The sequence below is a fragment of the Falco punctatus genome (assembly GCF_963210335.1).
Source record: "Falco punctatus genome assembly, chromosome: 1".
Classification (NCBI taxonomy): Eukaryota; Metazoa; Chordata; class Aves; order Falconiformes; family Falconidae; genus Falco; species Falco punctatus.
This window is the reverse complement of record NC_137580.1, coordinates 56,347,947-56,469,842: the sequence shown is the minus strand read 5'-3', so window position 1 is coordinate 56,469,842 and position 121,896 is coordinate 56,347,947. Positions and strand designations below refer to the sequence as shown.

The window sequence follows — 121,896 nt, the reverse complement described above, 5'->3', positions numbered from 1 at the left end:
TATACCTGATATTAATGGACCATGCATTATTAGAGAAGGGTTCTGCATAAGCTATAGGCCTAAGCTATGGCTTTATGGCAAATGTATTTGTGTTATAATTTGTGAAGGACTAAAACCTGTTGCTTGGATCACATTTTAAAACACCTAGAGCAAAACAACTAACGTCTCTGGAACCAAACCTTTACATCAGTAAGGAAATTTTTTAATCTGGATAGATATAATAGTACAAAATGTTGAAATACCACTATTGACAGTAATGCTAAATGCCAATCTTATTTATTTATTTTTGGCCAGATTAGCTCCTTAATTTGACCAGTTGAGCTAAAACAGAGAGCAAGTTCTAATTCAAAGGAAGGAATGGGAATGATCCCCCAGACGTGAGGGAAGGGTTTAGCGTAGCTGTGAACTTCTATCTCTCAGCTTTGCCTGTTGTGGTTTGATTCCTTGGGTGAAATCCTGACCTGATTCCTGCAAGTTGTGAAGCTCCTTTTGGCTCCAGAGTTTATCCTCCACCTTGTTACTAGCATATACTTTTGTTTGTAATTTAGCCTTTTTGTCAATGTCAAACCTGTATGATATTTTTCATAAGAGGCACCTTTACAGCTTCTTTATCAACAGAGTTCTCTTTATATTCAGTGGCATGCTCCTGCAGCCTGCTTGGTTAGCCAGCCAGAAAAGCAGAGCTGGCTGTCTAAATTCCTGCTAGAGAGATGAATAACTTATGTTAGCAGATATATTGAATTCCAGGGACAATTTGTGTGTGACATTACACATCAAAGTGCAGCATCGAAGACTGCATCTTTTCCAGCCTTAGCTGCATGTAATAAGACATTACTGTTACAGGTGCTAGGATTTTTGCTAATTCTGCAGATATTTTTTTCCTGCATTAAGGGAATTTAGGAAAAAGTAGCTACAAGTCTTGAATTCCCACAACAGTCGACACAGTAGGCAGCCCATCACAATTGCCCTGTTTCTTACCTTGTATGCTAATGTCTCATTTTTCCTTAGAACAACAGCTTCTACTCATTGCAGTTGCAAAGAAAGTCTCCAAGTCGTATGCTCAACATCAAAAGTTACAGCACTCCCTGAATCTGCAGACAACCTGACTCAACAGATCACTTCTGAGAAGTGTCATTTTAGTGTGTTGTGGACTAATCAGTTAATCATTTAATTGGTACTCCAATTAAGATAATTTAAGTAATTTGAGCAAGGAAGGGGTTTGTTTCCTCTGCTAGGCTGCAAATGCATATTTTTAACTGTCTATAGTCTTTAGGAGATGGGAAAGAGGAAATCATAAAGGAAGAGCAAACAGCTTTTTGCAGTGCTACGCTATATGAATCAAACAGAACTAAGTATTGCAAGTTGTAAGGCAAGGAAGAACTTATTTAAAAGTACCTACAAAAATTATAAACCTATAGATCTTACAAACAATACAAACACTTGCTCTCTAATAAAGAAAGACCATTTGCCATGGTGGGACACAGACTAAAACTGCAGCTACACCTCGTTCCGGTGGTGGTAGGGAGAATTCCTTTGTCCGTCACAGAAAAGCCAGTGTGTGAGAAGGATTTTCACGTTATTTCATGTTGTCAGACATTTCTTCTTTATTGCTTGACTAGATCTCTTACTACACTTTCATATCTCATATTTATTAGTCTAAAGTTGCATGAATTCATCATCCTTTTTACATTTTCCTACAACTAAATCAATGTTTTGCCTGTTGTTCATTCTCTGTGTCCACAATGAAAACTTCTAAATTGTCTGTTCACTCTTGTAGAGCATTAACAATAATCAGGTGATTTCCATTTATTCTGAGCTTATCACACTGTCATAAAGAGCTGACTACTTGAAATCATTGCCTTTCTCACTACTCACACATTACACTTGTTGCTAAAGCCTAAGTATTTCTGCTTGAAGTGTAGCTGCTCTGTCTCCAGATAATAATAAGGGCAACATGTTAACTTTTAAGGCCAGTAAGTGTGATGCATATAACAATACTGTTTTAGTTATTTCACTGTTGATGGATTGGTGATCATCAATGCTAAAGGAACAATCAAAATTAAATGAGAATTTTCTAGAAGCAATATTTTCTTAAATTTAGCAGTGTATTTAGGTTATGAAAAGAAGTATGTCCCAGCTATTACTTCCCCAACACAGCTCCTGACCTTTTCTGTTCAGTTTCTACTTGTTTTTTTTTAACTAGATTTTTTTTTCATAAAGGTTGATAAACTATTCCCTTTCTGCATACCAGAATTACTTCTGACTTTTTTTTTTTTTTTTTGGAATGCTGCCATTTGATTTCTCATGGTACTAATTATACCTGAATCCCTTACACCTGCTCAAGCACCAATTGCTTATTATATCCTTGCATCCAATTGCATTTTCCAGTAACAATTTATGTTTTTTTCATTGTGGTGTGTGATGCAATCACAGAGTGAATACTGCCATTCATACTGCAAACAGCCAAGGAGGCTGGAGTTGCACAGACGAGCAGGCATTTTTGACTGGGCAAGCACTTGACTTTATGGTCTATATCAGGGGTCCTCAGACTTTTTAACCAGGGGGCCGGCGTGTGGATGCAGTGGCAGGCAGCCATCTGCAGCTGCTTGGTTCCCCCCCCAACCCCCAGCGGGGGGTGTGTGTGTGTGTGGGGTGTCTGTAAATACCGGGGGCCCGATTGAGGGCCCTGGGGGGGCGTATCCTGCCCGCGGGTGGTATTTTGAGGACCCCCTAGTCTATATGATGTTCTCACATGTAATTGTCTACATGTTAAATTTCATTTAAGGAAAAGTTCAAATCAAACATTATCAAGTACCATTCCTTCACCATGCACCTCACTAGCTCAGACTTCTGCTTGAATTGCAGAGCACGCCCTCCCAGGTGGCAGTAGAAAAGGGCTGGTGTGGGTTGCATTCTCCCCTTGCTGATCTCCAAAGGCTTCCTGTCATGGAGTCATTTCAGCTTCAGACAACAGTGACCAGAATGTTCTCCAGAGGAAGGCATGAGGTAGGCCTACATTTAAGGTAAACTCACAGTTACTCGAACACAGAGCAGGATTCTATTGAGGCAAACCCCTTCGGTACTCATTTCAGGTCTGATTTGCTCACTTATGGTGGTTACTTTCCTCGAGCAATCCCATTTAAACTGATGGAGCTCCTCACAAAGCACTTTTGTGCCCAGGTGGGCCACGAGGGTGGGTCTGGTCTACGTGACTTTGGTTTTCCCCTCCAGGTTCTCTGGTTCCCTTCAACACCAACAGACACTTTGCAGGACCACTGTAGGAGAGCAAACCTTAATGGCTATCTGTCCTCTATCTTGTGGGGCCCTGGTGAACTGTGGTGGTTCATGTGGTTTGGTCCATGGTAAGTGAGCAAACTGGCTGAGGAAGTTAAATGCCCTGCCCATCACCATCTCGTGGTGCAGGTGTACAGCAGGAAGGGAAGGTTCGTGGTTGCCTCTCTGCTCTCTGACTGAACTATTCGTAAGCTTAATTGCTTAATAGGGAAGCAGGACGGCATGTAGTGAGGGTGAGGCCATTGCTCTGTCCTCCCATTGCAGTGGTCCATAGTGTGGTCATGTTGCAGGAAAGACAATGATTTTATTCACAGGAATTGTACCAAGAACTGTCTTCGATCTATCTAATTGAGGAACAACACTAACAGTTAAGCCTGAAGGCATTATCTAGCCTTCAGGGACCATTATTGTTTGCATTTTGCCATTTTGCATAAAAGCATTTAAAATATACCGCAGTGTTGAGGCTGTAAAATAACCTTGATGTCTGTTTAGTGTCCTGCTCAAATGCAATCTCAGTGAATTCCCTGCAATGAAAAAAGAGAAATGGTTTAAATGAAAGAGCAAAAGGCTATGGAAATCACATCGCTTGTGTAGTGCAGTACCATAGGGAATCAAAGAAGAGGAAAATGTACAAAGGGGCTAAGAAAATAGTTACGTTAATTGGGAAATAATTGGAAGAGGGGAAATCATCCAGGAAGAATACTTCAGAACCTGACTCAAACTATTTTCATAGCAAGTTACAAACAAATTGCTTATATATTTGATATAATATTTGTATGTTTAAATATTTTGAATGGGTTTTAAAGATAAAAACTTTAAAAATGTTCTTATTTCAAATCTAGACTGCCTCACAGCCTGCCCTACCTTTAAAGAATTGATGGTTTTCATTTTCTTTTGCACTTCAGAAAATCTGACTACATAAAGGAACATAATTTATTGATACATTTGTTTTAAAAAGTAATTCAGTAAAAAGCACAAGAGACATTTTTCTTGCCAAGCCGGAAATTTGGCCATTTCAGTGAAGTGTTAAATTAAGGTTAAAAATGGAGATTGCACAAACAACATTGTACACAGAAACATGAAAACAAAGCTTTTTATTCATAGGAAGCACCTATAATCTAAGTGAGAGAGAAAAGCCTTTGAGGAGAGGCATTACTGATGCTTTAAGAATCATTTTTAAAGTAATCATTATTGATATTTAGAAAAAAATAAAAAAAATTGATAACTTTTCCATCCTCCCTGCTCATGCAACTGTATAATACCCTTTAAAGCATAAAAATATTTAACAGGCACCTGGATTTCACTAAATTTAATGTGGGATGAGAGCTGTGTTTTCATTTCATGGTGTACTTCCTTCATTGTGAATCTGAAAGTCTAGGGAATTGTCATTAATGAGATAATTGGGGAGTAACTCAGAGTTATCTCACATACAATGCAGCAGAATACGAATAACAGTACCTGTATTATTTCTGAATAATTTAAAATAAACATTTAACTTTTTAGGAAAAGGTTATTTCTGACTTCTCTAGCAACTCACATCCTGTTGAAATCTCTGAATAAATGGACCCTTGATTTCATTTCTTCCCCCAGGCAGATAGCGGTGCAGAGGTGTAGCTCTCACCCAGGCATGTTTCCCTCCAATATGGGCATGCATGAAGAAAGAGAAATGCAGATTCTTTAAAATTCATGCAAAAACATTTCTCTGCTTTGGTGAATTGCTCTTTCTTCTTCTATACCTTTTTCTTCCCCCAAAGATTAATACTTAGATGTGCTTTTTATTCAGAAGCCATGTCACTGAGATTTCGGAAGAGGAGGCTGTGCTACATTGGACTTTATACTTAACAGGGAGCTCTTGTTGCAGTTGACTTTTAGAAAACCTTCCTCTACTTTAAGTGCCTCCCTTTTTGTTCTTGTAGCTTTCTATCAGGTTACAAGAGGCTATATAACAAAGGGGAGGTTATGTAATAATGTACTGCTTCAACTAAAATGTATTTCATATTCATTCTTCAGTACTATATATCTCTTTCATACTCACACTTGATAGTCACCATAAATAAATTCAGGGTTAGATTGTACCTCTCAAGGTGACTTGTGCAGGATAAAGGCAGTTGTTATTGTGTTTCAGCTCTTTGTAATGCATGTAGAAGGCAAGGAGGGTTTTATCAAAAGAAAAATATTTCAGTTTTGTGCTTTTTTTTTTTTTTTTTTAGCAGAAACTCAGACGAACAGAGAACTATTGAACTTGCACTTTCTCAAAGAAAACTTGCTGAGCAATTGAGGGGGAATAGCTTTTTCCAAAATCAGTTTGTTTAAATTCCATTTGGTTAAGGACTTTGATTTTGTTTTTCCTTAGCTCATTTCATCCTAGTGAATTTTTCCTTAGATTCATGAAAAGTTTTCTTCCTTAGCATCAGGCTTTTCCACATCTTTTCCAATTTTTTACAGCTTCAAGCTTTTACAAAATGGATTTGTTTAAGTTCCATGTGTTTGGGGGTTTGGGTTTTGTTTTGTTTTGCTTTTTTTTTTTTGTGTGTGTGGGGGGGGGTTTGGTTGGTTTTCCAACATATTTCATTCTAGGGAATTTGTTCTTATCTTAGTGAAATGAATTTTCCTTTGCTTCAACACTTAACACCATATTTCTTTCTATAAAAGTGTGAGAGCTTAGGAGAGCATTTCCAAGTCCTCTATCTCTCCCCAAACCCAAGGAAGATTAGATTCAACACACCTCTTCACTCTGAGGCACAGAACTCTGAGGAAGAAATACTTTTATTTTCAGAAACTTCTGCATGCATCTGAGCGAAGTCAGTAACAGGCAAACATCAACTACATAATATCCTTTGCAGTTAGTTTGAAGGTATGAAGGCATAAGCATTTATAACGTATGTAAAGCCATAATCCTTTCCTTAGCTTTTCTGAATCACTTGAGGAATCCTGCCTGGTTCCCTTAAGTTGGCTCAGGCACTGGTTCAGGGAGGGGATCAAGCAGGGGCTGTTGGAGCTGCAGGTGGGTGCGAAAAGTGCATCAAGCCCCAGCTCCTGCAGGGCAGCAAGGGCAGGTGGGGGACCACCACTACTCCTGCTGTGCCTGAGCAGCCAGGCTCTTCGCTGTCCCCTCTTTCTCCTTTGCAAACTGACTTCAGACTGCACAGGATAGGATGCAGGTTAGCATGTTCCACCCTTTTGCAGCACAAGAGAAGTAAGATGAAACATCAGTAATGAAAGTTATTCCAAAAGTCTGTCGTGAAGAATCACAGCGAGTTTCCTGGAGAGAGTGGGAGAACTTGCCAAGACATAAAAGAACATGCATTTAAGTCAGTTGGAGGATGCATATCATTAGAAGTTTTTTTTCTGCAGAAACTAGAATTTCCCCAGAAAGGGCCTACAGATGATTCAAATTTTTATTAATTCCCAGCAAATCCCATGTTAGTACTCTATAATAAAAATGATCCAATACATTTGTTCTGATAGCAAGACAGTAGGTGCATTAGAAGTGCCTTTGAGAATAAAATTCCCTCTGTGTGTATCAGGTGTTAGCAATCACTTTACCTGCTGTACTTTGGCAAAGTAGCTTGCTGTATTTTTTCCATTTAGAAGCAACTGGGATTGTTTAAATATTGGAATAATATGGGAGACAATTACAAATTGTAACAAGTATTAAATAGCCCTAGAGGAGCTTCTTGGCTCGTAAAACTCACAATATGCTGACAAGTGGTATTTAACTTAAATTTATTATAAGTATTTTCTACCTCCTCCAACTTACCTGGTGTCTGAAATGTAGAGTGAGAAAGTGTATTAATTCTTGCACTTGAACACCCTGGACTGATCTCTAGGGAATTCTCTTAAGCAGATCACATTGTAGCTTTTGATAAAATACTGCTCAGACTTTTACAATTTCCTTTCCTTCAGCATTTCCATTTCCAATTCAGTTAGTCTGAATTGCATGAAAAAGAATTTTATTTTGCTTGTCCTTCAACTTGCCTCACAAGAATTCTTCTCATTTACTTTGCATGCACAAAGCACCCATCTATATATTTTTTTTTTTAACCTGGGCAGGAAGAGTCAAACGGTCCCATCATTTCCTTCTCTAGAATTCTCTAGAAAAAATAGCAAAGATGGATTATCTTCAAAATCTTGCTCTCTCACTCAGGTATCTCTTCATAAGTGTGTTTCTGAGGTTTATGAGGCTTTTGCTAACACACGAGGCTCTTCAACACTACAAAGCTCCTAGGGGTCTGCCCACAGGCAGTGCCCCACTGCTTGTGCTTCGGCCCCAGAAAAGCAGTTGCTGGGGTAACGTGTCACAAAATGCCATCCCTCAGTTCTGCCATGAGTTTCTATTACTAGTAAATTTACCTACACAACTTGCTTGCATTTTAATTGTGTTTTCATTGGCCCAAGCATTTTATGTTTATTGACAAAAGAACATTTACAACTCATTGTCTGTAAAAAAGAGTTTTGTCAGGATATTAGAGCTGCTACACAATACCCAGTCACCACATCTTCAAGATGCTGTGTTTAAAGCTCTGCTGGAAACTGCAATGAATTTTAAGTGGGAACAGTAACAGGTACAGTTGGGAGATGACTAAAGAAGTAATCAAGTTCAGTGTTGCATAGTGTAAATGATGAGCAAGTACAAGCAGATTTTTCTCATCCCAGCCACTTCCATTTAGACTTTACGAAAAAAGATTGGAGGCATATATTAATGAAAGACTTGTTGGTCTACTACAGTATCCAGCAGTTTGGTTTTCTTTTCCTAAAATGAGTTTCTGTACTTGGATGTCATTTCATTCTTGAAGAACTACTACTTTAATCTGCTGAATGCTGGATGGTCCCTAAGGAATTTTTGGACACCACTTAAAGTCAGCTTTTATAGGTCTTTTATGCTTTATGATTAAAAGACAGCTATTTTGGACTGGAAAGGATGCCTACAAAGTAGATAAAGGGCAAAAAGAAAAAAAAATGCTTAGGCAATTCAGAATAGGGAAAGGAACAAGCAAACACATTAATAATTTGCTGTATTTAATCACAAGCTACGGTATTACTCCTTTAAAGGGAAATTTTGTGAAGGTATTCTCCCTAAAGATTATTGATTTACATTAGGATGACAGATTAGTTAAGAACTCTTGTGAACTGAAGAAATAAGACACATCAGGGAGGTAAAAAGACACTGATTCCCTGGAAAGGACTTTTTTTGTGGGTGGTGGTGGTGGTATGTACCTAGGGGACTGCTATATTTAAAGATACATTATAAAAAATATGCTGTGGTATACAAGGTGGTTTGTTGTTCTTCAGTAGTTGTGTCTTGCTCTGACTGGCTGTAGTTTTTATCAAGGATTCCAGCAGCTCATTTTGTATTTACTACTATTTTATAACCATTTTTTCCCCCCAAACTGCCTCTACTAATGAAAAACTATAATTATCCCCAAATAAATATAAGGAACTTTTTTGTCTGCTTTTCTCACATGTCTCAGAAATGTTGTAATTTTAGATAGAAGGCTCCTGCAGCCAGTAGGAAGTAGGGTTTTCTGCGCAAAGGGAAGAGTTTGACCTCCTCAGGTGCTCTATGGGACCATCAAAAGAGGAACTGTGTCTGGGCAAGACTTAGACAAACACACCCTCCAACCAGCCAGTGTTTACATGGGTTTACCTGGCCATCTGCAATTGCAGCAACAAGAGCATGCAGGCATTTCAGAAGTGGCCAGGGGGTCAAACGGTGTCTGTATGCGTGAACTGAGGATACAGTAAACTCATTCATGTGTGGCACGGGGCTCCTTTTTGAATGATTCAAGAAGCACCGCTCAGTGACTGCAGGTAGCTAATGCTACGAAGGCGTGTGCTTTTAGCTCTTGCTATTGCCACTTGTTTCCAGAGCACAGGGGCTAGGGGGCAACCATGAAAGTCTTTTCACCAAATTGCCACTATACTCATTTTGATTGTAGTGACATAAAAGGTGATGAAACACACCTACTCACTAGGCCCTCATATATGCATGGCCCTGAATTAAGAGGAAAGCTCTCTTATTAATCTGTCTATGATTACATTGGAAGTATGTGTTAAGAAGCAAAAGAATAAAAGATACTTGAGATATGCTGCATACATTTAAAGAGTAATATGTCCAATTTACAATCTCACCTCAAGGGTCCGGTGCTAGACCAAACACTCTGTGCACTGTATGTGGGCTAAAGAAACATACCTTGTGCAAAGTCAGGAGTTTATTGTTAGTCCAACTAGCGTATTAGAAATCCAGTCAAAGAGTTATTACTAACCTATTTACAATGATGCTAACAGGTACAGTTGAAATTACCCAGTTACAGATATTTCTCATTTTTAATGCAATTGTTGAATGCAGACCTCCTAATATCTACCCTTGTGTCTTTTATGCTCATTTTTTTTTTTATTTTTTATTCTGGGTCAGTAGCTTGATGGCGTTACTGTTGCTTAAGTAGAATATAATAGTTGAGCTGAGTTACACTGAGGATCCAGCATCTCAAGTGCTTCACTGGCAGGAACATAGACTTCTTCCTTCTCATTTCTGGTGTCACTTGGGATTATTTTTGTATGTTTGCTGACATATGTATTTTCTCTTTATTCAATGGTCTGCAAATTCCATGTTATCATTATGTTTTAATATATATAGTTTGTTTTTCGTGTGTTGAATACTTGTCTTTTTCTGTCCTTGTTATCCCTATAATTTAGTACTACTCTGGTCTGCAGCCCTGAGGCTTCTGGTGTCATTCCGCTCTTGCACTTTCAAGGCCCATTCTGTCATCTTGTGCTTGAATTTTTGGAGCCCCCTGTTTTTCTTCAAAAGCATTGGAGCTGTTCTCTCCCAATAATGTAATTAATATTATATTAGCACAACCTAGTCAAGCATACATCTTTATTCAAGGCTTATTCAAGAGTTCACTCCACCAAAAGAAAGCTTCATGTGCACATCTGTTCTATACCTTTGCTTTGGTAGGCTTTGGTAACTACTTGTTATTAATATCCATTAGTTATGGCAGTATCACTGTTAAAAAAATTGCTTTACAACAGGAGGGATTTCAGTCACTATTGGAGTGGCTATTTAAAAAAGTTTATAGTGCGTTACTTTTGGTGACTGTCCTAATGAATGTTTATAACTTGTCAATGCAAGTTGGTGGCTTCTAAAGCTCAGAGAAGATTTGAACAGTTGAACTCAAACCCTTTGTGTACTTTGCACATTGTCAAAAGCTGTGTAGGATTAATGGTGGAGTAATTCTGTTTGAGTGCACTGTATATGCAAAATTTATGGTACTGGGATGTGTTTCCTAACTCATTGATTCCAGTCCCATTGTTATTACAAACATGATTTAATTCTGGTCACAAACTTAACAGTTGTTTGAAATCCATTTATGTTTTGCACAGGTAATGACATGACCTTAAGCAGAACACAGAACAAGGGCGGTCTGATATGTCTATTACCAAGTCTTCTCCCACCCAAGACCAGATATTTTGACATTTACATACTCCAAATGTGATTTGGAATTCTGTACTGAAAACTGTGGACTGGTTCCATTGGGAGGAAAAGCCATATAAAAATAAAACATCCCAGCTACAGGAAAAAAAATCTGGGAAGAAGTAAAACTTGTCACAGAGAAAAAAAGGAGAACAGGGAAGGAAACTCCTAAGAGCTGTTTTAGAGGAAAGTCTTCAGGGGACAAGGGTATGAGCTGATTTTTGAAAGGAATATTTTAATAAGTTCAGCAAGGAGTAGAAGAAGATTTCATGAAAGACTTAAAGGCATTGAAAGGTACTAAATCTTACAGCATTTGATGGAAAAATAGTGCCTGAAGACCTGGTGGCAGAACATTACCCTGGTGTCTTGAGATTTCTGCTCAAAAAAGTGAGCCATTCTTCAGACCTTCAGGCACCAGATATCAATTCTTTTAGTCCAGCAACTAAAAATTCAGAGCGCTACTTAAACCTAAAATTCTGATTCAGAACCACATTGCAAATGGATCATTAAACCAATCTGCCTTGTCTCCTACCTCCTGCAGTTCTTTGTTGAACAGGTGCTAAGTGCTCTTTGCTTTCAACTTGTCTGTTTGACAAATACAACTATATTAAATCCAAAGCAACTGCACTTAATACCTGTTTTGCTTGGAATTTTTCACAATTTTTTTCAGACTTGGTGAAGATATCATGTACTTGCAAGCATGCTTTCTCCAGCTGTTTCAGCTGCTTGAATACACTATCTTACATTTATTTCCCTCAGAAAAGACGAAAATTTTCACATCAGTTTCCTGTATCCGAGGTGGAAGAGCTGTATGGGGATAAGGATGGACAATCTGCATGCAATATAATAATAATATACAATACTAATATAATAATCCAGGCCTTCAAGCCTGAGCAATATTTTGGGTTCCCACACAAAAGCAGGAATAAGACCTGAAACTTAAAACAAAACTAGAAAGTATTGGAAAGTCACTATTATTTAGAGGGATGAGGGCAATAAATGTTTCTATAGCCAAGGATGAAGAGCTAAAAATGGAAATGGCAGAAGGAAATACATGTAGTTTATGTAGCTTGCACATACCTATCTCTGCTGTAAGAAACAGAGAGACTGATTTACTATCTATCTAGAGAGACTAGATGGACAGCTTCTGACAAGAAAGAGGAAAGGCATCCTGCAACAGGTAAAGATACATTCAGTCCAGGGAAAGCAAAGAACCAGACAGGCACTTCACGATGAGGACAGAAAGCCTTCTGCAGACCCAGCCTGGAAACATCTTCTGTCACATAGATGTACGGACGTAACACAAAAGCGTAGAAGCTTCTTAGTTTAGTATTTGGGTTTAGTTTATCTGTCTAAGATGATGAAAAACATGGAGAGGTACCATGATGTCTGTTACTATAGTTATTCTTGTAGCTAGCAGGGTGATTTTATATGCTGCTTCTGAAGAAGAAGAAATGCTGCCACAGGCATGTGTATGATGGAAGTGGGGAAAGCTTACAAACCTTCAGAGAAGTGACAGGCAGCGTTGAGCACATTCATCTATGACTAGAAGATTTTTCAGAGAAGTAAATCAGAAAAGTGTGTGTGGGGTTCTTTTGGTTACCTCTAGTTGGAAAAATTCTCAGTGATTACCATAGGTAGCATTAGCAGCATAAGATCTGCACAACCCTGATAAGTAATGGGGTGGGTTTTTTGACTTTTACCACCTCACAACCAAATAGCTGCACTGCGGAGGGAAGTGTGCAAGAGGTTTTACAATGGGGCATAAGGCAGAAGGGAAACTCTGCTTGTACTGATCTTCCAGGAAATGAGTGCACTCTACTAATTTTTCAGAAACAGTAATTACCAAGATCGCCATCTACAGTGAACAACATCTGAAGGAGTAGGAGGGAAGGACTAGTCACACAGCTAAACTGTTCTCTGTGCAGCTGAGAAAGGGAAACTGAATCCTCCAAAAGATAATCATCTCCCTTTCCATGGACTACACAGAGATCCTGGGAAATAAATCTCTTAACCTAAGCACTTCAGAACACATCGACATCAATTGTATGTTGCATTTATCTAGTCACTTGCTAAACTGGCATCTTAGTTCTTTACTTCCCAGGTGTTTAACTGTTAAAATAGTGATAACATTATAAATATCTCTGCTTTCATGGGGACAAATACAGAAAAAAAGTTTTGAAATACTTTTATATTGGGTGGATCAATGCAGAATTGCAAATCAGAGAGCTTGACGTAGTTACACAACACCGAGCTTTCTAACAGTAGTCACCTACTTAGTTACTGGCAGAGTAAGAGTAACAAGAAGTCATTTCTGCTGGTGTCTTCAATATGAAGAAAAATTCTCATAGTGTTGTGGTTTAATGTTATTTGCTTATGTTAGGTTTAATGTTGATGTATTTTTCAGATTCAGAGGCAGTAGAAATGTCTAGACCGAAAGAATGAGTTGGGCTTTCTCATAGGTAGGGAGACACTGTGCAATAGGATTACATGTGCTGTATCTATTTTGCAGGTAAATAGATGTTCACAAGGCTGCCAGTTCAGGTGCTGTCTGCACAAACCCTAAATATATTGGATCTATATCTACAGCAGCATACTCATTGTTTCTTGCCTTTTCTTTATTTCTTAAAATCTCTAGAAAGGTAAAGAAAAAGCCACTAGATTAACTAGTTAATCTGTATAAAATAGAAGATATAAAATATCAGGAGGGTCATCAGCATGATTTTCTCTTACTCTGATAGCAAAATTACTATTAAAACACACCATCACAATTTACAATGTGAGAGTAGTGCTTGTGTGTATAATAGTTACTTTACTTTTTCTGGCCTGTTGATCCCAGAAGCACTGTAGCATCGCAGTCTTAGTACCATACCTATGGCTGAGAGGACAGGACCACTGCAAATGGTCTTCCACGTAAGCACTCCTAAGGCTTATGTGCTAATAAAGAAATACAGTAGCTTAAATAATTTAGGCTAATAAATCAGTTTAGTTTTAGCTTAGCACTTGGCTACTGACATAGTTTTTTCTATTCTCAGGAGCATCATTCCATTTGTAGACACTGATATTAATGAGGTTAAGTTTTGCCTTCCTGATGATAAGCCATAACTTGGACATAATCACCTTGCTTTCCCAACATACCTACATACCGTAAACCATGCGGATGACTTTTAAAAAAATTATATTTTTTTCTATGGATAGATTAAAAAAGTAAGATTGTTTCAGTATAACATATATTTTTCTTTTACCTAGACTACTTCTCCAAGGAAAATTTGACAGTATTTCACGGAGCATTCTTAAAGGATAAAAGCTTATCCTGCTATCTTGAAATGCCTCTGAAAAGAACAAAAGGCAATCACAAAAACATATTTTAGGTAAGGTTACATTAGGTACATTCAGTAAGATGTCCCACCACTTTATATTATCAAAACTCTATCCTGCAATTTAATCTATAGATTTATTTTCAGTACATTCTTAATCATCAAGGGCTGGAATAGGATTAATGAACTCATCTGCCCTCAACAGATGCAGTGTGTAGGGTCACCAGGTTGTCACAAATCTTGAAGATGATATACTTGTGAATAGGCAGCTTACTCAGTCCAAACCAGAAACAGGTGCTCCTGGCTAGGACATTCACATAAGGCTCCAGCAAGAACACTTAGGGATAGCAAGAATCTCCATCATCCCAAGAAGGCAAGCGGCTTCGCTTTTAAGGACAGTTTTCAGTGTTGACTCACCATGACAAAAATGTTCTGTGATAGCTATTTGGCACGGAACTACACCTCTGCTATTAAAAAGTATTTTGCAACTGCAGTAGGCTCTGGCAATCCCTGGTATTTGAGCAGTTATGACTCACTTTATCTGGGGCTTACACAGGGACTACTGCTTGGCATAACGTGGCAGTGACTCAAGGACAAGCGATAGCATGAATGTGTCTCATCCATTGGTGCTACAGTTATTCCAAGGGGCAGATCTCATTCTGTTATGGACCCAGTCTGCAGAGCTACAACAAAGTCTGGAACTAGCTGAAAGCAAAGTCTGTCATTCTTGCCATGATTCACCTAGAGAGTGTGGCTGGACTTCAGGTAATACCCACAATCCAGGCTATAAACGTCAAAACCTGGAGGCAGGACTTTATCAGGAGATGACATAAAAATTTACTGGAAGAAATTTGTAGAATAAGCAAAGGCAAGCAAGGTTCAAGGCTTGCCTTGACTTGAACTTGCCTTCAAGATGGACACAAGGCTCTGCAGGAAGACAGCATTGAAAAGACTGATGGCCTTTATATTTTTGTCTTCTTTTTTGGTTTTTATATAAGGTTTTCCACTAAAACCCTACCCTTTTTACTAAGTGGAGTGTGTGCAGCCACCACTGAAATTTAATGAGGTCATTTAAGAAATTATACAAAGTCACCGATATTCTAGTAGATGCTTTGAAGAAATTCTGTGGTAAGAAAAATATAGATTGGAAAAATGGAAGTGAGGGCACGGTTCTCTTAAAATTATCTTTTCTTAGCAGAAACTGTGTGATCCAGGAGGAGCTGCAATCTCTTGTAAATAGACATCCAGGGCGTAGTATTGATCTGGAAGGCAGTGGAGACTATGATAAAGAGCTGTGGAAGATGGATGGTGGAAATTCCTCAGCTATGGCACACACTGTCAAATTCTGCACAAAAGGTAGCCTCTCCTCAACACCTGTCATAAGCCTGTGACACGCTGAGACTCGTGGCTATTAACTTACTGCAGTCCTTGCCTTACTTCCTAAAGAGGAAGGCTAGCATCTGGGTGGACAACATTGTGCCAGGAGCTAATGAGTATTTACTGCTAAAAAAGGATTAGTAGTTTAGAAGAAATATTTTAAAGTAAAGGAACTGTGGAAAAAAATAATTAGAACACTAATTTTAAATTACATTTTATTTTATTGTATCAGATTAAATTATAATGATATTTTTCAGACAAAATAAATAATCTGTTTTACATAGCTAACACAAAGTAGTAACTGAGGTAAAGCTTCGCAAAAACATGCAATGCTCTATCTGCTATTAGGGAAATCAAAGGCTAGCATCCAGAGTATCATTTGCAATACAGCTGAAGCAAAAGATAATATGAGTATCATCAGCCTGGGCAGTGGAATTATTTTAGGAGATACTTTCAAGAGGATGGTTGAATTACACCAGGGAAGGATCATATTCAAGAATAATAGTGATCAATGATACAAACTGAAGCAGCTGCTCCAATAAAAAGGGTGAATTTGTATTGATAAACATAACCAATAATGACCTTCCTGAGAGCATATGATAAACCACAAGTTAATTCTTCCACTTTTAAAAATAGTTGTTTTCTATGTAATTCACTAGAATTGTCTCTGCACAGAAACATTTTTTGTCATGCTGGCATGACGAATTTTCATCATATGCAGATGCTAGAATATGCAAGTCAGTAATTCAAGACCACTGCAGAAGCAAAAGTTTGTCTAGGCGCAAAAGCCCTAAGACCAAGGGTCTTCTAGTCCTACTTTCTGGTACTGTTTGAGAGAGAAAAATGCTCCTCTCTGGGACACGTTAAAAAATATAATCAAAGCACTTTTATATTGATGATGTAATGAAGTAGTTTTGAAAACATATCATGAATTACATCTTTAAAAGATTAGCAGACTTCTGCATTTTGACACAGTGGACTATGCATTCATTCTATAAGCTCCACACTGTCTCAGTGCTGCTTAATGTTGATGTGTTTGATAGCAGCAGCAAATGATTACTGGTAATTAACAGCACTTTCTTTGCACAATCTAGTGAGGACCTGTCACGACACATTACTTAGGAAGGCTGGGGTTCCTTTTCTTTTTTTCTCAATAATGAAGCTTGGAAGCAATGGTGGTTTTACATGATGTATTTTGACCTATTCCTGTCACTGCAAATAAATCTATTGACCTGACAGCTAAGTTTGTACCAAACTATATTGTAGGACAGTTCTGTCTGATTATATAGTGAATACTTAATAACAATTAAAATAATCTGAAGCTTGGTCAGATCTCTGTTTGTTTCCCTAGTAAGCACAGGACATACTGATGATTGTGATGTATTGAAAATGGGAGTTAAAGATTTGTTTTGAAGTGAGCTATGGTAACCAATAATGGGAAGATGGAAAAAGAACCTTAAGAAGAAAGATGCAAAAGAAAAGGAGAAAATCAGTGCAATTTCAGAGAACGTATACTCTCTGTAAAAGGCAGAAAAATACAATCAAATACACCAAAAAGGAATGTCTAAATATGTCAGACTTTTGTTACAATTGAGAGGTCTAGAAGTTCATTAATAACAATTATAGAAGTTCAGCAAGTGACATAATATATTGCAGAGGGAGTGTTAATGTTCTGGACAGTGTGGTATCACCCTTCACTTAGATTTGCTATGGGATTCTGTTACCAGGAGTTTAAATAGGCATTCTGGAGAGAATGTTTTTCAATTATCAGACAGACCAGTCTTATGAAGAGACCTTTTATATCTTGTGCTTTGCAGATTAAAAAAACTTCTTATACTCTAAGGAGGATTGGTCAGCATAGGGTATACTGAAAAGCCACTTTCAACTTTTAACAAAGGCTGAGCCAAGTATCAACTGAATCTTTTTGAAACTGGAAAAAGTACAGACCACAGTCTTTTGCCTGCCCCATTATTTTTCATTTTCACATGTCTTTGCCCTCCTGATCTGGCTGGAACAGTAAGTTCTCACAGCAGCCGGGTAGAACAGCTGTCCTGTTAGCCTCTAACAAAATAAGACCAGACAGATAATCAAATATTAGTCTCCTGAGAGCAACCTATAAGCTGTGAAAAAAATCTTGTCCTTACCATTTGCAGGGAACTTCCATCCTATCTGGACACAAAAGGAATCAGCAAAGAGAAAAGAGTTCTTTCTATATGATTTCAGAGTATGGGAGCACCTACACTGGTAAACTGGTTTGCCACATTCATGCCAGGGACCTAGTCCTCTAATAATTCACTGTGGCTCTGGCTACATTGCCAAATACTGAGGTGAAATAGAAGCAGGTCTTCAGAGGGAATCGGATGGCACTGAGAACACAACACCCACAGTATGTGTGGCTTTGGGAGGAGGTCTGCTTTAGATTAGCACTAATCTAGTCCCATAGACTGAAGACCCATTCGTGCTGGAGCACAGTAGGTTCCAGCACTCCTGGAAAGCACCTCCAAAAAGATGCTGCAAGCATCTTCATGTGCTCCAGAGCTGCTCTGTTATGCCAGCTAAAGCTCAGTAGGTGGAGATTATTAGAAGGCTGTCCTGGTTTCAGCTGGGATGGAGTTAGCTCTCTTAGTAGTTAGTACAGTGCTGCGTTTTGGCTCTGATGTGAGAACAATGTTGTATAAGCACTGATCATTTTAGTTGTTGCTGGGTGATGTTCATACTAAGTCCAGGACTTTTCAGTTTCTTGGGCCCTGCCAGTGAGAGGGCTGGAGGGGCACAAGAAACTGGGAGGGGACACAGCCAGGACAGGTGACTTGAACCAACCAAAGAGGTATTCCACACCATGGGATGTCATGCTTGGTATATAAACTTGGGGAGTTAGCTGGGGCAGGGGGGATTGTTGCTCGGGGACTGGCTGGGCATCAGTCAGCACGTGGTGAGCAGCTGCACTGTGCATCGCTTGGTTTTCTTTCTCCTTTGGATTTTATCTTTTTCCCACCTTTCCATTATAACTGTTGTTATTTTTATTGTTCTTACCGTTTATTCTGTTTAAATTATTAAATTGTTCTTACCTCAACCCTCAAGTTTTACATTCCTTTCCGATTCTCCTCCCCACCCCTCTAGGTGGGGGGAGTGAGCACGTGGCTGCGTGCTGCTTGGTTGCCGGCCAGGGTTAAACCACAACAGAGGCTCACTTTGAAAGCGCGCTCCTCATTTGAACTCGAGTGCCAATATATATAATGTAGTGTCCATACATTTGCACCACTGTGGTTCACTGAGTTGAACTATGTTGCTTCCTTGCCAGGGATAGTAAAGCATAGCCTGGAGAAGAGCTTGAACCAGTGCTCACCTCCAGCCCGTGACGCTGAGGCAATCCAAGCTGGGCTTAACTTCCTAAATGAACTAGAGTGAGTCTTGGTGCCCCAGTCCCCTGTAAGACTCCTTCCCCTGTCTGCAGCATACAGGTGCCTCCTACTTGCAAGTATCTCTCTTCTCGCCAGTCACCATATTCCCTAGCAAAGTCTGCTGCCTTCGAAGTTGTCTGTTGACAGATGGGAAATGGGCTGTCTTGGTTCCTGAGAAAGCCAGCATCCTGGCCTCCATTCTCTGGGAAATTGTCTGAAAGGTGAGGAAGAGGCAAAGATAAAATTGTGCTGCTAGGGGGAAGAGGAGGGACAGACTGTGGATTTATGCTCTGTAAAACAGAAAGGATCAAAATGTATGTATTTGCTGTTTTCTGACTGATGTTGAAAATACTTGGACGTCTAGTGAAAGGCAACAGGGAATACCTGTGCCTTGAAGTCTGTACCTAAGCGCTTCAGCCTAGTTACCATAGATCTGGCTACACTTTGTTTTTCATTTCATCATAGCTTAAATGCAGAAGAAGGGTAACATGCTAAATGTAAAGGATTATCATCTTATAGTCTCATCTGTTCCCCTCTCCCTTGGATGCAACGATGGGTGCAGTCTTCTCCTTTCCTACATCCGTCATTCTCTACTTGAGATTACTTCTCTCATTTAATTTTTAAGTGCCGACGAAGTCGTACTGTTAGTAATCATTTTAATGAATAACATAAGTGAGTGAGCAGTTAAATCAATGTATCGGAGATGAAATCTTAATTAAAATGGTATTTAGCTATGGGAAGTAAGAGTTTTATAATTTATTTTCTATTAAGATGTTGACTGTTTCACTGAAAGCAATTATTTTGTGGTTTTAATCACAATATGAAAGCTGCACTGAAGTTCCATTTCTGCACCTTTCTGTCCTCCTCCCATGGAAATCCATCACTGTTGTATTTAAAGGTCCATTTTAAAAGGCCAGTGCTAAAATGTTTTCAATAATTTTCTTTGTTCTTGAGATATTATTTACATCTACTGCAACTGTAGGCTACTGTGCTGTTTAGGATACCTTTCTTGAATTTTATTGAAGAGTAAACATTCGGGTAGGATTAAGCACGATTATGCGTATGTAAAACCACTTTCTCTGAATTGCCCTAAGAAGTTTGGAACTGTTTTCATTTGGGCTGCAGGTTTAAAATAAAATGCAAGCATGCAAGTCACACTTGCATTCTTCTTGAACATGTCCCTGATCATTGCAGGGGGTTTGGATGAGGTGACCTTTAAAGATGCCTTCCAACCCAAACTGCTGTATGACTCTATGAATCTAGTGGGTGAGGTACACACAGGAAATTGCTTTGTGCATCCACAATTAAGGTCTATGTTTGTAACTTCACCAAAAAAGTCTTATGTAAATTTGAATCTACCCTTTTGAAGACACGGCTGCAATGGTCCTTGAGCTCTTGTTATTGTATATGCTTTTTTTGGGTGGAGCACAGAACACCATAATACTTTTCTCATCCCCTCCACACACTGCATGGCTTTGCTCTCAGAAGCATTAAGTGCTCTTTACAGAACTATGTGAGTGAAGACCATCGGTTTCCCTCAAGCACAGTGAATGAAGATGGGCCACCCACTAGGGCTAGATTTTCAAAGCTCTTTACGCCCCCAGAGTGCTATGCAGGCACACAAACCTGCCATCAAGTTTCACATGTTCCTGTCAGGAAAGTAGTTACGTCTGAGAGCAATACAGCAGATGTGTGATGTTAACTATGTTTTTAGGTTCCTCTGTGTTCTTGAACAATTAAATTTTGAAAAATCAAAATGCTTTTTAATACTAGGCTCCCAGGTGAAAAATATTAGCTAGGCTTTTTTTTTTTTATTATTTTTTATTTTTTTCCCTTCTCCTTCTAATTGCAATTTACCTTTAAGCATGAAAATTCTTTCTCATGTCATTTTAGATGCATTGCAGGTTGTAGGTTACTTGAAGTTGAATAGGTGGCTTCCAGACAGGCAAACACAAGCTTGTGGTAAGTGCCTTTGCTCCTTTTACAGTGCCTGAGGGTTAGGTGTATTTTAAGGAACCCAAATCAATTCTTACACTTTTAAGAAGTTAGGAAAAGGATGATCAACCCTGGCTGTTTTTTATATTACATTTGATGTGATCTTGCAACCCTCAAACCTGGAGGATAGAGAAAGATTTCAGATGAACTTGGGCAGAATTTAGGTGCTGCACTGCTCAAACTAGCGCTCTTCTAGGTGTTTGTATGGGTGCTGCTCCTCTATGGTCCTGGAGAAATTTCACAGTTAAATACAGATGCTTTCTCTGGATCTTCCAGTATTAGGTAGCAGCAGAGTTGAGAGTTGAGATGTGACTTTACATTTATGTACTGAAAATTTTTACAAATCGAACCTTTGAATTATTTTTTTTTCTGTTTGCCAACATGCAATCACTTCCCACTTTATAACTAATTTTCTATACTCTGATGAATTAATCAGTATTCTCAATGGTTTTTTCTATAGACTTAACCAGACTGAAACTTTAACCTGTAAACTTTTCTACTTCCTACCTTTTAAACCATAACTTCAGTGAGGAATCAGTTAAATAAAATCATCTCAAGAGCAGATGCATAAGAACTCGCGATTTGCCTTTTTAACATGGAAAGTTAACCGCTCTGACACAGTAGTCTCAAGCAGATTCTGGAAGATGCCATTACTGTCCTACTCACCCCATAGTTATGCAGCTCCTTTAACAAATAACTGATGGATTTCAAAAGGTTTTGAAAGACAGTGAATTATGTAGCCCTGTTCCTCTATTCACAGACTCATTAAATACGACTGAAAAAGTTAGAGACAGTGGTTTTCCTTCGCAGAAGCCATTCTGGATTGTGCCTTTTTAGAAATAATAGTGACTTAAATCCTACAGTTTTGCTTGTATATTAACATTGTTCAGTTTGATGTTTCTGAAGTGATACGTAGCAGGTCTGCAATGCCACTGTTGTTCCATTTCTTCACCTCTCCTCTTCTTTTAAAGATGGCCCTCCTACTCTCAGCAGGAGTTGATTTTAACTGAGAATTTAAACATTGTTGTTAGGTTAGCTGCTCCAGTACCAAGTGGCTGATGAATATCAGCAGGCCTTGGTAACCCACTGTCTTTTAGTTTATTACCCTGCATCAGCATCTCCTTCTTTTGACACTCATCTAGGTAATTTCCCTAGATTTTCTTCAATATCCTTTTTTCCATTTCATAACTTTCCTTTATTGCTTCATTTGTTCCTTAGGAATACGGACAATCTGAGATGCTTTCTCTTCCTTCAAATTTTCTTCTAGTAGTCAAAGAATTTTTATTATTTTTGTTTCCTGTTTGCTTTTCAGAATGTTTATTCCCATTTTTCTTCTAGTACTTACTCATGGAATAATTTCTTCTCTAGTTTTGGGAGGGATGGATTTCTATTGCCAGCATTAAAGCACAAAGACAATTCAGATTTGGGACTATCTGAAACCAGCTTGTCCTGATGCCATCCTTAGTCCTGTGTCATTTAAGAAATCTCATTGGCACTGATTTTATTTTAAATTAATGGCACTTTTATATGCCTTAACATTCTAAACCCAGAAATCAAGTGCAAAAAATTAATTTTCTCACTATTCATGTGCATGTTATTTCAGCTCTAATCCTCCACCTCTCTCAGTGCTAGCAAGCTGCTGGACCTACACAGGGGTGAAACAAAGTGTTTTTTAATAGGTGCTCCAAACTGCTCAAGTAGAAAAACATCTTATAATCCTGTAAGTACCCTTAAACTTCCTACGTCAAACTTTCTCAGTAGTCACGTTAATTACATAATATATTTTAACGGCAGGATGAAATTTTATAGACTAGTAAGAGTTTTAATGGCTCCATAAACATCAGAACGCAAAGTCATAAGAAGAGTTCATCGCATATTTTGCAAAATGCGGTCCATTTGACAGATCAATCCGTAATAAACCTAAGGACCGTGGCTATTTTCAGGGCAAAAGGACCTCCCAGAGAGAAAGGGACTTGGGGACCGGCTGTGCTTATTTTCTTGCTGATGGGGACAGCAATCCTGCTCCTTGGAGCCAGTGCCACCAGCTGCAGCTGGGAAGCTGCTTCGGCACTTACTCCATAACAAATGCATGTTTTCTCCTCTGAGTTCATGCCTCTGCCGTCATGCTAGGACGCTGCCCGCTGTGTTAATCCACCAATAAAGAGACCTCAGGTCACACAATAGTATGTGCTTTTACCTTCTGCCAGTACCCCCAGGACTGGCTATTAATTTTCAAGTCGTTGAATTTTCACTTAATGTACTGCAGCTTTCTGAAGCGTGGTGAGTTTCTTTAACCATTAAAGCAACTGTAAACTGTATACGTGAAACCAGATGATGACGTGTAAAGAAGCAGGAGAACCCGAAACAAAACACTGCCTTTCATCGGAATAACCACTGAATGGGGGATTATTTGCGTATCTGTGCAGTTACATTTTCACTCAAAAGGATGGTGATGACGACGACGATGAAACGGTTTGCTCCTTATGCTGAGTATCACGCAGCGCAGGTTACTCCAAGAGTGCCCCATTGAAAGCTGCAAGCAGGGACATCTCCGTGGCCAGGGAATTGGGTTGGGAAGAGGTTCAGAGGCCACCCGACCCTGAAGCCCTGCAAAGAAATACGCAGTATTCGAGCGCTGGTCCCTCTGGGACGCAACCGCCTGGCCCCGCCGCCGGCGGAGAGGGCTCCAGGGGCGCAACCGCCGGTGGGGCTCCGCCACCGCAGCTGCTTCTCCTGCCCCGGGGTTGGGTTGGGGTGGGGTAGGGTGGGGTGGGGGTTGGGAGGGGGGGGCGCTTAGGCTCCCCTGCAGGTCTCCCGAGAGAGGCAGGAAGAGGGAGCAGCAGAGGGGAGACAAGAAGGGTCTCCTTGGGGTGGGGGTGGGTAGGGGGGAGAGAAAGCGTTTTGCATGTTGTAGCAAGCCGCATTTTGCAGCGCAGCACCACGCACCGTCCGCTTTCTTCCCCCTTCCCCCCCCCGGGGGCGCTCCGCGGCCGCGCAGAGCCGCCTGCAGCCTCGGGGCTTGCGCGGCTCCTGTTTCTTGGGTGCGCGGAATTCCCGCGGCTGCACTTGCGCGCCGAGCACCCCGCCTGCCTCAGCACGGCTTTAGGGACCGCGGCTGCAGGGGTGGGCGCCTTCTCCTGGGGACGGACGGGGGGCCGCAGGGTGCCCCCTTCCCCGCGGCTGGCGCCGCCCTCCCCGAACCGCGGTGGATGCCGGACGCGGGGCCGCGCAGTCCCCGCGGGTGTCCGCGCACGTCGCCCAGCGCTTCTCCTCCCGGCTGCGGGTCTCCGCTGCAGGGCCGAGAGGCTGCTGCTCTGCTTGGAAGCCGCCCTCTGAGCAGCTTTGAAAAGAAAAAAAAAATTATAGATGTGTGGCTTTAAACATATATTTACCATTTCATATATTATGTATATTTATGTGTATATATAAGATATGTTTTATTTCCCTCTTCGGAGAAAATAGCAAATCAATGCCACCCTTTCTCCTAAGCATGTTTTCCTTCTAGTAAGGGAGGCTCCACCTCTGCTAGGGACGGATTCGCCCAGCAGTTTTTAGGATAATTTATGGAGCAACCTGATGAGCCTATTGGGCGAGTTGCTCGGTCCTCGCAGAGTGGGTTCCTACCTGTTTGGGTGTTTTATTTATTCCCCCCCCCTTCCCCTCCCCTCCCCCTCCCCTCCTTCTGCCTGCCGTGTGCCGGGGGGGGGGGGACGGTGGGATTGACAGGGTCGCTATTCCCCAGCCTCTCCGGAGAAAACTCGGGGAAGGGAGAGCGCCTTCGCGCTCATGGATGCGTGGGGGGGCCCGGCGCCCCGCTGGAGCCGCCGCCGCGGGGCCCGGCTGCTGCTGCTGCTGCTGACCGTGCGGTTGGGGAGCGGGTGAGTACGGCGGGGACCCCCGCACCGGCCCCGGCCCCGGCCGCCCGCACCCGCCCGGCGGGTCTCGGCTGACCTACGCGCCGCGTCCTGGGCTGAGCTCGGGGGGCGCCGGGCAGGCTCGGGGAAGGGGAAGGGGGCGGGCTACGCGCCGCCAAACTTGAAAGCCCCAAAGGTGCCGGTGCTCCGGCGGCGGCTCCCGCGGGCGGCAGCGGGGGGAGCCGGCACCGGCGAAGTAAAACTTCAGCCGCATCCCACTTGTTCGCTGAGCGAGTTGGCGAGTCCGGGCTCAGCTCGGTGCCGGAAAAAGCGCGTGTCCCCCCCAGCCGCAGGGGGCGGCCCGGGGCAGCCGGCTGGCGGGGGTGTCCTGCGCCCCGAGGAGGAGCGGCGGGGGCTGCCGCCCGGCACAACCAGCTGCCCGCAGCGCCGGCACCTCCTCGCCGCCGCGCTCGCCGGTTGCCGCTGGGAGAGGGGCTGGATGTCGGCGGCGAGCGGCTGCGCTGCTGGCGGCTGCTTCGGGAGAGCCCGGTCCGGCAGCTGGCGGCGGCGCGGGGGCCACCTGGTCGCGGCGGCCCCTCGCTGCGCTGCCCGCGGTCCGGGCGCCCTCGCCGCGCCGGCCGTGCCGCTGCGGGCCTCGGCGTGGGGCGGGCCGCGCCTGCCTGGGCCGGGGCTCTGCGCCAGCCCCAGAAGTTGGAAACGGGCGTTTGAAGGAAGAGTTACAACATGCATCGGAAGGGCTCCGAGGAAGCAGCGGTGTGGTGCTGCTGTGTGCATGTGTTATCGGTACCCGTAACAACTTAACGACGAGCAGTCTGATCGTTCAACTCCATTAATAAGTCAGAGCTAACCGAACCATTCCACAGGTTATGCTCTCGTAAAAATCACAGAGCTGTACTGAAGGGGTATTTGACTGTTGCCCAGCGTGTCCTTCTTTTTAATGACAGACCAAATTATTATTCTAAGAGGATGTACAAATGTGTAGTAGAAAGGCTAGCAAAAAAAATAATTAATAGGTCTGTTAAACATTTTTTAAGTGCGTCAGACTCCAGACCCCTTCCCCATACTGAATGACGATTTATTAGCCTGTGAGAAGTGTGTTGATCTCATTTCATATCTCATCTCTCATCTTCAGAAGGCTGCTGTGTTACCCTGGTCAGAAACACCACTGATCATACTTTTCTTAATCTGTGTCTTTTCAAACCTTGATTTATTATGATAATGTTTTTCAAAAGCATTGATAGAAATCATCCCAGTGCAGTTGTGCATCTTCAGAATGTTTCCTAATGAACGATGAATATTGTACCTCAGGTATGGAAGAAATTATCAAGTGGTTTGAGAGAAAAGAATATGCATGCTAATTTTGCAGTTCAAAGACTTAGTTACAAAGAAGGAGGACTACCTAAAAAAAAAATTAATTTTTTTTTGTTTGTCAAAGTGTGGTTGTGATTGCAGGACTAGATGTAGATTATTATGTACACATCTCATTAACAGTAACATTTATAAATAAGTTGATAAGAAGTCTTCCATGAAAAAAAAGAGGTAACTTATATGCATTATTTTATTTTGTGTTCCAGAACATCTCAGATAAAATGGAACCTTTGTATAAATATCCATGTATCTGAATCAACTATTTCCAGGCTTGCCTTTCATTTAGAGGCTACATGGGAAAATGGTGGTTGAGAGGTTTTTCTTTTTGCCTTTTATTTTTTGACCACCTATGGACATGTTTTCAGATCCTGATTCTCTGAAATGTAGTGCATGACAACTCGGGGGGCGGGGGGGGGGGGGGGGGGGGGGGCGTTGCAGGGAGCTCAGGAGCTGTAGCGCCCTTTAGCAACCTGCCACAAAGTAGGGTGGAAATACTATTTCTGCTTCTCTGGATGTCTTTCTGTAGTTTCAGCCCAAGCTTCTCCTTGAAGTTCAAGCTAAAACAGAGAAGGCATGCTGTTCTCAAGAACAGATCGGGTTGCACCAATTCTGGCTGTTTTTCTCAAAATATCTTGCAGGAGCTAACACACCTTTTCAACATACACTTTTAAAAGGTTGCAAATTGCGTCACGTTTAGTATGCATTTATGCACCAAGTAATTATTTATGTTGAGTGAATAAAGTTACTTCAGGTGTAAGAAATGGAGCTAAAGCCTAAGCAAGGACATGGGAAGTTGAGTCCACCTTTTTTAAAAATAGTTTATCCTTTTAATGAACTGCTCCAAAGCTGTAGTATGCCAGTAGACTGAACTTCCTTCACCAAAGGGATGCATTGCAGTTGAATGCTGTCCCAGAAAACAGTTGTTTCCCCCCAGTTCTGCATGTGCAGCACAAACAGACCAGAATGGCCAATGCACTTTTTGTAACTTCATGTGACAGTATTTTGAAGGACTGCTTTTGTCAATAGCTGACACCTCTTCTGTAGCAGAAACTGGGCTGTGAGCCTTTCTATAAGGTATGTGCAGGCAAAGAGTAGTTACCCAGCAGCCACTGTAGCTCGAAATGCTCGGCAAACCCATTATTCTTCTTGAACTAAAATAAATAGATAATTCATAGGGAAAGCATAAGAGCTGACAGTATAATTAATATTATTTCTGTAGTGCTAACCATACAGGTGCAGCCTAACTAACTTTTTTTTCTAGTTTATAATGCATTAAGTGGTATGTGCTGGTCAACATCCCTAACTATATTGCAAACTTAACTTAATTTTGACCATATCTTCCCTTTAGTTTTGTAACCTGGTGTTCTAAAAAGCAATTCTGTATGCTCCATTGCAATGTACCTGTCAGCAGGTGCAAATGTCAACTAATATTTTCTTTTCCATTACTCTTATATAATACGGCCTACGGTTTCTTCTCATATAAATTCCTGGATCAGAGTTAAGCCTGTCATAACAACATGGGTTTCTTAATGCTTGATAATAGTGTTTTACTGTTTCATTTGAACATCTGTGATGTTTATTCATTATTATCCTCGCTCTTACTTGCTTTGTTCATGATGTGACAGTGAAGAACTGGTTATTTAGCAGTCCCAGTGGTTTAAAATATGGTTTATTTTATTAAAAGTGTATTAATATTTTTTGTTAGTATAAAGTTTAATGAGATATAAATATTGAGAAATATTTTTTGCACATAATTTTCTTACAGTGGATTCAAAGAAAACCTTCAAACTATGGCAATCCATTAAAAAAAAAAGGCACTCATAGCAAATTGAACAACTTTAACTTGCTGTTTGTTAAATATGCCTGATGTTAAATAAGAGCACGCTTGCTACCAACTCAAGCCTTTCTGAGCTGGATAGAAAAGGTAACAGGTGAGCACTTGTCGGCTTTGGTCACCTTTTTTCTGGATACATGAGTTTGGCTACAGAGTAAATTACAAGGGGGTTGAGGGTTCTGTGTTTTTTTCTTTGAAGCTGTAGAGGAATTGTAATAATCTAGGTTAAATACAATACCTAGTTTCTATGGCCAGTAGGTAGGGCTACTTAAATGGACTTGGCATATGCAGTGTTTGAAAGTGAGTTGCCTTGGTTTGTGCTATCAGATGTATATACTAAAAAAGTAATGGTTGAACTCACAGGAAAACAAAGGTGAGCATCTCCCAAGATGGACAAAGAGCCTTTTTTATAGTACCATTTATGAAAGAAGAGTACTAGGGCTTTTTTAATTACATGCATAGCCCTTTCTTGCACTGCGTACTAAACTGAGTGCATATTTAGGTGAAATAGCGGTATCATAACTTATTTGGTAAAGAGCAGTAGAGAGAAACGGTAATTATAAATGACAGAATATAGCAGACTGACAGGAACCTGTCAAAGGGTAGAGGATGACAGTGACACTGAATTCTATATTTTTAACAATTTCTCTGAATGGTAATAATTTGTAAAGAGTAATTCAGGTGCAACTGAATTAAATTGGAGATGACACAGAAGTCCCAATTTTGCATTTTTCACATATGTTTTTAATAAAGTTGAAAATAGTGTGGTGTGTTTAGTGGCCTACCAACCTATGTAAAAAACTTGATTCTACATATGTAAACTTAAAATGGTAAATCATGCAACAACACTGAACTAGCAGAGGTAACTTGAGCGACTAGAAAGGTCATCAGGAGCTGACCAGACCAGAACTTACTTCAAAGAAGAGCAAAATCTCAGTGATACAGCAAAGGTGGAAAGAAGTAGTTTCTAAAATAGGCTTTCATTGGTGGGTGTTCAGGCCAGTAGGATCTGTTGTGATAATTCAGTCTGATACCAGAATAAACAAAACTGGAGAATTTACTCTCTCTTTTGCATCAGGTTTGTTGCTTCAGTAGAACAGTTCTAAATTTCTGCATAAAGATTTGACGAGAAGGAATCTGATGAAGTATTGTACAGTATTTCCAGTTTGAGGTTTCTCTGGCTTCCAGCCAGTGGATCTTCTGCCTTCTACTAGCTGAAAAAGCCTGATTTTTCCCCAGTGCTACCTGCTGCAGCTGGCTTAGCCACTGGATCCTACGTGCAGCTCTTTGTGGGGAAATCTAGGCCACACCTCTGGTTCTGCAGGGCAACCTCAGGGTGCAGACCCATGGCTGCAGCTGCTTTTCAGGAATGGAGTGCGGTCTGCAGCTCTCTGCTCTTCCACAGGGAAAACAGTCATCAAAGCTCTTCATTGCCCTGTGTGCCTCTGCCAAGTTTTGCCTTGATAAGAACTTAAGGCACCTCAAATGAATCCTGAAAATTCTTAAAGGAATCAGCATTTTGGTCAGAAAACTTCCTGCCGCTTTGCTTTTTCCAGCCTAGTCTTTCATGATAGGTTGTAGATCATGTGCTCATAGAAACCTTCTTATCTCTTGGAGACGAGGAGCTGCACTGCAGTAGTATGCCTGGCAGTTGTTGCAGAATGAATGGTCTAGTCCAAAATGAAAGTTTTAGACAAATGTATCACAATTGGAGGTACTCTACACAGAGTGGAAATTTCCATTGAATTGGATTTACCCGTGCTACAGTCACGCGAACTACTGTTAGAAGTATTTCCCTGGTATATGTAGTTAAAGAGGCAACTTGATAGCAGCTTACATTTTCCTCTCAGGTAAATAAACTGAGCTGCTTACATTTCTTCAGAAAATATTGAATTATTTAACCATTTTGTAAACTCTTTCAATTTTTTCTTTGAGTAGCAGACCTAAAAAATGGGTAGATCATCTAAATATTAGCCTCATTAATGGCAAACACACAGAGAATATTACTTCCCTACTGCTACTTCATAGTTAAGAGATACTCTATCCCAGAATTAACTCCAGTACTGCTCCAGTGTACCTCATGTTCTCTTTGCTTTCTGCCTTGATCCTCAGTTCCTTTTCCATGTCACTGCATTTACGTCTGGTGAGGTATGAATGGCTAATTCTGTGTTTCTAAATTTATATGCAGTTATTTTTCTTATTTTCAGGAAGACAGACAGACACAGTGAATAGGAAACATCTGACGTAACATGAGATACATCCCCTTTGGATTATATTATTGAGGTCTTAAATAGATCATTAGTCCTTTCATTTAATATGGTTTCCTTCTTATTTACGGCAGTGTTCCATGTGGGATTAAGTCTTATTATTATTAATGTAATACTATGATCCAATTTATCTTTCAAAACAAAGTTCATCTGGATGGAATTTGTATCAGCAAAAAGCTGTAGTATTAAGTACTAATTTAGGTGGAAAACTCTGTCACTGTAAGTCAGAACAAATTTTTTTTACTTCATTTTCTGATGCCATATTTACATTGCAGAATAAATTTTGTAGATGTTTTTTAAAATAAAGTACCTCAGTGTTTTCCCTATGGGAGAAAGGTACTTGATCTCTCCAGTATAGAGCCATTGAATGTGTGCTGGATTGTATCAAACCTGCTGCAGGTGAGCTGTGGACCTGTACCTTAGGTTCTTGCTCTGCCAACGAGGACCTTCCAGCTGATGACCTGCAGCTTGCATCCAGCAGAGGACAACCCTGACAGCCATAACTTTTAGTCACCATCTGACAAGAGGTGCAATACTCCTGTTGTAAAAGATAAGTGTTATATTTAATACGCAATAAATTACAGTGGAGAAGACATAATTTTGCTTGCAGAGAGAGAGCGAGAGCGCAAGCTTTTTATTACATGGTTTAGGTATTTACATTAGCCCTTATCGAGTATATTCACCTCTTTGTACAGTTATTCATTAATTTAATTGACCTTTGGGTTAGTCCATAATTGCCTAATGGCAGTTACACTGAAATTTCAGTGGAACACATTTGCCATATTTCTCCTGGGGACATGTTATCATTGCCTAGTTATTGTAGTTGTATGGCTTTTTCTATGATTTCAAGCCAGATTCATCTGTATGCCATGAATATGGTACACAATTCAGTACAAGTCTCCAGTTCTGTGGCTAGTTCAGTCTATAAATATTTATTTGCCTCCTGTAGGAGTAGGTTGATACCTGCTTACATGTGTACTAGAACTTGAAAGTATTTCTAGCAAGCTTGTTTTTGTGAAATGCTGTCGTAGATTGGTAGTTACCTGAAGATTTTGCAGGAAATATGCAACAAATTGTGTTAGAACAAATGTTCACATGAATACCAGAGCTTAAATGACTGAAAATGTCTTATAAAGAAGAGTGCATCTTAAGTATTTCTTGAGATGCTTGTGACATTTTAGAGTAGAAATCTTACAAAGTTGACTTTGCAATTTGATTAATGTTATAATGACTGTGGGATGGCATTTAATTAGAGTAACTGCTTTTTTTTGAGCTTATAGTTCTCAGCATTCATTTATGTTAGGTTTGTTTTAAGACTAGTTCAACTATGGGAAGTGTTTCTTGGATCAAGGCACTTGACCCATCAACAATATATCAGTTCATTCTGAACTTGATGACAATTAACCTTTCATCAGTCAAGTGTAGATAGATGTCTGTGGTCTCTTGTATGGGGTACTGACATTTGGCACACAGATTTATGTGTGTCTGCATGTGATGATCCTAGTCTGAAACTCCCAGGAGATCTGATAGTGCCATGGTTAGTGCGTTTCAGGTATCCAGAAAGGTGATGCTTTTTCATCATCCTGTCCTTCCTTGGTAGTTTGGGGATATTTTGTCCTTTATTTAATACCATTTGTCCCTTTTCAGTTATATCTGTTTAGGCTCTATAATTTGCTATCGTTATCCTTTTATCTCCTGTTCTCCGAGTCTTCATTTATTCCCTGCTGTTTGGTCTGGATGATCAGTGGAATATGGCTGTTTACATTTCAATTATTTGATTGCGTGGTCTGGCCAAAACCCACAATGAAGGCAAAACTTACCAGCTGAGAAGATAAGACTTAGCAATTTACATTTCTAGGTTTCATTCAAATCTATTTAAAATAAATCACGCTAAGAATTTTAGTAGGTTTCAAATTCAGTTTCAGTCAAGTCCATACAGTTTATGCTAAGACCTGCTTTATCTTCCTGATACTTTTTTTGTTGTTGTTGTTGCATGCACAAACTGGAAGGCTTTCCTTAGAAGACATCTTGTAGAGGAAGATGAATATAGATTTGTTTAAAAATGTTACAATGAAAACATGCTCTTCATCTCAAAGATTAAATTATAGTTGGCATGAGGGCCCCTACTAATATTTCAGCTAGCATTAGGGAAGTTTGTGCTAGAAAAAAGAAAGGACCTACTCACTGAAGGTCCTAGGTGAAGAGCTGCATTAAGGTATTGTAGTAATGGGTTTTCTCAGAACAGAGGATGAGGTGTACTTACACTGCAAGTGTGCATGCTACAATCACTAAGTTACCCGTTTTTTCTAAGCCAAAACAAAACACACAACACATTCTGCAAGTCTGTAATCAGAATGTGGTAGAATTGATGTGAGAAAACAGAAGTGAGAAGTGTGTCCTATTTCCTCGCTTGTCTGTGGTGAAACAAGAACTGCTGAGAGCAGCAGGAATAACATTTGCGTAGCCTTTCCTGGAGACAATTTGGTTTTTTCTTTTATGTTGAAACAGTGTTTTTTCCAAGTTCATATGTTTGTGGGCAGGGCTGCTGTTCAGAGGGAGCTGGAGAGGCTGGGGGAGTGGGTTGACAGAAGTGTTAGAAAATTCACAAAGGATGAGTGCCAAGTCCTGCACCTGGGTGGGAAAGCCCTTCTCAGCAGGATGGGCTGGGGACTAGCTGGCTGGGGAGCAGCTGTGCCAGAAAGGACCTGGAGTTCCTGGTGGACAGCATGGCACCTTGGCAGCAAAGAGCCTTGGTCTGTGTGGACAAGTGCACACTTGGGAGGTTGAGGGCAGTGATCATGTCCCTCTGCTCAGCACTTGTGAGACTGTATCTGCTTTGGGTTTAAACTAGAGGGAGCTCAGCAGAGGGCCACCAAGCTGGTCAAGCAGTTCTTGCCCTGTGAGGAGAGGGCAGTTCACCTTGGAGAAGAGGTGACTTTGGGGGACCCAACAGCAGCCCCCAGCACTCATGGGGAGTTGATCAAAGAGACAAAGGTAAGCTCTTCACAGTGGTGCATTGTAAGAGGATGAGGAACAACGGTGGTGAATTGCAACATGGGAAATACCAACTACGTGTAAATAAAAAGATCACTGTGAGTTTAATTAAACAGTGAAACAAGTTGTTCAGTGGGATTGTGGGGTCTCTGTCCATGGAATTTTCAAAGACCCGACTGGACTGTTCTAAACATCCTGGTCTGAGTTCAGTACTGGCCCTCCTTTGAGTAGAAGTTGAATTTCCCTTGTAAATTGCATGATTCTGTGGAAAACAGCAGGAATCGGCTTGTTTGTTGGTTTTGGTTTTTTGTTTGTTTTGGTTTTTTGTTTGTTTTGTTTTTTTGTTTGGTTTGTTGTTTGTTTTGGTTTGTTGTTTGTTTTGATTTGGTTTTGTTTGTTTGTTTGTTTTTTAAAAGTATGATTTGCTATCTTACTTGTGCAAGGTTCTTGCTCTCTATTGTATAGCATAAAAGAGAGGGCTGCAAAACCAGGTAGCTGTCTCCATCAGAGCTACAAATCTTTTTGTGACCACATATGGAGTTAAAGAGCTATTTTTACTAGGATGGTCAGAGTAAGATCACTATAATAATCAAGCTGAATATGTTTGAGAATCCAGAAGCGCTGAACTGGCACAGAGAATTACCTGTACTTGTGCAGATAGTTACGAGGAAAAATTTCAGTTGACTTCTGGGCTGCAACTTGGTAAGAGTAGAGACGGCAATTATACTGGTCTGAACATATCAATATTTGGATGAACTTTCAAGGAGAGATTAACTCTGTGTTGTATGAGAAGACTGATGGATAAGGAATATCTGTGATGCTTTTTGTTCAGGTGATACATTTTTTTGAGATCTTTAAAAGCCATTTGAATTAATAACAAGTTTGACCGGTGTAATTTCAAATAATATGTAGGATTATCTGATAGTTGACTTGGAGGAGAGCAATTTGTGTAAATCTCAGAACAATCTTCTCTTTAAGAACACATCTGTAATAATACCTGTTGGTTTTAATGTTAAAAATTCACATATCTATAAATGTTCTTTGCAGTCAGGTTGTGCCTTTATGAAGTATTCAGAGTTAAGTCTGCTTGTGTTGTTCAGTAATTTCTCTTCAGATTAGTTTTTGTTATATTAGTATAACAGAGATGTTGAAAATCATTTTATAAGAAATGTGATAATGCCTTTAAGTGAAAGGCTTGCTGGGACTAAAATTAATTGTACTGAACTTACTGTGTGGGGGAGAAAATGTTTCATATCTTTCAGAGAAGTACTTCAGAGCTGTCATGACTCAAAAGAGCTTGATCGCCTGATGCTTATGATGTGTATTAAGATATCACAAGTTTGATAGCCTAAACACTCAAATATGTAGGCAACACTTTTCATTACAGGGAATGAACAGCAGGGGTACCTGCTTTTACTCTGTTAGTGTTATAAATGATCGTTCATTTTATTTTAAACAAAGTTTTCCTTACTTAATACTAAGTGAACTTATGCAGCTTATCCTTAAAAAAAAAGTTTTATCTATGTAAGAATTTCTTTTATTTTTTCCACACTTTTCCTTGATAATTTTACTGCTGACTTAAGGTCCTGATTCATCCCTTCAGTAAAAACTCAGGAAGGAGAAGAGGAACAAGAAACATGTCAGGAAATTATAAATAGCCAGACAAATAGGACGTTAGAGAAGGTGAAGAGCACAAGACAACGTGTGTATCAAAAAGAATAACCCACCTAACCGTATGTGGTCAGCATACTGGAAAAAAGATGTAGGGAATAAGTAACACATACTTCAGTGGGAGAAATACATTTTGACAAGAAAAGAATATGCCAAAGTCTGGCAAGGGATGGAGGGGGAAATAGATTGATGAAAGAATCTAAGATGGAATGGGTGAGGGAACAAGAACAGAGATTTTTGTCCATAGAGTGTCTAAACCAATTTAGGAAGGACAGAGATGAAGGAATATGACATCAGTAACTCTGTATTCCACAGGATTAAGAAGAGCAATTAATGCTTTCTGGAGAGAGTATTTTCAGCACCTGCATTTCTTTGTTTGCAGTTACGCTTATTTTCCTGAATGTTTTTGCAATGAATAAAGCGTATCAGTGAAGAAGCTGATGATGAAATGTAAAAGAGAGTTAGTTTCTGCAGAAATGTAATAGAATGGATGAGTATGAAGTCAGCCATCAAGACTGGAAGATAAATCTTGAGAGATGTTTAAACCATCCACTACTGACAGCTGGCAGTGGAAGTAAGCTTTCAAGAAAATCTTTTGAAGAAAAATGTAATTGTTTCCTATTCTAGCAGTCATGACTATGTCATCCTGCTGCTATTGCCGCTGCTGAAAGTAAGTAATATTTGTGTGTAAAGATACTACAGTCTGCCTGATGCCCTTGGTTTAGAAAGATTCAAGGAAATATGTAAACATGTATTTTAAATTGCTGACATAAGAGTAACTACTAATTACTACCATGTTGAAGTTGCATTTTGCTCTCTCTGTAAGGAAGTTTCTTCTGTTTTAGGCACTGCTTAAACTTACCATCCTCCTAGAGTTCAGGTTATGATCTGCGCCTGGTCCTATGCCTTGGTGATTCATGTGACACATGCCTAAGTACTTGCTTTTTTAGATTCTTTATTAGAATAATCACCAGCCTCTGTAAAAACATCTGACTCTGGATTTTGGGTTGTCAGTGACCATATTTTGTGTTTCAGCAATGCTTTAGGTCTTTTTTCATGTGTGGAATTTGGCTAGGTCAGATGACCTCTGTACCCTCATCAATGGGGCCATGAAATACACTTCTTTACGACATATAAGCATATTATGTTTGGTGTTCTGGAGTAAGCTAGTATTTGGTTAGATGTCTGATCAGTTGGAAACCTTCCCTGGAAACCTTATCTGTCTCAATTGACTTATTATGAAGCATTGTCTGGTTAAAAGCACTATTTTGACAAACCTCTGAAGCTGTATTGTTCCTAACAAAGTAACCTCCCATGCTTACAATGTGGGAAACATTACCATTGGGTTTGAAAGTTGAGAGAAACAGTAATTATTATTTTTTTTTTTTAAGTACTGGAAAATAAAGGTTAAATTGTATTATACTTAGGCAAAAGGCATAAATATGTTGAGCTGGGAATAGTAACAACTGTCTCTAATGCATGTGTTGTGATTCAGGTAAGTGTCACTGTGCCCTACCCCTGTACCAGTAAAACTCCCAAAGCAACTGCTTTTGGCTGCTGTTGGAGAAGATCTTCAACCAAATGCAACAACACAACCGGTCTTACTGTTTTCATTCGCATGCGTAAGGCAAAAAGGAAAATTGTATGTCTTTTTCAGCTCTTTTGGCATATAAATTATCTGGAATACTGATGTTCCTTCTTTTTTATTTATTAAATTATCATCAGAGTATTCCTTGTATGAAAGGATCACTTTATCTCCAAATAGACAAAGCCACTGTGCAGGGTTGTTTAAACCTCATGGCCACTGAGGGCTTGATTGAGTTGCTTGTGCATAGACATGAAGTGTTGGTGGAGATAACTAAAGTTCCCTACCCAGTGTCTGCTTTTTCTCCATATGTTTCTCCAGATTCTCCTCAAAAATCATCTGCATTTCGAGGACTGGCTACCCTTTGGTGTGTTGGGTAGGAATAAGAGCCTGGGAATGGACAACTAAATTTATCCTTAGCTGTGTTTAAATACTCCCTCCGATGCTGTGTGTGTACTTCTGTGTGTAATACTTTGATACACATGATGCAAATAGCAGTAGGACCGTTCTCACTATATCCAATTTTTTTCCAGTCCATTACATAACCTGACACGTATTGATTGGAACTTAAAGTGCACGCGGTTGGTTTTTCTCATATGTAAAGAACAAAGACCTATGATACTAATGTCTGAGGATGAGCAAGTTGCCTGATGTTGAAAATACTTAGTCATTAGTCACTTGTGCTCAGGGATTTATTACTCATGGTAGTGTCTCCAATTAGTTGAAGGACAGAGAGTGTAATGAGGGCACTTTTTGCTTAATTACTGTTAACTGTATATGTGCAGTTTACTGTTGAGTTTATGAGGCTGGCTGAAGTGTTACAGCAACAAGTGTGTTAAGGAATGAGGTTTCTTTCTTGTTTATAAAATCAGGATTAACACCTGCAGTAATAGACGGGAAATAGTGTCGTGCCATGGAATAGTGATGTTTTGATGTTTGATGTCATATTTGTGTCCTAAAACACCTCTCTAGACATTGTGGAAAAGACCTACTAAGTGAACTTTGTGGAAGACAATATATTTTACAGTAAATAGAGAAACGATCAAGTAGTATGTTCTGTGTATAGTGAAATAACCTTTAGATGAACTTGGAAAGGAAAAGAATTCCTCTTTAATTAAGTTTGCATTTCTTCCTGGGGTTGTGAGATAGAGGGGAAAGTGCTCCTGTTAAAGTGAGGGTGGCGTTAATTGACATTAATCTTCATGGGTTTGTTAGATTTATTTTAACTGCAAAGAAGTAAAAAGGTGCTTGGCCCAAGTTAACTCTTGCTAAATATTTGAACAGCATATCTGAATTTAATGTTTTATTTTCTGGTTTGGAATGAAGTTTTCTGTCTTCTGTGTTTTCTTCTACCCCATTCCAAACCCTGGAGAAAAAGCTGGACTTTGCAGTGTGAGACAGACACACAGAAACTGGGGTCAACAGTTTTGAACCATCTTGTTTTCCAAAGTGAATGTTTGTTTAAAGAAAATGATCTAATAACCTCAGTTAGAACCTGATAACACCAGTTCAACCGATCCTGCTGTGTAAATCTGAAGGGATTTCTACCTTTGAAACAAAATAGTTCAAATCTATTTGGTATGACAAAGATTAGTGATTCAGATTCCTAGAAATGAATATGTATACAGTGTTTGTCCTGTTGCCTTTGTGTATCTAGGTGCTGTTTTAGGAGAGCTTTGTGCAACTCCCCCAAAAACATCTGGATTGAGAATTCAAGTTGGCAAGTGTTGTGTGTTCTGCTTCACTGGAGAGCATACAGAAGATTTTCTATATATTCTGGTCACTTCCTTTTTACAACCAGCATCATCATTTTCTTACTTCAGTCCTGTGGCTGTGCATCAGTGGCTACAGCTTAGGAATCAAAAGTGTAGAACTGGCTGCCATCAGCACTGCAGAGACATTATAGTCTTTGTTGCATGCTTAGTGGCCTTGGGCACAGAAGAGCTAAAGAGATGGTATTCTGGAAGAGAGATGGGTTAATCACAGTCAATCACCTCTGAAAAGGCCGGTAAGACAGGAATAGAGTTAAGAATACCTCCTTCCACTGTGTATAACAGTGATAGTCCAGTTCCTCCACATTTAGTTATATTAATTTCTGATCTGTGTTAGTTCCTTTGCTGGTTTAGCTAATGGATTAGTGAGCCACAAGCTCTTCTTAATTTAGTGTACTGGTATGGGAGTCTAGTTTATTTCTTTTCTAGCAGCTGGTACTTTTTTCAGTCTACAATACTTTCTAGGTAAAGCCAGATAGTTCCTTGTAAGTAGTAGGAAGTGTGTGTTTTAAACAGAGACTCTTGTCAGATGCTAAGTAAAGAAATATTGTCTCTAATAAAAGTGCCTCCTTAAATGGATTTGCATAGTAGTGGCTGGAAAAGCTCTCAGATGTTGGGAAGCAATTTTTCCTTCTCCCCCTGGAATTTCATTAACAGCTTTCTATAAGCTACCAGTGTCCTCATCTGTATACCTATTTGCAGTTCAGAGTTTTGAAGTTGGGGGAGAACCAGAGGTCCTCCAGTCAAGCAAGATAGAAAGTGAAAATGTGAAATGTATTTGTATTTTTTTTTTCTTGTTAATTTCAAGTTTATTTACATATAGTAAGCAGCAGAAAAGAGAGAAATGGAGACCAGGTTGCTCAGAGAGGTTATGCAGTTTACATCCTTGGGGGTCTGCAAGACCCAACCTGATCAGGCCCTGAGAAGCCTGCTGGGACCTCAGAGCTGGCCGTGCCTTGAGCAGGAGGCTGGACTGGAGACCTCCCATCATCCTTTCCCACCTGAGTTGCCCTGTGAATCTATACAAAAAATTAAGAACTCTTCAAAATGTCAAAATATTCAGGTGACTGTGAGTGGAGGTATCAGGGTTGTAACTCCTCTGGTGTTTAGGAGGGAATGGTATGACCTCTGGTACTTTGACTAAATCTATGCTGTTCTTAATAACTATGTGGAAAGGATATTAAAGCAGGGCAAAACTGTGTCATCATCACTTAAAATTCTCTGCAAATAATTGGGCTGACCCTGAGAGTTAGTTGCTTTGGGTCTATACAGAGCTCTGGTAGTTTCATTGTACTTTCTGCTGTTTGTGGGATGGAGGACAGAGAAAGAAGAAAAGGTCAGTTTTGTGGTGGACATGTCTCTTTCCTTGGAGAGCTGCTTATAAATTAAGTTTTACTCCTCATCATCTTAATGCCTCTGGGGAAAAGCTGGGATTGGCTCTGCATTTTTAAGAACCGTAAGCAAATTTATGTGGTAACTAGATGGCATAAAGTGCAAGCAGACCAATAAATAAATAAATAAATACATAAATAAAAGCCGCATGGTAATGAAACATGAAAGAGATGGCAATAGGTAGCTTTGAGGGAAAAAGAGTGTACATTTACAAAACTTAGCTTCCTACTTCTTTTAGTGTTCCCATTAGTGGCATCCTGCTAATGGGAAATGATAAATATTTAATATCTGACATTTCTATAATGCCTGTGTAGTGCAGTAAAGATTAAATATTTTACAGTGCATTTCGATTTAAAAGAATGAAAGCACTTTTAGACCGTTACGGGGGAAGCTGTCTGCGAACCTTGTATTTAGATTGAATATTATTTTCAGCTATAATAGACTCTTGCAACGTGTTTGCAGCAAGCTAGGTAGGAAAGTCCCAATATCCAAGCAGTGCCTCTTGTTCATGCTCTGGGAACCTGCTGAGCTGTGGCAAGCTCCCTGTTGCACTTCCCAAATTAAGCAGGCATGCTGAAACTACTGAGCCGTTTCCACAGCTGTGGTAGTCTTGATTTTCATTAAGACTTGCTAGTGTTATCTGAGAGGTGATGCAAGGTCTTATGCATACAGACTGTTTTGGTGCATTCCCACAAAGGAGTGCAATAAAAGCAAAAAGTGCCTATTCCATCTCTGTCCTTTCCTGACTTTTTCTTTTCTTTCCTCCTGAAGGCTGGTGGTCTTCATTCCTGTAGGAAATTTACTGAAAAAATCCACCCTTAGTTTAATATAGCCAGTTGTTTTGGTGTACAATACAAATTTTGTAAGGACAATAATTTAATTCCTTTCTTTTACTGGAATATCTGTGCTTCTATTAACATTGGAGCTGATTTATATGGATTGCATATGTTCTGTAATAATTGCTAGCCAGTGTCCATTTGTGAAGATAACGCTGTGTGACTGTTAAGAGTTACTGCTATCAGTCTGATGCACTTTGCTTGACTTGAAGCCCATAGCAGTTCCCTGAAATAAGCTGGATGAGTAATGTAGATTGCAGACTTAAGCACTGGAGGAATACTTAGGTCCACGCTCATTTTATTCAAATGAGAAGAAAACTACTTCCAGGCATTCCTTGACCTTTTGGTGATATCTGAGTGAATCTGCAGATGCAACCAAGGTATTACGAGTTTTTTGTAATTACTTTGTGATTGACTGTATATTGCTGCTTATCTAATTAAAAGATAGGCAATAAATGAATGTGTGTTTTCCTTGTACATTTGTTTCATCTTGATAAAATAGGTCATTAACAAATGATCTTCTTAACTGAAAGGAATGGTACAGCATTTTAACTGTACCACGTATACATGCAGATACATAATTGACACATCACTGCAGCTTCTGTGAATGTTTAGTCATAGCACATGGATACGTTTGTTTGCTTTCTTAAAATCCGAATAGAGCTGAATGAGTATACAAGTTTTATTTTCTTTGTATCATAGCTAGAATGGAGGCTATTGGGAAGGAGACACTGTTAACGTTCTTGACGCCAAGATGTATCTATTACCATGATTAAGCATCTCAGAAATATTAGTACCATGATTTGAAAATCAAATACATGTAGGGCAAAGCTTAGGAATTACATTTTTTGTTTTAAAACACGAAAAGGCTGACAGTGAGAGGATGCCTACTGCTGCTTTATGGGTTTGACTCATGGCTTCAGTTTTGCTGTATGGGTGATGTGTTAATGCCTCTCTTGACATGTTTATTAGCTTACTCTTTCTACTGCCATAAAAAAAAAAAAAAAAAAAAAAAAAAAAGAAGTTGGTGTTTTAAATAAGGGCCTGCCTTTTTCTGTTGGCACCAGAATGCATCTGGATTTTTATAAGGTACTTTAAATAGTATTTAATATTTTATCAGTTTCTTTTTCACCTCTTGTGTATTCAGTTTCACTGTTCGTTTTGTTTTTTTTCCCCTAACCTTGTTTGTTTTATTCACTCACCACAGAGCTGATAAAGCAGATGATGAGGATGATGAAGATCTAATGGTGAATAAAACATGGGTTCTTGCACCAAAGATTCATGGTGGGGATGTAACTCACATACTGGACTCCTTACTTCAAGGATATGACAATAAGCTTCGGCCAGATATTGGAGGTAAGCCCATAAAATAATTCAGTAAATAGAAGATGTCAACCAGAGATGGTGTGCATTTAGTTAAAGATGGTAAAAATCTGCAAGCAAATTATAACAGCAATAAAATGCAACAGTGTTCTGGAACTGGTGAAAAGAATGGTATATGGCAGAGTAGATCTTTTAATGTTTTATATACAATCTATTTTTCTTATGTAAAGTATTGCTTTTTGGGGACAGTGGGCAATCTAGAATAAATAATTAAAAAGCAATTATATAGTTTGCTTTGTTTAACTAAGATCTTCTGACAGAAAGAATTGTAGATATAAACCAGCCATGGTTATTTAGAAGTCTGATCTTGAGTCTGTAGGAGTTTATTAGAGAATTATTCCTAGATATTTTTACTCTTACTGTAGAAAATGGATTGTAAGTGTGTATTTTGAGCAAACTGAACTCAATCTGGTTCTCGTCTTTCCTTAGCTCAGATTTTGAAAAAAAATGATAAGAATCTAAAAATGGAATTTGGGACTATACCTTTTCTAGAGGAATATAGGAAGGAAGACTGCATTATTGTAGATTCAACTTCACAGCTAGTAGGAAGGCAATTTTTTCTTTCAATAGTCAAAGCATCAATTTGTATAAATACTAAGTGTAAATATTTGGAAGAATCTTGTGTTGAAAACATGGAATACATGAAACCTTGCCAGCTTTTGTCTACCACGTGCATGCTGGATCAAACTAGGAAAAATACTTCATTTTCTCTGAGTTTGTTTCCTGACCTGTGAAGGGAGAGGTGGAGGACATAACTATTTGTTAAATACTTGGCATTTCCTATCAAAGGAATGCCACTGAAAGTCTATGAGATGCTTATACAATAAACAATACAATAATCTAGACTTGTTTCATTTATGTAGAACAGAGATGCAATCTCAAACTAAGTATGTTCTTTTGAAAGCTTCTGACAAATTGTTTTCTTCCCCAAATTTCTTAGTTTATTTTATTGTTGACTGTTACCCTGAAGGTGTTGAAAAGCAATTTCTCTTTCACTGTCATAACATAATCACATGTGAATCTCATGAAGTTTTTTGTAAGTCTTTGCCTTCATGTTCATTAAATTGAATTACTGCAAACATTTAGACAAAAAGAAAGATCTTCCAGCATATTTTTCCTTAAATTCTCAGTGTATAAGAGATGTATAGCATTACTTTTTTTGTCCCTCTGACTGCTTGACACAAAAACAGCAAAGTAATTATTAGAGAATAAACTGTCTCCACTAGGATTTCTTCTAATGATTAGCTGGTGGGTGGGGGTGAAAGAAGAGAGAATTCTGTTTCTCTTCTCTCCCCATAAAACTTAGAAATAAATGGTGAGAAAAATAGAGGAAGATGAGTTCATGCTGACACATCAGATGGATTTAGATGAGCATGGAAGAATTTTGGTGTAATTCCTACTTTCACATTTCTGGTTATGTGCTGAGTCTTGGTAGGGCAAGAACTCTGTCTGTGAGTTAACTTAATGTACAGCTTTTTGGAATCCAAATATTAGTTCCTGAAAGAAGGAACTTGGTTCAAGTTTCTTTCACATAAATGCCCCCTTTTTTTTTATTCTTTGTTCTCTTGATGCAATACTTCTGTACCAATTGACCTTTACTATCTGGGATCTGCCTCCATCCAATATATTAAAACATAAGGTTCATGAATAATCACCCAGAGTGATGAGAACAGGAAAGATTTCGAAGTACTCATTTTGTTGCCAGAAGAACAAACGTTAAGATTGACTCTCTTCTGTATGGAGGGGAAGGTGCAGGCTTCTGCCACAAGGCAGAGATTTTGGACAACACAAGGTGAAATTTCCAACTTCAGGTGAAGGCATCATATGCTGTCCAGTTGCTTGGGAACTGCAGCAGATATTCAACAGAGAGAAAAACAGAACTGGGCTGTAGTTCATTCACTTTAGTCTGCTTCAATTACATGGATAAAATCTGGTGTCAGATTCCACATCTTCAGAGTATACGTCAGTACTTGTACAAAAAGGTTGTTGAACTGAAATTCTAATTATCTTTCAAAGCAATAATGTCTCACAGAACATTTTTACTATTGAATTACGAATCTCAGTTATAATAGCAACGTTTTTTTGTTTAGAACCTGGACTTTTTGGGTTTGAATACCAGAGCAGAATTTTCTTTTCTTCCCGATGTTGGCACACAATTTCAGCACCTCAGAGTGAGATAAGGGGTTTCATTGTTAAACATGGAGTTAGTCGAGGGAGATGATGGAGAGCCAAATGAAAATTGAAACACCAGAGGCAATACTGAAATTTAATAGGAGAAAGCCACACTCATTTTCTGTTTGTCTCATTCAAATATCCACAGGTTGTAGTGATTTCTTAACTGCTACCCTTACTAGTCTTTAATTCAATTTATGTAGTATACTTTGAGGTGTTTGGAGCATAAAGAAACTAGTATTAAGGTAACTTCTGCTCAGTATGAAGTAATAGCAGTTACCAGATGAAGTCTCTTATCTGTAGTATAAATACCATTAATTACAATCTTGGAATATTCATATATTAATCAAGCAGTACTCTCACTGCTTGGTACTGTTACTGTTTGGCTACCTGATTTTATAACCACACTGTTTTAGCTTCAATCTTGCATCAATCTAGCTGTTGTTTTTCAACTTCCTGTTTTTAAAGGAAAGAATTCTGGTGGCACACTCTTACATGTTAGAGATGCTGATATATTAATATTAGCTCATCAAAGTATAGCACATTTTTTTCCAGCTGTCTTATGCCCAGTGTCGTGTATTATATGGCTGAAACAACTGATCAGTCTGAAAGTCTAATTAAAAATAGGGAATAATCATCACATATCTATAATTCCAATGAAGTGTTTTCAATCAACGGTTTGAGGAAAGTCATCACTGATAGAGTTTTTAAGAATAGTGAGGATGATTGCTCATGGATGTAGAGAACTGAATACCTAGAGAAATTTGGATAGTTGTAATTGCCCTATAAGCAGGGCACGTGTCAATAATTGCATCTTCATGCACTAATGTGAAAAGTCACGTACTCAGGGATATAAAAGTTACATGAATAAAAAGTGGACTTTCAAGAGACTAATAGAAGCACTTATTCCAAAAAGATAAGGATATTAGGATGATATTTTATCAAACAGGTACTCTTAGTGTAACACTGATGAAAAGTTGATAGAGACAGGAAAGGAATAAGCCTGAATAAGCAGGAAAATAACAAGTAAAGGTAGAAAGGTATGTATTCTGAGCTGAAGAATATTTTATAAGAATTGAAGAAATTGAAATACAAGAGCAATATGCAGAAGAGCATATGCAGTGAATGTTACACGTACTGGATGCGTGCACTGCATAGAAAATGATGGAAATAATAAAAGTGGTATGGTAGGAGTATTTGCTAAAGAAGGGTTTCTTTTAAATAAGGTAAAAAGAAGCATGGAGAACAGGGCTGTGCTTTCATCAAAATCACTTTGAAAAAATTCTTCAGAGATGGAGCTGGAAGCCTGCTGTAGACACTTGAGGCTGAATTTTCAATATAGATAGCTGTATAAGTAATGCTCTTAGATAACTGATTGTTGGAAATGTATTATTTCATTAAAAACTATTACAAATTGAAGGCTTCTGTTATTTCTGAATGTGGTAGTTGTCTAATTTACTTGCTGAATAACTGCTTTATTACCAAGAAGAGATGCTTCTTTAGGCAATTAATGAGGTGTTATAAAAAACATGCTCAAAGAAAATAAGCCTGGATGAATTTATCAAGAGTGGTCTTAGTTTAAATTAAATAGCATGATAAGTAGTAATAAAAAAAGGTGATACATCGTAGACCTTCATTCCAAAGTGGTGAATTCTGGTAAACTACAGGAGGTGGTTAGTGAATTTAGATGGACTAACACACTATTGGGTAATGTTGAGGATTGGAGTAATGAAAATGGAGCAATATTAAGCAATAAAAAGTGCAATGTTCTGCACTTTTACAATAACAATAATTTCTGTCAGGAGAGGGGGGTTTACAAACTGAGAATAACTGATAAGGAGAGCTTTTCAGTGTAGCAGGCAGAGATATTTCAAATATCAAAATACAAAAATTAGGCCTGGATAAATACAGGCCCCAAAAGAGGCACTTCTGGTAGCGAGAGCAATTCCTAAAGTAGTTTTTCAATGACTGAGGTAGATTTTTATCACTATGATTTTTCTGATCAAGAGTAAACATTTTTCAAAATACAGATTTTGCTCAGTCTGGGGTTCAGAATATACCTGTGTGTTGAGTCTGGGTGGCAGGGTTTGGTAGCCGGGGGGCTACAATGGTGGCTTCTGTGAGACGCTGCCAGCAGCTGCCCCTGTGCCCGATGGAGCCAGTGCCAGCGCTCCGGGACGGACCCGCCGCTGGCCGAGCCCGAGCCCATCGGTGACGGTGGTAGCGCCTCTGGGACAGCGTATTTAAGATGGGGGAAAGCTGCTGCACAACAGCAACCGCAGCCAAAGTGGGGAGCGAGGCCGTGTGAGAGCAACAGCCCTGCAGCCCCCGGGTCAGGGCAGGGGGGGCAGGGGGGCTCCAGGCGCCAGAGCAGGGGTTCCCCCCCAGCCCATGCTGAAGCCCACGGTGGGGCAGGCTGTGCCCCTCGGCCCACGGAGGCTGACGGTGGGGCAGATCCCCACCTGCAGCCCGGGGAGGGACCCACACCGGAGCAGGTGGGTGCCTGAAGGAGGCTGTGACCCCGTGGGGAGCCTGTGCTGGAGCAGGGGCCTGGCAGGGCCTGTGGATCCATGGGGAGAGGAGCCCAGGCTGGAGCAGGGTTGCTGGCAGGGCTTGTGACCTGTGGGGGACCCGCGCTGGAGCTGCCTGTTCCTGAAGGACTGTACCCCGTGGGAGGGACTACCCACACTGCAGCAGTTTGTGAAGAACTGCAGCCTGTGGGAAGGACTCCTGTGGGAAAAGTTCACGGAGAACTGTCTGCTGTGGGAGGGACCCCAGGCTGGAGCTGGGGCAGAGTGTGAGGAGCCTCCGCATGAGGAGGAAGGGGCAGCAGAGACAGCGTGTGGGGGACTGACCACAGCCCCTGTTCCCTGTCCCTCTGTGCCGCTGGGGGGGGAGAAGGTAGAGAAAATCAGAGTGAAGTTCAGCCCGGGAAGAAAGGAGGGGTGGGCGGAAGGTGTTTTTAAGATTTGGCTTCATTTTCTGATTACTCTACTCTGATTTGATTGGCAATAAATTGATTTTCCCCAAGTTGAGCCTGTTTTGCCCGTGACAGTAATTGCCAAGTGATCTCCCTGCCCTTATCTCAGCCCATGAGCCCTTCATGGTATTTTCTGTCCTCTGTCCAGCTGAGGAGGGGAGTGATCGAGTGGCTTTGGTGGGCACCTGGCATCCAGTGAGGGTCAGCCCACCACAGCCTGGGGGTTATGCAGCAGCATCCCTTACTTCTAGCAGTGGTCCATGCCTGCTGAGAGAGTTGTCTTTCCAGGTCTTGCTCTTTGTTGTGAAGTTCATTCTTGCTCTTGAGTTCCAGGCACAAGAGTAATTTGCTATATTTATTTCTGGGACAAGCTGGTCCTTAGCTATGTGCTTGTGTTAGATGATGCTCAGTACCAGTCAAACCTTTTGAACCAGAAGAAAAGTTTAGTCTGATGAAGAAAAAGTGTCAAAGCAGGAAATCAGAAAGTGTAAATAGATCCCTCTGAATCAGCTAAGCAAACAGGTTCCCTGTGTGCTGCAGTTTCCTTAGGAGCTGATGAACTAGCCCCTGGGGGCAGCTGGCCCTTGGTGCTCTTCTCTCTCTCTCTGTTGAGTATGCAAACTAGTGTCCTCTCTTTTTCTTTTTTACTCTAGCCTGGTTCATATTGTCTTTCAGTGTAAATTCTTAAGGTGTGCAAGACCTTTCTCCCCATCCATAGAAGATTCTGTAAGTTTACAGTGCTGCTTTGCACTTCACACAGGATGTGTTAAATAGCCTTCTTCCTACTTGTAGTGTTTTCAAGGCTGATACCAAATTTTTGAAGTAAAATGAGAAGCATTCACAGTAGAAAAATCTTCACAAACCATCTTCTGCTGTTAGCTCTTTGTGGAGTAAATTATATGGATGTCAAATCAGTATCAAGAATGTATTTTCCTCCAGTGTTTGTAATTTTCATGGACTCATATCACTTCTAGTTCAAGAACACAAGAAGAATGAATTCTTTCCCTAATTCACAGAAGTACTTCGCTCTGTGCCATACAGAAGAATTAAGGTAACAAACCAGCCTTTTCCAATCTTTTTGAATTGGATCTCTTTCTCTGGATCATTTGGGTCAATTAAAATAATTTCAACAGAGGCAGATTTTCACACTCTTCACGGGCTCTTAATAGGTCTAATAATCTTACTCAGAGCAGTATGGAAAAGGCAAATTGAACTCCGTGGCACATTACAGGAGAGCCCTTGTGGCAGATCAAGTATTGCTCACTGCAAGCTGGAATTTCGTAAAATTGACACAGCCCCCATTAAAAACTGGCTTGCTGACAGATCTCGAAATTTAATTGTTAATAAGGAAATATCAGTGGCTGGGCTGTCTATAGTGGAGTCTCATAGGAAAGTCTTGATCAAGAATAATGATACTTTGAATTATTTCAGCAATTAATTTTTGTAGTAAAGTTGGCAGATGACACAAAGACTGTTGGAAAGGGAGAGGCTGTATCTGCAGAGTAATTAGCTCCTTCAGTAGAACTGGAGATACAAAAGAAAAGGAAGTAGGGGGGAGGAAGCCTGTGGGTCATATTTCAAGGAGAGAGATTCTGCATAGTAAAGCAGTGATTTAGGGGACAATGTAGATATTTTGTGTAGTATAAGATCTTATCTATGCAACCCCTGAGCACTGTCCTGAAAGAAGTTCCTTTTTGAAAATCAACACAAAATCTGGAAATGTTCAGGCAGCACTGACAACACTTACAAAAATTTCCAGTTCTGGTGTCCACATTTCAAGATGGATCTGGAAACAACGGAGCAAGTTTATGGATTAAAGCTGAACAGATTATCTGTAGGTTGCATTTACAGTATGTGGTATGAGCCGTTCAGCATACTGAAAGCAAGTTTCAGAGGTGACCTTAATCACTGCATGTAGGTGCTTGTGTCTGAAGAAAAGATTTGATATATGGCTAGGCAGTACTGGAAGCTGGTCAAATACTTGAGCCTTAGAACAAAACAAGGTTTCCTAACACTAAGAAGAATTAAACATTTCCTGCTAATATGGGTAAAAAGTATTGGGTTCGGCATTGCTTGACTGATGAGGCAAGATGCACTTTGATCCACCTCCTTGTGTTCTAGTCTAGCAGTGGGGTTGCTGTTACATAGACAAATAGGGTTGTAAAATTAAAGGATATCTGTCTGCGAGATGTGGCATATGTAAAATATATTATAGAGATGTGTAAATACACACATGTATTATTTTACTTTTTTTCTGTGGATATGAGTTTTTATCCCCAGCCCCCTTCCTTTATGAGTTCTGCAGATACTGAAAACATCTGCAGCTCAGGAAGTACATTTTTTCTTCAGGAAATAAATTGGTTTCCAGAGTCTGTTTAAACTTTCTGTGAAGCATGCTGGGGACAGGATGGTGATCAAGTGACTGTGCTCTGTGGTTATACAGAAAATCCTTTGTGCAGCCTCACTGCCGTGTCTTGCTGCCAGGGTCAGGGTCAGACAAGTAACGAGATTTGGAATCTGGGAGAATTTCCTCCCAGGCAAGATTGGCAGGGAAAAAGTATCTTAGGATATTTAGGCAATGTATCTTGCCTGTCATTGTAGCTGGCAAGGATGTTAATGATATGTTTCTTTTAGTGTGTCTGTTGGAGTTCTAGGTTTTTGAGATTTGAAAAAATCCTCTTAAGATTTTAGGTTTGTTACAGAGCACTTGGACAATCTCTGATGATCTGCAGTATAAAGAAATAAAATCTGATGACCTAGGGTCCCTCTCTTACGAAATCAAAGTGTCTTTTTGTTTGTACCTTCCTCCTTTTCCATCTGCAGATGGACAGACATGTTTCATTTTAATGTGCCAGAACATGAAAGACCGACCAGCACAGCTTTATTATTAACCTTCTTAATTTCACTGGGGACTGGGGACTAAGACATATGCCGCCTTGTGTCCCTATTCTGGCTGTCCAGTACAGGCTAGAAGAAAATACTTGGTAAACTGATGAAGTTAAAATGTATCCCGGCCTCTTCTGTTTGTACCTTTTCCCCCTATAAACCAGATAGAAGGAAAAAACCTGAATTATCAGTGCCCCTTGTACTTCAGATGTGACTCTCATGGGAAGTCACTTAGATTTTGTGCCATCCTGTAAGTGCACAAAGTAAGAAAGTACATTCTGTGGGAGAAAACCAACTAGTTTTTTTGACTGCCTAGTGAGATTTGTTTCCCTGTGTTTTTAAAAAAGAGTAAGTTTGGAAATGTTTAACTTTTAAATGAGGAGATTTCAATTTGGTGTTTGAAGTGGTGTGTTAATCAAGCTGATGAATGGACATTAGCAATCGTTAGGTGTGCTATAGTTGCATGAATTGAAGAAATAAGTGGTGAAAAGTTACTTTACTTTTGTTACACATTTTCCGTAGGAATTGACAACACTACATGTTGATTCCTTATAGCTGATAAATACATCTCTCAGACCTCATGTTTGTATGAGCAATTTTTTCAAACTTTTTTTTTCTTTTTATGATTAAGTTTTATATAGGAAGACAGTTTTGGGTTTGGTTTGGTTTGGTGTTTTTTTTCCTTCCATTACGTTTTCCACCTTTTATATCTATCTTAAATCGATTAACAAATCACAGATGAGGACTGCAATACAATGTAAAAAAATTATGTTGATAGTTCTAACAATTCTTATGGAATAAGGGAGCCAAATTGTATATGAATGAACAAACCAGGGATTTAATTACTCTGAATCTAATAAAAGAATATCAGATTTGTTGTTGTTTTAGTAAATAGGTTAAATTACATTAACAATGTACAGAGTTAATTAAATGTGTAATTATTATGGTTACTGTTTTGTTTAGTGAGAACTACGGTAATTGAAACAGATGTCTATGTTAACAGCATTGGCCCAGTTGACCCAATCAATATGGTAAGTTCTGATTACTGACAGAAAACATCTGAATGATGCTATGGTTTAATATTATGAAATAATTCTAATCTCATTGAAATAAGTTTCTTTTTTCTTACTGTGTATTCTTATGCTGTTAGATATGATTGTGGTTATTGCAGAAATGTTTAGACTCTATTCGGAATTGTAAGTTTTACAATACATTTCTTCTTTAAAAAAAAGATGAGGCTACACAGAGGATGTCATATCAGGTCCTCATTTCGTTAGTGTTGAACATTTTCACTGTGTTTGTTTATAACTGGTTTATCTCTGGCCCAGTATAATTTCCTGGAGCTACTCTTCGGAGGTTAAGAATAATAAAAATTGACCTAGCAGTTCAGTGCAATGATTTATTATTGTTATTCAAATTCATAGAAAAATTTGAAAGTAACCCTTTTGATCTCCTTTTTTGATGTCTTACTTAGTCTTACAGGTCTTCTTCAATGTGTGTGTGTGTATGTGTGGACGCATAGCTGGTTTCTTCAGAAGTTAAGCAATGCATCTCATCTAGTTTCTGGTAGACCTGTTGAGATCTGGCCTATCTGTATGTTACTGACACTGAAGTAACAGCGCTTACAAGGAAGTTGAGTCTGTGGCCTTTTCTTAAACTCCTTAGATTTTCTGTCATGATGTACATTGTATGAAGTGTTGATGTTGGAGGTGTTAGAAAGGCCTTGTTGCATGATTCCTCCTGGGGACCACTGCCCAGGACTAAGACTAGGACTGGTCCTTGGGCAAGTTTGTGTTCAGCACCCTCCTGCCTTCTTCCTTTTCCTCCCCCCTACAGAACTGACGACAGTATTGAATTTGCATGGCAGAGAAGCGTTCAGTCTGAGGCTGGAGTGTGCCAGTGCAGGGGGCTTCTGAGCATTTGATGAAAACACAGCAATTCTAGATTATTACTATTATTATTAAGGATCTTGTGGTTTACGTGCATGTCATCATGCTTGGGTGTGGAATACTGACTTTCAGAGGTGGGAAGCCAAGCAGGAAAAAACAGTGGTACTTAAATACTATGGATAAAGATGCCAAAAGTAAATGATGCAGATCTGTGGCAAAAGAAATTCATTCCAGGATAATGGTCTAACAAGCTTAGGGTTGCCATTACCTGGGGCTGTGGCAGGGAAGTCCAGTCTCAGGCCAGGGCTGTGTGTGAGGAAATGCATACAAGAGCAGAAGAGTGATGGGGTGGGGCAAGCTTATCAGTTTCCGTGTCCAGCATAAGTGGTGTCTTTGGTTTTGTCTGTCTTTCTACTGCAGCCTTTCTCTTTTGCTTCTCAGCATCCTATCCTTTTCTGAGGGAGCTTACTGTGGGAGCAAAATGTGTGGACAGGCAGCTACATGTAAGGAGGATATAGCAAATGGTAGAGGCTTCCTTTTCCAGTAACTAATGTAAATCCTTCAGCCTGTGGCCAGTAGGTATTGCATACGCTGGAACTGAAAATGAGAAATGCTTACAGCTTCAGTTTTCCAGTTTTAAAGAACCAGCATGTGGCTGGCTTTGCAGGGTAGCCCTGCCCCATTTCCCATGCCCTGTTCTTGTCTGTGCAACCCCTGGGAAATCTCCCCTCTGCTGTGTACCATCGGGCTATTTCATGTTACTCATTTAGAGGTCTCCCCACATCTGCTAGTGGTGTCCTAGAGCTGGGTGGTGATGCTCTTGTCATGGCACTAAAAAAAGCCATTCAGACTGGCTTGTAGTCCATGGTAAGGATAGTACCATGCTGAAAAGGCATATTAGTTCATCAGAGAGCAGGATCCTGATAGTTATAATCTGTATCAACTGAATGTTTATGCCTCTAACCTTCTGTTTTCTGTTTTTAAAAAAAGAAAGAGAACAATGAAGCATACCATCAAAGGGTAATAAGGTAAATGTCATTAAGACATACAACTTTAAGAACTATTCTATGTTTTTTAAAAATAGACAGAGAACTACTTAGAAATTCATATTGTAGTCTAAAGGCACTACGGCCATAAAACAGCATTTGCTTTCACTGGGCTTGGACTGCAGGAACCTAGATCATGTGAGCATCTAGCATCACTACAAAGATCAAATGTTTGTGAAAATACACACACACACACACACACACACCAAATATGCAAATAGTTTGATTAAGGTTTCCAAAACAGAGGTCCTTAATCTGGGGGGGGGGAAAATGAGAAAAAAAATTATTTACAGGTTTTACCCTGTAAGATCTCTTTATGTGAGCTGTTGGTTTCATTAGGAAGGCTCTTTCCCTGGAGTCAGTATTGTTGGAGATTTTTTAACTAATAACCCAAAACTTGCCTCCATTTCAAGGGCTGTCCTTAGCTGTTCATTTGATCGCTTAATGTGAGAACACATACCTGTGATTTCCCCATTGCATTACTCATTTGCCAGATACGTTCCTTCACTCTGGCAAGTGATGTCCTTTAACTGTTTAGTTTGAATACAATATGGCATGATTTAGAGGGCATTTTTTCTAACAGTGATGCTGAAGCAACATATCAAGGGAGTATGTTTGTCTGAAAGATTCAGAGAACATCTATTATGAGAGGAAATGGATTTATTTTTATGATTCAGTCTATTTTCCTCTTGCTATCTGATAGACTTTCACTTTCATAAAGGGAATGCTTTAAGTGTATGTATGACATTCATTAGAATTTGTTTTTGAAGGCTGTTGTATTTTGGCTTTCACTAACAAAGATCTACACACAATTCTGGACGGTATAGACATGCCATACTTAAGAGATGTTTTTTCTACAGCGTGTGATCTCTTTAAGCAACTGCAACCTGAGCAAACATTTTTAACGAGCATCTGGATCAGTGGAGTGTTTAGGCTTCTAATACTCATTAAGTCTAAAGATTTTTGAATCTGTCTTTTAGAGCTAACCTGTGCTATGCATTGTGCAACAATCATGTGAAATGCAGCTAAGTGCATTTTTATGGGCAAAGACTTGATCCTCAATAGCTCTGCAGTGGTCTAGGGATTTCTTAGCAGAATTTAGACACGTGATGAATATTTAGAGCCTGGTTTTCCTCTATGTGGAAGCTCATTCAGTTGAGTGCTTAATGTGGATACACTAGGCTTTTACTGCCTTTCTCTTTCAGACTAGGGCCAAGATGAAAAAATGCCACTCTGGTGGTACAAGTAGCAGAGTGCGATATACAGTCCCTGTGTAGAAATGCATGTTGATCCATGTTGCCTTTGGGGCTCATTAGCTTTCTCTGCCCTCTATTCAGCCCCCAAATCCTGTGTGCTCATATATACATAAGGTTTGGTTACTAGTGCCCCAAGGGGAGAACCACGCCAGTGCCACAGATTTTGTGGTTTAAGAAGATTGTGTGAGTGTGCAATTCAATGGGTTGGGAAGGGCATGGCAGCCCTCCCAGACATTTTTAGCTTCCATTATATAAGAGAATACCTGATCTTGTAATTTCTGTTTGATCAAAACTCTCATGAAAATAAAAGACTGCTACATCAAATGAGAGCAATTTTTGGAGAAGTAATATAGGAGCAGTTCCTTAAGTGAGCAGCAGTATTGCATTATTGCATAAAAAATGAAGAGCAATTAGAAAAGTTTATACTTTCCCTGTCCTTAATGCCTGTTGAATCAAGTTTCATATAGTAAATAGTGGAGCGATGCTTAAGTAACAAAAATGGGGAAAGGGTTAGAAAAAGGCAGATAATTTTTGTAGAGATGCATAGACGTCATTACTGATAGATTAACTAGCCAAAAGAAAATGCTCTACTTGTCAGTCTATAGCTGTCTGTGTGTAAGTGTGTACATGTATAAATATGTAAGTTTACAGAAACTAAGTTACATTTTGAATTTCCTTTGATTTTTCAGGTGTTTCTAAGTCATGATTTGACATCTTGAAATATTATGATATCATTGCTATTTTAGTGTGTTTGAGGGCTACATATTTTTTTCTTCCCTTGCTGTGGATGCATATGATGCTCTCTATTCAGATTTTGTATTTATTAATGGAACTCAGTATTAGAAGCTCCAGACTGAAAATTCCAGGATAAATTTCTAGAACTGCACTTCACTGAAGCAGTTCAGTTTCCTTGTTATTTTCCAATATTTCTGTCTCTTCTGTGGACGATTTAGCTTTGTTGCATGATCTTTTCTAGTTATCCATTGATGACTACTGCGACCACAAGCTGAAAGCCATACTTTGAAGCCTAGCACTCTTATTTTTAACAAGAGAACTAAATCACTGAACAGATCAGATAACTCACAGAATACACAATGTGATGCTCTGGTACACAGACTGCATGGTCTGGAGACTGTTAGGATACAATATTACCTGTCATATTGTACAATTTGTGACATTTTGTAGAATGTGCTGATGGTGAATTTTAAGTATCCTTTGACTTCTAAATTCCACTGCATTCTCAAGTTGAAGTAAATAGCAGCAGATTTATTTCTTTTTTTTTAAGGTATTCAGTGTGATCAGTATCCTAATGCAGATTGCTCAGTTTCATTGTAATTTTGGAGGATGCTTCATGGTCAGCTGTGTCACTGTACTTACTCTACTAGTCACTACATTTGTATTGAAGGCTTGAAGGTTTTGTACTTATACTTTACAGTGACAGGTAATTTATATTAAGCGCATTAGAATGTAAGTAATCATGACCCAAAGACATGTTATCTCAAGCTATCTTGAAATCCAGTACTCAAAGATGCACACCCTTTGTGTGCATTATGCTGTAAATCAATGTATTTTTAACTCCGTTTTTGAGTGATACTAAATGTTTTGTTACTGAACAAATAGTAACTATCATAAAGGAAAGATGAGGCTTAGAAAGAGGCAGAAGAAGATACTGGAATTAGGAAGCCCCTCATCCTTGTGATACCTAGGCATGTACTTTTAGTTTACATGGGTGAACCATGTCACGTTGACTTAAGGATTTAACAAATACAATAGGAAAAAATCCAAAGTAAGAAGTGTATAAAAGGAAAGATATGAACTCTCTCTCTCTGCCTCCCTGTCTGTGTGTTACAGAGAGCTGTGTGTCTAAGTGAATGTATTTCCATACAAGAAGCATAAACACAATAAATCACAGTGCTATACAAATTCTGCAGTGTATAGTAGTATTACAAGACTGGGTGAACACTGCTTGAAAAGGCTTGTCGTGGTTTGTGAACTCCATTTGAAGCTCTTCCTGGAGGTTGGAATTGCTTTCATGTTTGAAGAACACCATTTTGAGGAGAACCATTGTCTCTATGAGCTTTATGATGACAGACTGAAAAGAAGAGCATGAGGGATGCACTTCTGCCCATATTTGGAATTTATGAGGTTTCCTAAGGTTGTGTGCTTTCAGCATCCAAGCACTGGAAATTTTTGGAGAGTCAAGCATGTGCATTTTATGCAAACTGGTTCCATTATCTTTCAAATAGCAGGAATATTTGTTCGTAAATCAGGACAGAAGTACCAAGTTGTCTTTGAATATTACCTGATTCTTATTGTATGGCAACTTCTTTGGAGTAAGCTAGAATAACAAATTTCTTCCCAACTTACTCTTTTTATTTTGGTTAGGAAAGACAGATTCCCATCATTTTGGTGCCTGTCAGCACTGCAAGTGATCATTAATTGACTGTTACTTAGATGAGTGTTTGAGATTGATGGACACTGCTTATTTACAGCAGCTGTGTAAATATTCCTTCAGTAGGCTGAAGCATTTTTTTTCTTTGTTATGAAATATATTTAAGTGTCAAAACCCATATGCATGTTGGTATTTCTTATTTCACCAGCTCTAGGAACTTGAGTAATACTTCACAAGCACAAGTCCATGAATGGTCTGTTGTTTTCTGGAAAAAAAATAGCTTAAATTGATTAGTCTGGCTCTTGCAGACAGCTAGTTTGCCTACTGCTATTGCAAGATAGCTCTAAATTTGCACTGTTTGGTTTCAGAAGAATTGGCCAAGTACAGGCAATATTCTGCTCATACAGGCTCAGCACAGCAGTTCCTTTGTCGATCCCAGTCTCTGTGATCATTCTGAAGGGATGGTGAAGGGTGAGGGGAAAAAGGCAGCCATTGTATGACAGACAAATGTTGCAGTAGCTTTCTGAAACCAAACCAGCCCCCACTTTAGACAGCATTCAATACTTGTCCCATTTTCAGCTGCAGTTTACTGATTGCCCCTTAGTAGATATGAAGTCAAGACAGGCATTTAAGGTTCTACACAAGACTCCAGAAAAATCTGTGCTCTGTGCTGTAAAATATGGCCTGATTTCTGTGTGCCGTTTAGCAATGCTGTAATCTAAGGCTGCAGTCTTTTTATGCTGCGGTTTATTCATAAATCACAGAATGATCAGGGTGGAAGGGACCTCTGGAGATCATCTAGTCCAAACCTCTGCTAAAACAGGTTTGCCTACAGCAGGTTGCACAGGACCATGTCCAGTCGGGTTTTGAATGCCTCCAGAGAAGGAGATTGCACAATCTCTCTGGGCAGCCTGCGCCAGTGCTCTGTCACCTGCGAAGTAAAGACATTTTTCCTCATATTCAGATGGAACTTCTTGTGTTGCAATTTGTGCCCATTGCCCCTTGTCCTGTCACTGGGCACCACTGAAAAGAGCATTTTATGCAAACCTCTTGGTACTCACCCTTAAGATATTTGTATGCATCAATAAGATCCCCTCTCAGTCTTCTCCAGGCTAAGCAGGCCCAGCTCTCTCAGCCTTTCCTCATCAGGGAGATTCTCCAATCTCCCAATCATCTGAAGACTAGTTCATGCTTTAAAAGATGCTGGTTTTGTATAGGACTGTGGTATCACTTAAGCCACAGTTGGCATGGTTTCATTATTAATAATATTAAAAATCTACTTTGACTTCACTCCCCTGACTTCAATAGAATGTGCCAGCATACTGGTTGGAAATCCAGTTTGTATCATCTCAAATTCGTAGCATCCACAGCCAGAGAAATAACCAAACTGCCTTTGAAGTATCTGTGATTTCAGGTGTTAATGCTCTGTATTTGCATAAGGCAAATTTGTTAAAGAAATAGCAGAAGTGCTGAGCTGTGGACATGGTTGGGGTAGAAGGCAATTCTGAAAAGCGTCTTCCTTTTTATCTGTTGTCACTCTGCCAGTGTGTTGTTCTGAGAAAGTCCCTTAATTTTTTGTGTTCCCAGTACTTCATTTAAGTGGATGTAAATGTACTTCTTAAAGCTCTTCCTTTAGTACCTCTGTACATGATGTCTTCCATGGTCACCTTGTCTTCTTCTGCTCTGAACTACTTCTTGGCAGTTTCATACATAAATTCAGCAACCTTTCTGTGCCAGTTGTCTGCTATTCCCTGTGTCTCCTTTTGCCCAATCTAAAATACTGCCTTGTGTCCCTCATATCTCTTCACAGGGGTTTAGTTAGATCAATGTGTCTAAATCATAGCTTTAAATCTTCACACTTTTCATCCCTTCTGCACTCTCAGTTGCTGTGGATAATCACTACTCTGTACATCACTGAGGCCTGAAATCTATTTTTCTATGACACGATGGGTCTTAGGACCAGGAGTAAGGTCTCAGTTGTATTCTTGCAAATTCTGAGTGAAAAAGGGTTTGTTTTTTCTTTTTTTTGTTTTTTTAATTCATCCATCTCTTGTCCAGACTGCCATTGTTATGGTAACATATTTTTGTAACCTTTCCACTTGCAGCCTTGCTCCAATCATACCATCTAGAGATGTGTGACAGAGAGAATTTTCCACTATTTCTACTGAGTCATTTCTTGCTCAGGTTCTTCCTCTGTGTTCTCTTTCATCGGACCTCACACAAAACCAGTTTCCTTTCACTTTCAAGGCACTTCAAAGCCTATCCCCAGCCATTTATAGTTGGTTTTTTTCCCCAGGAGGCCACTTCCTATCTCAGATCTCACTAGTTTCTGCTCCTGTCCTTTCAACTTTTCATAATACTTTCTCCCAAGCTGCTCTTTATGCTTGAAAGAAACTTTCCATAAATGTCTGCAAAGCTGCTTCATTGCTTCTCATTGTGTTCCTATATAAACATTTTTTCTTTCTTTTCTTTCTGTGGAGGTTACAAAATATCACAAACAATTATAGTTTTGTTGTGCAAAAATCAGTACATGTAATTCTGACTGGTTTTGGGTACTTTGTTTTGTGTTGCTTGTGCCCCTGTTATCTTTCCAAATCTTGTCTTTTATGTTGAATTAAAATCATAAGCTCCTTGCAGAGGATGTGTATCCCATATACGCAGTATTGAGCGCCTGCACAATTTGGTTGTGATCTGAGATGATCTAAGCCAAGGATAATGTTAATATAAGTACTACATAGTACTGCACTATTCACTAGTGCTAAAGCTAACCCAAACAGTTAACTCCTGCTTTTCCCCCAAAAAACCGTACAGACTGCTTGACAGCTCTGTCATACAGCTTACTGTTACTTCCAATGCCTTAATATTCTCCCCAAACACCTTCTGTCCACTTCTGCTGCAGTTGTCTCCCTTGTGTTTGCCGATGAGACAAGCTATGTTTAGTTCTTTGTCTTGTACCTCTCATCTTTGTGTCAAATAGATGATAAATATTTCGAAGAACATTACACACCTGTTCTTTCTTATAAATTCCTAATCTGCCTGTCAATGTGGAAATTTGTGATGCTGCATTCCAGTTGTGGGAATAATTCTGCTGGCCCAGATTTGAACTGGGTTTCAGGCAAAAAGGCAGGGGTTGTGCTTTGATTGTTACAACGGTTTGTAACAGCTTGTTGCAGTAGAAACTGGCCTTGGCAATGGCTCCTACCTTGCAGGTTTGCATTGCCTCCTTCACTGCTGTGCTCCAGAGGAAAGCTGCTGTCATTTACTGGCCCCTACGATGGCTGGTGGCAGGACCTGTGCTGACACCGCAAAACCTCATCCTCTGTTAAAAGCTGGGCAGCTACAGGAACAGGATTTTTCTGCTCACAGTGCATGCTGTGGGAAGTTCACTTTACAAAGCAGGGGAACGGTCTGGAGTAGCAGACCTGCATTTCCTGCAGTAGTACCTCCAGGCTGTTTACCAGGGAAGTGGACCTGCTCCTGGGAAGTGTTGCCCTATTCCTTATTAGTAGAGGTGACAGCGCTGACAAAATAGCTATTAAGAAATGCAGTGTGCTTTTGCTAGCAAGTGAATGTAACTTCCCTGCCTGATGATCTTGGCCTTCATTATTTTTATTATGTTGCGTGATTTTAAATTTTGTCAAGTCTCATATATTCTGGATGGTATTTCAGTCTAAACCACTTTTTGTTGGACTGTTTTGGAGTTTGTCATTCACTGGCATACAGTAAGTGCTGCATAAGATTTCACCTTTTTGAATAACAGTAGTGTCTCTATTTTAGAAGGTTACCCCCACAGAGGGTTATGTCCTTGGGGCCAGTAAGTAAACAGAAACTCTTTTAGGAAGTTCTTAACAGTTGTCCATGCTCTGATTTCTTCAGTGCAGCAGATGATTGATATTTGGAATTGCATGACTGCCTCATCAACCAGAAAGCTAAACTGAAAGAAGGTCGTATTTCATGTAGGATCATGTAACTTACAGGAGCTGCAGGGTAGAAACCAAACCCAGATAAGTCTCCTTGCCATCAGTGTTGGGATTTTGAAGCATTGCAGGAAAAGTATGGAAATGAAAGAGCAAACAGTAACCGTGCAATTAATCTTGCTTTAAAAACAGTCACACCTTACTGAATGGTGAAGTATTGTGTTCCAGACTTCATAGCTTGTTTATAAAAGGGAACTGTAGAAAACTGTGTATGCTTGAGTAATGTGCAGCTTTGCCACTCAGGTTGTTTGTGGGACCAATTTTGACTGCTTGAGCCTCTCTAGTTACAGGAAGGTAGTTGTAGCTGCTGAATTTAGAAAGTACAGTTAACGGAGTTGATAAATCACTATTGACAACCTCAAAGCTGAACCCTTAATCCATACCAGTATTCACTCCTGGGTTTTTAATATATAGATACATAGTTATGTCTAATTTAATTTTTTTTTTCCTGAGTTGTCTTTTCTGTTTTTTCTGTAGTTCAGTGTTTGTTTATGACTGGCAGCAGCTGAAATGTTCAAGTTGCAATTCAAAAGCAAAATAAAACCTTTTGTATAATTTTCAGTGTGTGGATGTATATAGCTGATATGTATATCCTCTACTTCCTCTCCTTATGCTCTCTTCAAATGGCCAAAATACAAGCTGATCAAATAAAAGAAGAGATTTTGCTGAAGTGCTTTAGTTACTTCTCTAGCTAATCTTTTCACTATTGGCAAGATTTTAATTATAGTTTCTAATCTACAAAGCATTGAAATAAATCTTGCCTTTTATTCATATTGTTGTTTGCATCTGTCACTTTGCATGTTCAAAATAAGGACTGCATAGGCACAGATGCCAAATTATGATGTGAAGAGTGATAGATTTTTTTCTGTATTGTGACTATGTAGGTCTCACTGTACTCCCTCACCTTCTGTAGATACAATTTGCCATATTTCCACTTACCCTGTGCATATGTTTTCATAGCATCCTCCAGTGTGATTATCTGTACAATTATAACAATCTGACTGGGTAAAAGGCTCTGGGAGCAGATGCTGTGCACTTCTGTTCCATATATTTCCTGCAGCTCCCACCTCTTCCACAGCTGCAGTACCATTAGTGTAATATTACAGGTACCTGTCAGAACCATTGTGATTTGTTGGATCTTTTAGATCTCACCCTAAGGTTACTTGGTTTGGATTGCTCTAGTGAGTAAACTAAAATGATTTCCCAAAACAAGAAATTTTACTTTTGCTTCAGTCCTAGCCGTGGGGATCAAGCTCTGAAACCATTGCTGGCCCTGAGGCAGCTCAAAAGCCTTTTTAAAAGGCTTTTAAAGTAATCCACGAGGGAAAGCAACCACATTTTAGACATTTTGTTAAGTGTAGTTATACATCAAGGATAGGTTAAGTATTATAATAAATTGCTTAATAGCCTCTTATTGATGTGCAGACATATTTGGGTGAGGGAAAAGGTAAAGGTTACAAGTATTTATTGGCAGCACACTGGCAAGACGAAGATAAATTGGCTAATGCTTGATGCTTTATTTGGTGTTTACCTCTTAGGAAAGCATGTGGTCACCAGTTTTGTCTATGACTTTTTTGTTGTTTAAACCTCTTCATCAGCATACTAAACTGAGTCTTTGATATTAAGTCACATCTCTTAATGTCAAAGCATACAGGTTGGTAGAATGCTTTCTTTAGTTTCCCATTCTTTTTGTTTTCTGAAAAGTTCCCTGACTGCCTCATGTTGAGTTCCAGTTTAAGGAATCAGAAAGCTGGATAGAATGAAGAAACGTAAGGAAAAATATCTTGAAGCTGAGATAACTGAATAAGGTGAAGTCATGTCACACTTGGTAATTGAACTGAGTTCAGGGGCTCCCTATGAAACAGATTTCTGAATTAGCTTGTTGCACTCCAGAAAACTCCAGGTGCCCTTCAGGTGAAATTTTGAATCTGGGAGAGAAGTGGGGTGGGTTTCTGAGCAAATACTACATGACAAGAGTATGCTTTTATTCATTTTTCTCTGACATTCACTGGTAATGAACTGTACTGCAGGCTTGTAGTTTGCTAACACAGTTTTCAGTTCTGAGTTTGGTTTTGGGACTTTTTATTGCTTTTATGTTTGGCCCTGGAAAATTAGGCCATTTTTTTCCTGTTTTCAAACAAAATGTGTTGCATTTAACATAATCCAGCCAACAATTTAGCTACTCATTGCTTGACTTCTCCACATTTTTTACTGTGGAGTATCAAATCAATTGTGATGCTGCCAGACAAAATATCCAAGAAATGTTTTTCCTGCTTTGTGAGATTTTCCCCATTCTTATTGATATTAAGTTAGAATTCGTGGGATGTGATTTGCACTGAGAAACAATTGCGTAGGATGGTATCTGCCTCCCTTTCTTTTACAGTTTTCCAATAAAACCCCCAATCTGCGGGCCTGTTTTCATGTCTGACTGTAATTGAACTATGCATGACAACAAAACTGATGTTGAGGATTCAATCTATTCCCATACACTACCTGTTCCTACTTTATTTGAAGTAAATGTTTTTCTTTTTATTAAATGATTTTCTTTCAGACTATACACCTGCTTGTCAATATTCAGTTTGTTCATTGCCTGGCCCTTTAATGGTTATCTCTGATTAGTCACTGTGTTCCCAGCCTTTGGAGTTTGTTACGATCTTTTAGAGAGGAAAGAGAGGGAGGAGGATTGCATTTATCTGTAAATAATTAGGCAGGTGGGCTCTCTATGCCAGCTGTGCAAAAAAGAGTTCATTGATCTAATCAAATGCCAAATATGAGCTAATGTGTACCATGGTTATTGAACCCTGCGAGGCTAAATATGAATAAGCATGCATTTTGCTATAGCTGTGACTAACGCAGCCATAGATTGATGCCATTTTATTCTGCACGGCTATTTTATCATTAGTTTCTTTTGAAAGAGAGAGTAGTAAACCAATTTCTATGGTTACGGAGTGGCACTGAATGGTGAGTTTTATGAAAGACTAATAAAAGTAGTGATAAGAGTGTTAATTTTACCTTTTTGTGAGAAAACAGGGAAAACAAAATAGTTGCTCAGAAAGACTTGTTGCACTGAAAGAATATTATATAAATCTGGCTGCTGTTGTGCTTGCTCATATGAGATACCTAAACAAAGATAGGGCTTTTATTCATTCAGTTTTGGAAACAAAGTACTCCCAGAAGAGACAGTATAGTAATTTTTCTACCTCATTTTCAATACATTTTAGGGACCCAGATTTTTTTTTCTTAAAAGGGAATATGAAATATTTTAGTAGGTGCAAATTCAAGGGAATTCAGTGTATGAATATATAAAATTTGAAAATTTCAGGCCCATTTCAAAACTACATTTTCAGAAAAAAATCCAGCTGTTTTTATATGTGCCTAGCATAGTTTCCTTTTCATAGATGCATTCCCTTTTATAGATGCTCCCAAGCATCTATACTGTCACAGCTGCATGCTGCCGGACTCTTTAGTTGTCTGATCGTCCTGTATGTTTGCCTGTGCTTGGTGACTGCTTGGGATCTATTTGAACCTATGCCACCTGGCCTTTTCTGCAGGGAAACTTGTGTTCAGAAAGGAGGCCAATATATATTTGAGTCCGATTTTCACATGCCTTGCGCCTCCACAATGTGAGTACATATATGTGCTTGGACATTATGCTAAAGTTCACTTGAATGAAAGATTGTATAGATAAAATGTGTTGAAAATGTGGTCCTATGTGAGATGCATTGTGTGAAGAATATATGCAGCCTCAGGTTGTATTATGGACCCTCAAAGGCAGAGGGGTCTCAGGAAGACACAGGACAAATAGATATGCTGAAGAAGTAGGCAGTAATGTCCACCAAAGCAGATGTTATAAGTGGAATAAATGTTCTTGGGAGAAGTCAGAGGGCACTGGTTCTGGGTTCCCTGCTGAAGAGGGGTGAACTGCTGCTGCCACCCACCATGAGGCTGCAGTCCACATCTTTCAGGTGGGATGAGTAGTAGTAGATGGTGGGATGCCTTTGGCTGACTCCTGAAAGGAGAGGGTGGTATCAGCTCACAAATGGAGGAAAATCCTCTGCAGGTATGTGTGACAAGGGGCTAGCAGTTTGGATCTCTTGTTTTACATTCAGCAAGCTACATGGAAACAAGTAGTTACTAATTTTATGATGTTAAACTATTATATGTTAAATTATTTTTGAACAGTTATAAACATATCATAAAGGATTTTAACAAAGTTTCTTTTTTTTTTTCCCCCCCAAAAGTTCTTTAAACAACTCCTAAAATACATGGGTATGATAAAAACTAGCACATTTAATACTGAAAGGTAAGAGAATACAAGCATCTGGGTCCACTGAGGCTGTTCCTTTGCTTTGTGTGTTCAGAATAATCTGTGAGCTCCTCTTCCTTTTTTATCTTAATTTGTTAGGGTGGTTGGTATTCTATGGCAACCTGAGTTTTCTTGCTCTGGGTGCATTTGACTGTGATCACACTTTGATAAATTTCTTTTTCTTAGACAATACAATGCTACTGTGAAGTGGCTGCTTAGAGTAGCACATTCAAACTCACATTCTACTCTTTTCATACATTTGGTCGTGTCTGTGGATTTCACTCACTGGCTTCTTTTTTTTCTCCTATTTGTACTCTAAAGGCAGCATGTAAATCTTTGTTCATTCTGTTCCATTCAAGCCTACTAAAACGCTTCTCCTGTGCACTGCCTTGGGCTCTTATTTACACTACAGCAAGGCAAGTTTCCTTTCCAGTTGTAACCACTATAGATGAGCACAAAAATTTGAGTTTTAAGGATAAATAGGCCCTGGGTTTTCACAGGTGTCTTGAACATTGCTTACAGAAATAAAATAATCAGGGACTTGTTTTGGCCTGCAGAATCTTCCCCTGATGACAGTGCCTTTCAAGGAATAAGCAGAGTTTTAGAGCAAAGTCATCTCTAAAATGCAATTTTGATTACTCCTTCTGTTCTGTCACCCCACTGTTTGCCTCACACACTAGTTACTCATAACCTTTGAGAGCCACTGAGTTACCACAGTCCAGGTGGTAATTCATCTGCCACACATCACAAAGCAAGGGCAACCCTCCCTCTTGCTTATGTATTTCTGGAACCTGTTCTTCTCCCTCCTGAAGAAGTGGGAAAATTGAGAGAGATTTAGGTAGTGCTGTAGTTTCTGCCTTGACACTTCTCAAGGGTGAAGCACCAAATTTCACAAACTTTCCTGAAGGATGGATGGTATCAGTTGCGGAAATGAGTGAGAAGCCTGTAACTTGTCCAGTTGGCTGCTGTGATTAAAAGTAAAATGAACACACACTCCCCGCAACCCCAACCAGCAAAGCCTTCCACTTTTAATTTATTTAAAACAAGAATTGGCTGTCTGCACTGTGCATTTTTATTGACTAAGTAAACTGGTGGTGACCCCTTTGCCTCAAGCAAGAGTTTGAAACACTGTCTCCTCTCTTCCCCCTTCCCACTCATCCCATATCTGAGAGGTGAACAACCAACAGCAAGTGTCTACGTCTGCTCTCCAGCTCTTCATCCTTCAGAGGAGCTGCCAAGTTGCCCATTGGAGCCCTCATGGGGCAGCCATGCAAGAAGGATCAAATCTTCCATCAAGTAGAGAGGCTGTTGTTAGCCTTAAGGTCAGAGTTGTGTGGTCTGGACCTGTGACAAATACAAGAGAGAAAAGGCTGCTGCTTTGCTCCTTTGGAGTGCAGGAACCACTGGCTGGATTCTTTAAAAAACTGTTATCTCATTGCATCTGTAATGTTTATCTCCCTCAAGTTTTACTGTGTCAAGAATTGCCTCATTAAAAGGCTGTGGGTTTTCCTTGTATTTGTTTGTTTGTTTTATTTTGTTTTTCAGCTTTCTTTTCTGGCCATAAGGCTACTGAGGAGTTTGACTTTCCATCACCAAAGAAGCATTCTTGAGGCTTTAATATGTAACGTGGAATTGCTTTAGAGAAATTTCCTTCTTGATTATGATTGTGTGCACTTTTGTGTGTATGTAGGTAGATGTATGAGGCAGATGGTAACAGATAGTTCTGCAAACTGTGGTGTTTACTTCCCGCATACTCATTATTTTTTCAAAATCTGAAATTTCTTGAAGGATCTTAAATTTCATGGTGTAAAGTTTGGTGGAAAATCTAGAAAGTTTGTTCAGCTTGCTTCTTAAGATATGTAGAATATGTCTTAAAAAAAAATTGTCTAGCCCTGAGGTGTTAAGGTTGCTCTTAAATTTCTGGCTAAGGCCCCAGAGATGAATGCACTGTGTGGGGACCTCCAAGTTACACCAAGCTCCCATCATGTCTCCTCTTCTGTAACTAATCAATGTGTGAGAGGAGGTAGGGGCAGAATGCTGTATGCATCTCTCATCAGCCTGTAATGTCACAGTTTGGGGTAACAGGCTGCTGTGTACTCTGCAAATGGTGATACAAAAAATAATAGAAAAAGCGGCCTCAGATTTATATATCTGAATTAAAAATTGTTGGCTTGCAGACTTTGGTAAACCTATACATAGATATGGTTGTTTCTCTGTTTTTAGGAATACACTATAGATATAATTTTTGCCCAGACTTGGTATGACAGTCGTCTAAAATTTAACAGCTCAATGAAAGTGCTTATGCTTAATAGCAATATGGTTGGAAAGATCTGGATTCCAGACACTTTCTTCCGGAACTCAAGGAAATCTGATGCTCACTGGATTACAACTCCAAATCGTTTGCTTCGAATCTGGAGTGATGGAAGAGTATTATACACTCTAAGGTGGGTTTTTATTAATTCAGTAGAAAAAAATAAAACTGTTATGACCAGGAATATGAAAATAATGAATATGAATCAAATACTTGGCAGCTCTTTTGTTGTGGACCACAGGAATTTGCAAGGAGTTTAATAAAGGGGAAAAAAAAAGATTATATGATCATGAAAAGCATGAAAATAGTAGTATTGAAATATATTGCCTAGATAATGGGGTAAAGACGATCGAACGGGTTAGCAAATTTTAATTTCATTTAGGTACAAGCAAGATTAAAAATAGATGTTATATAGTATGTAGCACCGTGGTGGTCTGTCAGGAAGATACTGCAGATCTAGTCATAAATTGTTTTGCAGACTTTCTATTCTAAATAGTTCAGTATTTAATTTTCACCAAATTATATTCTGTAAGTTAGATACAAAATGCTTCAGATAATAAAAATTGTAAGAAGTTTGATTAAAGCTAAGGCCCCAGTCCTGCATATACTTCTTAACATGTTTACCCTCCCAAGCTGTTAAAATCAACAAATCTGTTCATCCAAATTAAGCATAAGCAAACATGTTGGTGATAATTCTTCTTGGCAAATGGGGGATGCTTGGGCTGATACTAAGTTTTGAGCCACTTTTCAAACAGTTCTTGAAAGGCTGTAGTCTACAGAAAGCATTTTAGGGTCATCTCTCAGCTGTATTAAGTATGCCTAAAAAATCTTGCAACGAATTAGAAGCTGATCAAGAAACAGTCCATGCAGAGGATGCCATAAATCTGAATATTCTCTTAATGACTCACCTTTTAACTGCTTTCTTTTCATTCATTTATGCTTTTTCATATGCAGGCTAGTTGTGTTGTATGAAAAATTTATAAAAGTATTCTGTATCAGAAGTAAGAAAATTTAGAATGTTTTAAAAAGATACTCTTTTTTAAAGTGTTTTTTCTTAGTATGTTTCATTTGAGAGCATACAACTGTCTCTGCAGAGCACTTTTTAAACAGTTGATTATGCTGGTGTTTATAAAAATCTCTAGACAGCCTCTTCTGTTGACATACTAATATTTAATTTTTTTCTTTTTGTAGCTAACAATTCTAAAGTCATACTTGGACTTTACCCTTTTTTTATCCATTCAGTTTCCATATACAATTTCTTTTAAACAGGGTCTAAGTAACACAAAGAAACAAACAGATGCAACAAAAAAAAGCATGTGAGCTCTCCCAGCGCAGTACGTTAGAATTATTGTGCTAGAGTATGAGATTTGAAGTGCAATGAGCTAGTAATAAAACAGCAGCACAGATATTCACCCAGCACTGCAATGTGCAAACATCTGTATAGGTGAGGATATGGCCTGAATTTGGCCTAAGGTAGAATAACATCGAGAGGTTCATATGTTGGTTATTGAAGGAACAATAATAGGATCTGACAGTGCTCCAGGTTCATGGGCTGCCCTGTGCTACCACTCTTTCCCTGCTGGTAATTCAGGGAGCAGACGTGGTGATTCTGTTAGTTAGGCTTACTAAGTCTCCTTTAAGGCTAGTCTTTGTCTATCCATTGCACTTATCAGTGATTCCAGGTCTAGTTGTGCTGGTTTTAATAAAAGTCTGGTTTTGTTTTATTTTTCTTTAAGCGTTTGACTATCCAAAGGTTGAAAATGGAAAGCAAAGGCAATAAAGGCATATACCATAGCTGGCAAATTTGAAAAGCATCTTCAGAGAGATGGAAGTGTTTTATTTAGAAATACGGTGGTGGTGGTGTGTTTCTTCTTTTTCGCCCCAGTATATGGCAAGAAATACACTTTCCCTTATAAACTTCTCTTTTGCCCAGGACAAATTTCTAGAAAGATCCTAGTGACACTTTGTGTAGAATAACTGCTTTGTTCACAGACTTAGAGAGCTTTCTGGCAGCATGTGGCAGAATCTTCCTTTTCCCATCCCTTTGTGTCTAGTATGTAAGTACTGCATACAGTCAAGTATGCAAGTATTATGTTTATTTTCAAGTTGATTTTAAAAGATATGCTGACTTTCTTCACAGTCTTACCAGCAAAGGAACAGGAATTTTAAATGCAAAGTAGGCAGTTTGGAGTCTAACCCCTTACTCCAGCTTCCTAGTGAAAGTTAGCAGAACTGGGTTTTGTATTGGTTGCTTGGAAGCTCTTTGGAAATCTGTGATTAGTATTTACAAAAGCAGTAAGTGATTCAGTTGATACCCTTACAAGTCCTAAACCACTTCTAAAATGTGTGTGAGTTGTGTGATTACTTGAATGCCTTAGACATTAAATGAGCAGAAATACCAAGTCTGCTCTTTCCTAGCCACTCTATTGTCTTCACCAGAACTGCTTCCATGAGTACAGAGCAAGCCCGTGTCCCCCCTGTCCCCCCTTTCTCTCTCGTGTATATAACCACCACATAGAGTTACGCCAAATGCAATTTGATTTGACAAATGTGTTCTTCAGAAACTTCCATTGTTTGCTATCATAAACTCCCCTCCTTGCCCTGCCTTCAGTCCCTTCTTTTTATCCCCTAGTTCTGGTAAAGAGTGGAGAGATCCCCCCAAATCAATTGAAATTTTTGAAGTGGTTTGAAATGCCAGTCAAAATGATGCAGGTTGTCAGGTTGCATATGATGATAGTTTTTGTTCTTTGGTGGTGATGCTGCATGTTTCTTGCAGAAACACAGTTGCTATGTGTAACATCCATTAACTGGCAAAATTGATATCCGTACTTGTTCTTTACTATCTAGTCTGAAGTGTCTGGATGCTTGAATATAATCTTTTTTCTTTTTTTTTTTTTTCCCCTTCCTTTTCTAATTAGGCTGACAATTAATGCTGAATGTTATCTTCAGCTTCATAACTTCCCTATGGATGAACACTCCTGTCCACTGGAGTTTTCAAGCTGTAGGTGGTAAAATACTTTTTTTTTTTTTTAATCTTTACTTTCATTCAGGCTTTAAATTTCCTTAGATTCTGGCAGCAAGAGAGCAAGTGTTTACTTTTTAAAGTGTTGTAGTGAAGGAAACAACTGACCTGTTTATGCTTTGATTAGATTTATTGCATTATTTGATGCATTATTAAATGCAGTAGCGACTGAGTTGAATTACATTCATTTCATTTAGGTGCAACTTTAAAAATAATCTGTTTGCTTAGGAGTCTGATACAATGCCCATTCCAGTTAATGGAAATCTATTGCCTTGGAAGAACTTTCTTTTTTATGCCTGCCAGACTTGCCAGCTTTGAATTAGTTCCATCTGGTATACTTAAAAGGAAAAATAAGATCAGTCTTCTTCAACCTGTTCCTGGAAATGCTTGATCAGTCTTAAGTCCTCCTCCTTTCAGTGGGACTTATTTATGTGAGCAAGAAACACAACTTTCAGGCTTCATTTCTTTAATATCAAGTATATATTATTTAAAAAAAAAAACCAAAACAACAGTTTCTAAGGGAATTGTACTATTACTGGCAAAAGAAACCAAACCCACCTGAACACAGCTAAATAAGTCATTCCTAAATATTAAGCCTAATAGGCAATGAAATCAAACATTAGTGATGCTTTTTAAATTAATGTTTTCATTGAATACTTCCTTCTTGAGTGCTTGCAGCTAAGTGAGCTTTGGTAGCTCCATTGATTAAATAGTTGTACCACACCAGTGAGTCTTGCTTTATTTCATTTCTGCCTTTTCTGCAAGATAATGTGGGGCAACATGTGAGACACATGAAAATCAAGAAGGTTGCATTTCCTTAAAGCTGAAGTACTAGACAGTGAATCAGTCCACAAAGATCCATTCTGGGAATAATATATAAAGAAATTTTCAATACACATCAACAGGGATTTTATAAAGATACGTACTAAAAAGTGTCTGTCCTTTTAAGCATTGTTTGGTTATTTAATGATAATGTATAGTACATTTGTGTATTAATTCATAGTCATGATTCTGCACCAGTTTTTCATATCTGAGTTCCATAATATTGTGTAGATATTTCCTAAACATTTACATTGTTTTTGATCAATCATACACTTAACTAGGCCTAAAACTGAGGCTAGATATTTTGTGGTTAATTTTTAGAGTGTATCAGGTGGATTATAGATTGGCTTTCTCTCTGATCAACTTTATGTATAGCCCTGGTTTAGTTTATAAACAACTTAAGGGATCACAAAACATGCTTTGGTATATACTGTGGCTGAACGCTTGATTTGCTCTGTTTTATTCTAGATGGATATCCCAGAAATGAAATTGAATACAAATGGAAGAAAACCTCTGTTGAAGTGGCAGATCCAAAATACTGGAGATTGTATCAGTTTGCATTTGTAGGGTTACGAAATACAACTGAAATTTCTCATACCTTGTCTGGTAAGGCAAAACGTTAAGTTTTATTTCATGTAATGTCTTTGTAGAACAAAACTAACAGATGAAGATACAACTGAAAACTATTTTAAAGTATTTTTTCATTTTTTTAATTTATAGGTGATTATATTATTATGACAATCTTCTTTGATCTCAGCAGACGTATGGGATATTTTACTATTCAGACATACATTCCTTGTATACTCACAGTTGTTCTTTCATGGGTGTCATTTTGGATCAATAAGGATGCAGTTCCTGCAAGGACTTCTCTGGGTAAGAATGTCTTTTATCAACCTTGAAGGGTCTGGTACTCCCCAGGAATACAAATCTGCACCAGACAGTAAATCAACCACAGTTTATTCCCCTTCAGATTGTGACCATTGGTCACCTTTCTCTTGAACTGTAAGATTAAGAGTAGGAGGATCCTGCTGTGGGTGCACAGCAGGGCTTAAGGAGGGAGTATTGAAAATGGAAATCTGCAAATCCTGATTCAAGCCTTGTGGATCTGCTGTTGTTCACATGATACAATTTTTCTCTTTTATGTTCTTTTTGTCAGCTCCAGGGGTGGCAATATGGCAGTCATTGGTCTGACAAGTATGATTAAACTTCACTTAGCATCATAGACTTACAGAATCATTTAGGTTGGAAAAGACCTTTAAGACCATCCAGTACAACTGTTAACCCAACACTGCCAATCTGTCACTAAACCATGTCCCTGAGCACCACATCTACACATCTTTTAAATACCTTCAGGCGTGGTGACTTGACTCTTCCCTGAATGTATGTGGAATAATGTGAAATGGTTTTGTCATTACTATACAGGCGAAAACTGTGAAGATGAAGATCTTTGGTTGGTTGGTTGGTTTTTGTTGTTGTTGTTTTTTTTAAATAATACAAGTTTTTCTTTTAAGCCAAGGATAGGATAGAAAATTTGCAACCAAAGTTGCACTGCAAGCAGTTAAGCATATACCTCACAAAAACTGACTCACTGTCCTGCTTTTACTACTGACAGTGCTGAAGTATGTTGCAAGTTCTGCTACAGAGATAATTCTGTGTTAGTGTCATCTTGGCTGGCTGGTTTAGCATGGTATCAGTCTCCCGTGTTTGGTTAGGATTCATGTGCTGCCTTGGAGAAGAGTTGTAGTTCCCAGAGAAAGAATGATAGCTGTGTGTGCAGAGGATACACAGTAGCAGCTTCGAGCTTAGCAGTGACAGATGCTTTTAGTGAAACTGGTGATGACTGATTCCGGGGGGAAAGTTCAAGAGCTGGGAGTGCATCTTAGGAAGTGAGAGAAGTGAGTTTATTTTCCTCATCAGCTTATAGGATTGTGAAGACCCCATTCCCACATTATAGGAGTGTTCCCTACTAGAAGGGTGAGTCCAAGCTTTAACTCCCTGCCTTTCCCACTGAAACTGAACCACCTGCAGTCAAGCCGAGAAAGCAAGCAAGCAAAAATGAGCATGGCTCAGTAGGCTAATGAAAAGGTAAGGGAAGAAAATCTGAGTCTTGTATCTTTGTGCTATTCAAAAGTACTGCAAAGTTTAGTGAAGTGAGCCTAAAATCTTGAATAAATAAGTGAAACTGTCTCTTTGTAGTTTCAAATCTTGATTTAGAAATTTATGAGATTTCTTTGACTGACTAATCGTTGAACATCATTGTGGGTACCATCTGGAAAGATGCTAGCTATAACAGGAACTGTTGTATTGGTAACCTGCTAGTCCTGTATCCAGTTTGTGTTTTTACAAAGTACTTTTTCTCTGTCATGAACCTAGCAAATTTGCCTTTGATCTTATGGTTAAGCTAGAGTTCTCATGCTCCCACCTCAGCAGTACTAACCTTTATCAACTTGAGATGTACTACAAACATTTGCAATGTCATATTTACAGCTCCCTGCAGTTAACTCTGAGCTCCTTTTGTAAGAACATTCAGAAGCCATCATTTGACAGATTGTAGGATGACTTTTCTTACATGCAGATGTTCTGGTGAAGAAGAAATAGAATACCATTCAAATAGAGACAATTTTATAGAAGGTCTGAGAAATTTAGACAAGAAAGCCAAAACTAAGCAAGGTCCATCATGGCAGGCAGGCGTGATGTGGAAGGTTTACTCCCTGTGACAGACCCCTGTATGCCTTTTGCATAGTGGAGAGGACTGGAAATGTCCATGTCTCCCTTTGCCCTCTCTGAACAGAAGTCAGTAAGGGGAATGTTGGGTGTGACCTCCCACCTGGAGGCTGTGCTGGGGTCTGGTACACTGAAAAGTCTTGGGCCTTTTTCTTCCATATATGTTGAAAGATCCTGACAGATTGTGGTTTCCCAAAGCAAAAGGTTTTCGATGATCGAAGGTATTTGGACATTTCACTATGCAGAGAAATGCCTCACTGATTTTCAAAAGCATCTAGTGGAAGCGAAGCTCTTTTGGAAAACTCTGTGGTGAGCTGTTTGCCCTTTTAGGCATGTAATTTCATTGGGAAGTCTGTTGCAAAATCAACACTGCTTTCCTGCTGCAGGATCAGTCAGTCCACAGTGAGCCCTGATTCCATGCTTTGACTTAAAAAGCCATAGACAGCCATAGACTGGTGTAATGCATTTTTTGCAATCAGCCTGTGCATGTAAATAACAAATTATTTTTGTGTTCAAGTATTACTTTCCAAAGGATAGGTCACATCTTAATTTTGGACTACTATGAAAAAGGCTTTGCATCTCCCTGAAGCATCAAATATAAGAAGAAAATGTTAATACCTCCTAAATGTTAAACCAATGAAGAGTGGTATAGTTGAGATTCTGAATACATCATTATTAAGGCCAGCTTGTTCTTTTAATTAACTTGTATGTAAGTGAATTAAGGGAAGCATTTTCTATTACTTAAGACACAGTATTGAAAAAAATACCTAGTAACTAAGAGAATGACGTAAGAAAGGCCATGAAGGTCATCTAGTTTGATATGCTACATGTCAGAAACAAATAATTGAAAACGGTATTCCTTTTTCTCATATTTTCTGGAAGTTTGAAATAATTGATAAATAGCACACCTTTTGTTCTGAATGTGCCCTTTTGTACATTTTAATAATCCAAGAGCCAAAGGACTTTTTTTGTGTTTATAAAATTTGCGTGCTTATTTGTACCTGTTTGTCTATTGAATTACACAGATTTTCTTAGTGTCATTGTTTATTCAGCGCATGTTCAAAATGGGAGAGATGTAAACTGAAGGTGAAATGTGCTGCCTTCTGTATGATGGCTGCTGGATCCATAGGGATAGATTTTTGCAATAGCACTGATGTCTGTGGGTGTGATCAGTGGTGAACCCTGCTGTGGCTCAGTTCTTGTATGCCTTGTGAATGAATTAGGGGCTAATTTGAGGACTTTTTGTGACTATGATTGGATTCCTTATACACTTCTCTTTTCCTGTCTTTTTTATGTTCTTTCTCAAACAGGCATTACAACGGTGCTGACCATGACAACATTGAGTACAATTGCTAGGAAGTCACTCCCAAAGGTTTCCTATGTGACAGCAATGGACCTTTTTGTTTCAGTTTGCTTCATATTTGTGTTTGCCGCCTTGATGGAATATGGCACCTTGCATTATTTTACCAGCAACAGAAAAGGGGACAAAGGAAAAGAAAAGAAGGCAAGATCTAAGCCATCAGTAAGTTTAGCTAAACAAGGAAAAAAAAAAAAAGCAGAAGCAAAGCAGAATGCTCTTTATTATAGCATTAATTTTGGAAGACTCGTTCTTAAGTAGAAAGGCTAAGTTTCAAACACTAATATTTATTTTGTCTGGTTTTGTTGGTGGTTTGTTTTGTTTTGTTTTGTTTTGTTTTTTTCTTTTACAGCTGGGGGCTTGTACTATTTTCCTGTAAATACTACTAATGAACAAAAGTTTTAGATTAGTCCACTCATGTGAAAGAAAGAGACACATGAGAATAAGCTAGAGAGTGGTTTGATACAATATTCCATGCTTCTGTCCCACGCCCAAGCTCTTTGTGCTTCTAGAGCTGCCCATGGAGTATGTGCCCATGGAGACAGGTCTATCTTGGCATGGTGTTTCTGAAAACAGCACCTGGCAGCGAACCATAGATAAGACTGTAGCAGTAGAGATAATGTAAATGGTCTGAAAGTATGAGGATTTGTTTGGATCTGCACCACCTAACTTAGGTCTTACCTCACTAGCTTTGCAAAGGAAGATGTGCTTATTATTGGTCAGTATTCTGACTTCCTTTCACTTCAGAAATTCTACCTTAGGTCTTCTTGTTTCATTTACTTCCATGTTTCTTTCTGGTAAAATGAACCTTCTGCTTTTACAAGCTGATGTTTTTATGGTATGAACCTCCACATATCCCAGGAACAAGTATTAACTCCATCTTAAGAGGCTTTCTGTTCGTGTAGTAAGAATACTGAAACTTCCAAAGGATCTATAGCTGGAAGCCAGTACACATATTTAAAGCTAATCTTTAAACTAATAAAACATTAAAGACATTAAATAGCTTATTCGTTTGAACATTCATGGCTTGATTGTAGTCATTTTTTGGAGAGAATAAGAGGAAGGACAGTGTTATAAAGCCCCCTTCCACGTCATTTCATCAAATGAAGCTGGAGTATAGCTGAATCACAATACCAGTTGTCTTTTCTGGGTGAAGGTTGAATATCACCTGTGCGAGTTCAAACAGAAATTGAAATTACAGAATCCCGGACATGGAAATGCAGCAATCCTGTTATGAACCATATCCATCCTGTGGCTGGAGTAGGAGAGCACTGGGGTGCCCATTTTGAGCAGTGCTGCTGTAGGAGGCTGGCTTCCTGGGGCACTGTGGGGCTGCTGTAGCTTAATGCCGGGAAACAAGAGCCCTTACATTTCATACAGTCAGCTGCTCTGAGTGGATCCACTGTGTATTTGGGATAAGGCTAGTGGTGAAGGGCCCTGTGCTGCCTTGTTTGCGCATCACTGTGATCCTCAAGGAATCCAGCACAGCCAAGAACACTGGAAAATGTAAACCTCAGACCTCCTTTCTCTTTGCAGTAGAAGCAAGCGTGGGCATAATGGAAGGGATGGAAACCAGGCTTTGGCAGGGGCGACGGCTGAGCAGTGAGGATGAATGGTAACAGAGGCTGCAGAATCTGGGGGACTTCCCGGTGTTAGCATAGCAGGTTCATTTTCAGGCTGTTGTTGCAATGAGGTCTCAACAACACTTAGGGAACAGGGAGCTGAAATAGGCCTGCTCTCAGCATGCACGACGAGCAGAAGAGGAAGAGAGGAGGAAATAGTGGTTATTCAAACCAGGGAGATATTAAAGATCAGCCGCTGCCAGATCAGAAGCCATTGAAGTAGTTTGCAAGAATACTCTATTGAAGGGAGTAACAAGACTTTCCAGAATCTGTTCGCACATCAGCCATTTGTGCAGTAATCTGCCAAATGCTTTGAGATTTTCAGTGCATATGGCAATTGAAAATGTAGAATAATGGTGGGATAGAAACTATGACACCTTTTGAATAAATAGCTGGGGTTTGGTCTAACATTAAAATTACCAACATAATACTCAAAACACTGTTCAGTTGTGATTTACTGTGTTTTTAAAGCATGCTTTTTATTTCGAAGTAGTTGAAAACCAACCATCTTTTCACATAGAATTTTCACAGAAATCTTTCAGCACTTTATGGCTGTAAGACCTTATTAGATAAGAGATTACTCTAAAAAAAGGGGAGATTTAATTTAATATACTTAGATGCAAGGTTTCTAGTTCAGTAAATAGGGGTTTTTTTGGTGATGTTTTATAAAAAACCTATAAAATTTCTTGTTCCAAATCAAACAATTAAAAAAAGCCATCTGATTAATGGGAAGTCATACAATTACAAATCCATATTTTTTCTCCCCCCCCCCCCTTATCTTTGACAAAGGCTTCTATTAATTCTTTTTCTGTTGTAGTTATGGATATGTAACTCAACCCCCCAATTTAATTAAAATAGTCAGTTTAATTCCTTCTGATAAGTTCTCATTTACAATGGAAAACTTGCCTTGCATAGGTCCTCTATTTCTATTGCAAAAAGCAATAAAAGCTTATTGTTCCAGGTACCGATGCCAATAAGGTACAAATAAATGATCTTGTGAAAAAGTGGTGAGATTTTACAAATGATTACAGTTTTTATCTTGCAAAGTATGTGCTGGCATTATTCAAGAAAGGCAGTATGAATTGGCTTATGTAAATCCACATTAGTAAAGATAATGAGTTTGGACAAGAAAGATTAAACTTAATTAGCTGTGGATCTTGTTCTGATCAACATTTTACCTGAAGTGAATGCATCACCTGTGCTATGATCTCCACAGATGATAGCTTTCTTTTGTACATGTATTAGTGTTGATGTAGAGTAATTTGGTTTTGGTCCTATCAGAGTGTATTATAAGTGCTTCTTGCTGTACATGGAGTTTTATCTACAATATCAGAAGGCATGTACATGAATAATCAGCATGTACTACTGTATCTATGTGTTATTTTTTTTAATGTTTCTCTGACAATTGATATAAGGTTATTTTCTTGTGAGGTGTTGGGTTTTTTTCCCATCTTCTGTCACATTGTCTCTGTCTTACACACATTTTATGTATTCCCTGTAGGTAGTCAGACCTATGATATGGCACTGTCTTTCTGCCTCTCTCAGGCCATCTCTTCAAACCCATAATTCCGTAGCCAGCCTCAGTCCGTGCTGGTGACATGAGCAGTGAAAAGCAGTAGTTACTTTTTCCTCTTTCCGTGGTGTGTCTGAGTTGGGGATTCCTGTTTTACCCCCACTAGTAGAAACAAGTCATGCCAGAACCAACAGTCATAAAATTGTTGTAAAGCCAGAGTAAGCATAAGTCAGAAATAAGCATCTTTCCCTATATATCTTAAAAAAAAATAAAAATTGTTAGTTAATTTTTTTTTTAAAAAATGAACTTCTCATATTTTATAAAAGTCAGCCCTGTTTGTAATGCCTCAAATTAGGGTAGATGTATGTGATTGCTGTTTTTTTGTATTGTCAGTATTTTATCATAACTGAAAAGAATAATGAGGTCCTTTAGGATGCTAATTAGCTCCCCAGGTCATCACGTCTAAAAAGTGTTGAAACAGCAGTCTGTGTGAAACTTCCTCTGGTAAAGACACTTATTAAATAAAGCTATTTGAAAGTGTGGTGGATACTGCACTGCTTTAGCATCACCCATTGGGACGTTGCGTAAAATGTCCCTGCAGCAACAGAGTGCCTTCTTGATAATGTATAGAGATCTGTGTACTGGCCAAACTAATTCCCTGGAAATTGGGACAACAGCACTCTAAAACATAACAAGAATCTAAATGATGTGTCTTCCTGCTTTTCATCTTTTTTTTTTTTCCCGTATTTTTTCATTTTCTATGAGATATAATTGTTGAAGAGAGATTCTTCTCTACACTTCAATACCCAGTTAGTTCTTCTGACTGCATCCTTTCCTGCTGTGTTTATTCCTTACATGACAAAATATGGAGATGGTAGAAAAGAGAGAAAGCAATGTAAGAGTAGTGTTGATGTAACACCTGTCTTCAGTCTGAAGATGGGAGAAGAGATGTCAAAGGTGGGGGGAGTTGAAAGAAAGAGGATTATCGAGTAGTTTAAAAAGTCTGTGAGATTTATAAAGAGAAGAAAGGACAGACAGAGAAAGAGAATGCTTTTTGAAATATTCAGGAAAACAAGGATGAAGAATGAAGAACTGCATGGAAACAAAATAATGAGGGACAAAAGATGCGCTGTGGTAGTGCAAGTAAAAGGAAAGTGAAAAGGCAAAAGCTGCAAGAAAGGGTGTAGTAAACAGTTTAGGTACTAAGCAATAAGGCACCCAGATTTTTTCTATGAAAATTATTTATGAATCTTAACAGCTGTTACAATGAGTTTTTTAACAGGTTGCAGGAGTGTTCAGTTATGCCAACAGAAACTAAAAGTAAGAATTAAGAGCTGAATTAATCGGTTTCAGTGACTTAAATGGCATTCTAGGGAGTCTTACGTCTTGGGTTTCTAAAGATGAGGCACATTGTTTAGGGATTTAACATCGGAGAGCTAGATGATGTAGCCTGGCCTTATGTATTTCAGTCTCTCAAACTTCACCAAAATACTGTACTGACCTCATTAGCTTGGTTTCGGTGAAAATGTAGCTTCCAGAAACACATCCAGTCTCATTCTAAAGACTCCAAATAATGGGAGAATCATCATTCCCTTGGTAGTGATGCTTTATAGCCTGCTTGTGGACTTGCTTGTGACCCAGTTGTCAAGCTGTGACTGACTTCAAAATGTTCGTTTGTGTTCTGTAGATGGGATCAGCTAACCCTGTCCGTGTAACTAATTATCCACTATTCCCAAATCTCAGCACAACCCAGTTTTCACTGTGACAGGTGAAAATCATTCATGATCTTTTGCCTGCATGAGCTAATTATATACAGCAGTTCATAATTCACAAAGCTCCTAGAACTGTTTTCTTTAATATTAGAATTTCTATGTATTGTACTGAAGGTGCTTATATTAGTTTTTGCTATGGAAAGCCTGTGGAATTATTTAATGTTAGAATAAAAAAACCCACCAAACCGCTTTTTTTTTTTTTTTTTTTTTTTCTTAAGAAACCACCTGCAATTGCTGTTCGACCTGGATCAACACTAATTCCAATTAATAACATTAATCATCTCCCTGAACGTGACGATGATTATGGATATGAGTGCCTAGAAGGGAAAGACTGTGCTAGCTTCTTTTGTTGTTTTGAAGACTGCCGCACAGGATCTTGGAGAGAAGGAAGAATACACATCCGTATTGCAAAAATTGACTCCTATTCTCGAATCTTCTTTCCAACTGCCTTTGCACTGTTCAATCTTGTTTACTGGATTGGCTATCTTTATCTATAAATTTCAGAGGTTTGACAAACTCAGAAAAAAAAATGGTAATTGAACAGTCATTAACACTTTTCAGTGAGCCATCAAAGATTACAGCTGGTCCAAAATGACTCAAATTGTTTGGATGCTTTAAAAATTTGAAACGAGAGGAAATCTGGTGATGTAGTCTCCCTCTTGTGATCAACTATAGAACTGATACTGGTATTTTGAAGAGAAAGTTTAAAAATAAATCTCCCTAAGATTTAACTTGCCCAAACACATACATATTTTTGTCCATCTCTAACAAAATGCAGAGTCAAGAGGCTATGTTATTTAACTGGACAGTTCTGCATAAGCTTTCAGTTTTAATCCTAAATGATAATGCAGATGAATTTTGTAGCATCTCTTACACCTTTACAAAGAAAGCCTTAATAAAATGGGATTAGTTATTCTCATCCATTTCATCCATAAGATGATGATTTTATGAATCCCTGATTTTAAAAAGTTGAAATGGAACATTTCTATTTTTCAACCAGCCGTTTGTTCTCTGCTGTATGTTAAAAAGAGTGATTAAGTCATAATTAATCACATTCAGATTTATACAGAATGCAGAGATTAGAGCAGCGAGAAATGGATATATCACAAAAGTCCCAAGGGTAATTCTGAGCTTGTCTTATCCTGACCATTGATATAGGCTTTTGGCTTTCAACCTTAGATTACCTTTACGTTTGTGTTCCATCTGCATTACTTCACTGTTGTGAGTTCCCCGAAGTTCTCCAAGAAGGCTACAACTTTCAAAAATTCCTACCCAGCTGCTATTGCTTGCTCATTTCATAGAAACCAGACTGATGTTGGCTGAGATTCTGGCCATTAAGCGTAATGCTCTTCACATCCTCTCCATTCCTCTCCTTTGTCATAACTCTGCATTTGATAGAATTTGTATCATCATCAGAGTTTGGAAAACCTGTAACAGCGCTATAGTCATTGTGTTCAAAGCCGCTATGTCAGATCTCCAGCCCTAGGAGTGTGGCGTGTGCCCTGCTCCCCTTGGCATAGAGTATGGTTTTGTAGATTCTGGTTGTTACTGCATATGCTAGTCACTGAGCCAAAGCCAGATGATATGAATTTACCGAACCTGTGTTATGGGTTGCTGTGTAATTACCTCCTTGATATTTGTTTGTTTCTAATGGAAGAGCCCTGTTATTGGGGGTGGGGGTGGGGCAGCGTGTTAAAATAATCCTTATGCATTGCAGATCCTTCTACAAAATGGTATGTATTCCCCCCAAAATCACAGGACCAGTTCTCCAACCTTTTTGTGGTCAGTGTTTCTGTTAACTTTGGTAGCAATTCTTCAGTAGTAGCCTTTCTGGACTGACTTCTCTGTGTTGACAATTGCTGACTGGCAGTATTTAGTATCTCATTTCTATTTTTAAATCCATTGTCTTTATTATGGGGAAGTGCAGTCTCTCAAAAAGAAATTGGTCTCAAGTGAGCTTGCAAAAATCACTGTAAAATTAAGATATGCATTAAGGAAAAGTCAGAATTACACAGAAGACCTTACAGATCTTTAAAGAGGATTAATGGAATTAGCATTTGGCTGTAGGTAAGAATGTTCAGTACTGGAGATAAAGACATGATTATTGGCTAATAATAGAAAATTATACATGAAGGACCACCCCTCCCCCCAATATTTCTGTTGAATGTGCTTCCTCCTCTGAATTTCTCAGAAAAGATTAATGTATTTTTATATTCTAGTTGGTACCAGACATAGTAATACATGATACACAATACAACATTACTGCAGTGTTTAGCCCCAGAGTTTTAACAGGGAATGCAAGACTGGGTGCAGTGATTCTGGAAGAAAGTGTGATAGAGAAGATCCCATGTTAATGCAGACTTTTATTTCAGTATTTTGCTGATGAAGTATGAAAGTCATTGAGAGAATTGAAAGCCTGCTGTAGAGGTAGGCGGACATTTGTTGGTTGTGTAACCTTTCTGAGCACCAACTTCTTCTGACTGTTAGATTGAGCGTAGAACTGTGGCATCATTAACAACACTGGTCTAGTATAATTTATTGTTTCTTTAGAGTCTCATTTTCAGAAAATGTTCGCTACAATGGAAACGTGTCAATTTTAATTCCATAGTGCAGTTTGATGTTTTTTTGACAGCACACTAAACACATTCCTCTGTGGGAGGGATGGCGGTGGCTTCAGCAGCAATATGTTGGATGTGTACTTGAAAAGCAGTCTACTTGCTATACAATACAAGGCCCAGATTTTGTGAGCTCCTGAGTTTCATTAACTCACCTTTAAACAAAAGGAACTTGAAAGAACTTGGCACTTCACAAGAGGAAATACAAATTTCACAGCCTGCTCTCCTCTGGCACATCTAGTTAGCTTTTTCTGTTCATGTGGTTGTCAGTTGCCAATCAGCCTCCAGTGACTGAATTGGAGAACAGAAAATATCCAGAATTGGCAAGGGATGGATAAGAAGTCTTTCATCTCTAATTTCTATGAAACAATGTAACGGAGTATTAAACCTATTGAACGTTATGGCTGTTTGGCTTATGGGTACACGTGCTTCTGTCTGTTGACAAACTTTTCTATGTACTTCATTTATTTCTGATGAAATAATTTTGGTCTCCCGTAGTGCTGTGAGTGCGAATAGAAATGGGAATACAGTGAACTGTAACATGGCATGTAATAAATGTGTTGTTTTAGTCCTATGTGTTTTCTTTCCAATCTGCATGTAAACATTTGATTCCCAGAAATCTAAGTGATACTCAAAAAAAATGGCAAGAAACAGAGAATATAATTACTTGGACTTACATGCTGCAATCATTTTTCAAACCTACTTGGATAAAAGTTTGTTTACTGATAGCTGGAATCACAGTATTTGGAGTCATATTATTCTGACCATTACTGCTTAAGCACATGCTTAAACCTATTTCTAATCAATACTGTAATTAGACCAGGATTCAGAAAAGTGTGTGCTTATGTACTGCCATAAAGAGGGATGCTGTCCTGAATTGATGCCATTAACACATGCTTAATTTGCACTAATTTCAATAATGAGTGTTCAGTAGCTCAAATGATTGAACATTAAGGGTGTGAGCCAGGGCCTCTTCAGTAAGAAGTTTTCTCACTGAAAGAGAGGGACCTAAGAGGAGAAATGCCCATAAAGGCAAAGGAGTGAAAAAGTCCGAGGAAACTGTTTTATACTGCACCAATCTTAGGCATCTCCTGAAATGTATTTTTCAAAAAAAGAGACTTTTGCTTGATATTTCTGTGTTAGTGTTTACAACTTGTCTATTTTAGTAGTGAGTACAGCTCAGCGTGTTATTTTTGGTAAGGTTTTGTCTATGATTGTACCTCACTGATCTTCAAGTGCATGTCTTCCGTGTCTGAATGAATCTGTTTTATGTAGTGGCAGTGCAACCAAAGCATGGGCTCTGGGTAATGTATTTTATATTCACATGTGGTGTGCTTCAAAGGCTTTAACCTCACCCGGTTTTCTGACATTCAGAGACATAGGTTTGTGTAAGACTTTGAAGGAGAAGCACCTGCAACATGGAATTTGTCATTTTTTGTTGCTTATTTGCTATGGCAGTAAAAGATTTTAGAAATTATATATGAACCGTGCTTTGTAATCTGTGAACGCCTTTGACCTTTCAATTGAAAGCCTAACAGGAGGGTTCTCAATTTAAATATTTATCTGCCTAAAGTAAGATATGTTTTGTTTAATTGCATCAGTCATCATTTAACTGCTTCCAAATACCTGAAAATTAGTGCAAATACATCTAATTTAAATTTTAAAATATTTTTTAATATATATTAATTCACTGTACATTCAGTTATACATTAAATGTGATCTTTTATGTTTGTGAAATAATACTGTATTTTTTAATAATTAAATAGCTATGGAAAGTAGAAAATAATGTAGAATTCCTCAGCTAAAGAATACAAGGGCAGAAATTAGAAAGAATTACTGTGCTTCCATTCCTGAAAAGCTCTGCGAATGTCTGCATACCCCAATGAGTGTGCTGTGGGGGAGACTGACTCATGGGGAGGGGTAGAATATTCTCCAGGCTGTAGAAAAAGCCTCTGCACTGGTTCATGCCAGGGGCTTGCTAACCAAGTGGTTTAAGTCAATGAAAGGAATAGATCTGTCCTTCCTCTTTCGGTTGCCTTTTCTGCTTCACTTGTACCAGCAGTAGCAGTTGTAAAGCCATGTTGCCGCATGAATCAAAACCTGAAAATTCATTTTACTTTTTTTGTAAGGTAATGTTTCAACCAGATGGGTGAGACCATCTGACTGAACATGCAAGACTATGACCAAGTTCTGGTCCAAGACAGGTGATGGGAGGCTACAGCGGGACGCAGAAGGACGACTTCTTGTGATGGGCATATTTCGTTCCGCTGAGAGTTTGCACTGAAAGCTGGTGTGGAGAAAAGGGAAAGATGGGGGGCAGGTCACCGGGGAGATACCAGAATCCAGTTGGATGGATCTGAGTGACTTTTATTTATTTGTTGGATTTCTCACTGGCATTTGTGATAATGTTTTTCATTTCCCTGCAACATAATTAGATCTTATATATATATATGTAAAAAGAAAAAATACTGTGCTTTTCCTGTACATTAATTACAGACTGAATGAGCAATAGACGGTTATCTTGAGCGATCATTCTGGTGAAATATCAGACAGAAATCCAGAAATCAGGTTCAATCAGAAAAAAAAGCTTATCTTTTTCTCTCCTTTTATTATTAATGATAAAGGTATTATTAAAACTATTGAGTATTAACTTGTACAGCAGACACTGGGAAAGAGTTAGTGTCTAGGTGTCTACACGACTGTCAGTCCCTTTGAGGGCTTAAACATTTGGGAACGGAAACCTGACTTACACTGCATTCAGTCAAGTCCCTCTCTCCTTCAGGGAGTGGGAAAGGTGGATTTTGATGGCATGGACTAGGATAGCCGGGGTGCTCCAGGGAGATTGGTAACAGTTTTTAGTTAAAAGAAAGGGTGAGTTCGGTCTGCAAGACTGTAATTTGAAACAGGGTACATGCTTCCCTTCAGAAGACAGATGTGTGATGTGGCTTTCAGAACGGTGGGGAAAAAAAGTGCACCCCTGCACTTAATGTTTATCTTTGCACAGGTGTGATTTCATTGAGCTGATTGTCTTGTTATGGGGCACTGAGGGATTCCCTGTGTGGTGTAGGGGGAGAGTTTTGATCGTGCTCCAGGGCAAGGTGTCTAAATCTTGTCACAGGGCTCAGTATCGTGGGTTTTGTTGTCTTTTTGGATATATTATGATGCTAATGAAAAGGTAGTGAATACTAAAATTTTGACTTTACTTACTAGTAAAACTCACTGAGAAAGCTAGAGCGTTAATGAAGGCTTTAGAGGATATCTGAGACAGCTCATGGAGATAGGCGGTTAGCTAAAACTGTAGCCAACTAAATATCTAACCCGTTTTTCCGTAGGTGATTTTGACTTGCTAGCAATAGATTGTTCCTTAAAAAACTTTAAAAGCCACATGATATTTTAAGGAAAATAAAATTAATCTGTAAAATTCCTGGGCTATCTCCTTGCCCTTCCCAGTGACAAATCTTACTTTGCCTGCAAGTTTTGCTTATGGTAGATCAAAATTACTTGAGCCATGTGGGGAGAGCCACAGGGGATGTAAGACAGACGACCTGTAAACTGATCTACCTTGTTCTTCCCCTCAGTTCCTTTTCTTAAGTCAAGAAAAGAGTTTCAGAAGGGTAGGAGTCTGGCATGTGTAAATGAGGAAGATTTTGCTACTGACAGCAGGGCCTGAGTCGGGCTAGCTGACAGGATCAAGAAAGGCAGGCATCTGGTCGCAGTAATAAGGCTTCTGTTTTGTAATTCTTGGTAGTAGCTGCATTTCCACACATCTCTGCATGCCTACCTGAGACTCAAACGTTTTTCAGGCTGGAAGCAATTCTTTTGAGTGTTTCTGGCTTCATGGAATGATCTTTATCATCAGGGTTTGAGTCTTGCTGAATTCAAAAGAGAAAGTTTCCTCTTGAAGTTTCCCTGTCCAGGCATTACAGGTAGGAGGAGATGCCTTGCCACTAAACATTGGGAAAGTGATTTTCGGTTGATCCAGCTGAGGAGGCAGACGGGCTCTGTAGGGCAGCATTAAGATTGTTTTGTCATTTAGACTTGAAAAGGTTGAAGTCTGTTAACAGCAATGACAAGTACTACCCCTGCACAGGATATATTACTTTTGCCAATTTGTTATTTAAAAACAACACCCAAAATGAATTACTATGTGGGTGGGAAGTGAGAACATACCATTATTTCACTACGGATGTCTATTTCCCCTTGAATTGTTTTTTCCTCTTTAGGAAGACAGTAGATAAGAATCTTCTGGCTTGTGAAGACTGCCGAAAAGACGTCATGGCCATTTTAAACAGGTAAAGTCATGTTTGCCCCTCTGTGCACTGACAGCATGTGAGCAGGAATAATGTAGGCACTTGCACTATGGCTCACATTTCCCAGATAAGTAAATACGGATATTTGCATATTCGTAGGCCCAGAATAAGTACACAATCTGTATTCACACTTTAGTCACTGAAAAAAATGTTGCTGGTTTGTGCATCTTTGCAGTAGCTTTTGTATTTCTCACTGTTGTCCACTGTGACTGCTTAGACTCTTTGTGTCAACATGAAAGGTGGTGTTGTGATACCTTTACATACAGTTTAAATTGCTATAGAATAGAAATACTTCCTTAAATGAAACAGGGATCAGAATATGGTGATCTCATGGTCATTCTTATCTTAAAAAATCTAATATTTGTTCTTAACTGCTGTTGCTATAATTTGTATTCCCCTTCATTGAAGTTTTATGAACAATTACAATGCTAAATTTACAGAAATATCCTTCAAAAATAATACTTGATTTATTACATGTCTCAATATTTATCATATTGAGGTTTCATTATTCAAATATACTCTTAATGCAAGTCTCTGTCCTAGCACCTAGAGTTCACTTAGCATTTCAGTGATTCACAGTTTGCCCCTTACATGTGCATCCTTTTTTTTTTTCATTCTGTTTTGAAAAAATTATATTTTTAACTACCTAAGTGAGCATTCATACCAGGCATTTAATTTGATCATTTTGGCACCAGTGGACAATGTTGCAGTATTATGCATCAATGTTCCTTCTAAAATTATCTATTAAAGCCTTTTTGGATAACTTACTGAAAAAAAAAACATGGAACATTAAGATAACTTTTGTAACCTTTAGTGCTACTCCTAAGGATTATATATAAAATACATGATATTAGATGTAAATTTATTCTTCTGTTTCAATTTTCCTTCCAGAAACCTCCTCAGTTGGGGTAATATTATAAGTATGCTGATATTTACAGTTCTACTCAGTTATTTGGTATTTTTCCAATAGCCTTGGTATGCACTTATCCATTATTATATTTAATTACCTGGAAACATCAAGGTATCCTCACAGGCTTTTAATGTGATTAAGCTACAACTTCTTCAGCCTGTCTTAAAATACCATAATCTTTTCTCTGCGATGCCAAAACTAAAACATTTGCAGGTATTAAATTGGCTGTTATTTGCTTCTCCATTTTGACAAAGTCTGTCTGCCAGGTTAGAGGGAAACATTAATACCGTCATTTTAATATGTGACAACATTATTAATGAGCATGGCTGCACCAAAAGACTTCAGAGATGATAAACTGATGATGCACTTGGCTAAATCCCGTACAGCTGAGAGTTTGTGAGTGTGGTAGATACTGGTAATGGCAAAGACATATGCATGTATATCCATATGTAGACTAGAAAGCAAGATATGAAAATATACATCAAGTCCTTATTGTCCTTTTGACAAGCTCCCCGCTCCCCCCCCAAAAAAAAAAAAAAAAAAAAAAAAAGTTCTACATGTGACCAAAAAGGTCCTAAAAAACCCATTTAGATATGCATAGTTAGAATGTAGAAATGGTTCAGAAGCCTAAAATACTTATGGCTCCATTTGATGAGTCTTACGGATTCTTTTTTAATTTAACTCCTTTTTACTGAAGAAGAAAGAGAGGGCAGAAATGTTCTTGTTGAAGAGAGGCATTGATATCACTGAAGGTAAACATGAAAATTCCCTCTTTGGTGAAAAGTTGATTTATAGATATAGGTAGGAGGAAATTTCAGTGCTGAGGAGGAAGTTGCTGTGATTGCATTTGCAGAGTCAATGGATTCTGCACTGTATTTTGAGAAATCTATTGTAACCATGGTAAAAGATCAACTCGAAGTTTCACACTTTGTAGTATACCCTTAGTTTTTTGATGCCTCATTCTCTGACGTGCAGTTTAAAACATATAAAAAAGACCCACTTTTCAGATTGTGAATGTTTAGCCCTCCCTAAAAATCATCCCTTAAGCTTTCCTTTTCATGCACTGCAAAAGTGAGTAACTAGGCATCACTGATAGTGTTTTAAATAAATGTAAATTTTAGCTTGCTATAGAATACTGCAGAAAATTCAAAAATGATACGAAGCTAGGATTTTCTAGCCTTTTATTCTCTCTTGCCTGTGGGATTATGTATGTATATATGTATTCATAATTTCTTGAAGTTGGGGGAAACATGAAAGCAAATTGAGAGATTTAACCTGTGTTTTTGGGTGTTGTGGTTTTTTTGGCAACAATATACCTCATGCGGCATAGTACATCAGCTGCTAAAAGCTGTTTTTGTTTGAGGACTGATGAGACTTTGAAACTGATGATGAATAATATTAACAAGCTCAGAAAGGAGGTGCTTGTGGCCCTCATTATCAGAAGGGGCTTGGCTGCTCAAGGCTTTGAAAACAGAATTTGTGAAGATCATGGGAGAGAGCTGGGTTATAACAACTTCTAGGAAAAAAAAATATCTCAGAAACCTCTTGAATGGAGAAGACAATTTGAAGGATAGGTTCTATAGCTCGTGGCTGTACTGTGAATGTTAATGTCTATTAAATTGTCATATAAATGTTGCACTAGTCCTTGTGCATTGAATGGAAGTGTGCTTGCACCCTGGTGCATGGTTCGTACAGATGTTTCTGAGATGTAGCCTGTAATCTTCTAAACGTAAAACTCTGAAAGCCATAGTCTTAAAAAATAAAAATGAGTAAAAAACCACCATTGAATACCATGTGTTCTGTGCAAAATGAACAGATTAGATGTTTGTGCTCTGATGTCTCTTAAACTGATAAGCATCAAGAGTTTCAACACTGAACTTTGTAAAGCAGTTGTAATGCATTGCTTTTACTGTATCTGCTGTGAAGTTGATTGGTTACACTGTGAAAAAATAAATAGTGCCTGGCTACTTACTTTCTGATGTTACTTATTTTCCACATGCCATGCATTCTTTTCTCTTTAGGACCATGATGATAATTAGTAATTTTGGTGAAAATAGTCTCATACGCTGCTCTGACTGAGGGCAATGCCCTTACTTTTAAATTTTTCCTTTCCCCCTCCTTTCCTCTCCTCTTTCCTTCCGTAAATAATAATGAAAATGGAACATCAGTTATCTCATGGAAGTAAAGCTCTGGAGCTAAAATTCCACTTTATCAGCTATTTTGGTTGGGACCAGTTTTATAGCTACTGAGAGATACCCTGCTTCTTACTGTGGAGTGGTCCTGCTCTCCCCCCACAGCCCCTTCACTTCTGCTGCTGCTGGTGCCTGGCTAATCCCACTCATGTTCCCCTTCCAGTATCTCTCACAGCCATGATATATGGCTCCCTCATCTTTGTCTTGTTTGTCATTTTAGAAAAGGTTTTAACTCTCTATTACCTGTGCCATGGGGCAAGGAGCAGAGCTCACACTGAAAGCACATATTCAGGGGAAAAATCACTCATTATTTTCCTCAAGTATGTTTTGTTCTCTGGCTTTGCTGGCCCACTGCAGAATCTGCCTCTAAGTGTCAGCTTCCTTGTGGGGTCCATCCTGGAAAATGTTTTTAATTCATTCTAAACAGTGTGCGGAAAGGTGATGGAAGAGGGATGCAGTCAACATAAAAACTCTGGGAAAGGAGTCAAAGATGCTTTAAGCATCTCAGAGTTCTGGAAAATGCCAGAGATTTCTGCAACCTCTTATACATCCTTTTCAAATTAAAGTCAGGAGTCCCAGCAATACCTACATTCCCTTTAGCATCGTATGTTCTTTTTTCCCTGGCAGCTACCTCTAGTATTATGTCTTGCCAACTGTTACTTAAATTATTAAGGTTACTTAAGGTATAATAGAATCTATTTATCTTTTTCGTTCAGATTGTTGATGTCCTCTCCATTGTATGAGCTGTACAAAGAACTGCGGTATTTCATAACACCAAACCTCTGACGTTTAAATGTTTTGAATGGCTTTTTAGCTCAAAAGAATCAAAACTCTAGCTTCCACAGTATTGAAGTAGCTGATGAATGAGGAAATTAAGCAAAGCCGTTATGTACAGACTTCAAAGTAAAATCTGTCATCTATATTTTTAAGGTAAGCATTTTTCATTATTACTGTCAATAGGGTGACTTTCAGCAATACATGCCTGGAAGGAGCTAAAATTAATTGATTTCTCAGTGACAGGCCAAAGGGTGTTATCGTCTACAAAACTGAGACTGCTAAGTCTTGGGGTGGGCACACGCCTTGCTGACTGAAGTTACTGATTGTCAGTGCAGAACCAGAATAAGGCACTAAGTTTTTAAGAGTTCCCAACTACATTATTTTAGGAATATCTAATAGTAGATTTTACTTCGTAATAATTAATAAACAAAATCAAGAGTAAATAAATATCCAATGTTATTATTTGCTAATAATATCTGCAGTAGAAATTGAAGAGCTCTTAAGATGTGGATTAGAAGCTTGAAGCATTCAAATGAAACCTGTGGATATTTAAAAATCCTAGTCAAGAAAAAGCAACTGCTGCTTTCCAAAGTAGTAGGTAAAGCTGTCTCTGCACTCTCTCTCATGCCCTAAGGTCCTGCACTGGGGCTTGTTGTGAGGGAGTAACCCAGCCTGGATGACGTCTGTGATGCTCTCACCTCTCTTTGAGAGGGGGACCATGAACACTGAAGTTATTCCATGTTGCAGGACTCTCAAAACTAGCCAGCTGCAACAGGGCTTTTACCATCACATACCAGGTTAACTTCAATAAGTAGTTCCCACACCTTGCCCTGGCACAGCCACCAATCCCCCAGAAGTTTTCAACAGTTCATCTACTGTCTGTGTTTCTTCATCCTCTTCAGGCCAGTCCACCCTGCTTCTTGCCTCTGCTGTGTCCAGAATCTTTCTTTTCTGGGCTCCTCTTCCAGCCAGACTCGCCTCACCCAAGCCCCCTGCTTCTCCCAGGGCCTCTCCTTGTCTCTCCTACATCTGAGGCACACATCTCCTCCCTCTGCTCCTTCCAGATCTCTCTTCATCCAGAGCTCCTCTTCCATCCCCCTTAGAGCTATTTAACTACTTAGCAGGAACCAGCCACAGCTGCACCTTACCCACGTCAGCCAACCCCCACCCCCTGAAGCCAGCCCACAGCTCTGTATTATCAATGTTAATTAATCTGCCTGCCTGCCTCTACAATTCCACACCAGCTAGTAAGCAGCTAGTGTATGGTAACAGCTTTCAGACCCAACTAGATAACGTTGGGAACATATTGGTAACTGAAAATTTTCATAATCAGTTACCAGCCTCTGATGGATTGTGTCAGGTTATCTGCTACTTTCCTGTTTGCTCATCTATTCCCTCATGTGTGAAACACCACCTCAGGTTTTCCCACTCCTTCTCCCAGTTTAGAGCTATTAGCTACCATCTTCTCATAACTTTCCTCAGCAAATCTGATACCTGGTTCTTTTCCTTCCATTAGAAATCACCGTGTCTTCTAAACTTCCACTGTACCGTCCATCATTTTACCTGTCTCTGCACCTTCATTTTCTCATTTTCTCGTTACTCCTGGGTTAATTCACACATTCACAGATGAGAACTGTGGAAAGTGAGAGATGATTGTTGTGAAAGTGATGCTGATATAAGAAGTGAGACCTTTCCTCCCCACACACAACCAGCAGTCTGATGATGCAGTGTATCAGCCTCCTGCTGTCTGAAGAACACCTTGGAGATGGCTGTCTGGTGTGAAGTCATCTGACAAGAAACGGTGAATAAGCAGCAGTCTTTCCTAACACTCTCTTAAGGATGTCAAAAGACAAAAAGGACAAAATGTCCTTGAGAATGATTTTTGTCTGGGATATAATTACGTGGCCTTGGTGTTGAGGTCAGTGAGCTCTCAGCAGCAGTGTCTTCAAAGCTGGTTGTGTGGTTGAATGCATTTTCCCTATGACATGTTAGGATGGATAAACTCAAAAGTTCAGATACTTTACTAAGCTTCCTAACAGCCATGGACCATAGGCACACTGATACCTCAATACTGACCTTATTTCCCTGCTCCTGTTATTTACCATAGAGAGCACTATGCAAAGCCCTAGCTAAAGATTGGTGCTGGGAGCTATGCTCAGAGCATGAATCAAAGGTTAGATATGAGGCTTGGACTTTTAGGATTCTGCTTAAACCTTCTCCTAAGGTTTATGACTTGGACTTTTAAGGTTCTTCTTTTCCTATACTACCACTGAGTCTGTGTGACCCAAATATTTTCTGTTTTGTCTGTTGCCTCAGTTTCTATCCATAAGATGTTGATAATGCTACACGTGGAGCTGTTAAGATTAACACTGAATTAATGAATGCAAAGTACTCAGCTTTTCCTGTAAAGAGCGGCCTGCCAGAGAACAAGAACAAATGATGTTACTGACCTTCAATTCTGAAAAGGAAAATGTATGCATCTCTTTAGTGGGAACTATAGTGATTAAGGCGACAGGTGTGTGCCTGGAACTTCCCGGAAGTAACCAGGAGCAGAGCTACCTGGCCAGTATCCTCTGAATAGAAAAACTCTCTGGAAAGAGATGTGAAACGAAGTACAGTGATATCACTCTGTTGTTATTAATGATAATACACAAAAGCAATTTTTTCCTGCTTATCTGTTGCCTGTTTTGAGTCTGTTGCCGATAACAAAACATGCTATCTTAATACTGGTTTTATTTGTAGTTTGTCCTACAGGCAGTATTGGAAGATGCTAAGACCTTCATAGTTGCAGTAAATTAAGTTGTAGTCACAAGTGCAGCTCAACACTGCCTAAGGTCTGAACAAGGGAAAAAAAATAATCTGTCAGAGAATAAATAAAGTTAATAGCAAAGTTTAGTCTGTGTAGTGAGACTGCTGATCTAATTTTATTTAAAAGTTGACAGGACCAGAGCCTCAGTGTCAGGCAGTATTGCTGTTCTGAAATCAATGGAATTATACTGATTTACAGCTGCAACTGCATGACCAAAATTATTTTATCACTAAGAGCTGTATGTTCTGACATGGATGAGAAGTATTACCAGTGTTTTGCATCAAAGAAGTATTGGTTTTGGAATTACAGCCTTCTCAGCACATAGTAAACTTGTACTGAGAACACACCATCATTGATCAGACTGTCAATGACTGTTCAGCACTGTACTCATCAGTAGCTGCTACTTAATTGATGAAGTCAGTTGCCTTGAGTACATACGTTTGTGCCTTAACAGCAGAGTCATCTCTACTGAGAACTGGGTTTGAGTCCCTCTATTTGGAACTCTACAGCAATGTGCGGAAGGGCTTTGAAATATTATTTGCTAAAATATCTTCATCCGTGTACCATTTGTTAGGCCAGAGATTTGTTGCTGCTTTCTGATAACACAGGGTGCTTAAAATCCTCATATAATTATTTAACTAAATGGGAAAATCTTGTTGTAGACAACCTTCAAATTTCTCAGCACCACCACCAAAGATAAATGTGCTTGTGTTATCATCACAGTATTCCAAAAAACCCATTAAGGGAAGTTATACATCAAAACTGACTTGTCTTCCAGACTACTGGGGATTACTGGGCAGCAGAGTCAGAAGCATGCAGGCAACCATTAATGGTGCACTTGCTATCAGCCAGAGTGTCCTGTGATAAAGGCAGCAGTCATGAGCTTGGAAAAACTTGGATGTTGTGAAGATACGTAGAAAATGAATGGTATTTGACTATATGGACTATGTAGCATATGATTCAGTCAGTGGGAATTATGAATTCTTTGGTATATGATTACCTTTAAGGTCTGTCAGCTTTCTGTACACACTGCAGCCTTTAGTCCTGAAGCTAACCTCTTAATATTTCTGTTAGCACCTTATTGGTGCCTTAGGAAAGAGGACAGGAGCCACTTTGCCACACGTTATTCTCAGAACTTGATCAAGAGCATCACTAATTTCCACCAAGAAAAAGAATTGTTGATTTAACTGCAGTGGAGGGGACACAAAACATAAGTATCCTTAGCTATGTCCTTTAGATTTTAAGACCAGTTTGCTAGTGCTGAATGCATATTTGCCTGTGAATGCTGCACTGAAGGCATGTTTATTTTGTTACAAACCTGTTTTAGACAATGGTATTTTATACCACTGTGTCGAACTAGCATGGGTAGTCTTTGCTCACTGAAGCAGTTCCCCTTTTCTAAACAAGTTTCAATGCCAGGTACCCAACTAGAAGCCATACAATAATTAATGAGTTTAAAAGAGATGCAAGTAAATCAAAATTGCCACTATTGCAGAATAGCCTGTATGGCTAAAGCACAACACCTGAGAGAGAAGGGGCACCTGCTACAATTCAATTTCTCATCCTTAGTTAAAAAAGAGTAACATCTTGTAATCTTTTAACTTTTTTTTTTTCACTTTTCTTCTCCAATAGTTTGTATTTTGACTTCGTAAATGTTTTTATCACCTCTTAACAATCCCTTTGGTCCCTTATTGCAGCAAGGTCTAGCATCTGGTGATACCATTGCTTCCCACCTCTCACTTGCATTAGAGATTTTTGTGATTTTGTTCTTTCCTGTCTCCTCTGCCCCTCCCCACAACCACTTCCCCCTTGGGGAAATTCAGCTGCATCAGCTGAACTAATGCTCCAAACAAAATCAAACTATAGAGTGATGCTTGCATGGTATTTTGAGCTATCAGGCAGGCAGATGAGCAGCTCAACATTTTAGGGGTCCAAATGGAGTTCAAACATAAAGAAACAGGCTGGAATGGACTGAGGAGTTATGACCTACCACTAATATAAAATTAAAATCCTGGAATTCTTGATTTGTAACAGACTAAAAAGGCAGCTGCATAATTTAGCTCGGGAACGCATAACAATGAAGGACAAAAAGGTTGAGTTTAAAAAAACAAATTGCAGAGGTAAGAGGAACTGATGTGGGTTCCTGAGGACCTCTTGATGTTATGAAGAATGCTATGCCATGCTCCACTGAGATGTGCTTTCCCGAGTGCCTTGGTCCTCAGTAGAACTATGCTAGCACTTTTTCTTTCCCAGAGCAGGGTGCAGTTACACCCTGACTCAGTGCTGGGGTAAGACAGGCAATGGAGACTGTGTTAGGACCTAAATAAGCCCAGCTGCTTGTCTGGTGATTTCTGTGGGCAGGAGGTGCGGGAGGACCATCAGCAGGCTCTGGGCAGCCTGAGGCTGGTGGTGGCACACCTGCCCTGCGTGGCACACACAGCCTTACCAATCAGCTGCTCTACTTTAGCGTGAGCCTTTCCAGCATCTCTGCTAAAAGCAGTAGGGAAGCAGGAAGCTTTAAAACATGACAGGCAGACTTTCTGGCATCACTGCAGTCTCCTGCCTTCTGGGAAAAATGCAGTGGTGCCTCTGCTCACAGACTAATGGCTCACAGGGAGGAAGGAAGCTGCTACCTTCCTCCCCGCACACAACCCCGCACAGTCTGCGTTAGAATTTCCTCAGGGCTGGTTGGTGCCGTACTTCAGAATGAAATCCAAAATGGATAACTGAGAGAATACCGATATTCTCCTTGCTTGGTGAAAAATACCAGAGTAACTTAATTTGTAGAATCAAGTCTGTGGAATATCTCCTGGCCAGTGCTTTCAGCTAGCCCCAAATCCTGTATTTTACTGTTCTCCTGGACAAGCTGTTTTTCCTCATGAGCTTCCTCCGTGTTACCACCATTACTGTTTCTCCGTCTTTCTGTTTTATCTTGCCTGTCACCATTTTACTTTCAGACTGCTGCCCTTAAAATATCAATCAGTCAGGCTCACAACTGTACATTTTAAATGGATTATATCAGAGGGGTAAATGAAAATCTCTATATTCTAGGCCTTTCCAACCCCTTGAGGCTCCGGACTGCTTAGAGAAGGGAGAAAGCTTGCACCAAGCTCAGATTAACCTTTCTTTGCTTTGTATTTCTAAGCTCTTTGTTTCTTGATTGAAAATATTCTCTTTGAAGGCTTTCCCTCGTGAAAGGGATTATTACTTGCCTGAGAAATAATAATTAGCTGATAATTTAAACTGGAAATAAACCACCAGTGTGTGGTTCATAGTCCAGCAGAGAAATGGTAGTCTTCTGTACAGTAAACCAAAGCCACATTCTGGTAGTCATTATTCCCTTGGGAAAGGCCATATGAAGTCAACATTTTAACTGGAGACACTTTCACTGGGAAATGGAAAGTGAGGATGCTTCCTTGCTCTTTCTTGCTGTGCAGATAAAACTTTCCAAGAATAGTCTTTTCACAGTTTTCTGCTACAAGGGGCATTTCCCTAGAAAGAAGAAGCAACAGAAAGCAGAAAGATTCAAGCAAAACTTTAAATGTCAGTGGAAGATACTATACCTTTCAATGCATCACCAAATGTTTTAGTCTTCAAGGTATGAAAGTTTGAGGACAATATAGTTAGCTGCTGAATCTATCTACAGGGACTAATGCCAAAGAATATTAGAATGAGGGAAATACTGATTGAAGATAAACTGCCTGAGGTAAATTTCATCTCAACAGTTTTTTATAAATAAAAGGGGAAAAAGAATTACAGTCTACAACTTTTTTTTTATTTTCCTGATTTAGCATGAAACCCAAATAATCTGAAATACTGCTGTCTCTCTAATGTGGAACCGTTGTTACCAGAAAACTGTATTCTGAACATTTTACTTAGATTATTTTTGTTGAGCCCTTTGTGATCTGTACAGTCTTAGTGTAAGAGACTACTCACAGAAGAGCTGTATGAGATGTGAATGGTTCTATTACAGAAAATGAAGGAAAGAGGAATGAGACATTTTCCTGCTCTTTCTGTTTAAAGTGCCTGAAGAGCGACTGGAAAAGGTAGAGACTGGTGTCTTTGCCTTCTCCTTCTCAGGTATGAGTTTCTCAACAGGAAGAGTAGAAGCAGAAATGAGTTTTGTGTCTCTCTGCATGGACTTGAGAAAAAGCTACAGCAATGTAACCAGGAAGGTTATATGAAGCAGCCTGTGAAAGTTTACAATAGAGTAGGATTTTTTTCCGGGACTATGCCAAGGAGGAACAGGGAAAGCTATGCTAAAAGAGACATGGGGTAAGAATTGGTTGTAGAAAGAGAGAGCAAGTATCCAGGATCCAAAGGTTGGAAATTATGGAAGATGTTTCCTATTCCTTAAGGAACTGTGAGTAGTTGCTTTAAATGGTTGGATAAAGGATATAAACTAAACTTGACAGCTGAACTGTTCAGGTCCTCTCCGGGGGGAGGTGAAGGATTTTGCAGAGAAATTTCTTGGGAAATGTTTCAAATGTTTGTTTTCAGCTGCTGGGGAAGGAAGGGAAGGAAAGGGATAAAAGGAAGGAAAAGAGGATGGAAGAAAGGAATGAAGTAAAAATATCTTCAGAGCTACTTCATTAAAAAATCCCTAGTCTCAAAAATTTCATTGTTGAGGAATTTAAGTTACTTGGAATACTCATCTGTCTGGTTTAGAAACATCATATGAAGTAGAAAACCACTGTTAAATATGACTTTTTATTATTTTTCTGTTTTGATCTCTTGATTAGAATCTCACTAATTTCAGTTATAGATGGTACTAGTAGGTTTACACAGCACACAGACTCTAAAATTGCTGCAGACACAGCAAACACCAGAACTAGAAGTAGAATGGTTGCTCTACATTAAAGCTAATTAGACTGTAGCACTTTGGCAATGTGACTGTGATGCTCCTGGGAGAGCGGCTGTCCACTTTGCTCAGAGAGCTGGTACCCATTCACACAGTCATCTGAGGGATCTCTGCTCCCACAGTCCTGTGTACTGAGGGCACACAGACACCTATGGAAAGGCTTATCTGAAGAAACTGGCACAAAGCCAAGAGCTGGACTTGAAAACACCAGTAGCAATAGTTTTTGCTACTAGGAAGGTTTTTCTGTCAATGACATGAGGAATCAGCCCTTCATTAATGTGTTCCAAGCCTATAATTTATACCAATTTTCTTAATAAGCAGGGAATAAAATAGAAGATCAATTCTGTAAAAAAAACTCTGTTAAAAAACTTACTAGGTCTCACTGTTTAAAAATGTTTTCCTTTATTTATAGTGCATACAAAGTTGTGTTTATCAACAAGGTTCTGAGGAGGCTTCTTCTGAAAGTGATGGAGTTAAATGGCTGCCTAACCATAAACTCCAGACTCAGAAGGTGGAAGCCGTATCCAGTATCTTCTACTTCAAAGCTGTGAAGAGGCTTGAGGAAACTAAGTTCTGGCCTGACTTGAAGCAGAGATATTTGAGGTATAGGAAAGAAGGTTATGTAGTTCAGAAGATTAATTATGTGTATGTAAGATGGAGTCCTTAACTTTCTTTGTAGCAAGACCATGATATGTATTATTTTTCCAGCAAGTCTGTATCTTCTATTTATTTTTTCCTTACAAAGAACATTTTTTTTTTCTTTTTCATGGTGGCAATGCCTTAAAAGTATACTCACTGTGTCTAGGACAGCTGGACAAATCACTGTTAGTTTAATGAAGAAGGGAGTTGCTTAAGAAAGATGCTTTAAGGAGAAAAAAATCCATAGTCAATGGATAACATGGGTAAACAACTGGTGAGGACTGTCTTTCATTTGAGACTGAAATAACAGCTATTGTCAAAAGATTTATGTTCTCTTAGATACTGCTTTCCAGAACAGACAGATGTTGCTCTCATTGCTGTCTGGGAATATTGAGGAGATTCCAGGAGATTATCTTGTATGACCTACTATATATCATAAAGTGGCGTTTCATATAGGAATACAGAATCCCAAAAAACACATGAACCTGACTGCATCTGGCTTTCAAAGGAGTGTCTGTTCATAACTTACATAGAACTCAGAAAATGGAAAAGCTACCGTTTAACTTGCTATTGTAGAAGAAAGGTCAGGTTTTCTCACTGTTTTCTTCATTGTTACTTGTTTTCTCTGTGAATGTTGTGGTTTAAAGTACTGGTCAGTATATTTGTAATGTTTGTGTCTAGAGAACTAATGAACCTGTGTGTAGCAAATACATTCTACCTAGAAGGGAACTTGACATTTTACTCCATAATATAATGTAAGCCTCTTTATGATAAAATAAAAAAAAAGCTCTTTTTTTCAGAGGCATCTTTCTTTGGGCTTTGAATTGTAGTTGGAACTCTTTGTGTTCCCTGAGAGTTCTTCAGTGCTGAGGATGAGCATAATATTCTCTTATTAGTTTAATCAGTGGTCTAGTTGAGAGGAAACCTCTAGTTTCAGTATTTGAATTAACCTTGTATATTCACATGGGACCAATTCTTTCCTTCTGAATTGCTTCCCAATACATCTAAAACTCCTGTTCATGTTATACTTTCATGTTCAGACTTAGATTTGAGAGAAGCTCTTACCAGAATTTAGAGGTGGGTAAGGAAGAAACCCCTCATCTGGAGAGTCTGTCAAAAAGTCTGTCTAAGACTGTTTATTAACTGCACATGCTGCAACATGCCTATGATGGAAAAGCACATCCTCAAAACAGTGAACAGGTCATTCGTATCCATGAGGTATTCTTGTAAGTCCAACTGCAGGCTGTAGTTTTCCCATGAGTACAGACTATTTTACATTCTGTGTTTCACTTGTCTCATATGCTGTATTGACCATTTTGATTATAATCTGAGAAATATAGCACAGGTTGGACTTAATGCATCAACAAAGTTTTCTTGTTTTATTAACAAGTTTTATTAACAACTGCAACAATGAAAATGCAGCATATGTCTAGAAGAATTTGAAGTTTCAATTATTTTTGCATGACAAATACTGTAAGCAATATATATAATCTTGATGCCAGTGTTAATTTTCTGGTATTCTCTCCAATACTGGATGCTGTTCTCAGAGTCTGAGATCTACATATGCTTCCTTCTAAAGGTGTTTCTTTCCAGAGCAGCTGTATTCCATTGACACAGTGAATCTGTCATTGAGGAAGAGGATTTGCAAATGTATAGAAGGAGACAGTGCTTAGACACTGGACAAAGATTAGGAAGCAGACTTATATAGCAGAACAGAACGAAAACGGAACAGATAATTTTAAAAATACTATGCAAAGGTTGTTTCTATATAGTGTTCTTCACCACTTCATCATGTGTTAATAAAGGCTTCTGAAATTAATCAAGTGATTGCTTAGTACCATGCAGAAAGGAGAGTGATTAATGATGAATGGAAAAAATTCCAGATCCAGGAAGTTCAAAATTACTTAAATACACCGAAGTAGAGTAAAATATAAGTGAAAAATATGTGAAAGCTACTAACTTTATATACTAACATACACAAGCAATGCAGTTTTCATTGTTGCTTCCATTGTGTTTTTTAAATTTTATTTTTTATTTTCCTGTTCTTAAAATCCAGTGGAAGTATTGTGGCATATGTTTTATTGTGAATGGAATACCATATCCATGTCTGTGGCTGACCTCAAGGAAGAAAGATAATACTTCTGAGTCTAGTCGGGTTCCTTGCAGAATGTCCAAAGCTTGTTAGTAGCACATCAACCATTAAGCATATGCTTTTTAAATTTTAGGTTTTAATGCTGTTGTAATAAATAAGAGAAAAATTAGCAGGATGCTACCTGGAGTTTCCACTTACTATTTTGTGTCTCTTACAGCTGTCTTTCTTTGAACCATTTTCCACACTGTTCTGTAGGAACAACTTTCTTGCTCTGAACCATTATTTCAGTATCTTACTTTTGATTTTGCATGCTAGTGATCAATTCTTCCTTGCTATGAATGGGAAATTGGCCATTTAAAATGGGCTGAACACATTTCAATTTTTGATGACTTGTATAATATACAAGTAAAATATATGTTGACTTTGAACTTATAAACATACAATACTCTGTGGAAAAGGTTATCAGATCATTCTACCCATAGTGCAAAATGTGATGTATCTTTGACATGGCATTCCACATTATTTGTTTCAGTTTTTAGGAGCTTCTGTCATGAGTAGCTGCACAAAGTTTCCACTAATTTGTCTTTGCAAATATTCTGGTCTTCAGGCAGACCTGCTGGCTGGAGGTAAGTTACGACGTTTGGCTCCGAAATATGACTCTTCCTGCCTTGCTCTGTATGTGTACCCCTTCTAGGGCTGGGGGATGTCAAATGGACAAATCACAGATTTATTAGATTTCTCCTTAGTAGGAAGTTATTGAAGCCTGACAACTCCTCCTGCCGTGTAGATAGCTGTTATCAGTTGTATTAACATCTTTCAGTGACATTTGTACGTGAAATGTTTCTCACAGAGATGTTCACAAATATTTTCAAAACTTGGGAGCCCAGGGTTCTGTCTGCATGGGTCATGGTTGTAGAAGTTACAACAGGGATAAGTTGGAAGTGATTTTTAGTTGAATCAGCTTTAAAATGACAATTTATTCTCCTCCACATCTCACCTCTAAACAGCAGAGCCTTGGAAGACGTAATCCTGTTGGCTGTTCAGAAATGCCTTGTGCCTCTGTGGAGAGCTAAGCTCATCCAAAATTACCAGCTCTTGTTTGGAGCTGCACTTCTAGGCACTAATTTACCCTGACCCTAGTGCAGGAACATCTATCTGTAGAACTAATTAGAAAGCCACAATCCATTTTGCAGGTCCTGAATGAAAGCTCAGCTGGGTTAGACCTTTGGCTTGAACAGAAGGTGATAAATAATGGAGCCAGGGAGAACTGTTTAGGTTCTTATAGAGTTTGCTTTGAACTTAAATTGAATCACAGTCTCTTCGTAGGCTCTAGATGATTTTTTTTTAAAAAGATTCTGCAGTTCACAGAGTAAACACAGAAATGAAAATAGGAAATATAATAGAAATATTAAGTACATTTTCCTTTGCAATTGAAACTGTGGGGTTTGGATAATCTTGTGTACAGTCCTGCTGGATATTACCAAGTGGTTTAAGCTTAGTCTTGATCACATTATAGATTTTTTTTTTCTGATTTGATAGTGTAAACCTTTGGGAAAGTAAAGAAGTTTATGAAAGACACACCTGAGAGGAAAGAATCTCAAGTGCTGTTGAGGCTTCTCTTGGGCAAGATAGTTTAAGAAATTCTACTGAAACTCCTTATTAACAAATACTTTTTTAATTCCAATAGTAAAAGATCTCTTTGTCAGAGACAAAGCAGATTAAAGCTGCTTGGGACTGCTGCTACTTTCATAGACAGGATGGCTGAGTCATACTTTTACTGAATTACCCTCTGGTCAGCAAAAGATGTTTCTAAGCCAGAGTGCCATCCAGAGGGGATTTGGTATGTGTACTGTCCTTTCTTTGGGCTATGCTGTAATAACAGTCTTGCTCCTTATGAGGTACAAAGAACATTCTGTACATCTGGAAACCGGAACTTTAGAGAATTGCTGCAATTCTACTATGGAGACATCTGCCATTAGCAGATTGTTCCCGTATCTCTGTCAGGAGTTTTTGTAAGACTGAAGCAAGCAAACAAAACAAAACACAGAAATTTAGGCCTAGTGACATTTACACAAGGGTATCAAGCTGTGAGGATATAGCTGTGGAAAACACTGGGTCTTGTCATTGCAGCATGGCCAGCCATTGTTATTGACCTGATGAACAGCCTTCCTTTTATATTTTTGGTACCTGTATTGTGGAATTGCTAGTAAGCCCCTTTCAAATTTTCTTTTGTTGTGGTGAAGTATCAGGTTTTTCTTTGGTGACAGGTGAAATGCCCCCCTCTGTTTGTAGTGCCTCTGAAAAAATGCTTGTGTCTGTGGTGGGTTCACCCTGGCCAGCAGCTGAACTCCCCCACAGCTGCTCAGCCAGCTGAGGGAGGAGAAGTTGGGAAGAAAAGGGGTGAGAAAGCTCATGGGCCAAGATAAAGGCAAGGACATCCCTTGCTAATTACCATCACAGGCAAAACAGACTAGACCTGTGGAAAATTAATTTATTGCAAATTAAAATAAATGTTTAATTATTGATTTGCGTAGGCAGAAAAAAAACCCTCAAACATTAAACCATCACCTTTCCTCCCTACTTTCCTAGGCTCAAACTCACTTGTTGACTCCAAACTCTTACTCCTCCACCATGTGGTGCAGGAGGGTAGGGAGCCCGTGGTTACCATGAGGAAACAGTGCTTTCTCTCTGCCACTCCTACATCCTCACATTTTCCCTCTGCTCCAGCTTGGGCTCTCCAAGGGCTGCAGTTTCGAGGGTATCTGCTCCGCCAAGACCACTTCTCCACACCTTCTCCACACCTGGCCTTGGTGTTCCCAATGCTGTTTCTCATCCCTTTGTTCCCTCCTCCACTACCTGTGTGGTGTGTTCTGCCCTTTTAAAAATTCATTTTCACAGAGATACCACCAGCTTGTCTGATGGGCTCAGCTGTGCCCAGTGGTGGGTCTGTCAGACCCTGGTCTCTTCCCAATGGACAATCTTGCACGAATTCCTAGCTATGCCTGAAATTAACTTTAAGAAGTAAACTTTGTGAAAGTGTTCAGAAACTTAAAACATTTTATTTTGTACTATGAAACAGTCATGAGGGAAATACAATATGGCGTGACTGTGCTGACACCTACTCTCCCTCTTGAAGTCCTCCAGAACCCAAGGAGGGTTGTAGAAGCCATACGTTCCTTACTACAGGAAGTTAAAATTCAGTCAGTCATCTTTATGAATGAGAGTTGCAGTCTGAAAACGTAGTTGTTGATCACCATATAGCTCATCTTCACTGAGTCTCAGTGTACTACCATTGATTTAGATCAGTGATGAATTTACAAATTCTGCAAGTAAACCTCAATGTTTAGAGGTAACTTCTGACAGTCAGGAAGCGACATTCCTTTGGTCAATTTATGTGTGTTTTCCATACTATTAACTTACTTTAACCGCTTGGATGATGTTAAGAATGGACAAGTTACAAGTAAAGCTACTGCTGACAAAACATTGCAATGCAGTCCAGTGACTAACTACATTTTCCTTTGTCAGGAGGAATACTATTTATATCACCTAAATAGTTTTTCAGACCACATTGTTTTGATTTGTCCCTGTAGATGCATGGTACTCAACCTGTTTTATTCAAGGATAACATCTTTCATGGGACTGAATATTTACCATTTAACAAAGTCCTAGCCCCCCTCGATGATGTTTGCTAGTATTATTAAAATGCAAAAGCAAAATTGCTGCTGTTCAGAGTACACCAGCAGGGAAAGGCCAGACTGTTGATCAGCCTGATGCAGAGACACGCTGACAGCAGAGTATTTATTTACCATTTCTAATTTCTAGGCTGTCCCAAAAAGTGTCGTTTGTTTTTAGCAGTGATTCAAGCCGACATTTACATCTCATCACATTACATTAAGCAATGTTATGATTTGGAGGAGTACTAAGCTATGTAGGTAGACTAGACAATTTAAAACAGGAGCTCCAAATGAAAGACGTGGCTAAGAAAAGGCCTTTGAGGTTTAGCACAGCTGCTGCAGGGGGTCGAATGGAATTTGGTCTATGAAGACTGAAATACACCATTTCAGAAGGATAAGTGATCTTATCAGCTTAACCAGGGCCCAGAGCTTCTTCCTGAGGTGCCTAAGTTGATTAAACCTGGCTGAGAGCTTTTTGCATGCATGCAAAAGAGTTATTTCCTAAAGCCTCTTGTAACTGCAGGTTTTAAAAAAGGTCTCATATGAACCAGCAGCCTTTTTTTGTAGTTTGCTTTGGCTTTTTCTCAGCTATGAGACTGATCTAAACCAAAAATACTACCCACTAAGCTCCCAGCTGACCTCTAACCAGACTTCTATATTCTGATTTTCATTGGTCTCAACAACCTAGTAGAAGGTGAAAATCCATTTTTTTTCCTCCAGTGTCTTGTTCTTTTCTTTCTAGGGAAGCTTAATATCTTCCAGCTGGTTTTACAATGGACAGGTCTCCTTTTTTAATTTGCCCCTTTGTTTACTCTTGGAAAGATATTTAAGAGGCTCTGGCATGTGAGCTATGGTGACTCCAATGTAGTGCTGTGTAGCAGTTCATTTTAATGAATGGTAGAAATACATTTATATGTTCAGAAATACAGGGAAGTTTGGTGAGTTGTCCTAGGAAACAAAGATCCAGCTTAGCTCAATTGACAAATGTTAATATTCAGCAACAGTTGATGGACTAAATCTGCCCATTCAGAGGATTATGTCAGATGAGCAAGAAGAACTATACATACATGTATCAAAACCCTAGTGACAAACTGAGGAACAAAATAATAGGCTTTCTATCTCTTACATACCTTCATTTGATGATGATGTTACAGGGATGCATGAACTGAAGACAGTGAATTTTGCCTTTCTAGATGCTACTTTCACCATTTCTGATCATCACAACACCAGTAGATCAGCCTCATTCTGAAAGATGTCCTGACCAAAATAAGTCAAAGGGAGGTATTTCCACAGTTGAACAACAACAGAATTAAATGTGCAATATGGATTCCTTCTTTTCTTCTTCTCTTGTGTCTCCTTTTCCTTCTCCAGCCATATTTATTTTCTACCTGTGTCTCCATTTGCATTCTGCTGACTATTTGGCTGGCAGACTAAGACTTACTTTAACAAAAATGCTGTACTCCTCTGATTAGCAAGGTGGTAAAAAGAACTGTCTCAAATATCCTTACACTGGCACAAGTTTGCCAGGTCTTGGCAAGGCTAATAGGATCAGGGGCCAGACATTGTAAAGGATTAAGATTCCTGAAGCAGGATTCATGCAGACATTTAGCACTGAAATCCAAAATAGGGACCTCAAAGTGTATCTCCTTAATCCTGAAGCTGTCTGAAATCAGCAAGACTTAATTTCTGCTAGTACAAAATCAATTCTTAGACAGATGATGTATGTGTTCAGCTCCACAAATCTTGTTCCCAGGTATATTTTCAAAAACCAGAATGTCAGAGGACCACCGTATTTCAGCAAGCAGGAAGGTGCCTTTTCTGTTTTTCACCTCTGTTTCTGTTGCTTCAGCATGTTTATGAAATGCCATCAGGTGATACTGGCCACTCCTATTTAAGAAAGAAGTGTTAGGGGAGGCTTGATGATATTGCAGACTCCTAAAACTACATTTCCTTTTCAGGAGGTTTAATTTATACTGATGTGAGAGTCTTAGGGATTAAAGAGATCAAGAAAAGAGGAAGGACTGTGAAAAATGTTGTGATGAATGTGTTCTTTTCAGCCCATTTTAAATGCCTTGACCCAGGTCAGCCTACTGGGCTTGAAACCTGGTTGGTTTGTTCTTGATTTTTTTTGCTTTTCAGTTATCTCTGGCACTCCCCATAGTGCCCACTCTGTTGCTGACTTTGGACTGCAAAGCAAGTCTTCAAACTGCAGCTGCAATAAATGAACTTTTATTTTCATAACAGGGATATAGTTACCTGAAACTTACTGGTATGTGAAGCTCAGTCAGTTTAGAAGAGGGTGTTTCTGATTGAAATAAGAAGAGCTGTGTTTAGCTCCCCTCAGCTGTAAATTCCTTTTGCCTGTTGCAAGTTTAGGAGGGCAAAACTATTCTTTCTCTCTCTGATTATACAGGAACATCTTTGCTGCATCTGAGCATCAGTCAAAGACCAATTGCTTCCACACAGGCTCATTTAGAAGTGTCTATGTACCCGCATACAGATAAAGACAACTGATAGAAAAAAGGGAACAGACACGATTTAAAGGCATATTTCTGTGTGCCTGTTTGTTTTCAATTATTGAAAATAATGATTAGAATATGATAACTGCTAGAATGACAGTGGTGAGGGCAAATAATACTTCCAGCAATCTTGTGGCTGAAAAGTTCCTATTTTTGTAATAATATGGTAATAATAAAGTAACTGACATGCAATTAGGTACCATGAAAAAAATGGAAAAGAGGAATGTTTAACAGCATGATACAAGTAAAAAACATGCCTTCTTAGACACTGCTAGTTCAAACTAAAACCTGTCTGAAAGAGGAAAAAGGATGTTTATTTGGCAAATGACAGTAGAAAAGAATTATCATTAAAGAAGAGACTGCAGTCAAAACTTGGACCTTGATTTCAAATTATCTGGCAAACTATTGCCAGCAGTTCATTCTAGGAACAGACTATGGTAAAGTGCTAATGAAAACTTTTAAAACACCCTATTAATTAAAAGATTTGGAAAAGTACTGAAGATGTAAATCCTGTATGAAGTTCAGATTATAAGGAAACAGATTAATGTGGTTGGTTTTTTTTTTTAATAAACTTGTGTTTCCTGTAAAGAGACTCATTCTTTATGTAAATTGTCTGTCATAAGTAAAAGATTATTTTTCACCAGTACAGCCAGCATTTCAGACCTTAGTCAACACTTTCATGTTGTCTCTTGATGGTGTTTAAATCAGGAACTTGGCAGTAAATGTTGCCTCTTCACTGAATCTGATGATGGGGGACCAGGCTGTGTTCAAGGCTGAGCAGGGATTTGGCCAGCTGACTCTGTCCTGTAGTGCCTGTAGTGAATAATGTGATTTGTCAGTGCTCCATGTGACTGTCAGCACTTCTATTTGGAATGTCTTCAACAAAGAGGTATGAGTCTTTCTAACTATAGCTTTGATTTTATTCTAATAAGTGCTTTTATATTGCTACCTATTTAGAACCGAGTAACAAAGTGGCAATGAAAAATAAGAAAAAAAAAAAAAGAAAAAAAAGTCCTGTAGAATTGTGTATGCTTCATTGGTAGTTGTAGAATAAAGAAATAAAACTGTAAGATGAATTTGTGACTTTTACTATCTACTAGTTGGTACACAAATGTGTCTTCTAACTTGACTGTAAAACAAGAATAGAGTTTTTGCTTTTTCATCAGGCACATACATGCTTTGCTTGCAATCTATGTCCAGCAACTTAATTTTCCCCCCCTATATTTGCAAAGACCAAGTGTTAGGCTTAGTAATAAGCTCTAATAACTCATCATATTTGAAATTACATGATTTATCACCTTGACACTAAGAAATCCAGTAAAAAAAAAAACAACAAACCCACAACTTTTCAGTATTTTTATAACATTCTCCTGAAGAAATAGGTCAAAATAATAATAATAAAAGAATGACCAAACTGCATTTGGTATGTGGCAAGCATTTGCACTATGAAATTAAATCAGCTCTTATTCTCCTGCATAATCTTACTTGAATTCAGATGCTTAGCAAGATGATCAGGAGAAACAGAGTAGCACAGGTTAATACCTGTCACTTTATGCTTGTTCCATAAACAGTGGTCAGTGGTCAGCTGAGTGAGCAGTAGAGTAAAACCAGTGTCTTCAGAAATACCACTAGGTAGGATGCCTTTAAAGCTGCATCCATTTTACTGCAAGACCAGTGAAAATGAAAGATGTCCTTGGATATTATGGTATTTTATAAAGTGGACTTTGGATGAAAGAAGCTCCTCAGTTGCACTGGCAAAGTGTCGTGGTAGGTGTAAGTAAGAAAATGTTGGGAACTAAAAAGAGAGGTTACCCTGATGAATCTGCAGGACAGGCTCATCAGCACGACAGAGCAAAGGTAATCTCCATCAGCAGGCATCAGCTGGAATTCAACAGGGATGTTCAAGAAGAAAATGTTATGTTCTTTTGAAAATAATGGTGACCGCTGCATGATGTTCTTTTACAGAACACACATTCATGTTTTGAGATAGTGGTGAGAAAAGTCAAATAACTAAAAGGAAAGGTTTTTAAAATTCAAGTCACACAGTTTAACTTGCTTCCTACACAATCAGTTCTTTTCCTTTTGATTGCTTACTTCTGCATCAATGCTTATATCAACTTTATTTTAATCATCAGTGTCATTCCAGGGTTCTATTGCCCATGAAATTACTGATGTATTGCTTGCAGAAAGTACCATGGACTGGGGTGGAGGGGGGAAAAAGGTATATTGTTCAGGTTCTGCATGTGATGAACAGTGACTAGGAACTGCACAGCCTCTCAGTTGTGGAATCGATGGAGAGGATTTGATTTTTTTTTCAGAATTCACATACAGCCACTAGCTGAGACAGGCAGACTGTGCAAGCTGGGTGGTGCACGATCATTCTTAGCCTGCATCATGTGTGACTCCACACTTGCTAGCAAAATGGCCTAGAGCACATAAAAGGTCAGCTTATGGATGAGCAACAGCTGGCTAAAAGCTGAACCCAGATGAACTTGGATCTGTTATGAATTCATGCCCTACTTTTGTTTTCTACTTGGATTCTTCATCTGTATTAAGCTTTCCCTCAGTAAATACTAAAGTAATGCTCAGTTCTCTTTGTTCTTAGTAGGAAAGCAATGCTCAGCTGTTTATACCTTTGACTGCTGCTGGTTGTACTGAAGCAATAAGGTACGCCTGAAGCCCTGTGTGCTTACAAAGTTATTGCACAGAGCACTGAAATGAATATTCTCAGAAACAAAAGTCCTAGATTATTTTTCCATGCTACTTTCTGTGTTTCTCATCTATTGACAAAACATTTTCTTAGGCAAAAAAGCAGATATCAAATCTAGTCTACTTGCAAGAAGATGGACTCTTCTCAGAAGTGGTGGACCAGAAAGAAAATGGTAAAGGAGGAAGGCCCCTTGGGGGGGGTGAGGTGGAGGAATAGGCAGCTGCAGAGTCCATACATAATTTTAGATGTAGGCTGAATTTTGTGATCAGAAGAAAGTTGAAAATAGGCAAATCTCATTTGGTTTGTAGGTCTGTTAAGATTAATTAAAAATCACAATTTTTCTCTGAATAATCTTTACAACTTTACTACACTTTACAACTACTACAAGTGAAAAGTCACTGAAAAGAAATGTGGAACCTTCTAAATTCAGAAGAAATAATTCTTTGAAGTTTAGAAAAATTAACAAGCCACCAAAAGCAAATCATAGAAACTACTTTCTTAGAAGCTAGAAAGAAAAACAGTATAAAAAATTTTGTCTACAGTTAAAGATTAATGAAAATAATGCTTTTCATTAAGTCTTCTGAAAGGCATAAGAACATCCAAAGTATCCAATATCTCATTATCCAGCAGAGATGTTATTAACAAGACTATACACCAGAAAGAGACACTGTGTTTTTTGCCTCTACTGTTCCTTCCTCTCACTTCTTGGTTATTTTTGTCTTGTTTCATCTTTAGGAAAATAGGATTGAACTCCACTAACAAATAGATTTTAAATGTATTTATTGTTAATAGTGATAGATTCCTGGCAGCCAACCATATTAAAGTGTCTATAATTGATTGATATGCCCAAACTTTTTTACTGTTGGAACCGGTATAGACTTGTTGAATTTTGGGTGTCATTTTCATTAAAATTTTCATAGTATCTTAACTTGTAGCATTTTCTTATCTAGAATTCCACATTTTCCACACTAGTTCCCCTATAGCCTTTGTTAGAGCAAACCATTGTGTTATAATGAGAGGATTTCACCTGGAATTCTACTGAGGTTTTGTTGCTTTTATTATGTAAAGTCCTTAGCCCAAGGCTCACAAGCTCTCAAGAATTAAAAATTTCTGTTTTTAAGAATATGGGAATGTATGCATGTATGGTACATACATGCACATCTGAAATTACATTATTATAAATAAGTATATATATATAGCTTCATAAACACCTGTGTGCATATGTATGTATATATAATTATAAAAAAATTCATGTCTTTAACCCTTCACAACAAAATTACTTATTAAACCCAAATTCTATTTCATGTGGTTCTTCATATGGAGCAAATGTAGCCCTGTGGAGTAAGAAAGAGCATTTGACTTCCAGTTTTTGTCTGTCAGATGTCATCATAAACATATAGTAAGTTTGGCAATAACTGTAATAGTCTTCCTGTGGGGCATGGTGGCAAATTGGGTCTGCATGCATATTTAATTGTAATTATTCTGCAAAAAAAATTAACTATCAAACTCCAATTACACCTACACAGCTGTATATATATATCTGTTTGCCCAGTTGAAAATGAATTGTTGCAATCAGGGTATTTTGTATCATCTTAAAATAGTCTGTGCTCATTATCCAAAATGTTGAGGCTATAGCTTTATGACACAAACTGTCCTCTATTTTGCCTTGGCAGCTCCAGTTCATTAAAACAATGCTATCATCATGATCCATTCAAGTCACTAAGCTTTGATACCACCAAAACACCGTATTCACCTATTACCCTCAGCGGTACTGCAATGCTTATTTATGACTAATCAGGCTGCTCTGCAGAAGGTATATCCATGCCAATTACATACTGCCCATTGCATGAAATGTCTAATTAAAATTTCCTCTATAAATAATAGCCTGATTAAAGTCATCTTGCTGGTGGCCACATAGTCAGAGTCATGCCAAGCTCTGTGTTAAGTCCCAGGATTGTATTGAAACATATTTCTCTCTGACTCAGTTTGCATTAAGCCATTCTGTATGCCATGAATTCAAAGAGAAAAGGTCGGTCTAAAATCCCTCATATGTTGTCACAGAATTTTAAAGTACTTGTAGGGAGTGCAGCATAATCTCTGGCTTTCTTGGAGTTTGTTGCTAGTTCTCCTGGTTTTCCTTAGAATTCAAGAATTCTATGTTTTATTCTTAATATTATGACTTGGCTGATAGAAAAGCTACTGGCAAGTTGCATTCAATTACAATAACAGTTATGATTAATGTAAGTGTAAATATGGTTAGTCTCACACCTATGAAAAGGTCAGAGTGACCTTGTGCAAATGAACCTAAATCTCTGTTGTAATGCACTCTAGAATTAGACCGCATTTGTGAAGGTTGGCTAATCCAGATTGTACAGTGGAGATAATTTCTTCACCTCTCTAGGAAACAGGCCCTTTCAAGTGCAAGGACTACACTGTAAGTTACATCCTGTCTGTTCATCACAATCTTAAATTAATTGAGCATATGTACCTTTTAAACTGTGTATTGTATTTCTGAGTGTATAAGGTAAGAATAGTCCACTAGATAGGACAAAAGCTGAAAATGTGATGTTTCCTTTCAAATTATCTGCTTTGCTATTGATTTCCTATATAGATTTTCAGATAAATCCTTTTGTCTATCTTCTGCCTTCCATCCCCATTCCAGTCGTGTAGGTATGAGTACTTAGAGCTCTGGTTCAGGTGCTTTTGGGTGCTTGGATACATTCAATAACAGAAGTCATCTGCGCATGTAAGGTACTTGATTTTACCAGTTTGATCTGTGATCCTGTAAGTACCTGTGAGGTGATATTGATCTCACTAAATATTTGTGAGAAACCAGCACCAGTGCACATCACACCCATCACACCCAAACCAACAGGTCTTTTCTCTTGAGTTTAAACATTTCATTAAGGCTACTGTAAGTGATGAGTTGAAACAAATTTTTATTTTTCTATATTTTATTAAGGATAAAGAGCCATTTTTTAAAAGTGCTTGTGGTTTGTAATTAATATGATTGTAATAAATATTACACTTTTAAATATAGCTTATAGTGCTATCTAGAGGTGTAGTTCAGCCTGATAAAGCCAGAAGAACCTCAGGTGAAATAATTTGCCTTTGGTAAGTGAGCATATCCCATTGATTACACACCGTTCTGCAATACAAGCAGGGGCAATTAAACTAGGTAGATTTAAACTATTTCATTATATCAAACTATATTATGTGGTTAGTGGAAAGAACATGACACATTTAGCTTAGTAATAATAATTTTCCAACACAGAAGTCATTTAAATGGAGATAGATCTAATAATAGTCAGCAAAAGTGTCTTTCCTAAAACTCCTATTCCATTTCAGTTTCAGTCCCTGGGGCTTATGAGGGATGACATTTCAACATCCTTTTTCATGGCCTTTGGCAGGAATAAGGTGGCATCTCATTAAGATAAGTAGAATATGCAGCAGTGAGCAGATTGCGGTCATTTCTGGGGAGCTGCAGGTTTGGAGAAGATCCTTTTCTATCCTTCTTACTATTGAGAAGCTGAAATGAGAGGAACTTTGGCCTTTTTTACCCTTCACTCCACCCTGATGGAAAAGCACACCTGTCTCCATTATGTGCAAACATTACTGCAATTTTTATAATGTTGTGAATAACATTTTGAAATAACGGGAAAAAGCAAAGATTAAACATGAAGAGAGCTGAAGGAATTAAGGATCTGAAATCAACACATGGAGACAGACATTCGTTGTCTTCCTATTGTGAGATCTGAAAAAGCCAGCTAGCCAAGCACCCATGCCAGGGAGATTTCTGTCTGCAGATTTTTACAAGCTACCACAGTATCAGAAACACTTTTACTTGGCTCTGAGAAGTGCTTCAATAGCATCTGTAGTTCTAAATATCAGACAGAACAGGTGACAGTTCAGTTCAAGGGAGAGTGAGAGATCTCTCCCTGGGATAAAAAAATGTATACAGGGGAAAAGACAGGTTCTTTAAGGGTATGTCTCTATTAGCAAGTAGTGTAGCTTAATGGAAGTGGTCTGTACAGAGAACAGCTGGCCCTGAGGACCTGTCAGCCATGTTATAAACATCTTAGAGGTGATATGAAATAGTTCTAGTCTGATATGCTCCTGGATTCTATTTCCCAGTGTAGTTTTATACAAAAGGATTGTGATGAGGGCACTTCAGGCCCTTCCACAATGCCAACTGAAGTGCAGCAGCTGGTGGTAAGCACAAGATTTACTTCCAAAGTGCAGTCCTCAGCTCCTCTGAAATGCTAGTACAGATGCACTGTCTTTTTCAGTTTTTGGAATGTGCTGGCTAGATCTGGTTATTGATGCTCTGTGAAACTGGGACATGTGGGTATTAATTTACCAGAAGAAGCTGCTAATCCTTTTATAATTTTATGGGAAGACAAAGAAAACCCAATAAAATTAAAAGTTCTATTTTTCTCTAGAGAAGGTGACTTTATTGAGGAACTGCCAAGAACATAAAATAAACTGAAGAAATTAACTCTGCTATAAAAAAAATAATATCTTGAATTGTGATTATCTTTAATTTACATATTTAATTTCAATATGCAGTCATTCTGGTCTTTGCCTATACATGTGGATCTAAATAGGATCTATGGGTCCAGACAGAAGGATATGAAAGTCTCACACTGTGAGTGATACCAATTTCTTTCAAAGCAGATGCTATGGCTGTTCAACACACAAGACTCTATTTGAGAATTTACCTTCTTTCAGCAGATTTTCTGGATGACATCTCAACATCTCACCTGGACCTCATGAAATCTGTGGGATCAAGTTTTCATTCTCTGTATCTACAGCAAAAGAAAATCAATAGGTCCTGCAGGTATGACTGTATCGTGGTTCATATTCCATTGTTTCTCTTTACTCACTAGCATGTTTAATATGGACACTGAAAGATTCTATATGGTACTGTCACCTGCATGTGCCCCAGCCAACAGTGCATAAAGATATTCTCCTGCGGGGTAGACAGAACAAGGTCTTGATCAAACCTCAGAGCATTTTTACTATATGTAGATGTGGATTTTAAGTAAAAATATACAGCAGACACACATTGGCTTTGAATTTAGAAAAAATGTAATCATAGGTATGCTTGGGCCTCTGGACTCTCAGGATATTATAGATCTGTTAAAGGTATTCTACAGGTAAGACACACACACATATCTAACACTGATTTTGTCTCTTTTTTCCTACTACTAGAAAACACAAAAAAACTTCGGTCTTGAATTTTCTGCTTTGCTCTAGGCAAAGTGACATGCCTTTCTAAAGCCTTAGGCAAATGCCAAAAGTTGATTTTTAGATGTGGGATTATGAAAAAAAAAAAAAAAGTTCTACAAATGAAAGTCTTCTGATTTTTTGCAAAGAGCTAGGTCTTTCCAAATTAAATAAAAACTTTGGGCTCGGCATCCTTGAGTCAGTGCCAGTCCCATTTACTGTGATGCCTCCAGAGGCCTTGTCTATACCCAGGAAGATCAGCTGGCAATTAGAGATGATCAAACAAAACAGCCCAAACCAAAACTATGCATTTCATACTCAGAGTATGAAAATGGTTATATATAAACTCAAATCTGTAAGTGAAAACTGTTATAAATTTCATATTTTCACATATGCTGTCTTGGCAAGTAGACTTAGTAAAAGGTATGTTAATGAACTATATTCACTGTTTTCAAGCACAAGTATGCAAATGTATGGTGGTGTATCTACAAAACTGGTATGTTTTTCTTGTTGCTAACTTGTAAGTCGGTAAACTATTATCAAGAAATAGCAAGTGAGAGCTTCATAAATATTTACGTGGAAACTTGGTACAGTACCGCAATTTAAATAGTAATATTAGTACCTACCTTCTGTATTGCTTTCCATTGACTGTATTAAAACCAAGACTACTATTTAGTAATATATACTATATATTAAAAGTAAGACTTAATGTTGTTTTGATGAAGTAAACGTTTCTTCAAAAGAAGGCTAAATTTGGTGTATTTCCTACTTACACTGAATTCCAGCAAGCTAGCTAATCTGGCTCAGTTGCTTTGTGTGATGTGGAAATTGTAAGCTTTGTGTTGTCTTTGGGGTATGGATGATAACATTATGGACTGGAGCATCTCTCCTACCAGGAGAGATTGAGAGAGCTGGAGAACTGTTTAGCCTGCAGAAGGATTGGGGAGTTGTTATCTATGTGGATAAATGCCTCATGGGCGGGTGTAAAGAGGAGGAAGCCAGACTCTTCTCAGTGGTACACACAGTGAAAGGACAAGAGGCAATGAGCACAAGCTCAAACACAGCTGAACAGAAGAAAACCTGTTTATACTGTGAAGGTGATCAAACAGGCAAACAAGTTGCCCAGAAAGGTCCATCCGTCAAAACGTGACTGGTCATCGCCTTGGACAACCTGCTGTAGGTGATCCCGTTTGCACAGGAGATTAGACTAGATCTCCAGAGGTCTCTGCTCACCTCAGCCATCCTATGATTCTGTGATCTTTGATCTCTGGTGCATTATTATGTATATGATTGATAGGAACCTGCTCTAGAAATGGTGTACAGTTTAGGTAAATTTGATACTTCCCCTGATTATTGCTGGGAGCCACTCAAATTTTCTGAAGAAGTCAGTCAGTATGTAATGGTATGGCTATACAAAGACTGGAAAGTCATGACACGTAAGAACTGGGAACTGCGCTGCTCCTGTGTAACCAATTGCATGTGGCAGAACTCAGGCAGAAGCTGCTGCCTGCGGCTTAATGACAGGTCAGCAGGATACTAAATACTCTCCTATCTTTTCTGTTTGCCATGTTGGTTGGAATGATCCTAATTTTTAGCTTCATTGTTGTGTTCTGCATCCTGCTTTTCAGCATCAGACTTACTCCTGGTAAAATGAAGACAGTCACCAAGTTCAGTAAAGCAGGGATGGTGACTGAATATTACATCTATAATGTAATCACCAAACAAAATGCAGCTGAAATAGACATTGAACTTGATAAAGCAGATTTACTAGCCAAGTTGGTCAAGGAGATTGCTCCTGATTACAGTGTGGTGGGTACCAGAATATTATTATTGTTGTTGTTATTATCATCTTTATCAATTTTTGTTTTGTTGTTGTGGTTCCATAGTCAATTAAAAGTGAGATTTATCTTTTTTTTCAATTTATCTTGTTTGGTCAGGCAAAGGGTTAGCTCTACTGAAGCAATGGAAATTAACAATATTACTTAATGTAAGTTGTTTGTAACAATTATGAGCTGAGTTCTAGAAGTACTTAAAAATGCTATATATTCATTATAGATCAAGCCTTTGCAATAGTTCACCAGCTTTGAGAAGAAAGGGAATTGGAAGATTTCAGATATACATCTTGAAGGACATTAGTTAGTTCTAAGTTATGTAAAAGATGTTTTATGTTTTTTGATCCTGTGTCAGAGGATGGTAAAAAAAGAACAAACATAAGGGCGACATGAATTGCTTCCACTTACAAGTCCTTTTTTGTTGCTTTTTGTTGTTTTGGGGTTTTTGTTCTTTTTTATGTTAGTGGTGTAAAATATTTTTGGAAATTTTATGACTCTAAATGAAATAGGAGGTCTGAGGTATCCTGCAGGCATTTGATACGGTGTTGACTGGAAAATTCTGCATACATTTATAGAAATTATTATTTCCCTATCAGTATTTCTACCTTTGGCGACATTCAGAAAGGAAATAATTTTGAAAACAAGACAATATTGTTTTGTCTGTGAGCTGCTACTTAGTCCTATAGCAATCAGGAGAAGTTTAGAGCTTGCCTTTGCATTGCGGAAGATAATCAGAACGGTGAAATTTTGATTTAAAGTGGGTATTTCTGTGTCTCTGAATATGGAGGCAAGCCTGACAAGGTAGAGTCAGTTTGTGTATTTAAAGGTAAAACATTTATAATGGATAAAAATAGTCTATGCTAATCATGTTATATAGTTTTATGTGTATATGTACATATACATAAATATGTATATCATGTGTATACATACATCACAGAACAGGGGTTTTGAGATAACAGGTTAATCTATTCTGTTCAACTCAGCTCTAAAATTTACCTCTTTTTTTTCTTTTTATAGTTTTTACAAAACACGTGTTTATCTGCTCCTTCTAATCATCCTTCCATAAGTCTGGTGCATTTTACTTAATTTTATTTCATTTTTTCAGTTGTTCTCTGTATGTTAATAGTTTCTGGGTGAAAAAAAAAAGAAGAAGTTTGGTGATGTTTGTATTGTCAACATTTTTTTGTCCAAATTTCTATTGTCAGTGGTACAACTGTTAGAAACAAGTGTATTACATTTATTGAAAAATTAAAATGAGGTCTGCATCTCTTTGTCATATAAAGTTAGTTGGACTTCATCTGTCTGGCTTCATAGGTCATTTTATATCATCTTTTGATCTGGTTCCTCCTTGCTTAGAGTTCCAGATCAGGGAAAGAATGTACATCTGTAAATATGTACAAACACACACATATATATGCACATACATAGATACATATGCAGAACACTTATTGCTTCTAGGTTTATTCTCTCTCAGCAGTGTACTTTGGCTACTGAAACTTAATATCAGGGGAAAAACTAATCTTGGGAGAGTTCCAGAAAATTTCAAAAATGTTGTACAGTTTCTTCATCGTATTTATAATATGAAACAAATTAGCCTGTCCAATGGTATCTAATAGTTATTTAAAGCCTTAGTAACGTTGAGTACTGGAGAAGGACATGACAGACTGGTTTGGATTCAATGATGCCGAGCATTTAACTCATAACAAATAGAATGAGGAAATCCAAGCAGAAAATATTTGTTACAAAGCTAGCTAGTATTACAACCAACATTACAGTCAATAAACCTAATTCTCACTTACCAGAAGGAGAAAGTAATAGGTTATATATTGGGAAACCTGCAAAAACAGCTTCTGTTTATTTAATATAACTGCACATTTGTATTTGTATTTAATTTTCTTTATAGCATCTATCTATTGATTTAAGATGTACTAACATAGAACATTGCTCATTGCAAGAAGCCACTATCTCATTCTGGGTTCCAGAGATGGTAGTTGCACTCCATGCACAAAACAAAACTGTTTTACCTCAAAGTCCTGCAGTATGTAAACTGTGAATAGTTATCATTTGTAGATACTTATGTTTCCTATAATAACAAGGCATTGTAAAAGACAACGATGAAGTTGAATCTTTTAACTCTTAGAACCATTAGTGCTAATATAAGTCCCTTAAATAATAGAAATACTGTTTCTGGTCCATTTAAAACTGCTGAGTACATTATGAAAATCAACAGGATAATATAAATCTGCAACTGTAGGTGGCAAGTTTGCAAAGTAATCTGACTTTTATGTGTTGCTTTTCTGGCACAGAGCTGTGCAGATAAAGAAGAGGAAAATAACTTGGCATAATAGAAGTGGGAATAGGTCATGAAGTTGTTCTGTTTGTTTACCTGGTACACACTATCTAAATAGTAAGCTGAGAATGGCAGAGCCTGCAAGAGGTCTTTCTGGTCTTTATGCTTTTTGTATGGGCAAAACCAAATATGAAGAAATCCAGTTGTGGAATGGATTTTGAAGTGATGGCACAGTATTAATTACAGTATGTAGTGATCAATCTGACATCTTTCAGGTGAAATTGATTTTGGTGGGGAATATAACTACTGTTACCAGTAGTTATCAGGCAGTTGTCCACCCCTATAGGAATGGATGATAGTATTTCCTTTTGATTAGAACTGGAAACATGACTATCTTTTCAGAATTAATGTTGAATTTCATTAGTACAAGTAAATGCTCTTCTCCTTATTCATGAATATCAGAATACTGAGACCAACCTGCTCTTTATTAAGACTTTAGACTTCATTAACTTATTTCCATTTGTTTTCACTTATGACATACCCAAAGATGTCTCAGAAAAAAAAACAGAACTTGACTGGCATCTCACTGAAAGTGGATCATGGCAACAATGCGTGGCATGCTAATGCTAAACTCAAATCAGGGATAATGCCCTGGTGGACATCAGTTTAGATGATCAGAGTTATGTTTTGAGTTGTGAGGGGCTGAATGACAGCTGCATCTTAATGAAATACACTAACCAAAATGAACCAACTCTCCAGAGCTTGCAACCAAGCTGTGTTGGATGGATCCTCCTAGAGACGTTTTCTGGTGTTTCCCAGAAGGCAGATGATGTGGATGGATTCCACTGACGTAAGTGAGAACAGAAAGACCAAGGAGAAGGCAGAAACCTACCTAAGCCAGGAAGAGTAAGCCTACTCTGTTGCCATCTTGGAAACTTGCCCTTCTACAACATTCAGTGCAAAGAACCAGCTATTCATGGTCATCTAAGCAGGACACAGGGACTGAGCTTACTGGTGTGTTTATTACTGCTTTAAAAGTTTGTTGTATGTAACACTCATATCAGGTGCTTGTGTTTTTCTAATGTCTTTATGTTTAAAAGTAATATGCTCACATTGCTGGTGTAAATGCCAACCAAACTGTGTTTTAACTGCAGTGCAGAGGAAGCTATGGGGAAGTAAATGCTTCTATTTTTACTTTTTCTTTTGAGAACTAGAAAAACTAGAAATGATGAAAAAAAATATTTTTTTTACTATTAACACATTTAAGTCTCCTTCTACTAATTGATGCCTGGACAAACTTTCCCACTGCCACCTGTCAAAATGGAGAAAAGCAAGTAACAGGTGTCTTGGGGGAAAAGCTGACAATTATTTTTATGCTTCGATTTATTGTTCTAACGTTACGATAGCATGCTCCTGTTACTATCTACTGGGTATGTTACTTCTGTGTCTGAGGCAAGCTTTCTTTTTCTGTGTCCTATATTAGCTATGGAGAAACTTAAGAGACAAAGTGGAAAATATTCCAGTTTATATTTTGGGATGTTCAGGGCTGAACTGCATTCCTGTGATTTGCAGATGGTTTGGCATGAGTTCTATTCTTGCTGGTTGTCCAAAGCTTGTCCAAAGCACAAGGGTATAAATTTTATTTACTCACTTCATTATTTAGAACATTTCAGCAAAACAATGAATTATGGGCTAGATCTGCAGCTGGTGGTAAATGGACACAGTCCACTATCAGTGAAGATGCATTTGTCCATATTGTCTGAAGCTGTGTTACAATATATTTATAAGCACAAATAGATAAAGGCTTGAAATAAAGCCACAGAAGAAATACAAAATTCTCGTGGTCCTGCTTTTCAGCTTACCTATATGAAATTGCCATTCAAATCCCTTGTTAAGAGACTAAGTGTTAATTTGAAATTCTAAATGTCTGGGTAAAAAATAAACATAGATATTATTCTTGAAGTTCATATATTGGGGCTTCTGTTACATTTTTCATTCTAGTTGTGTGCAGAATGAAATTGGAATAGAGAAACCTACTAAACTCAGTGTTTGTGGTGAAATAGAGACAGATAACAGGAAATTTGTGTCTACATTAGAGGTTTTGCTTTCACCTAGACTTGTGTGGAGGAGTCAATAATTCCCTCAGATACATGCAGCTCAATTTTTTCCAGGTAAGTTTGAATAATTCACACTTCATTGCCTCTGTCAAAGTAAGACTTTTCCTGCAAAAAATCCATTTTCTTTCTTTGAATCCAATGAAAAAAATAAGGCTCCACAGTGAAGCTCAGAGCACTGTAGAGTGTTTGATGTAGCGGTTTTATAGTCTAACCAATTCCAATTTAGAAATACTCTGATAGTACCTTGGGAATTTCAAGAGTAGTCTACAGTCTGCAAAATGACACTTTGCTATTTGTGTAACTTTAAGGGGGCTTTTGATAATGCAGAGTGCCTCCTATTAACTCAGACGTTCATGAGGAGGAGAAGCCTTTCAGTGCAGGGAGTCTGATGTGAAGTGAGACTTCAGTGTTCCTCTTCTTCGTGGCTGGGATTTT

General features: G+C 38.7%; 1 protein-coding gene across 4 annotated transcripts; it reads left to right on the top strand.

The window, feature by feature from the left end:
• Window positions 1-2,638: 2,638 nt before the first annotated feature.
• Window positions 2,639-83,172, top strand: GABRG1 (gamma-aminobutyric acid type A receptor subunit gamma1). 4 transcript variants are annotated; one of them, XM_080404268.1, is made up of 9 exons: window positions 2,639-24,739; window positions 41,663-41,811; window positions 50,840-50,907; window positions 66,966-67,186; window positions 69,972-70,054; window positions 71,366-71,503; window positions 71,618-71,770; window positions 74,932-75,143; window positions 80,104-83,172. In XM_080404268.1, exons 1-9 carry the CDS (start codon window positions 24,648-24,650, stop codon window positions 80,380-80,382), a joined length of 1,395 nt encoding a protein of 464 aa, XP_080260394.1. In that variant the 5' UTR covers window positions 2,639-24,647; the 3' UTR covers window positions 80,383-83,172. The 4 variants fall into 4 exon arrangements, with proteins under 4 accessions (XP_080260394.1, XP_080260395.1, XP_080260397.1 ...); XM_080404269.1 differs by lacking the exon at window positions 2,639-24,739 and adding an exon at window positions 24,752-33,199; XM_080404271.1 differs by lacking the exons at window positions 2,639-24,739; window positions 41,663-41,811; window positions 50,840-50,907 and adding exons at window positions 50,934-64,059; window positions 64,678-64,739.
• Window positions 83,173-121,896: the final 38,724 nt, after the last annotated feature.

Coding starts and splice junctions, on each gene's coding strand:
- GABRG1 (XM_080404268.1), top strand. CDS start 24,648: ATGGATGCGTGGGGGGGCCCGGCGCCCCGCTGGAGCCGCCGCCGCGGG. Junction 70,055..71,365: donor TCCACTGGAGTTTTCAAGCT/GTAGGTGGTAAA, acceptor GTTTTATTCTAG/ATGGATATCCCAGAAATGAA. Junction 71,771..74,931: donor TCCTGCAAGGACTTCTCTGG/GTAAGAATGTCT, acceptor TTTCTCAAACAG/GCATTACAACGGTGCTGACC.